This window comes from Lacerta agilis, chromosome 16 (assembly GCF_009819535.1).
Source record: "Lacerta agilis isolate rLacAgi1 chromosome 16, rLacAgi1.pri, whole genome shotgun sequence".
Taxonomy (NCBI): domain Eukaryota; kingdom Metazoa; phylum Chordata; class Lepidosauria; order Squamata; family Lacertidae; genus Lacerta; species Lacerta agilis.
The window spans coordinates 24,388,425-24,531,512 of NC_046327.1; the positions used below are offsets into that span (position 1 = coordinate 24,388,425).

Consider the following 143,088-nt stretch of genomic DNA (forward strand, 5'->3'; position numbering starts at 1 on the left):
GAGTTCCATTTTCAATGAAAATAAAGTCTTTTATCTTTTTCTGCATCTTTTACTGTTATCTATGTTATATTTCCATAGCATTCAAAGTTACTTTCACATTACAAGTGCCATTGTATTCCAGCCAATGATTTCACCTGTTTACAGTGGTCTTTTAAATATGTTAAATAGTTAGTCCAATCTTTTAAAAATACTTGATCTTCCTGGTTTCTGATCTTTCCCGTCAGTCTTGCCATCTCCGCATCCTCCATTAACTTAGTCTTCCATTCTTCTCTGGTTAGCACTTGTCCCTTTCCCTCTCTGGGCTAAAAGCATTCTCGCACCCGTTGTGGCATACATGAAAAGTCCTGCTTCCCCACATATCTAACAGAGTGCTGCACTTGCCCATGTTTCCAACTGCAGTGGGTTCAAAGTGAGGACAATGAATGCCTCCATCTGGATGACTGCTGCGATTGGGATGGTGAGCAATAACTTCTCCCTTGCCCTTGAGCTTGCAGGAAAATTAGGAGGGCTGTTGCAGAATTAAAGAAATCTTTCTAAAATATCTCAGTCAATCTGATTTGATGGAAAACAAAATCACTGAAAAACACATCTCCACCCCCATCTTTCAGCCCAGACACTGAGGTCTTGCTCCGAGGGCCTTCTGGTGGTTCCCTCTCTACAAGATATGAGGTTACAGGGAACCAGGCAGAGAGCCTTCTCAGTAGTGGCACCCTCCTTGTGGAATGCCCTCCCATAAGATGTCAAGGAAATAAACAGCTATCCGACTTTTAGAAGATATCTGAAGATAGTCCTGCTTAGGGAAGTTTTTTATGTTTGATGTTTTATTGTGTTTTTAATATTCTGTGGCTGGGGAAACTAGCCAGATGGGTGGGGTATTAAATATTTTAATGCGACGCGCAGATGGGTTACTCCTGCCACCTGCAGTTTCTCTGGCAGTCCAAACCTTTAAAAAGTTTGAAAGTGCTTCCTGATTTAGCAGGACCCCCACTTTGTAGTGAAATATGTTTGAATTATCCATTTGATTAAATTGATTGACCACAGAAGCCTATGCATATTTACTTAGAATTTAATTTTTACTGGGTCCAGTGGAGCTTACAAACAGGTTGTGGTGTACATAGAAAGCCCCCTAGACACATTGGAACTGATTTCTGGCAAAACATGCAAGGGATTGCACAGTTAGTATTGTGACCCTATTGATTAGTTTAGGCTGTAATTGATGCCCGGTCACCTGGAAGTAAGCCCATTTAATAAGTGCAGGATTGCACCGCTGGTCACACTATTTTCTATTCTATCAACACGCTTGATAAAAATGTATTTCATCTGCTCTGGCAAAGACAAGTGCAAACCATTAACAAAACAGAATATAAAGTACAATAAAATGGACTTACCAAGTGTCACTGCCTGCAGTATTTACAAGCCTGTTAGCCCAATCTTCTGGTCGAGCAATCAGTAGTACAGCTGTTGAACTATAATGATCCCCACACATTGTGAAGAGCAGCCAAAGGGGTTGTCTTCTCTCATATTCGTCATTGTATTAAGTGTAATGATCACAGGGATACAGTTTTGCTAGCATAGCTTTTTATTTAAGTAACTGCAGAGTTAATAAAATTTTGCTTTCCAAAATGTTATTCCATTTATAATGCTTAATTTTAAAAAAACAAAAAAAAAACATTTACAATCCCAACCACATTTAAGAAGTCTACAAGGCTGCTGTTTAAAAATAATTTCAATCTTAAAAACAACCAAGCACAAAAAGCTACCAGCACAGAGTAGCCCTACTCATGTCAACTCATTGCCATAATCGTGGTAAATAAACGAGATACAAAAGTCTTGTTTCTAAACGGAAGTTCATTTTGCAGCACAATCCTAGGAATGTTTGCTTGGAAGTTTAGTCTGACTGTATTTACTGGGGCTTATGCCTTCAGAAGTGTGTGTAGCATTGCAGTTCTAGATCCCTTGCATGAATTGTAGTCAGGGATCCAGTCTTTTCAACAGAAGGCTCTCTGAACGGTGATTGACAGTGATTGGCAATACAGATGGTTTCAACATATGGCAAAAAGGTATTTCTAAATACAGTATATTTGGCAAGGGAAAAAACTGAGAATAAAATATAAAATATTGATAGATGAAAAAGAAAGAGGTTTTTCCCTGCCGGATATGAGACTATACTATGAAGATGCCTGTCTTTGTTGGTTGAAGCCTCTAACCTAACTAAAACAAGCAGCTGCGTTAACATAGGAACAAGTGTTGTTCCCAAAAGACAGTCAGTGCAAAACATGGGGAGTAAAATTACAGTTTCTATTTAACCACAGAAAAATGAAGCTTATGAAGATCTCATGCTGAGCTTTCAATTCTAGTATGAACTTAGATGGAAATATCAGGTTTGTCAAGACACCTTGAATCTGATAACCATAGGCTTCTAATAGCTTCAGATTCACATTCCTATTTTTAAAATACTTAAAAATCCATGGACGGGGTCATGCCCTAACCTCCCAACCTAGGTATCAAGGCCAGCTTAAGTCTGTGCATCTAAGAGTACGCTGCTTGGGTATCCAAGAGCCTGCATAGAGTCTTTAAGTAGGCTCCTATCAGAAGGAAAAAATAACAGAGGCCAACCAGAGAAAATTGAGAAGCAAAGCAGCTAGTAAGCATGATCTTTATTAAACTGTTGCAACAGGGTGCTTACAACCAGACGCTGGAAGCAGGAGCGGAACCCCGAACAATGCTGTGCAAACCCTTATATAGACTTTTGAAATTGCCCACCCTGTATCTCGAGACCGCCCTCCAAAACATCATACATACATCACTGAAGGGGGCAGTCTAGAACAGAAATCCTGTTTGGCAGGATAGTGATAATGGTCACTGATTGCTTTAACCGGGCAGCCTGGCCATTCCTTTTGAGATGCTAAATACTTAGTTCCTGAATCCAGGTCACAGGCTCACCCTATTCATACATAAATACACCCGTTAGCCATCTCACCCCTTGCCTTTCCCTGCAAGACTAATTGCAGCCGTTAAGAGTAGTCAACAGGTTTTCCACACCTATCAGCTGATCACCCATTCCCACCACCCTCCTGAGTAATACCCCTCCCCACTCCCTCACTATATTTAAGGATCTGGTGACTTCTGTTCCAGTGTATCTGAAGAAGTGTGCATACACACGAAAGCTCATGCCATGAACAAACTCAGTTGGTCTCTAAGGTGCTACTGGAAATAATTTTCTATTTTGTTTCGACCCTGAAGACAGGATTTGTGAGCAAAGAGACAAGGGGGAGGCTTCCCCATTTCCTTCCTCGCTGCAGATAATATTTGAGGTTACTGGAAGAGTCAAAATAACTTCAGGATTATTCTCCTGTACTACTACTTCAGACATGTGGTTTATATACTTACGTATGTTTGCCTTGTACATTTATGAACGTTTATTTTATACATATATATAAGACCTTAGAATTCCTATAACAATACTTTTGTTTCATCAAAGCAGAAAGCATATTCATTGCTTTGCTAAGTGTTCAGTGTTTCGTTCTCCGTTTGGTGTGAAGGAGACATCCGACAGTGGAATCCACACAAGCACACAATGTCTGGGGAGGCGGGGAAAAGGAAAAGTGGCTGAGGCCAGGATGCGACATGTGCTGTAGCACTTTTCCCAAAGTGTGTCTCCACAGAGGGAAACATCTCTAGTTTATAGTGCTTCACGGTCAAACACATGGCTGCCTTACAGATTTATTTGAGGGATGTGTTTGTGGGAAAGGCTGCTTTCTTTATGATGCCCTGCCATCTGGTGTTCATGATATGAAACTGGACATCACCCTCCCTAGAGGGAGCTGCAACCCGTGTAATACAGATATCCAATTACATGCAGCAGCCAGGGCTAAATGGATTGTTTTTGAATATGTACAATCTGAGATATTTGAACAGGTAGTGACGGAAGATACATGGGAAAACAAATGTCAAAAGATTTTGAATAAATGGACAAGCTATAGGAATTGGATAGCACGGGGGGGGGGGGGAAGCCAACCCAAGCATCCAAATTAGAATGAATAACCTGTGCACATGGTTAAAGATCTGAAGAGAGAACAATTTTTTTGGGGGGAGGGGTTAAAGGGGAGGGAGAAGCAGGGAGAGGGAAAAACACTTAGGATAAATGAGTAGGGACAGAAGTATATACTGTTGTGTATAGCCAATAGTATGGTGATTTTGATGCATGTTATTGTTAGACCTCCTACTGAATTACTTTTTGTAACCTATTTGATGTCCCTGGGTGAAAGTGTGACTACAAAGAATGTAAATTAAAAAAAACAAAAAACAAAAAAACCCTAACTCCTTGATACATTTTTGTCTTCCGGATGCGTTTTGTGGGATATGTCAGTCAAATCCAACATTCTAAGAGAGGACTAACTGCCTCTATGTGACAGTCAGTTTGGTCCGTTGGTCGGTTCTCATTCTATTGTTTTCATTCAGATTCATGTGTATTTTTCTTTTAGGAGGGACAAAAGGGATTAACAACTGAGAAGGCAGGAAGGTAGAAGACATAATTATTAAAAAGGACTCAAACAAGTCAGCAATCTGCTTGCTGCTGTGTAAATTTAAATAAGGAAACGTTTAACCCTGCTATATTATATATAAATGTTCCTACACATTTCCCATACACACATACAGGGGTTCTGTCAGATAAAAGAAGGCAACTTGTCATTACAGGTACTTTGCTTTTGGCTGATACAAGCTAGTTGAACAGGACTACTTGTACTTTGGCTTCAAAGCATGCGCATGATTTCTATCAGATAATTGCTTGTTGGACTGAAAGATTATTTACTTTCCGCATCTTGCTAGGAGGTGGCATGTTCCCACCTCCTGCAGGTCTTTTATTAGCTGATTTGGGAGTTCCACATTCATCCCTCTTCACCGACTGCAAAAAAGAAAAAAAATGTTGCTTTAACTCTTGTTAAGCAACAATGCAATTCCTCAGTAAGTTCTCTGTTGCCTCTTTCTACAATGGAGCAGCAGCTAACAGAAAGAGCCCTACAGCCCTAACTGAGCAAAAGCTCCACCCTGACACTTCCAAGAGATGTTCAGTATTTCAAAGGTAGCCCCAAAGTGACCCGGAAACTGCAACTAATCCAGAATGCAGCAGCTAGACTGGTGAATGGGAGCGGCCACCGAGGCCACATAACACAGGTCTTGAAATACCTACAGTGGCTCTCAGCACGTTTCCGAGCACAATTCAAAGTGTTGGTGCTGGCCTAGGCCCAGTATACCTGAAGGAGCATCTCCACCCCCATCGTTCAACCCGGACACTGAGGTCCAGCGTCGAGGGCCTTCTGGCGGTTCCCTCACTGCGAGAAGGGAGGTTACAGGGAACCAGGCAGAGGGCCTTCTCAGGAGTGGCGCTTGCCCTGTGGAACACCCTCCCATCAGATGTCAAGGAAATAAACAACTATCTAACTTTAGAAGACATCTGAAAGCAGACCTGTTTAGGGAAGTTTTTAATGACTGATGTTTTAATGTATTTTTAATCTCTTGTTGGAAGCTGCCCAGAGTGTGGCTGTGGAAACCCAGCCAGATGGGCGGGGTATAAGTAATAATAATAATAATAATAATAGTAATAATAATAATTTTCTCAAAGTACCCAGGGGCAGTAAAAAGCAATGCTGCAAGCATGAAGGATGCTGGTCCACATATATTTGCAGCCCACAGTTGACAAATGAGTGATCCATAACCAAGAGTGTTTTTGGTCCACCCTTGAGAATTTGTAGAAAGGTGTGGCACTTATATTTAGTGCTCCACCACTTAACTTGTAAAATAGGACCTGTAGCTGCATTTCACAGGTTTCTAAGGAGCCAATGCACACCCAGTGATGTTTCAGTGACATAGTCAACTTTTGCATTCCACATATTCTGAACAGTTAAGCATCTCTTGCTGGCACTGCTATGCTCTCCCCTGACAACCTTATTGTTTAGTACAAGCTCTGTCCTTGGGTGGCGAGGATCAACAGTGCCCCAGAGGCCCTGTCTGCTTTCCGTACATGGCAGCATCAGCGTCCCCGCTGCCAGACTTCCCTCTTCCCAGCAGGCACAGAGAAAAAGAAACTCTCCTGCGGGGCTGAGAACAAACGCCATCATAGGCTAACATTCAAGCACTCTGTTGATTATTTTGTGGGGGAAATGTAATGGTTCTGTGCTGCAAGGAAAACGAAAGCTTGCAAATCTAGACCCAACCTGTTTGCCAGATCGTTATACAGACAGGACGCACGATTATGACACAGTGTGTGATGTATATAGAACATCTGCTGTCATTTGGATGGGGGACTAGGCTGCTGGATCATGTGTTCCCTCCCCCTCAGTTGTAAACATTGGTGATGGACCACATTTTATGCTAGCCATAATTAGCTTTGAATCTGTAACTAGCTTCAAACGCTGGCTAGATCCTAGCTTAAGTGACTAACTTTGCAACAGCAACCAGACGAAAGTGAGAGCACACCAAAGAGAACATGGCAGGCAGAGTCAATAAGGCACAGTCATTATTTAGTAAAGAACTGACAACACATCCCAAACATGGCAATCATATTTTTATCAAATAAATAACGTGCTGAATTAAGTGACTCACATGCAAAACTTACAATTTTGGGTTGATCTTTCTTAATTTTGTGATGCTGCAATTGAAGGGCCATGGAGTCCAGAAACCTCTGATTATTAACAAGGAAGTGTGAGTTGTTTTCCTTCTCCCAGTCTTCAGTATCTTTCTTCAGTTCTTCCCCCAACTAGTTTTGGCAAATAAGTTTTTTAAAAAATAAAAAATAATACTATTTAATAAAAATCTCAATGCAGTTCACCAAAGAATATAAATATAACTTTTCCTAAAAACTAGATTAAAAGGGAAATAAAAATAAAGCACAACTTTATATCATAATAAAAACTAAGCAGTATACAAAACAAAAACAAAACAAAACTGAAAGAGTCAGGAAAAGATTGAGTGAAGCTTGAATAAACCTTGAGCAAGCCTGTTTTCACATGGCATTTGGAGGTCATTACTGTTTCCGTCTCACAAATTACCCAAGGGAGGGCATTCCAGAGTGAATGTTATCACAGAGAAGGCCAACTTGTCACAATTCACAGGTCATGGAATGACCAGCAGCATCTCCTCTGAAGATCTAAACAATATGCTCAGTCTATACCAGGAAGGTGGTTTGGACTCAAAATTTCAAACTTGAACTGGCAACCAGTTTAGTCAATTTCAGGAAGACTTTAAACTTCACACTGCCACTATTCAAGGCACTCTTCCAACTCAGTTTGCAGCTGAACAACTCACTTTCCTCTACAAAATTAGAGACGTTAGCTAGACCAGCCAAGAAACCAGCAAGCATGCTAACAACCTGCAGTCATTTGGACCTCAAATTTGAGGTGTTGTCGATGTGCTTTCCAGAGGCAACTTTATATGCACAGAAAATACTTCCAAAGTTTATGAGATGAAAGCATTATCTACGTGTTAGAACTGCTTTGCCAAGGAGTGTTAGTCAACAAGGGATTAAGTCTATTGTTTTACTTAGGTGTGTTTATGTGGATCAGGCACCAAATATCACCCTAAATGGATGGAAACTACACAAAAATGGCCCTGGGACTTACCTTTAACAATTGTTTTTGAAGCTTTGATCTTTCCCTTTCCTCTTTGAGTAAGGTACCCCCTCTGTTTAGAAGTCTGCTTGGATCTGTTGATTTTTTCTGAATACAGAATGAAAACAGGTTACACATTAAGTAACTGATTCTTTACCTATACTGTACTGTAGTACATGAGTGGACAAGTCTAAAAGCCCAGGACACAAAAATTTTACAGCCCTCTAGCGGCTAATTCACCAGAAGTAATGTACAGTCATACCTCGATTTGCGTACGCTTCGGGTTGTGTACTCCGCAAACTTGGAGGTAAAGATTGCTGCGCCGTGCACGCACAGAAGCGTCCTGCGCATGCGCAGAAGTGTGATATTGCGCTTTTGCGCATGCGCAAAATGGATGTTTGGGTTGCGTACTTTTTGGGGTACGAACGGCTCCCCAGAACGGATCAGGTACGTAACCCGAGGTACCACTGTATATAGCATTCACTCTGGAAGTGTATACTGTACTCGATTCTGACCAAACTAAGCCTCCTAGAGCAAAAACCTGAAGCAGACATTCTTTTAGTTAGTATCAAGAATCTTGCCATTCCGAGTAAGATTGTGGCTCTTATTCTAGTACAAGCCCAGGCAGTTAAAATATTATCCTTTCCAAGTACCAAGTATGAGGCTATTTGTGGCTCGGTGGCATATGTCAGTTCCTTTGAAGTCAAGCAAATAACACTGCACAGCTGCTTTATGCATTTATCAGCAAATGATGGATGGGCTGGTATCATCCTAGTATCCTTGTGTCTATACAGTATAGAAGCTGTACATTTCTGACAGGTGTGTCGAATGGTCACTTCTGAACAAGTGCACTGTTCCGTTGGCTAGCTTTCACTCATTTGCTCCATTTGGTCTATTTGCCTACAATTTGGCAGTCCTAATCCACCCTGGAGGGGCCCCATGCCTGCTCATTTCATCCACTTCTGTGGAAGGGAAGCAAGTTATATCTAGTTTTAGATTCCCATTATAGTAATCAATGGCCACCCAATCTCTGCTTTAAAACCTCCAAGGACAGAGTGAACAGATAGAGGTGGGGTGGGTGGCAGTTTTGTTTTTAACAGATCTATCTTGGTCCTGAATAACGAGACAAATTGGAAAGACCAAAAAGCAGCTCCAAAACAGATTGGGCTCCCACCCAAAGCTTCAGATACAAGTTGAATCTTGTGTCTGGTGCTCACCTAGATTTTACGCATATCTAAAAACAGCTTCATGTTTCCCTCTCTGCAGTGAGATAACATAAGCATTCAGTACTTCTGACCTCCAGTTCACCCAAACGCTCCCGGATGGCATTCCATTTGTGAACATTATCATATAGGTGTTTGTTTTCCTCATAAACCTCTTTTATTCTCAAAAGTTCTTCATCGTGTTGACTCAACAACTCTTCAGAGAAATTATCTAAAGCAAGAAAGCAAGAGTTAAGGTTTCATTAGGCACATGGCATGACTCTGCAACTAGAAGATGAGGATCAAATAGAGACTAAGTACTTTCACTGTGACCCAGCCCTAGAAGATTGAACGGAATTTTGCCTCATCAACCAGACATTCTGGTTTTTAAATTAAATTATGACAAAAAAATAGTTTTACCTGTCTTTAGTCATAAGTAGACACTACAGCATACAAAATACAGGCTTGTATTTGAAAGATATAAGACGTAAGGAATTACCATTTAAAAAGGGCTGAAACACAGCTCTTTGTTCCTCAGAATAAAAGCATTTCCCCCAGAAATCATGAAGTTCTTGCCTGACTCTGGAAGTAATTTGTTTTAAACTTTCCATCTTCAGCACTTCCAGGTTCTCCAACTCTTCTTCCCACTAATGAAAACAAAACAAGTGTCTCATGGTTACTGCATTTGGCAATGGAGATCTTGCTTTCACTATTTCCAGACAATTACGCAGACTTCTCCATGACTACAAATTTGTTACAGCAAAGGCTGTAGCAGTGACGTACATAGACTGAGGATCTTCCTGAAACTGGAGTAATCTGATCTGACTGTCAGTTTGACACCAAGAGGCATTCACGTAGAATACAATCAACTCTTTAGAACTTTTTTTTAAAACGGCCATTTCCCCCACACTTAAATTTAATGCTTCCATGTCAGCTGAGCTTAGAAGGAGGCTACATGCTCAAAATACATTAGAGCAAGATGTTAGCTCCAGACAGTAAAATGAGATGGCTCCTGCATTATCCGATTTAGGGTACTACTACTTACCGGTAGCTTTAAAGCCCTAAATTAGCTTTGGGTTCAAATGCCTTAAAGTGTGCCTCTTCCTGCCTATGTCTTCTGGAAAGGCCCTTCTCTGGGCAACTTTTCTTTTAATCCAGCAGGTATTTTAAGTGAAGCTTGATTCTATAGTTTTAAGCAACTACATACATCTCATATTAATGTATCTGAAGAAGAAATATTTTAATACATGCAGCTGCTATTTCAGAAGCTTCAAAATTAAAATACCACTCACTGCAGGTGAGAGACACAAAACTGTTGAGGGTCTAGCATCAAAGCAGATCTAGTGAAACAATTTAGGCGGTAAAGTCAGTAAGTATCAACACCTGGGGAAAAAACACTGGGTAGTAATCAAGTTTTACTCAGACTAGACTCACTGAAATTAATGAGCATGACTTAAGTTAATTTCAATAGGAGTGCCTTTTACCAGCTATAGCTGGTATGTCAACTACAGCTGTTCTTTTACAGGGCAAGTCTGGTCATGGCGATTCATGTGGTGATGACTTCCAGACTTGATTACTGCAATGTGCCCTATGTGGGGCTACTCTTGGACCTGGAGGCTCCAGCTGCTGCAAAACATTATGTCTAGACCAGGGGTAGTCAACCTTTTTATACCTATTGCCCACTAATGCATCTTTCTTGATGGTAAAATTTCCTTACCCCCCACCAGTGCTCGATGGAAGAAGACTTCAGCTTGTGCCATAGAACCCACCACCCACGTAGAATCCTGAAACACCCACTAGTGGGTGGTAGGGACCAGGTTGACAACCCCTGGTCTAGCCTGTTGATGGGGAGTGACTATCACCAGGATGTTAACTTTAGTGCTCCAAGGTTTGCACGGACTCCCTGAACACTACACGACTAAGTTCAAGGTTCTTGTAATTAATTTACAAGGCGCTTAACAATGTGGGTCCAGGATACCACAGGTACTGCCTAATCCCGTATGTCCTTGCCTGATCATCAAGGACTTGGGCAGAGTCAATGTTAGTGGTAACCCCATGGCTCAGATTCATGGCTTGTATCCACTAGGAGCTGTGAATTCAGTATTGTGGACCCAACTTTGTGGAACTCCCTTCCAGTTGAGGTCAGGCAGGCCCCCTCACTGATGATCTTCCAGAGCCCACAGAAGACTTTTAAAAAATCCAGCACACACTTATACTGAAGTCTGATTCTATAGTTTTAAGCGACTCTTACCTTTCTGTATTCTAAATTGCATAGAGACCATTGTAGTCAACCTATTATTAACGAACAGTGAAATCAGAATTCTGTTTCTATTACCATTTTTATTGCTTCAGAAATAGGACACCTGCTTGCCAACGTTGTGAGTTGCTCCTGCTTCTCTTGTGGCTGTTGAAGTCTATCCCACAAAACTTGCACCTCTTTCACCAGAACATCCCTGCTGGCAATTAGAGAGTCTTTCTTGACCTGCAACTACAAAGGCACATCTACATCAGTTCATACAAAACAGCTATGTGGAAAAGGCAGCAACAAGGTAAGTGAACTGTACCATATAGTCTCAAGAGCAAGTCAAGCCAGATGTACCACTGCATTATCATCTGCTTCTCAGGAAAAGTGCATGCCAACACTCCTTCTTGATCATGGTACCAAAATTAAGCAATGAAGTATTGTGATTACCAGTTCTATAAGGTGGGGAGGCGGTCTGGGGTGGAGGGGGTGTGTGGAGAGAATGTTGGTGTTTCGAATTTAACATGCAGCTTGGAAGCTTAACTGAACACTGAATTACTGTTGGAGAAGAACACACTTTAGCCTGGATATAATTACACCAAGATTCTTGAGTTTGGAAAAAGATGGAAGCTAAGTTTATTGAGAGGAGATGCAGGCGGCACTATGGTCTAAACCACAGAGCCTAGGGCTTGCCGATCAGGTCAGCGGTTCGAATCCCCGTGACAGGGTGAGCTCCCGTTGCTTGGTCCCAGCTCCTGCCAAACTAGCAGTTATAAGCACGTCAAAGTACAAGTAGATAAATAGGTACCACTCCGGCGGGAAGGTAAATGCCGTTTCCGTACACTGGTCTGGTTCGCCAGAAGCGGCTTAGTCATGCTGGCCAAATGACCCGAAAGCTGTATGCTGGCTCCCTCGGCCAGTAAAGCGAGATAAGTGCCACAACCCCAAAGTCGTCTGCGACTGGACCTAATGGTCAGGGGTCCCTTTACCTTTTTAAGTTTATTGAAGAAAATACACATATAGTCGTACCTTGGAAATTGAACAGCCTAGTTCTTGAACGTTTTGGCCCCTAAACGATCGAAACCTGGAAGTGACTGTTCCAGTTTTCGAATGTTATTTTGGAAGCCAAACGTCCAATGGGGCTTCCAATTGGCTGCAGGAGCTTCCTACAGCCAATTAGAAGCCGCACTTTGGTTTTCAAACGTTTTGGAAGTTGAATGGACTTCCAGAATGGATTCCACTCGACTTCCAAGGTACAATGGTACCTCGGGCTACAAACACTTCGGGTTACAAACTCTGCCAACCCGGAAGTAGTACCTTGGGTTGATAACTTTGCCCCAGGATGAGAACGGAAATCACACACTGGCAGGGCGGTGGCAGCAGGAGGCCCCATTTGTGAAAGAGCTCCTCAGGTTAAGAATGGTTTCAGATTAAGAACGGACCTCCGGAATGAATTAGGTTCGTAATCCGAGGTACCACTGTACAGCTGTATAGGGAAGATGCATGGATGTTTCCTTTCCCAAAGTGATGTAGAAAAAGGAGGAAATGAGGTCAGGAACTCTAAAAACATGTCTAACACATGATGGAAGGTCAGTACAGGTTAAAGGACAGTCTAGGCAACTTGGAGGTTCTTCCCTCTATCTACTCTTTCCCATGGAGACAAATCAGCCTCCAGTTCAAACCGAGTTGCATCCCAACAGTTCCAACAGGGAACCTGTGCTGCACCGTCTTATTTCAAATGGCTGAAGGCAGGGAGCGGGCAGTTAGAATAGAGATGGAACCCTCATTCACTGTTACACTGCATGGCTCACACATTTCACCTTGCAGCATTAGAAGCTACAGAAGACCCATGCATTGGCCTAACTATAAGAAACCACTTATACCTCCATATTGGAGGCCTTTATTGCACTTTGCAAGACATCGTTATAAATAGCTCACCTATTGCATTTGCCCAACACCATTTAAGGACCATATTGGTTATGGTATTCATGTGGGCTAAACAACCTGAACAGCAGCCTCATTCATGTGAATACATATTTTTTACATTCAAAAGACCAACCTGATGAACAAGCAATTCGAGATCCTCAAGGTTCTTCTTTGTAAGGCAAATGCATTCTTCTTCATCGCTCAACATATCATTTTCCAGTGTCCCATCTGGTGTGTGTCCAATTTCTTTATTATAATGCCTGACCTTTTCCCTTAGCTTAAAAAACTCTTTCAATCTTTGCTCCTAAACAAATAAAATGATTGAAATAGTCAGATCAAACAGCTTTCGAATTTACTGCTGTCATAAGGTCTCAGATATAAAGAACTTCTAAAAATCACGTTTAACCCAACAAAACAGATTGACAATATTCCCGACACTGTCCTACTTTAAGTGCCACACAGGAATATCAAACTAGTTTCACCTGCTCCACAAAAAAATGAAGAGATTCATTTACTGATTAAGGCTATCTGCTAATTCTGGATAACCAGAATGAATCTCTGATGTGAATTAAATGCAATTTTTCTAGAACAAGCATTCAAAAGCAATTTGCCAGGAGATAAGAAGCTGCATGTTTAGTAGGCATGAGGAAGCTCCCTATAATTCATACCAGACTGGCTTAGAATTAAGTTGAATCACTCCCCCTCTCCCAATGGAAAATATTTATTTCAGAGTGAATTTAAGTTTTAGGGTTGTCATATGGAATTTCCTGGACATATCTGTAATACTGTAGCAATGTCCGGGCATAAATTGGAGAAATGTCTGGGAAAATCCGCACGCATGGGGGCAGTGTCATTTTGCAGATCTTCCTCAGAAATAGCTTCAATTTCTTTGTGATTTTGCAAAAACAAAACAAAACTCTACAACTCTTCTGTCTGGATTTTCACTTTGTGAAATGGGGCAACCCTATCTTCACTTCTAACTCTTTACACAGCTAGAGGCTCCTACAGCAGGTCTCCTGGCAGTAAAAGTAACCATTTGGGGGCTGACTGGGGGGGGGGGAGTGTAAGTTGCTGAGAATTCTTCTTAAATTTTAATTCAAACCAGAGAAACATTCAGAAGCCATACAATGCCTCCATTTGGGGCTCATACCTGGGCCCAAGCACAGGAAGCCTCATCAGAACCCCTGATTTTTACTATATGTATATTGGTTATATAAATTCAATAAATAATAATAAATAAATACAATGTTTCTGTTTAAATAATGCAAAGGGGGAAGGGTCAGTACTACACCTTCACTTTCAAGAGCTGCTGAACATGTTTGTCTAATTCTTCCAGCTGCAAACAACTTGGAACACTGCCAGTCGGTATGTAGTATGGAGTAGCGTAAAGCTCTGAACACAGTGTCTGCTCCTCTAGCTGCAGCTGTTTCAACTTTGTCAGCCTCTCTTGTTTTTCTTTAAGAGCACCTTCTAAAGCCAGGCGAACCTTTTTTTCTAACTGGATGATGGATAAGCCATCACCAACCTGTAAAGAGTTACAAAGGGTTAGGTGCAGAAATGTACAGGCGTCCCCCTCTCTTACGCGGGGGTTACATTCTGGCAACTGCATGCATAACTGAAACCACGTAAAGTGGGGAGCCCCCTCTAAGCCCTTTAAAATGCCATCTCTGCCGCCCTCTCTTCAATCCATACAAAATATACTGTATCCAAAAACATCCACAAAAATAAATGAAGCTTTGGAGCTGGCAGGAGGCCGGAGGATGTGCAGGAAATTGCTGCTGCAGCGCTACCCCGCACATCAGCTGTGCTTGGAGGTGGGGAGGCTGAGCAGCGTTAATGAAGCCCTGCTGCACCTCCAGTCTCTTTGGGGCTTCCTCTGCTCTCACTGACAGCCTCTTCGGTCTCCAGAGAGGGTCTCCTCATGAGCCACGAGGACTCTCCAACTCTCCCCTGCCATTTCCAGGTTTGAATCGAATCATTTAATTATTTCCTGGCACCGTGCATAATTGGAAGGATGCCTGTATTGACACTACAGTGAGTGGCAGTACTGAGCAAAGATCACATTTTGACAGGTCTTTACCGAAACAGAATTTGTATTTGAACAGTAACCTTCCAGTCAACTGCCAGACCAAATATTGAAAGCCTTAATTCATTACAACAGTAAAAAGCAGCTATAAAGAATCACTTTAATTACAATTATGCCCGTCAGAGGGCTCTAGAGATGCCAAGTGTTCAATAGAAAGCTTACACGTGCAAAGCAAGAGCTCCACATTTTGAAATGCAATGGTAGTGACAGGAAACAGTGCTGAGAACAAAAACTCATCCTGGTGGCAGATATCAGTCCATTGTCATTAACAGTGGAATTGTATACAAGTTTACTCAGATGTAAGCACCATTGAACTTAATGAGGGTTGCTCCCTGGTACATCAAGTATAGGATTGCAGTCTAAGTGACATTTGTGCTTTGTTATTCAGAATAAGCAGCAGTGAGGCAACTTGCCTGGTAGGGTTCCAGCTTGAGTTCATATCTCACAATATTCAGCTGAGACTTCTGTATTTCAATGTCATTTTCAATTTTTTCTTTCAAATTACTTTCTTCCTCAATCATTTCATCCAACAGAGTCTATCCAAAAACCCATACAACAGAAGTTGAGTACAGTTCCTTATCAGGTTTATTAACTGTCAAATTAAAACATTGCACCCATAGCTAAATTAAGAATTTGTGCCACATTAATGTTCTGCATTTTAAAATACACACCAATTAAGTTTGTAACAGAAGAAGCGTTTCTGCTATATAAACTACCATCTCCCAAACTCAGTAACTGGAGTGTGGTCTGGTAGGCTTCCTGGGACTTACTGTTTTTTTGCAGCTACTTGTCAGTAGGAAATAACCCCCTCCCAGCCATCAGGAAAACTGGGGTAGAAGTTTCTATAAAATGAGTAGTAATCAGATTCTTTCTTCACATTCCTTTTCATCTACTGATCATGTGTTTCAGATAATTATCAGCAGACAGCTTGGCTTATAGCTTTTGTAAACACTATAAGGTTGATCGAAAAATGGGGATAATTGATATTTAACCAGGTGCTTTGAGACGAAGAGGTCCCTAAAACCCATTAATATATAAATTGGTAAATGAAATAAGTCAACTGTTTAAGAGCATTTGGAGTACAAATCATACACACACTCTGCTCCATACCTCAATGTGCGCCTTAGCTGTCCGCATGCGCTCCAGCTGCAGTTCTCTGCTGATACCCATTTCGTTCCATAAGTCTATAAGCTTTCCAAAAGCCTGGGTCACACTATTCACTAGGGAGGAGGCCAAAACTTCACTGTACAGTAATAAAATAGAAAATGGCACATGAGAAAGTCCAAGCCTCGCTTTCATACTATCACAATTTTTTTTCATTTCCTACATCGGGATCTGTTCGACCATATTACATGACTTGTGCTTCACAAACATTCCCTTTGTAAGTTTCTGATCAGTCCGGAAAGCGCCTGGTTAGTTTCAAACGCTTTTCCTGCATAGTTTAGGATCAGTGTTTTCCCTTCTACTAGATGTGCTACCTTCCCAGGTTGACGAGCTCCACCTGCCCCTCACTTCCCTTTGCAGCAGGTGCAGAAACTGCCTTCTTGGCCATTGGCCCCACTCTCGGTCTTTTCCACTCAATCCACTGGATCCTGTCTTTGAATGCAGGGCACCCCCTAACTCAGTGAGGGTTTGAGAATCAACAGCTGCCTTCATCTGGTTTAGCCAGCCAGTCAAAGCTGTTCCTAGGGTGTGGCCCCTGTCGCATGCTGACACCTTCTAGGAGCCACAGGTGAGAGCTGAGTGCAAGGTGGGGACCAAAGGCGGACAAACGACCCCTGAAGGCGCACATGTCCCCACCCTTCCCTAACACTTCATCATTACCTTCACTGAATTTGTCTAATCCTGATTTGAAGTTGCCAAAGTCAGTGGCCACCACCGCCCTCCTGTGGCGGGGAGTTCTACAGGGCAAAGCTTTCTTTTTTAATTTTTTATTATTTTAAAAAGTTCTTTATTACAAAACAATTTACATCAAACAAAGACAAAAACCTAAACATACACAACAAACATACACAAACCACTAACTAACAACATATCATTTGACATTAGACACACTTTAACTTCCGACTCACCTCATTGTGCTTTTTATACCGTATTATTCTATATGCACTTCTTTATTATTATTCTTTTCCATTACTTATCAAAAGAAATTTTTGTTATTAAAGTTTCCTTACGCTTCATGATGCAATCTAAATCTGTCAGGAGCATTGCATTATCACAATACTTTTAAAATATATTCTTTGAATATTGTCCAATCTTTACTAACTTTCTGATTTGATTTTCCTCCTATTCTCCCAGTCATTTTCGCACGTTCTAAATACAGTATTCTATCATCTTCACTTGCCAGTCAGTTTTTGTGGGGATTAAGTCCCTTTACCCGTTTTTAGCTATTAAAATCCTAGCCTGTGGTTGCATACATAAAAAGTGTTCTTAGGGTTTTTGGTATTTCAATGAACTTAATGCCTAACAGAAAGGCTTCAGGTTTTTTTTTTTTTGAAAGGAGAATTAAAAATCTTTTTTGCTTTCTTTCTTTCCGCCCTGAATCTCCCAGCGTTCAGCTTCGGGTCCCCTTGAGGCCCTCGGCTTCTGACCGAGCGCAGGCACCCCCGGCTTTCCTTCTCCTTCCCTCAGAGTTTTCCCTCTCACCTTTCCCTCGCTGGCTTCGCCATCACCGGTGGCCCTATGGATATAGGGAGGCGAAATTAAAATAACGAAGAATTCCGAATAAGGAACCCGGCCTCGGCCGCCGCCAAAATTCAAAACAAACGGCAAAGGAACCGCCCAGCAACAGGCTCTCACCACTGCGCCCCTTAATTGGACGGCGGACTGAGCAATCAACAAGCCACCTCCGGTTCCCATTGGCCACGGCGAATGCCGTTTCTTTCCCGCCCCATAAATGCCCCTCCGTGCCGCCTCTATTGGAGCTCACGGAAGCTTGGCAAAGCGCTGATTGGCCGTCCTAAAAGCTAATCAGCGAGGGAGGGAAAGGGGATGTCAGTGCCGAGATGGAAAGCGGAGACGTAAAGGGGCGCAGAAGCTTGATTGGTAGAAGGCGACGTCACTCATGTAAATACCCCTGAGTTCAACGGGGGTTTAGTCAGGGAAAGGCTGAGCAGAGCTGAAAGCGGCTGACGTACGTGTAGAAGGTTCGATCCCGGGATCCCCCTCCCGTAGGGCTGAGAGAGGATCCCTGTGTGACACCCTAGGGAGCCATTGTGGACAACACTGAGCTCGATGGACCAAAAAGGGTCTGACTCGGGATAAGGAAGCCTCCTATGTTCCTATGCCGTGTTTAAGATCGCAGGGTGTTTACCCATAAGTAAAATCCCCTAAGCAAAATGGGCTACCTTCCTACCCAGATGCTTAGAAAGTCGAGGTAATTTTAATCTGTTGTAGTACTTTGCTTTTTTAAAAAGTTAGGTTTTCTGCCCCCCACCCCATTTTAAGTGTTTTGTTGTTTTTTTAAACCGCTTTGAGGTTGTTAGGTTGTTGTTTTACAATCAAGTGGTGTCATGAAATAAATATATAAATGTACACAAGCTCAGTTGGTTAGTGTGTGGTGCTGATAACACCAAGGTTGCAGGTTTGATCTCCGCAGGGGACAGCTGCATATTCCTGCATTGCAGGGGGTTGGACTAGATGACCCTGGGGGTTCCTTCTAACTCTACAATTTGTACATTTGCAAAGCTAAGCAGGGTCCGGTATTGTTTCAGGTTGGAGGTGGGACCGCTCGTGTTGAGACTCCCGCATGGCGGGAGCGAGGGTTGGACTAGATGACGCTCGGGGTTCCCTTCCAAAACCTACGATTCTGTTAGTTTGAATGGAACTCGTTTCGAATTACAGCCTGGGGGACTTCCTCTTCCAAACCGACTGGCACACCGTAATTTTCTGGGCAAACCAGTCCCACCCTGAGAGTAATGCGGTTGTTTGCCAGGTACGTGTTTTATTATGCATTTTGTGTTCTCACTTTGTGGTGTCTCTTTTCCTGTTGTGGACCATAGCCTGCAGCTTTACCCGCGAGTAAGCCCCATGATCAGACTAGCCTTTGCAACTTCCCGCGCCTCTTTTTCGCGTAAGAGAAAACCAGGAAGTAAAACAAACAGGAGCGACCATGTGTCGTAGGAAAAAAGGGGTGGATGGGGGACTTCGTTGCATTTTGGGAAGAAAATTGCAGCAGGCTGCGTCTCTAGGCATCGTCCATCCCGTCGCTGAGACCCAGGATCACAGATCCAAAGTCGGGAACTTTGAATTTAGGCAGCATAAAAGAGCCAGCTGTGAGAGAGGAGATGCAGCGCCTCCCCATCCCCTGCGTGAGTTATAGAGTACGCCGCTGAGTGCTTTGGAAACACACGATGGAAGGGCGGAAAAGTCTTTGTCTCCTTTGGGTGCTAATTTCTCCGGGTCGGATGAGATCCTGCAGGGCATGGAGCCTCGCTGCGCTACTGGGTCTAACAGTGCAAGTAGCCGGCTTTGGGGCTTTCCTGATAAATGTGGACATCTCACATACCGAAAGGGAATTGAAGCACTTTTGGAAAAGCACAGGATATTGGTAAGACAGGAACTATATTTACCAAGGATCGAAAGAAGTCCCCGTTATGCAGAGCGCAAGCAGTATGCAGCACGTGGTTTTGTTTTGCTTTTGCAAATTTATTTGCTGCAGCTGTACCCTATTTTCCTCCTTTAGCAGCTCAAGGCAACGGAACACGGTTCCTCCCCCCTTCGTTTTATCCTCCCAACAACCTTGTTAGGTTAGGTTGAGAGATGGTGACTGTCCCAGGGAGGTTCCTGACCAAGCGGGATTTGAACCCCGATTCCTACCTACTGTCCTAGCCCAACAGTCTAAATCACTGCATCACTCGTTTTCAAGCTCATCATTTCTCCGAGTGATACGGCGTTTCCGGGGATCGGCTTCTTAGAAGTCAGGGCATTAGAGAGCAGCAGCAGCAGCAGTCTCTGCTCACCAAAAAGCAAACATTGTGCATCTGTAGGCCTATACACTTGCATACACCCCTCGCAAACTAGGTGATAATAGTATACCTGTATTGCAGAGCTTTCCAAACTGTGTGTTGCGACACCTTAGTGTCTCAGCTGCAGTGTGTAGGTGTGTCCTGTGAACGCGCTCTGCGCTCCTCCTGGGGCTGGAAAGGGCTTAGTTTAAACTCCAGTTTACTAGTAAAACTGAATTACTGTGTCGCAAAATGATGCATGTCTAAAAAGTGTGTCAACAACATGAAAAGTTTGGAAAGCTCTGGTGTATTGGCTATACTAGCAAGCAATTTCTTTGCAATATTCCCTGCCCCTGCGAATGTTGTGTCTAGCTTAGCTAGTACTCACAAGCCATCAAAAGCCATTTGTACATCTTTTCTTTTTTAAATTAGTTTTTATTAAGGATTTTGTTGTGTTACAAAACAGACAAATAAGCAGGCCTGGGAAGAAACCTTACCCCATGAATTCAGTAGGCAAACCCAAGCTGTTCACTGAGCCAATTCAAAAAATCGTATCTCGGATCTTGAAGCAATTATACACAAGCTTTCTGACCGCATACACAGCTCCTTATTGCTCGTTGTAATTAAACCAAGAGTCTTTAATTAATCATAGTTTCCTGTTAGAACAAGCCAGAATATTAAACCAATATTTGGTTGTACAAAATGGGAAGCTATCATTAATGGAAAGACGTCCTGGTTCATTTGCTGGCTGCATGAAGGGAGGGGGGGGGAAAGGTTCCAAACACAGCCCCCTCATTGCAACCCTCACCTGCAACATAGAGATAATACTGACCTGCCTAGCAAGGGTGTTGGAAGGATTTCTGAAATAATATATGTGAAGGTATTTGAACAATCAAAAGCACTATTCTAATTAATATTACTTTCCTCATCTTTTCAGTCCTCCTCTGCCACACAGCAAAGCAGATTTGTTTGATCTCAGTAAAGACCAAATAATTAACCTGGCTTATATTTCTTCTGTGCCACACAATGGCATTGAGCAAATTCGAATCCACTGGCTCCTGGAACTTATTCAAGTCAGGTAAGTTAAATTCTGTCTTTCTTTCTTTTCTTTTTGCCAAAGTTGTTGAGCTTTTTGGGCAAAATCGCCAGGGGAAAACATGCCATTTCTGAGCTGTTTTTATGGAAAGACAGCACTCTCAACATGGGCTACCATACGTCTGGATTTTCCCAGAATCCCCCCCCCCCATTTCTGTTCAGACACTGCTGCCGACTGCAGTATTCCAGATATGTATGGCAACCCTACTATAATCTTAGTGAAACAGGACTGACCTGGTAAATTGCGTGAAGAGGAGATGGTGGAACTATTCTGTCTTTGAAGGGAGCACTTAGGTGGAAGGGTATTTTAAAAAGTATTTAACTTTAACCCTTCAAATAAATACACAGAAGGTACCGGTCTGCCTGGCTGGACACAAATGGGATGGCATTTCAATTTTTAAAGGGTTCTAAATGGTGTGCCTTGGGAGCTTATCAATATAAAAATAAGTAGTTTCCACGAGGCTTCATTGGTTCTCTGCATGAACTTCAAGGCTTTTCACGTGCCTTAGAATTGTATGCAGCATGTAAGGGCTCTGTGGCAGAGACCCATAAGCATTTTTGATAGTAAGGTTTATTCCGATAGAAACTTGACCAAGTGCTGTCTGTTAGAGACCTCTTCTAACAGTATTGAAAAAATACAGAATCATTTTGTTTTTTAATGATATCAAAGATACTTCGTTTTCAATGATATTCATGCATTTTATGGCATGACAAAGAACGATAACCGCTTTCTTGAGCATGACTCCCATTCATATGGGGTGCAAACAGGAATCCAGCTATGCAACTTTTTGCTCAGTTCCATCCTACATTCTGGAATAATGTGATCTCTTTGTAGCATTCAAGAACATAACACAACAACAATCCTCTTAAATGTTTTATATTTTCTGCCAAAGTGTACTATTTTGTTATTGTTGATAAGTCCATCTGAAGGTCAGTTGCTGCCAAGAATACAATACATTTTATTTAATAAAAAAAAATACTAAAAGCACATAGCAGCAGCTCGCTTAGAAAATAACTCCACATCATGAACTTGCATATATATGGGAGGTAATTGTTTACTATGCAATGAGCGAAACAAAACCTTTTCATTGTTAATTTTTGCCAAGTTCTAAGTAATATTATGATTTTAAAAAGTTCTCCAGTTTGATGTGTATTTAAAAAGCTCTGTCAATACTTTGATTCCAGATTAATTTAGTAATGTTGGTAACACTGTGATAAATCATGATGTATGGTAAGGAATAGTTTCCAGGGCTTAAACTGGTTACAGTATATAGACAAAGGGCTGCTTATTTTGAAGGGTTAAATAGAGGGGATTTAGAACACAAAATATAAGAAATAGCCGAGTTAGTACATTGCAAACTGAAATGTGTTGACCTTAAATGTTTTAAGAGGCTGTACTACAGATTACCTGGTGGTGGTTTTGCTGCACACTTGAGTGTTCCTGCAAGTTAAAATAACAACAGCATTCTTCACATGCTCTACTCTGAGGTATGCTAGTTGACTAAGCTAGAACCATTGAATTGTATTCAGCATCGTGCTAAGTAAATAGTTCCATCAGTGCAAGGATTTCTCATTGTACAATAGAACTTTCCCTCTTCTCCTCCCCTCATATGCCCCCTAAATCTGTTCTAGGGGTTTCCCCCAACCCTCCAAAGTAGAAAGAGGAGAGGGGAAGAAGTCCGTGACAGGCACTGCTAAATCCCCAAGAAGGCTTTTCAGTGGTTTGTTTAAGGCCAGCAGAACGGAGAGAAGAGCACAAATTTACAGATTGTTCTGAGTCCACAAGTGTGGCTGGCCTGGGTAGCCCCCACCTGCTTCTCTCAACTTCCAAGAGCAGGATATATTGTATTTTTCTGTGTATGACACCCCCATGTATAAGGCGACCCCTATTTTTTTAACCCAAAATTAAGAAATTACTGGTAAGTGGTTTAGCTTTTCTGGGGGGTGGGGGAGGTCACTTCCACCAATTGCTCACCCGCCTGCCCACCACTGCCAATCGCTTGCCACAGCCACTGCCGATCGCACACCTCGCCACAGCCGCCAGTTGCCTGCCTGCTCGCTGCCACCTCGCCAACCGCTAATCACCTGCCCGCATCTCCACAGCTGCCAATTGCTGCAGCCACAACCAATTGCCAGCAGGCCTTGCCGCAGTCACCAATCACCCGCCCAATTGCTGCTGCCAACCTCCTGCTTGCTGCTGCCATTAATCACACGTCGCCCCTCTGCATTCACTATCCGTGTATAAGACAACATCCAATTTTTGCCTTTTTTTATAGCAAAAGGCATCGTCTTATACACAGAATAATACGGTAAGATGTGACTTGTCCTTTAATTCTGGCTGAATTTCACCCAAAGTAAGAGAGAGGCTTAAATGCGCTCGCCACTCTCAGGCTGGAGAGTGCATTGGTGGGCTCCTGCATATTGTTCCATAGAGTTTAGGTGCAAGAGATAGTTAACCATCTCCAAGAGATAGTTAAGGACTACCTGGTATACTGGCTACCTGTCCCTTGTTCCCAAATACAGTCGTTCCTTGGATCCTGGACATTTTGGCTGCTGAACGCCGCAAACCCAGAAGAGATTGTTCCAGTTTGCAAACGTTCTTTTGGAACCCGAATGTCTGATGGGGGTTCCACGGCTTCTGATTGGCTGCAGGAACTTCCTGCAGCCAATCAGAAGCCGCAATTTGGTTTTCAAACGTTTGAGAAGTTGACTGGACTTCGGGAACAGATTCCATTTGACTTCCAAGGTACGACTATACAGTTGGGAAGCCAGCTGCTTCTGCCTTGTTTCAAGACCTCATGTGAAAAGGCCAGCACATTATCCAGGCCAGAGTTCTTCAAATAGATGGCAGAACTGCTCCTACCTCCTTCTGCTTTCTTAAAACTGTTTGGTGATGGCTTCTGGTATCACCAGGAAGGAGAAACATGAAGATTCCCTTCTTGGGTATGTGAGCCCAAGTACCAACCGGTTTGCTTACCGCAGTAGCATGCTGCAGATTGTGCATTCAGCTCGGGCAGAGCCATTGGGATTTCTGTCACGCTCCTTCTGCTTTACCTAGGAGGTTTCCTCTTCCTGCATCTGGAAGCAAAGCTATGAGGGGGAAATAAAGATGTGCACGAGAGTGGCTCGGACTATCCAGTCAGATGGATGGGGTATAAATAATAAAATTATTATTACTATTAGTTGGGTGTGTGCATGCACACATTCAACAGACTTGAATAATTTGAAATGGCGGCGAAGGAGTTGGTTTTTTGGTTCTGGTTTAAAGGGCAGGAGGAATTGAAAGCACCATTTCTGTGGTGGAGCGTGAGACTGTTCTTGGAGGAAGAAGAGGAGGAGGAGTTTGGATTTGATATCCCGCTTTTCACTACCCGAAGGAGTCTCAAAGTGGCTAACATTCTCCTTTTCCCTTCCTCCCCCACAACAAACACTCTGAGGTGAGTGGGGCTGAGAGACTTCAAAGAAGTGTGACTAGCCCAAGGTCACCCAGCAGCTGCATGTGGAGCAGCGGAGACACGAACCTGGTTCCCCAGATTACGAGTCTGCCGCTCTTAACCACTACACCACACTGGCTCTCTGCTTCCCTGATAATCTGTATTGATTGAGGGATGCCACGTGTGTTTGTGCTTTGCAGATGTACATGTTCTAATAGAGTTGGGCGGGAAGGCCCATCTAGAGAGGGACAAGCTGGAGAATGGTTGAAATCCTCTTGCAAGGCACCAAGGGGTTTGTGGGATTGAATAATAATTCTTTGGTGGCTGCTGTTGGGAAATGAATCATAGAGTTGGAAGGGAACCTGAGGGTCATCTAGTCCAACCCCCTGCAATGGTTCCCCTTCCAATCTGAAACCATATCTGGCCCTGCTTAGCTTTGCAGATTTGCTAGCAGTTGTATTGCTGCACCACCAGGAGGACAGGGGGCAAAGCGCTGCTTCTTAATCTGAAATATGTGGGAATAGGCTGCACTAGCTCGGGATTGAGGAGAAGGCACTTTGCACATGCCTGGAGGCACTTTTTAATTATTACTCAACATATTTCAGACCTCAGTCCTGTTATTCAAAACAAATTCCAGAGCAGGCCTCACAACAGTGAAAACCTGATCAGATCCTGTGCTGCTTTCCCCCTAAAATCAAATTATCTCATTTTTTCCTTTAAATAAATGTTTTACATATTTAAATTTTATACTACCCCCCCCCCCCCGTCTGATTATTCCTGTTTGCTTTTTGGGGGGAGGGGGGAGAGAATTGTCTCTGCAATTGTCTAAAACGGGTCGGCAAACTAAGGTCCGCGGGCTGGATCTGGCCCAATTGCCCTCTGGATCCAGCCCATGAACGGTTCTACAATTGCCGCTTGGATCGGCACGATTACCATTTCCCCCCCAATTTTTTCCGGCGCCATTTTTGTGATTTCCCCCCTTCCCTCCCTCACCACAGTGGCATCTCCTCCCTCCCTCTTCCTGGCTTCTCCCCACCCTGCGGAGGAAGGGGGCTGGGCTTTGGTAGGAAGCCTTGCCACCTGCCTGCCAGCCTCTCCCCATGGCTGCACTGTGGGCTGGAGCTTGGCGCGCCTGCTGGCGCCTGGGAAAGCTGGCCCAAAAAGGAGAGGTGCTGCCAGCTTCCAACCGCAGGCAGAGCAGCGGAGCAGGTAGGCAGAGGGAGGGGAGGGGAGGGGAGGAGCTGGGGCAGAGAGGGGGAGAGAGAGAATCCCCCTCTGCTGTGTGCGCGTGCTACTGCACGTGCAATCCGGCCCGCCACTAGGTCTGGGGGGACGGTGAACTGGCCCCCTCCAAAGAAGGTTTGCTGACCCTTGGTCTAAAACACTACAGAAACGGAGTCATTTTCTTCATATCATGGTTTCTTAGAAGCTCCAAATAATCTGAGGCACGACAGATCTGATTTATATCTATTAAGCTAGAGTACCTTCCACCTCCCCATATCATTCTCTGGTGGAGAAAAAAAACCCTCCCCTTCATCCATAGGCATACATAGAAGAGTGAGTTGGGAGGGCGAGACCATTATCTTTATCACTGCTGATCCATGCCAGTTCAGTACTGCTGCACTGGTAGAATCAAGTGTGTAGTTTGTTCAGGTTCCATTATCTTGCATGTGCATGCCACAGTGGGGGATGAGCCCTATTGGGTTTGTGTCTCCCTCTCTGATTCCAGAGTATCTTGGCCCATCTCCTAAAATGCCACATGTTTAAAATCTCCATCTTGGCAGAAGACTTGCCAGCGTTCTGCATCTCACTGAGCAAAGAGAGCTCAGTGAAGCTATGATCTATGGCAGAGGTTTTCAACCTTTTTGAGTCCAAGCCTCCCTTCGCCAGCTACATACCTTCTGTGGTACCCCTGTGGGGCTCAGGAGCCAATTAATGTCACCCATTGCCTGCAGAGCCGGTAGCCTCTCACCCTTTTTCGAACACCCTTGTGGAGTGTTCCCTCAGCCTCCTTGCCTCTCCCTTCTCCTTGGGAGTCCTCTGGGCAGCCACTGCTGCTGCCCCTGGTCTCTGAGCTGCCCCCACCCCTTGCCCCAAAGAGAGTTGCCTACCAGAGGCACCCTTCGCCTGGGGAGCTTGTAGCTAGAGTGCTGCAACAAACAGCTATGCAAGCCTTGGGGAGGCAGAGAGGCGAGAGGGCATCAGAAGAGGGAGGGAAGGAAAGAGGGGCAGAGGCCAGTGTCGCCCGCAGCACCCCTGACCATCATTCAAGGCACACTGGTTGACAACCACTGATCTATGGGGTTATCTGTTTGATAAAACCTGCCCCCTCCCAGCAAGAAGTTTCATCAAGGATAGCTCTCAGAACAAAACAGCCTTGCAATGAAATAAATAATCTTGAGGGACCACCATGTCTTGGGTTGGATATAACAATAAACAATGGCATGTCACTATGATTCTGAATCATGGTTGCCAAACTAGGATCTGAAACCACACCTTGATCCTGTTTGTTTGCACTTGGAATGAACCAGTTTCCTGAGCTGGTACAGAACAGAAAATTGGTTTTGAGGGTGGAGGAGGAGAAGCACTTCCACAGCACATTCCAGGCACAGTAAACAATGGAGTAATGTTATGTCTGAACTGGCGCTATGTGTGTTTACTGACCTAGCTTTTAAGATTAAAATACATTGTGTTGCATTTGTAGTACTGGGTATCCATAGAAGTTGAACACTTTCAAAGTGGTCCCATATTTCGCACTGTGCTTCAAGGAGGGCTCCAGGTCTCAATGTGTTGAAGACCACAACCTATTGGCAGTGAATGCAGAAATCCTCAGCTGCCAATGGAGGGCCGCAGACTATACAACTGAATCGTCTATTAAAACCTCCCTCTCTCTTACAAACTGGACTGCACTGTGCACGCTGTGAAACAGCAATTCGTGCTTGTCTTTGCTTGCGCTTCCCAAGTAGCCCCCTCTTTCCAGAGAAGCTATCACAGAGGGATTGCAGCAAGCTAGAAGGATGCTGATCTGCAGTTCCTGATGGTCTTTCAGTGTGTCTTTTAATGCGCTAACACCAGCTGTGTCCAAAAATGGAATGGAAGAGCAGTCTATGATGACAGCCTGTAAGTCGCTGTGCTTATTAAACAAGCATGAAGTTGTATCTCCCTGTCCAGATCCCCTTTCAAGACTCTGCTGCCCTTTCCTCTTGGCTTTATTCCTTTTGGCCATTTCCACAGCAGGATCCAGCCCCGTCCTGTTGTGGAGGCACTTTAGGAAGAAATCCTTATTTGCATAATAAAGTGGGGCTTCAAACCGGAATATCTTGACCCTTGGCACAGGAAGGAGGTTTTTGTATTCCTCGTCGTCTTCATAGAAGACAGTGCTCCCAAGCTGCCCCAGCAAGGCGGCGTGAGGGCGCTGGGTGCGGCCGATGATGCACAGGATGGAGAAAACGGCCCCAACCAGGAGCCCCAATTCGGTGCTGATCAAGGCAGAGGAGAGCATGGTGACGCACCACACCAGGGCATCCGTTCGGTCCAGGCGGTAACGCTGGGGGACGTCTCTGAATTTCCGAAGGGCTCCTCTCAGGCTGACGATGATGATGCACGCCAGAACGCACTTCTGCAAGTTGAAGAAGAGGGGCGCGAAGAAGAGCAGCACCAGCAACACAACCACGGCGCTCACGACACTGGACACCTGGGTCTGGCACCCAGTCGATGTTTTGACCAGGGTTTTCGCCAATGCCGCGCTGGTGGCAAAGCAATGGAAGAAAGCCGGGATGATGTTGCAGAAGCCGATGGCAAACATTTCCTGGTTGGCCCTGACGGTGTAGGCGTACTTCTTGGCAAACATTTCCGAGAGCGAAACGGTGAAGGCGAAGCCTACGATGGCGAGAGGGAAGGCGTCGAGGGCGACTCTCTGCATGAGGTGTAAACTGGGCACCTGGGGAGGGATAAATCCGGTGGGGATTTCGCCCGACACGCTGGAGGCATAGACTTCGTTCAGGCGCCCGTAATGGGAAACCAAGGTTGCTGCCACAATCACCACCAGCTCCGTGGGAAGAGGGACCTTGAGCCTGTGCTTATACCTGTCCCCCAGTTCCTTGGCAGTCACCAGCACAGCGATGCAGATGGCGCTCGTGATCACATCGCAGAGGTTGGCCTGGGCGATGTTGCGGAAGATGTTGACCCAGGTGGTTATCAAGATCCCGTATCCCTGGGCACGGGGGATTTTTACCCCGATGAGATACTTCACTTGAGCTGTTAAAATGGTTAAGGAAGCGCCGGTTGCGAACCCGTCTAGCACAGGCTCGGAAAGATACATCGAGACGAAGCCTAAGTGGAAAATCCCCATCAGTACCTGCGGGGGAAAATGAGAGAAAGCATGAGACAGCTGTGGAGTGGAGTCCCTAAGGGTTGAATGGCATATTGTATACCTCCTTCTGACAACTCCTGCAGCCAAGCTAGTGCTCAACTTATTGCTCTTATTTTCTTTGGACCCTGTCAGTGAGGCTGAGAGGGGGGTCTTGTTGTCTGGGCAGCCCAGGGCCTCCATACACACTACCCAGGCTTGCATTCCTGGGAGGCCACTTCAGTGCTGCTAACACAACGGTTTGACTTCACCCTCGGAGGCACACCCTATTGTGTCTTGAGACAGATGCCAACAATGACAAAGAAATACATGGGGCCATCTGCAGAGAATTTACCACTGGGCTACGACTCTTCCCCAAATGCGTTTTCCGGTTTTATGCTGTCTCCTTGAATTTTTTGTGCTTCTGGATTTTTACTGGCTTTGGATACTCGGCTAGTTTTAACTGTAACTCGTGATGGTTGTTTTGATTTTGTCAGCCTCTTTGGGCAGGGTGATGTCGGGGCATAGTTTGGGGGTGCCAGGGGGGCCGTGGCTCTGGGTGAACAATTTTTGTGGGGGTGCAAACCAGGCACCCACAGCACAGCACAGCACAGCACAGCCTGGAGCTCCTCTCCATCTGCCAAGGGGTGCATTGTCCGGTCTGGTTTGCCCCTGTGTGGGTGGGCAGATGCCTCAGCATGGCCCCACTTTGCTCTGGTGGAGGTTGGATCATGGCGAAGGCTGGACTGGTGTCCCCTTCACCCACCCACCCCGGGCGCCAATAACTGCTGCTACACCACTGGGGTGATGGAGGATTAAATAAACACACACACACACACACACACACACACACACACACACACATATACTGGAAGTGCAACCCAAAGGGCAGGTGAAGAGGTTACCTGATAGATGCCAGCCATTAAGGTCACTGCTGTCGCTACCCCAATGGCATAGCAGTCTTTCCCACATTCGGTGCTCATCACGTCAAGGGTAACATTGTGAAGCGTCACATTCAAGTGGCCTTCCTGAGAGTCGTCGTCGAGGTCGAATCCTGCCAGCAGCAGTTCTCTGTCCACCACCTGCCCCACCATTAGGCTTAATAAGCTGAAGATGCCAACAGACACGTGTCGCGAGGTGCCCATGAGGAAGTAGATGATGTTGGCAAAGAAGGAGGTGTAAAGGCTATAAATGGGCTTCAGACCTGCCAGCAGGGAGTAGGCGATCGCTTGAGGTACTAAAATGATCCCGATGACCAGGCCAGACATGACGTCCCCCCAAACATATTCCTTGCAGTTGTATTTGGGAAGCCATTGCAGCACAGGGAAGAAGTCCGTGGCTGCCTTTTTCATCTGTTTTGTGCTGCAGGAGCAGTTTTTTCTCAGTTGGCTTTTCAGCATGTCTGTCTTCCTCATCTTGACCGGAGTCTTTCTTTCCATGTAAAGTTGGAAAGGAGATCCATTTTCCAGTCTGGCTGTCTCCATTTCCTTCTCCATTTTAGGTCTGTGTTAATCAGTTCCTAGGATGTAAACAGATTAACATTTGAATGGTCTGGTCGTGAAGCACATTTTCCGTTTATCATACTGGAATCAAGCTAATGTATAGTTTAGCATGGAGTTGGGGTTTTTGGAAAAAGAAAATATTATTTCTATTATTGTGTATATACTATTCCATCACAAAGATTCTGGGCTATTTAAATTAATCATAGAGTCATAGAATCAGTGCTTTTTCTGGGGGTACGCGGGTATGCATACCCCTAAACATTTTGTGAATCTGAGTGGCCTCATTCAGGGGCAGTATTTCAATATGAGTAGGAAAATGAGAGTACCCCTAAACATTTTTTTTAAGGAAAAAAGCATTGCATAGAGTTAGAAGGGACAATGAGAATCATCTAGTCCAACCCCCTGCAGTGCAGGAATCTTTTGCCCAATTCAGGACTCGAACCCACAACCCTGAGATTAAGAGTCTCATGCTCTACCGACTATTTGCTTGCCTGGCCCTGCCTATGCTGCTCGTTGTGGCTTTTTGTGTTGCACGCCTGCCCCGTCTTTTGCCTGCTTGGCAAACGAGTCTTCCTCTGCTTTGGTGAGTCTCGAAACCTAATCCGAAGAGCGAAGGGAGCTGTTTAGGTGCTGTATCATACGGCTACACCTTTCTTCCTTTTTGTGTGCTGTGCTCAAATCATTACTAGTGAACAGGGTGTGGCATGGAGTGAGGGGCTCAAACACCTGGCATTAGGGGCGGCTGGAGACTTCACCTGTGGTGCTGGGGCTGCCTCTGCCATGTGGTCTCATGGCATGAGGATACGGTGGTGTTGTGTGTCTTGGGGTCAGGGAAGTGTCCTTGTGAGTTCATTGCTTATTTCCTATGGTATGTGGGCTGCACTGCAGCCACAGCAAGCAATATGCAATTTTTTTGCTTGTGTTCTCTCCCCCCCCCCTCTCCTCCTGGGCTGCTGTGGCGCTGTGGTCTAAACCACTGAGCTGCTTGGGCTTGCCGATCGGAAGGTCGGCAGCTCGAATCCCCGCAACAGGCTGCGCTCCCTTTGCTCTGTCCCAGCTCCTGCCAACCTAGCAGTTCGAAAGCACGCCAGTGCAAGTAGATAAATAGGTTCAGCTGTGGCAGGAAGATAAACGGCGTTTCCGTGCGCTCTGGTTTCTGTCACCGTGTCCCGTTGCGCCGGAAGTGGTCATGCTGGCCACATGACCCGGAAAGCTGTCTGTGTCTCCCTTGGCCCAAAAGCGAGATGAGTGCCACAACCTCATAGTCGCCTTTGACTGGACTTAACCGTCCAAGGGTCCTTTACCTTTTACCAGCAAAGTGGTGGCATCTCTTTCCTCACTATAATTTCTCTATAGGATTGCTCAGTTAAACAAGAAGCCCAGTTAAAACAGCAAATATATTTATTGCTACAGCATATACAGAATGTTCAGAAACAGATAGAAGATTATGGTTAGTGCTTAAAGCAGCACTGTACATCCTTTTCTATATTACATGTCCAGTTGAAATAGAAAGTCTTCCAGCAGGGGCTGCTATAGGAAAGTGAAATCAACTTCAAGGCATTATAGATTCACCTCTCAGCACCTTTAAACAAGGAATCATGCTCATTTTTAAAAAGATAAATCAAGGCATCTGTGTCTTGCTTTTCGTTACTAGAGATCTAAATCTATTTCTATCAGCTGGTCTTTTTTATAGGAAGTCTCCTTCTCAATGAAGCCCCACCATTCAGGAACCAATTTTAGTTCTTCAGATTCAGTTGCCAGCCCAGAAACTGCTTGTGAACCCAGTCTTACAATTTCATTGCTCTGTGGGCTTGGCATGGGATATAGGGAGGCACCTGGAATTAGGAAAGCAGAAGAGATTTATTTTTTTCCCAACTGCAAAGAGATCCCATCTCATCTCATCTCATCACTTTTGCACAGTCAAGCCTGAAATGTTATATCTGGGACTGAGAACATTAGGTTGTCTCCAACGTTAGTCCTGCTCAGAGTAGACCCATTGAAATGAATGGCCATGACTTAGTCCTTTGATTCCAGTGGGTCTACTCTGAGTAGGATTAGCACGGATTGCTACTGCATGATTGCCAAACTGGTGAAAGATCTAACACGGTTACCTGTCTATTGCTACTCCGACTGGGAATTACTGGGAATTAAAAAAGAGAGCTCAGCAACTTTGGATCTCCCACGCTAAAAAAGCTCAACAACTTTGGTCAATGGGTAGATCACTTTTTTATAGCGAGAGTAGACTGTTGGATGGTGCCTTGTACGCCTCCTTCCAGCAACTCCTGCAACCAAGGTGGTGCCAAACACAGAAATTTGACTAGACCAGGGGTCAGCAACCTTTTTCAGCCGTGGGCCGGTCCACCGTCCCTCAGACCATGTGGTGGGCCGGACTACATTTTTTTTGGGGGGGGGGGGAATGAACAAATTCCTATGACCCACAAATAACCCAGATATGCAGTTTAAATAAAAGGACACATTCTACTCTTGTAAAAACACGCTGATTCCCAGATCGTCCGCGGGCCGGATTTAGAAGGCAATTGGGCCGCTTCCAGCCCCTGGGCCTTAGGTTGCCTACCCCTGGACTAGACCCACAAAGGTGCCCTCCATTGTCTCTCGAGGAAAAGGGAGAAAGAGATGGATGCCAGCAATAGTACAATGTGGGTGTCAATATATATATATATATATATATATATATATATATATATATATATATATATATATATATATATATATATATATATATAATGTTTGTGTCTTAATGGATATATTTATTTATTCCTCTGTAGCTGTGGTGGTTAGATGTAAGAAAGGTCTCTTCTTAAGGATCGTAAGGACTGTTCACATAATATTTTGAGAGGTGTCATTAGGTGTCTTTTCTGAATGAACATTGTGCTGTCAGAGAGCAATATCTCAGTAATTATGTAAATAAGTTTACTAGGAGGTAAGTCACATATAACTTTGTAGGTCATAGAACAGGGTAGTTAACAAGGAATATTACACACACACACTTTTAGCTATTAGCAGCTGTCCCATAATGCATCAAAGCTTAAGGGGAATATTATTTCAGTCAATCAGAGGTTTCAATTTGAGACTCTGAGCAAGACTATAGTTGTTAAAGGTTAAAGAACACTGCTTTTATAGCGTTTTGTTTAAATTTCCGCTTCAAGCAACCCGTCTTTTACTTTGTTTAGCCATAAATGATGTTTATTGCTTTCTGTGAGGTGGTACAGCACTGCTTAATGATTTTCTTGGAAGCAGAAATGTACCCAAGTAAACCAGTTAAAGAATCAGGGCAATTTAAAAAAAACTCTGAGAAGTTCCCTTGACCTGACTTGCTCCGTCTTTGTCCTATTTTTGTGTGCTGAATGTTAACTACTAAGTCAAATGTCAGGAAACTGGTAACATGTAACAGCATTCCAGCTGGCAGAAAATTATTTAAAAAGGAAGCCGCTTAGAAGGCTGCAACTTTCAGGTAAGGCTCAGAATACTAACAGTGTTAGGATAACATATCAGTCTTAAAGAAAAAAGCAACATCTTTATAATATGATATATATAGACCCAAGCTGGTGCCAGACATATTGCTCTGCTTTCCTTTGAACCCCATCAGTGAGGCCGGGGGGGGGGGGAGGCTTGTCGTCTGGGCCGCCCAGGACCTCCAGACACACTGCCCAGGCTTGTGCCCCTGGAGAGGTCAATTCAGTGCTGCTAACACAGTGGTTTGACTTCACCCCCGGAGGCGCACTCCATTGTCTCTCGACACAGACGGGTTCCAACACCATAACCCCGTATATGCCGGCCCAACAGCTTCGATCGGCAGAACTGGTGCTGTTACAGGTGCCATTTAATATTCATTATGCACTTGTAAGAGATCAATCTCTTTGGAACTCCCTGCCTCATGAAGTCAGGGAGGTGGTTTTCCTGCATTCTTTTCAGTGCATGCTAGGCTTGTTTAGGCAAGGCTATCCAGACATGTAAAATATTGACATGTGTTTAAATCTGGTTTTTAGCTTATCGTTGATTTTTTTTCAGGGGGGGAAGAAGTTTTAAATAGTTTTTATTTTTTACTGATTTTCAGGGTGGATAAGAATCAATGATTTTTAAAAAAAAAATCAAAAAAATCGGATATTTTTGATTTAAATCGGATTTTTTAAAATAAAATGCTTTTTGGGGAACATATATTTTCATCTGATTTTTTTTTTACTCTTTTTGTAAACCGCTTTGAGGTTTTATTATAATCCAGTGGTATATAAAGCTTGTGAAATAAATAATAACATAAAATAATGTAAAATGGAACAAAACACACTTTTATAGTGTCTTGTTTGACCATTTTCTCATCACAAACATTCAGTTGCCACCTTGGGCTCACCTAGGCACAAAATGAACCCATTGAAAGGAAATAAGGCATAAAGGTTTAGAGTGTGAGCGGTGAGCTAGGAAGTAGCTGGGACAGGGTCTCAACTCATCAACGAGTGCACTAGTGCTTCAGGAAACCTGTTCTCCCCACCTCAATTTCCACATCTGCTATTTAGGGATAATATTAATTTAGAACATTTTTTGATCCGACTTTTCAGAAGCTCAAGGCCGCATACAAGCATTAAAAGCAGAATGAAAACATACACACATCATGCTAATAATTATAAAGCCATTTCAAATGTCCCTATGCCTCCAAGCAGACAGACAAATAAATAAATAAATAAATAAATAAAGCCAGCAGATCTCCACTCAATAAATCAGCTTAACACAATCACCTAAAGGCTTGCGGGCAGATACTTCTTGCAGAAGGTAATCCCATGGTCATGAGGCCACGACTGAACAGGCCACCCTCCCTGCTGCAGATGACTGCACCTTCCAGGCTGAGGGAACAGAGAGATAATAAACAGATAATAAACAGCTATTTCCGGGTTAGCAGAGTTTGTAACTCGAAGCGTTCGTAACCAGAGGTACCACTGTACTGCCTTTGCTTTGCCATTCCCTGCCTACTAGGACTCTGCTGGCACCTTCCTTTTTACTTACTTATCTCAGCAAGCCTAGCCAGACATACAATTTACTTTACGTATACTTGTTTTTAAGTTTTACCAATTTTATCTGTTTATTATTTGACACTGATGCAAACTACTGAGAGATTTTTTTTAATAAAAAAAATCAAGCCACTTGAAAATTCCTCTGAAGAAGTTAAATACTTGGAACACCCAGAAAAAAGTGCTGCATGAATGCCTACTGTTATAACCAAAGCTGGTTTTCACGCACCACAAAGAGAGAATGCCGAAAGCATTTTGCAGAGAGGAAATGGCATGAGCAAGCACCTTGTTGAATTGAAATTAGTGGCACTAAAAACATTTCTCTCAAGCGGGCGCAAGACTGGCTCTGATGGCTAATGACCTGACCAGAAGAATATTCTCTTATTTCAAAGCTACCCTCTTCATCCTCTCCAAAAAAGAGCTAAGCCACACATCCTGCAAAAACAAAACAAACCCACCAGCGTTTGACACTCGAAGCACGCGGAAACCTATGGTACCTTCTTAAATGAATAAATATATATATATATTACAACAGATCTATTGTTTTTGTTACTGTATTTAGATTTGTGCCGTTGCCCTTTTCACCTGTGATATCACACAGACATTTAAGCTCTTGCAATGTGAAAGAAGAATATGCTTTTCTTACCTATCTTGGTCAGCAATGCATGTGAAGCAAGTAACAAATGAGAATCACACCTGCCTTCCACAATCTCTGCACCCAAGGGCACCCAGGCAGGTGGATGCTAAGGACGGAGTTGAATATGCTTTAGTACTTGTGGGCAGTACCATAAGCTCTGTGCTAGGTAAATATTGAGTGGCGTAAACAAAGGACCACAAAGTACAATCCGAAACCTCCCCTGTGTTTCCACTCGCCCTGTTCCCAACTACTATAAACCATTTGACCTCAACTGTTTACTTGTTCACTTTTCAGTGGCAAACATTAGACAAGCTATAATCCTTTAAAGTGTAGCCTGTGTAATAATTGATCCGAGAAACCTTGTCTCTGACAGTAGCAATGACTTAAAGGAGGACCCAGGACAACTTGTTTTTTTTGGCAGTGGGACTTTTTGCAAAATCCAACTATACGTCTTTTTTATGGGTGGCTTAATGTGTAACTGGAACTATCGGAAACTCTGATGTTTTTAATTTACAAAGATCAGATTATTGTATATTGGCAATGCGGACTACAGGACAAAACTGGGTGTGCTTAAATGCAGAGACAAGGCTTCATTTCCTATGAGCCACAGAACATTAATAGCTAAATGAGCATACTTTTATACAATAAGGAACTGACGCGGCATTCTTTGGGTCCAGGACTAATGTAACTTGCTGTTACATGAATGGAAAGGCTCCTTCTGTTTGTGGAAGAGACTCTGATCCAGCAGAGGCTCCTGCTGGAGGAATTGAGAGAGAAGCAAATGTCACCAGTTCTCTCTGCCTCCCCCCCCCCGGTGCAGCATTAAAGGGGGCTATAGGTGGAAGGAATAATAAGTTAAAATTGCCTTCCTCCCCCGTCCAAAAAAGTGTTACATGAGTGAAAGCGCTGAGCAAATCCTGGATCCAAGCCACTGCTTGACAAAAATAATTTTTAAAAAAACAAGTCAAGATGTGTTCCGGTTTGCAAACGTTCTTTGGTTTTTTAGTTCTTTTTTGGAAGACAGAAGAATTACCAACGATCGAGGAATGGCAGATGAAAATGATGGACTATATGGAGCTCGCAGAGATGACCGGGAAACTTCGTGACCAGAGGGAAGATGCGGTGGAAGAAGATTGGAAGAAATTTAAATTGTATTAAAAAATATATTGTATGATTGATAATTAGATATAACTAGGAAGGAAGGCTAGACTGCAGATTTAGAATAAGGTTAAGTGTATAAGATAGATGAATTAGACTTAAGGAAAAAAGGGATGAGTTTAAATAATTAGAGAATTTTTATAGTAAATAAGTTTATGTAAGATGTTTAGAAATTACTAAAGATGATAGACAAGGAACACGGGAAGAGGAGATAGGAGGAAGTCTTTTGAGAATGTGAGAGACAATTATATTAAGAAATGTATTTTGTATTGCGTTTTTTTGTAGTATTTTAGTGTTATTATGTTTGATTTTGTTGTATTTGTTTTTTGTGTTATAAAATTTAATAAACATATTATTTAAAAAAGCAAGCGTTCTTTGGAATCCGAACGTCTGGCGCCGCTAATCAGAAGCCACGCCTTGGTTTCTGAACGTTTTGGAAGTCGAACGGACTTCCGGAACGGATTCCGTTCGACTTCCGAGGTCTGACTGTATAGCTATCTTGCTGTAGGATAGGCACTGCCAATTTCCTGCTTTAAAATACAAATTAGTGGATTCTCGAGTTATGGCTTCCGACTCAATTTTCAAGTATTCTCTAATGGAAATAATAAAGGAAAAGGGGAGAGGGAGCTTTCTTCGAGGTTTCTACTGATCTGCATTAATAAAACCCGCTTGCCTCTTCACCAGTGCAAGTGGCTGCAGCAAAGTAGAAAGAACCTCTTGTCTGTAGGCCCCACCTCACCCTCCCTGGTGCACTTAGCTTGTGCTGAATTGCAGCCCTAGAAGAAAAGTGCAACAGCTGAGTTTAAAACAGGGCTGCCAACTATTTAATTTAGAGGTGATGGTCTTCAGTTTTAAGAGAGCTTAAGAACCACTAATATAAATCACATGGAACAATTTTTATGATGTCTGCTGTATATTTACTAGTGTTTGGAATTATATGCCTGCGCAATTACGTTTCTGTGAACACGCAGGCTTGTATCTGCTGTTTTTCTGTCTCGAGTTTCTCCTGCCACTGGGGAGCCAAATTGCTCCTCAACCTTATAATTATGATTATAATAACATAATGAGATGAACGGCAAAACATGCACTCGCCAGGTTGTATCAGACAAGATTCCTACTGACCCATGAGATAATTGTCTAGCCATGCCCTTTTAGCTGTTGTCTGCACATATTATTCATCACGAGATGTTGATCACTGGCCATCCCAAGTGGGTCCAATGAGAGTTGGAGTCCAACAACATCGAGAGGGTAGCACGTTAGCTGCCTCCAATCTAGATTTTGTGTTTGTGGCCAACTGGCCAAACGTACCGTACTTTCCCATGTATAACTCCCCCCCCCGGTGTATAAGATGCCCCCTATTTTGGGGGACTCCAATTTCAGAAAATGGCCCAAAGTTGTTGAGTTTTTTGGGGGGAGGATTGGAGTTGTTGAGCTTATTTTGGGGGAGAATGTAGTAAATCACGAATCGGACGGTTACAATCGGTCACGCCGCTCAATGACAATTGCTCGTGTCTGCAGCTAGTGTCTGCCCGATCGCCAACAGCGGAAGTAAATAGCAAGCACAATTGCCGCAGCGGCAGCCAATCCTCAGCAGCCCTTGACGCAACAACCAATCACACACAAATTTATCCGCAGCCAATGCAAATAAACCCTTGCCGTAGCCACCAATCACACACCAAATCACCAGTGACAATCAGCAGCTCGCGGCTGCAACCAATCACCTGTCACCCCTACCCACTACCTGTGTATAAGACGCCCCCAGTTTTTTAACCTTATTTTAGAATAAAAAAACCTAGTCTTATACATGGAAAAGTATGCTATATTTGCAAGCCTCTTGCTTATGATGCTATTCCTTCACTGAACGCATTCATGAGCCATCTTATCCGGATGTCCCATTAAGTGCACGAGTAACCACAGAGGATGTCCTTGGGTGGACGTTCTGCTATATATTTCCACCAGTTTAGTACCATAGCAAGGCTGGAAAACTCCGCTGTCAGCCAGGGCAGACATTACCAAACTACATGGACCAATTGCCTTCCTTGGTATTCAGCAGCTTCATATTTATATACTTAACTGGTACAGCAACAGACTGTTAATCTCAGGGTTGTTGGTCCAAACCCTATGTTGGGCAAAACGATTCCTGCATTGCAGGGGCTTGGACTAGACAGGATGACTTTTGTGGTCCTTTCAAACTTCACAATTCTATGATTCTATTAGTACAAGCCACTGCCATAGGGGTGGGGAATCTATAGGGCCTCCCTACATGCTGTTGGACTCCAGCTCCCATCAGCCCCAGCCAGCATATTCCCATGCTCAGGGATGATGTGAGTTGGAGTCCAGCAACATCTGGAGGGACACAGGTTCCCCAGGAAGCAATAGTGAAGTGAGAAGAGTTTGGATTCGGATTTGATATCCTGCTTTATCACTACCCGAAGGAATCTCAAAGTGGCTAACATTCTCCTTTCCCTTCCTCCCTCACAACAAACACTCTGTGAGGTGAGTGGGGCTGAGAAACTTCAAAGAAGTGTGACTAGCCCAAGGTCACCCAGCAGCTGCATGTGGAGGAGTGGAGACGCGAACCCGGTTCACCAAATTACAAGTCTACCGCTCTTAACCACTACACCACACTGGCTCTCAATGAGCAGTCATTGAGAGTGCTGCACCAATGCAACAAAGTCTTCTGCTGTGAAAAGCATGCTAATAAAAACAAGAGAACTTACCTGGAGTATGTCCCGGCCTTTAAGAATAATGGATGCTAGTTTTTGCCCTGTGCACTGATGTACAACCCTGTACATGTCCACCTGGAATCATAGAATTGTAGCGTTGCAAGCGTCAACTAGTCCAACACCATGCAATGCAGGAATCTCAATGGAAAAACCCAGTAAGCCTAGCTGCCATAAATGGAATTTATTCCCAGGGTAAGTGTATATAAGATTGCCACATCGTTGTAGCAATTAATTGTGGCATATATCATTTGTTAAATTCTTTGTCATTTTTATTCTTATAGATTTGTTGACGCCCAAATAAGCAATTTTAGCAGTGCTATTTAGATAAAAGCCAGACAGGTATAATTGAACTTTAAACCCACTTGCTGGCTCACTTTTACTCCATGTGACGCTTCCCTCAGCAGATGATGGTCATGGGTTCTGCTCGCTAGCTGTACAATTTGTGCGTTCAGCTAGAGCCAATCTGTGGCTAGCTGTGCTGGGTTAGCCCGCAAATAACAGGAGGTGAGAGCAGCACCAAAGAGGTTTAAGCAAAAGGGGCTACTGTGACAGAAAAGTTTGTTTTGCTGGGCTGGATGGGTCCCCAAATGTTTTCCTTTTCTTTTTCCCTGCCAGCAAATGGTTAACGAATGGCAGCCTCTGATCGGCCAGGGTTCCAGGAGAGGGGTTTGAAAAGGAGAGGATTTGGAGAGACAGTTTTTGTAGGTTGGGTTGGTCAGCAAACTTTTTCAGCAGGGTCCACTGTCCCTCAGACTTTGTGGCGGGGGGGGGAGAACAAATTCCTATGCCCCACAAATAACCCAGCGATGCATTTTAAATAAAAGCACACATTCTACTCATGTAAAAACACCAGGCAGGCCCCACAAATAACCCAGAGGTGCATTTTAAATAAAAGCACACATTCTACTCATGTAAAAACACCAGGCAGGCCCCACAAATAACCCAGAGATGCATTTTAAATAAAAGCACACATTCTACTCATGTAAAAACACTCTATTCCCGGTAGGGAGATAGGGAGTGAGAGGAGAGAGACTTGGTTCTGAGTAGAAACATCCACTCTGAGGAATATATCACAAGCTAGAGAAAGGAGTCTCTGAGCTTAGTGTGAAAGACAGTGTGTAGTGTCTTGTAAGAGTAATAGGCCAGGAATTAACTGGGAGGCTGAGGCTGAGCCAGGAGTAGAAGCTGTGAGTCTACTTAGGTCTCATACCAGTCAGGAGGTGGGAGAGGCTTCTACAAAAAGAGAAGACTCCCAAACCAGTTAACGGGTGTGGTGATCCCTTGGGTCTGTCACTTGGAGTACCTCAGGAGCAGGGCCGGCGCATCCATTAAGGCAAATTAGGCAATTGCCTAGGGCGCCAAAATGGAGGGGGTGCTGGCCAGGCTTGGGGGGGGCGGGACGGGACGGGCTAGCAGCAGCTTCTCCGCTGTAGCAGAGAGGTGCTGCTTGCCCCCTACACCACCACCCCCGGCTCCCGCTAAAGCAGGCTTTGGCAGGGGGCAGGGAGGGCAAGCAAGCAGCAGCTTCTCCACTACAGCGGAGAAACTGCTGCTTGCCACTCCACCACCCCCACCTCCCACTAAAGCAGGCTTTGGCAGGGGGCGGGGGGCGCCAGAAGGTGGTCTCGCCTAGGGCGCAAGAAAGCCTAGCACCAGTCCTGCTCAGGAGTAGGGTTGTCTAAGGGGTGTGTAACTGACGGAAAATACCACCTTGTTTATGAACCAAAGTATTAAGCGGCAACAGCTGTGCAACAACTGAGAAAGAACTGAAGTGAAATAGCATTATAATCTGAAGCATCCTATGTTTTACCCACTTGTGTCATAAACTTCCTTTGTTTAATAAAATCTCTATTGTTTATTTGATCAAATCCTGCCTGACACCCCACATTATTAAGTTTTCCCTCACACAAGTCCCCCACAAGGTAATCTGGGGCAGTTTGTGGCAATCTGTGGAATTGGTGTTCTGTGAGGTGGGTGCATTATATTTAAGTGAGGGCGGGCCCAACGCGCCACGGGAGAAAGTGCCGTTGCGGCTGCATATTCAAACCCTCCAAGTGTCCCTATTTTCCAGGGACAGTCCCAGATTTACAGAAGCTGTCCCGGTTCTTGATTTGTTCTCAGAATGCCCTGCTTTTCCTGAGGACGTCCCTGTTTTCATTGGAGAAATGCTGGAGGGTGTGGAGTTATGCACCCCCGAGCCAAGGAGATGATTCACTATGCAGCCTTTAGAAGACAGCTGAAGGCAGCCCTGTATGGGAAGTTTTTAATGTTTAATGTTTTGTTATGTTTTTATATATGTTGGAAGCCAGAGTGGCTGGGGCAACCCAGTCAGATGGGCAGGGTATAAAATCTGGAACGATCTATCTTAAATTCTATAAATGCTGCCAACGTGGAGATTCCCAAATTTCTGCTAGGAAGAGTGAACTAGTGAGTCACCGGGTGCCATTTCTGTGTCATTGTTAGCTATACTTGCCTCGCCGATTGATACGTGGTACGGTGGCAATGCATACATTGATGGGTGCCATTTTCTCCTTGCTGCTTCAGAGTCCCCAATAGACTTGGCAAGCATTTATTGGCCTTGCTGCTGCGCTTTAAAAACAAGAGACAGTTTAAAAGGCGAGGAAATTGAATCTGGTTTGGATAAATCATGAGGAAGGAGTTTAAGAAACCAAGTCTTAAACGCTCTGCAGAAAAACAAATTAAAATCTCACATCTAGGCAAACCAAATAATCCAACCTTGTCTAAATTTAGTAAACCGTAAATTGTTGTGGTTTTTTGTTTGTTTGTTTGTTTGTTTTGCATGATTTATTCTCCTCTCTTTTGCCAAATTTTATCTTAGTTTTGCAAATTATATGATGGATGAGCAAACAGATTCAGCTGCAAGGAAGCCTTTTTAAAAATCAGATACTTTAGAGACATTAAACCCAAATTCTGTTTCTTAAATAAGTCATGAAAGCTAGAATAAGTTTGCCCTGAAATTGCGTCTTTTTTTGAACAGCTTGTCCCAAACTGGCAGCATTCACAGGATGGGCAAGACAGGCCAGATTTGTAAGGAATCTTCCTTTCACTATCAATTTGAATATTCTGTTCAATAATATCCAGAACTTCTATTACTTTGCCCCTTGAACCCATCCAAGGAAACAATCGATGTTACCTTAGGCCTTCTAAATTAATTGACTTCGGAATCTTGGTTCTAGTCCCAGTTCCTCTTAATATTGTATCCAAATCACATTTGACCCAGTAATTGTTAATATTTAATTAGTGAATCCATATTTATAATCCAACGGTTTCCTTTGCTTTTTAACCAAGAAATGGGTTGGCAGACAAGTGAACTTACTGGTCAGATATTGTCAATTGATCATCTATGATCTGGCTGTGGTTTAATATTGTCAAATATTCGGTGAAGCCAAGAATTCAGTTTACCATTTTTTATTTAATTGTGACACAGTTGTGTTTTGTTTTTGTTTTGTATTTTGTATTGTTTTAGCAGGAACAGGGATAAGGGCTTCTGGCTTGTTAGCCCTGCAGCAGTCGGGGCCAAAACTAATAGCACAGCTCCTTCTGATCATCTCCTGTAAATAATTGGAGGTATCTCCAAACAGGCAGAAAAATAAAGAAAGGAAGGGGAAGGAAAGGATGATGATGATGATGATAATAATAATAATAATAATAATAATAATAATAATAATAATAATAAGTGCGAAAGGTCAATGTTTCGAAATACAGTTCTGAGATGTTTGCTTTTGTGATGTTTAACGTGTGGCCTTACATTGTACCTTGTAGTTTAATATGTGGCTTGTAAACTGCTTTGGGAAGACTTTCTTGAAAAGCAGTATACAAATTATACTACCTACATGCCTACATACAGTTCTGCATAGAAACATCACAGATGTATTTTTGTCATTTCAAATCTTTTGGCTCCAGTGTGTGTGTGTGTGTGTGTGTGTGTGCACCTCCCATGAATGGATTTTTGGTTTTTACTTCAAGTTTGTTCAAAGCAGTGGCACTCTTAAATCTTACCACAAACCTGCTTGTTGGTGTCATGGAGGGTGATACATTTTCTTCAGCGTTTTTAAATTGGTTTGACATTATTTGTCATTGAATACTATATACTTTCTTTGAGGAGTATCAGGAAAGTGGGTGAAAATAGGACAGGCTCTTAAAATTCAGTATCCACATTTCCCCCACCCTACTCAAATGCTTTCTTTTTCAATCCAAGAAGATACTGGGTTGTTGTTTTTTTGGTGGAAGCTGGTAAAGCTATCTAGCACCTGTTACATTAAGGTGAAACGACGCAAACATTCAGCCCAGATATTATTCAGAGCAGCAGTTCCTTTGCCAGCAAGCAAGCAGCATGGAAAACAGAAATGCTATCCAGAGTTCACTTATAGACCTGTTCTGAAGGCATATAGATGCTACCCTAAGACCAGTATCTACTAGAAAATTAATATGTCAGTGTATGAAACTAAAGGAAGAAGAATCCATTTCATGTCATCCTGTAAAAGTCTAGAGTAAAATAAATGAATGCAATTAGAAGGATATCCAGGCTGAAATTGCCTTATAAGCTTGCTATCAAAACTGGGTGATGTGTCACAGTTCAGCATTATCCTGATGCTCAGCTGAGATACAAATTCCCCGCAACCCACTGCCCAAATACAGAGGGATGATTTATCTGATTTAGGGCTGTGCTTTTTAAAGCCGGTTGGCTTTTGCTTCTGTTGCCTGTTTTTCTCCGTAAAAATCACGACAGTCTATGACTTGAAATACATATAATGCTCTCCCAGAAGCTCACTCACCTCCATCGAGCAGGGAGCTAATGATTCTTTTGTTTGCATCTCTCTCCTTTTGAAACCTGCCTCTTGCACAGCCTCATTCCTGCGGCACACACATTGCTGAGGGAAGCTCCGAGGATCAGCTAACAGAGCAAGGCTGGCTCTGTTAGTGGGAAACTGCAGGCCTCGTATTTTAGCAGCTTGAAGGCTCTCATTGTTGTGCTCGCAGTTCCGTTCCTTGGATGCATCCTCCTCATTCATAGGCATTTCACAACGGCGATCTTACAATATCGCCAGGCTTTCGGTGGGGAGAAACGGGGAATATTAGCAAATCCTGCATGGAAAATTAAAACCACAACCTTCCCCCTGGCAGTTTGAGATTAAATGCATATGTGAGATCTTCCCTTTTTTGTAGCTTGACCTTTGCTCCATGATTTACTTTTAAAACTATGGGTGGAACAAGCTTTTTTGTGTCTGTGCTACTTGCTTTTAGATTAAACATCAGACTGGTTTCCATTGCCTGAAATGGGGGTGGTTTATACAAGCTGTCAGGTCAGTTAGATTTCAACACAGTTTAAGGAAAATCCTGCTGGCAATATTGTGCCCTTTGCTCATCCCGACGTTCTCCTGTTCCATCTTGCTCCCAAGGCCAGGTAATTCTAACACTGAGGCTTGGTTCTGCTTATCCAAACATCTTCTGATTTCAAAAATACTGGCTCCCAGGCCAGATCCATGGAAAGAGCCTGGGCTGAATCTGATGAATAAGTTTCAAAGATGGGAGTGGAGCATGGTAGGATCTGGAGTGTTCTGACTTTTCAGGCCCTTGGACTGGTTACCTGAGATTACACCATTTTTTTAGAGGCCACTTAGATCAATGTTTCTCAAACTTGGGTCCCCCGCTGGTCCTACTAGCTAGGGATGATGGGAGTTGTAGTCCAACAACAGCTGTTTGAGAAACACTGACTTGGATGCTAGTTGGCTGGCAAGCCTAAGGCACTGGCATTGCTTAATATAGTACAATTGAGGGGAAATGTGTCTGGATGTTATACAGCAGTCCTGGAGTTCATGGCTCCCAGCTTTTTAAAACCTGCCAGTTCTCACCTAAAGAGCCGGGGAAGTTGAACATTTGAGTTAGCTAGCACTTGTCATGCTCGGGTTGGATGTTGGACCCCACAAAGAAGGCAGCATGGTTGGTGGACCATGGATAGCTCTGACAGAAGTTGAGAGTTGACTCAGCCTTTTAAAGATTCTGGTTCTAGACTACCTTGCTCAGGCACCACTCCCTGGTGGCTAACTTTAGGTCCTTAAAGGGCCAACCCTCTGATCAGAGGATGAGCACTCCTTTCCATAGCCTCCTTGCATGCTTCCTGAACCGCAGGACCATTGAGGTCCATTTGGAGGCATTTGGATCTTCAGGAGTAGGTGCCTGTGGTGCCTGAGCTGTGGCCCTACAGATATGGGAAGTTCTTCTGGGGGCTCATGTTCACAAGGCTGTGGTCCCCTGGATCAGCAGAAGCAAATTCGGCGCCCTGCCCCATGTCTGGCTCCATAGCTGGAGACTCTGCAACCTCTAAGTCCAAGTCCTAACTGCAGATGGACTCTGGGGTTATGACACCACCACGGCTTGGTTTGGCTTTATGAAGCAAAATCCTTCTTTGTGAGGTGCTCTCCGAGGTCCTGGAGAGCCTACCCTTGTTGTTTCCTACACGAACTGGACTTTCCTCAGCTTCCTGTAAGCTTTTCATCTGGCTGCGAACAGGAGATATGCTGTAACCGGGCCAGCTTGTGAGCTTGTTGCACATACAGTTAAGCTACACTGATATAATATTGTTGCTGTGATGCATAAAATATAATGTGCCTGCAGTTCCATCTCACATGCGGGATCAGATGCGCATAGCTGTCAACTTTTCCCTGCATGACATCCCTTTGTCCAAATACTGGTGCCAGTTCATTCTTCTATAGATATGCATGATACGATAAAAATCCTCTCACGATAGATTTCTTGCATTGCCAAACCCAGTAAGATATTTTTATGTCCTCCACCTCCTTTTGTGAAGGCAGCACATGCTGTATTTGGCTGACACAAAACTAAAGTTAATTATTTTTTTGCTTGCTCGCTGTGTAAGTAAATATTTTAACAGTACACAGGGGAGCATCTGGCAGAGATACAGCTAACTAACCTCAGGGTACAGAACTGTTTCCCCCCCTCAAAGGTGCACTCTTCCTTGAATGAACAACTTGAAAGTTTTGCTTAATTACCACATGTGGCTCCATGCACAAAATCATCTATGGTCATTTTCAGAAAATTGAGGCCATGTGGTTTGCTCATACAAAACTATTGCATTCAAGACAATATTCACCTCATTTGTATACCACCTTTCTGCCAAGGCAACCAAGGCAGGTAAAAATTTAAAGTAATAAGATAAATGATAGCATGTAAAATTGGGGTGCAGGAAATCAGTTGGACTGGAGCAGGACCTGATGCTGTCTGTACCTGCCTTCCTTCCTTCCACTCTTCCTCCTCAATGATATTGGTGACAGCAAAGTCATGCCTATGATCTTGGAAGTCTGATGGGTCATTTGCACATGCAGGTTGTCATTTTATGAATAAGCATGATTGCTCTGGCCCAAAGTCTTCACATTTAATGGGAAATTGACTTGGTTTGCAATGGATCTAATTAAATGTTTTCTGCAGGGAGGCTAACAAGACACTTCATTATAATTTCACCAACCTGGATAACTTCATGGATCTTCTTTGGGAAAACAAACTATGTCCAGGTAAATCTAATCACTTAGTGGTTGTTGTGTTTTTTTCAAAAACCACTGCCAATTCTGAGCTCCGTTAAACAATGTATAGCTGAAGTTGTTTGGAGTTCTGTACAGTGCTTTGCTTTCTTTGAGAAACGGCAGAAATTTAACATGCCAATGTTAAGTTAAACTTCCACCAACTTTAATGAGCATGGGGCAAGGGCAAATTGTGAGTTTCTGCAATCTCTGCAATAATATAAGCACTGAAGTGTAGGCTCCCAACTCAGCTGAATGGTATCCTTTTACTTCGGAACTCAAGGGAAATGCATGGCTTGCCAGCAGTACATGTGAAAAGGATCTAGGGGTTTTTTTTAACTGAGAAGTTTAACATGAGTCAACAGTGTAATGCAGCAGCAAAAACAGCTAATGCTATCCATGACTGCATGAACAGAAGTATAGTGTTCCGATCAAGGGAAGGAATAGCTCTGCTTTATTCAGCTCACACCTGGAGTCCTGTGTCCAGTTCTGGGTGCGACAATAGAAGAAGGATATTGACAAGATGGAGCATGTGCAGAGGAAGGCAACCAAGATGATCAAGGATCAGGAATCTAAGCCTTAGGAGGAACGATTGAGGGAGTTGGGAGATTGAGAGGAGAGATGGTAGCAATCTTCAAATATCTAAGGAGCTGGAAACAAGCTTGTTTTCTCCTGCTCTGGAGGGTAGGACCCAAAGCTTCGAGTTGCAAGAAAGGAGATTCCAAGTCAACATCAGGAAGAACTTTCTGGCAGTAAGAGCCATTCAACAGTGGAATGGACTCTAGAAGGTGATGAACTCACCTTCCTTGGAAGTTTTAAAGCAGAGTTTGGATGGCCATCTGCCATGGATGCTTTAGTTGAGATTCCTGCATTGCAAGGGGTTGGACTTGATGACCCTTGGGGTTCCTTCCAGCTGTAGAATTCTGTGCTGTCAGGTGCTGGACTGAGGAGGAATGGTGGGGACTGCCCCGGGCCCCTTCCTGCACCTTCCCAAGAACAGGAGGACAGTATAGATTTAGAACAGTGGTTTGCAGAAGGCCATAGTTAAGAGGCTGCAGAGGGGGAAAGCTGGGAATTATTGGCAGAGGAACAGCAGAAAGAAGAAGCACTGGGGGAAAGACAGCTGACAAACTCAATGTCTTTGGAAAGCATTCCTGATACCCCCTCTCCCAGGACCAGGCGGGCATTGAGAGTAGTAGAACAGAGAGCTCAGAGGCAGAAAGCTCAGATCGGCCAGCGCAGGGTTGATGTAGAATAGGAGAGACGGAGCGGGTTGACTTCACTCGGAGCAACGCCATTATTTAATAGAGACTGCATTCCTTCGTCTCTCTCTGTGAATACTGAATAAATTACGTGGTAAGAACGCTTCTCGTTTATAGTATCTGCTTCTTGGCTGCCACCGGGGAAGGGATCTGATTCCCTGAAGCCTGACATATGCTTATATCCTGCCCCTTCTCCCAAAGGAGCCCTAATCCACTCAGAGTATTTGTATGATCAAATGGAAAGGTGGCATGGACTTAGACCCAGAGAGCTGTTTTAGATGTGCCCAATAGATTTGTGTATGTTTTTTTAAAAATTGATTGTCTGAACCCGCACCCTGTGCCTTTATCACCACTTGTTTAGCTCTTTCCTTTCTCTCTCTTCTCTGCAAACTGCCAAAGTGTTGCAGAGAATAGCTGGGCCCTGCTGCCAGGCTCCCCCATCACCTACATAGTTCTTTGGCTCTTGGCCCACGGCGCCAAGCTTTGCTTGCTTTACACCTCTCAATTCAAAAGCACTGAACAGGTTTGTGTGGGTTCCCCCCCTCCCAAACTCAGGATTCGAATTGATGGGAAGTCCCTCGGGATACTTCACTGACTTTGAAGATAAAAGGCAGGTGATACAATGGAAGGAACTGGTTACACAGTTGGCTGAAAGATATATAGGTGAGTTAACAAAATGTTAATTTGTCAGCTCAGCATTTCCACAAACACATCTTAAAGGGCAATGTTCAGTGAAAATGCTTTTTTAAATTATCCTTGAACCTTTCTTTAAATGACCCTAAGTTAGTGTGCTTCGTGGCTTATAATTTACTAAACTGTGTACAATTGCAGTTGGGTGGCCAAGAGAACATCAACAGGGAATTCCACAAGCAACTACAGTCGTACCTTGGAAGTCGAACGGAATCTGTTCCAGAAGTCTGTTCGACTTCCAAAACGTTTGGAAACCAAAGTGCGGCTTCTGATTGGCTGCAGGAAGCTCCTGCAGCCAATGGGAACCCGCGTAACCCACGTCGGACATTCGGCTTCCAAAAGAACATTCGAAAACTGGAACACTCACTTCCGGATTTTGATCGTCCGAGAGCCATTTTGTTTGGGTGCCAAGGTGTTTGAGATCTAAGGTAAGACTGTATAGAACATCAAACTTCAAGGCAAGATAAACAATTAGACAAGGAATGCTCTAGAGCTGGGTTTTCCAAACTTGGGTTTCCGGATGTTTTTGGAATACAAGTTCCATCATTCCTGACCATTGATCCTTCTAGCTAGGGATGGTGGGAGTTGTAGTCCAAAAACAGCTGGAGACCCAAGTTTGGAAAACCCTGCTCTAGAGCATGGGTGGGGAACCTTTTTATTTCTGTGGAAAGACATTGACCCATGGGGAAATCAATTGGGGGATGGAACCAGAAAAAAAGTGGGGGAGTTTTTTCTTCTTGCCATCCCCTTCGCAACTTATCCTGTAAATCAACATCCAGCCCATACATTGTGCCCTGTCACAGAATACTAATCTGTGGAAGTGGATTGTGGGTGGGTGGGTGGGTGGGTGTGAACATGCCCCCTAAAGGCAGAAATTCCTCTTAAAGGAATAAGAGGTGGTTTGGGACAATAGCCTTTCAAGTGAGATTTCTGTGTGCGGCTAAATGAAAGTGTACTGCTTAATATGACAAAGCTGTAATTAATGCAAGTTTGATTTCCAGAGCGTTATGGATTGAAGCATGTTTCTAAATGGAATTTTGAGACTTGGAACGAGCCAGATCACCATGACTTTGACAACGTATCCATGACAGTTAATGGTAAGCTGCTTTTGAATCCTCCTGGTTTTTGACTGTGAGCAGAGTGGGGAAAGTTCAGAGATCAGGGCTAATGAAAACAAGATAAAGAAGTGTTCCATTTTAAACCCTGTAAAATGCTCAGCACAAATTGCCATCTCACAGAGATATTTTTTTTCGTCATTCGAGCTCTTAAAAGCTAAATCAACACATGCAAGTTACCAAACTGGGCACCGGGGTTACAGGAGGAATGTTGCCTAGGAGAAACTTAAGTAAATTATAGAAATAAAAGTGTTTTATAGCAACACTGTGGTAATATTCTTTGCTTAGCTGTTTTTCAAAACCATAAATCTTTTGACCTACCGTGTTGCTGAGAATGGAACTATGGGTACCTCAGGTTGTTGTTGGCATCTGTCCCGAGAGACAATGGAGTGCGCCTTTGGGGGTGAAGTCGAACTGCTGCATTAGCATCAATGTGTCTTCCCTGGCACGCAAGCCTGGGCAGTGTAAGTGGAGGTCCTGGGCTGCCCAGTTGACAAGACCCACCACTTGGCCCCCATGATGTGGTCCAAAGGAAAGCAGAGCAATACGTTTGGCACCAGCTTGGCTGCAGGAGTTTCTGGAAGGAGGCGTACAAGGCACCACCCAACCATCTTAGGAACTCCACTCTGAATCTTCATCTTTTATGTACCACAATACCATTCTTTGTGTTTGCGCTAGCAGACATCACGTATACATGTATCCAGGCTCACTACAGTTATGACGCGGGTGGCGCTGTTGTCTAAACCACTGAGCCTCTTGGGCTTGCTGATCAGAAGATCGGCGGTTCGAATTCTCGCAACGGGGTGAGCTCCCGTTGCTCTGTCCCTGCTCCTTCTAGCAGTTTGAAAGCATACCAGTGGAAGTAGATAAATAGGTACCACTGCGGCGGGAAGGTAAATGGCGTTTCTGTGTTGTCTGGTTTCCGTCACGGTGTCCCGTTGCACCAGAAGTGGTTTAGTCATGCTGGCCACATGACCCGGAAAGCTGTCTGTAGACAAACACTGGCTCCCTCGGTCTGAAAGCGAGATGAGCGCCATAACCCCATATTTGCCTTTGACTGGACTTAACCATCCAGGAATCCTTTACCTTTTACCTTAAAGCTAGAAACACACTTTAAGAATTCTGTGTGTCAGGATTACACTGCAGCTACTGGAATCTTCAATGGGTGTCTATAGCCCATAGCATGACCTGCTCACAGCCACACAGATAATGAGACCTCCTGCTTATATAAACAGTCCATAATTTGTTGATTTTTGCAGAGCAAATGCGGTACGTTATGGCCTTCTTTGCCCTGTTTCACCCCAGCACGTTCTGAAGAAACAAGACACTTTCCTCTCCTCGGAGCTAGATATTACTGCCGAAACACTAGGCCTATTGTTGACTGTTCGATTTTGCTCCTAGGATTTCTCAACTACTATGATGCTTGCTCTGAAGGTTTAAGACAAGCCAGTACTCAGCTGAAATTTGGAGGTCCTGGAGACTCCTTCCACCCATTCCCAAAGTCCCCCATGTGCTGGAGCCTCCTCTGTCACAGTCCATAATTTGTTGATTTTTGCAGAGCAAATGCGGTACGTTATGGCCTTCTTTGCCCTGTTTCACCCCAGCACGTTCTGAAGAAACAAGACACTTTCCTCTCCTCGGAGCTAGATATTACTGCCGAAACACTAGGCCTATTGTTGACTGTTCGATTTTGCTCCTAGGATTTCTCAACTACTATGATGCTTGCTCTGAAGGTTTAAGACAAGCCAGTACTCAGCTGAAATTTGGAGGTCCTGGAGACTCCTTCCACCCATTCCCAAAGTCCCCCATGTGCTGGAGCCTCCTCTGTCACTGCCACAATGGAACTAATTTCTTCACTGGAGAGACCGGCGTCCGGCTAGACTACATCACCATGCATAAGAAGGTCAGTGCCCTGCTCAATTTGCTGTTGAATTCAGGGCACATGAAATGTGCTTGTCTCAAGTTAAGTGTTCACATTTAATTGCCTCTTGTGCACTAAAACAACAACAACAACAACAACTTGCTACGTGGTGCAAAGACCCTGAATTGAATTCAAACGTTGACAACTGCTTATTGCAACAATTTGTTTTTTAATTCCACACAGCATCTATACACCACTTTAGAAAATCCCAGGTGCTTCAATTACATGATCTTGCTGTTACCCTTGGTGGCGCTGTGGTCTAAACCCCTGAGCCTGTTAGGCTTGCCAATCAGAAGGTTGGCGGTTCAAATCCCCGCAACGGGGTGAGCTCCTGTTGTTCTGTCCCAGCTCCTGCCAACCATGGAATTCGAAAGCACACCAGTGCAAGTAGATAAATAGGTACCACTGTGGAGGGAAGGTAAACAGTGTTTCCGTGCACTCTGGTTTCTCTCACAGTGTCCCATTGTGCCAGAAGTGGTTTAGTCATGCTGGCCACATGACCCAGAAAGCTGTCTGTGGACAAATGCTGGCTTTCTCGGCCTGAAAGCGAGATGAGCTCCACACCCCATAGTCACCTTTGACTGGACTTAACTGCCCAGGGGTCCTTTGCCTTTACTTTTTTATAACTGCCTTTCGAAATAGGCTATCTATCAAATAAATAACAACAGCTCTTCCCACAGGGAGCTGGGCGGTCGCTGTACATCTTAGAACAAGAAACTGAAGCAGTGGGACAGATCCAGAAGCTCTTTCCTAGGTTCACCTCTGTGCCTGTATACAACGACGAGGCAGATCCGCTGGTGGGGTGGTCAGTTCCGCAGCTGTGGAGAGCGGATGTCACCTATGCGGCCATGGTGGCTAAGGTAGAGTTGAGCTGCATTGTTTTCTGCACCTCTACCATCTCTTCTGTTGCCCTGGTACCCATCCTCATTTGTTTTATCTCTATAGGCCTCTGTTTAAACATAGGTGTGATTTCTTTAGTGTATCAGCTCTCCTGTCAAGGCCTACAATGAATTCCTTCTTCTGCAGAAGCCTTTGAATTTCTCGGCCCAATGGTGTAGCTTATAAACAAGTAACTTTTTTTGGCGGGTGGAGAAAAAATCCCTGTGAAGCCTACGAATTTCTTGGTTCAGTGAGGTATCTTATACAGTGGAACCTTGGTTGTCGAACGTAATCCTGTTCCAGAAGACCATTTGACTTCCAAAACGTCCGACAACCGAGGCGCAATTGCCGGTTGGCAAAAGCCATTGAAAAGATGGAGAAATGCGCCTCAGAAGCCGTTCGACTTCCAAGGCGCGTTAAAAAAATGGAAGCATTCATTTCCGGGTGGTCGGCGTTCGGGTTCTGAATTGTTCGGCTTCGGAAGCGTTCAACAACTGAGGTTCCACTGTAAACAATAACTTTGTGGGGGTTTTTGGTGCAGGGAGGAAATATTCTTGCGAAGGTCTCAGAAAATACCATACAAAGAGGCTGAGAATTCTTATATGACAACTCCCTTGTCTGCACGAAGGGCTCTACTGGAGTTGAACAGGCACTCAATGGGCCTGATGAATGTTATGTCAGTACCTCAGAAATATCAATATGTATAGTATATGACTGGTGCACCACCTAATGGAGAGAATGGACACTTGCAGCTAGTGATTTTGCAATCACATTGATATTTAGAAACAGAATAGAAAATTCTTTCCAGTAGCACCTTAGAGACCAACTGAGTTTGTTCTTGGTATGAGCTTTAGTGTGCAAGCTCATACCAAGAACAAACTCAGTTGGTCTCTAAGGTGCTACTGGAAAGAATTTTCTATTTTGTTTCGACTATGGCAGACCAGCACGGCTACCCACCTGTAATTGATATTTAGGCCTCTGAGAGTTGCTTCTCTTCATCCTGTGATCTAATGACAAAATATTCCACCGATAAACACCTCATTATAAGGCTTTAACTGTGGTATGTGACCTCTGGCTCAGTCATAGGTGCCACATCACCACTGAATCATGGGAGAACGTTGCTTTCTGCGAACCGCCCTCAGACCTGCTTATAGGACAGTATATAAATTCAATTCATCACCATCCAAAAGAGAGGCCAATTTGTTGAATCTTGGAGATTTGTTATTTCCAGACTTTCTGGCAAGCACTGGAGGGGAGCAAGGATCTCCTTGATGGGATCATTTGACTTAAGGATTCTGTTAGGTTCAGGGCCAGCCCGAGGCATTTTGGCACCTGAGGCAAACTGCAAAATGGTGCTCCCCTCCCCACTAGGGAAGAAGGGGGTAAGTGAAGGTCTATATTGGGAAGACATGGGGAAGAAAGATTTACATCAGGATCTGCTGCCCTTGTAGATCCTGCCACTTGAGGGGGGTTGCCTGGCCTGGCATTGTGAGTTAGGATATTCCTCTGCCACAATATCCAGCACATGGATTGCTGGTTTCTCTCCTCACAAATGGCTCAATCCAGCCTTGGATGAGTTTTGTTCACCCATTCCCCTGAAAGTCATCAAGGGTTGAGTGGGCAAGTGGGGAGAAATCAAGTCATTGCGTACATGTGTGAACCAGCCCTTACTTCATCTCTTTTAAGCCTCTTCACCCCTAAATTTCACCATCAAGCCATGCTTGCCTGACTCCCCTTTTTGTCCAAGCCATGCACAGGCCTTTTTGTCCTGAACCCTTGAGCCGCTGGGAATATTCAGGCCTAGACAAAATATCTCCATAGCACACTCCTGTTTCCAGCTTTGTGGGGCTTATGGGCCAATGGAATTTACTTATTTTTCTTACTTATTTTTGAATATTTTTGTTTATTTTGAGAAGATAAGCAGTCAGCGCAAGTGCCGACAACAAATATTGAGCAACAGCAATGTTAATTAACTGGGAGCTGCTTTGGCTCCTGGCTGAGGCATCTCCAGAAGCATCACTCCAAAAAGAGGCATTCGTTTCTGGATGAGTGAGACCAATGGATAGTTTCTGAGTCGGCAAAGAGACGTTTTATTTATTTGAACAAGCATATACTGCTTTTCAAGTTTGTGAAGATGTACCAAAATGCTTTAACACGATAAAACCACAATACAAGATACAGCTGCAGCTGAGGTGGCTTATATCTCCTCCAACTGCCACCAGGGGGCCACTGAAGGACCATATTGGCCCCGAGAGGAAGGGAAAGAGAGCAAAAAGACAGAAGAGCCTGGGGAGATGTTCAGTATCTCTAGCTCCTGGTTTTCCAGCTGAGATGGCTCCTCCATTGCACACCTGCCACCAGAGGGCCATCTTGGCCTAATGGGAGGAAATATCTAGCTCTTTAAAAAAGGAAATATTGTTTCATCTCTCTTTTGCCCTTTAACATAAACTGCTTTGTGCATGAGGCTGATACATTAAATAAATAAATAAATGGAAGTCGAAAGCCACCAGAACTGCCCTGTTTGCACACCCTGTTGCTGCTGCCCTGTGCCCAGGTTACGTTTGCTAACTCACCGAGGTGCAAGAAGCAGGCGAGGAGACAGTCTGACTGCCTTCTGCAGAGGGAACATTTGATGCTCAGAATGTGCCCCATGCCATTTGCCTGTACAGTCATACCTTTGAAGTCAATCAGAATCCGTTCCGGAAGTCCGCTCGACTTCCAAAATGTTCAAAAACCAAATTGCGGCTTCTGATTGACTGAAGGAAGCTCCTACAGCCAATCAGAAGCCGTGGAAGCCCCGTCGGATGTTCGGGTTCCAAAAGAATGTTCGCAAACCAGAACAATCTCTCCCGGGTTTGCAGTGTTTAGGAGCCAAAACGTCCAAGTTTCAGGGTGTTCAGGATCCAAGGTATGTCTGTATAAGCAAAGGACCGTGCAGAAAAGTCAAATGCTGCACTTGGCAGCCACCTGCCCTCCATGGCTGATTCAAGGGCCTGAACCCCATCTGCCAGGGATCCCACAAGAGAATCGGTGGAGGAGACTCTTAGGGTCATGGGTTTGAATCCCATGTTGAGGTAAAGATTCCTGCATCGCAGGGGGTTGGACTAGATGACCCTTGGGGTCCCTTCCAACTCTTATGACTCTGTCTGTCTACACAGTGTACACCTTGGATTATTGTAATGTTCAGCCCCCACCTGTCCCAGCAGCCAGTTTCCTAGCATTATTTATTTGTTAATGTGCAGGGCACTTGACAGACTATAAGAGGATAGTTCCCTGTCCTGCCTGGCTGAGCTTATAGCCCATAATTCATATCTTTTGTCGTCTCAGCAAAAGAGGAGGGCAGTGGAGAGGGGGCTAAATCGGTGAAGAGTATACGTTAATTTGATTTACGTGTAGTAAACGAAGAGTGCTAGAAATGATTAAAAAAACAACAATTTTACAACAATTTTTGTTGTACAGCCCCCCCGATCCTCACTACTACTTGAACTCCTCAGTTTCCAATTTTTGAAAGCATCTTTCTGGAACTCCTTTCTGTTTCCTTAAACCTAACCTGCTGCTTTCTGTATTTTGTTACTGAGCGGTAATCCTTTTATATCTGATTAGTTACACCGCTGCGATTCTCCTCTTAAGTTCCTAATTTTAGCAAGGCTTGGGAATTAGGTCAGCCAAAGCTACTGGAAAGGCTTCTTAGTGGATCCTGACGGCAAATTATTATGCTGCGTTTCTTGTTTTCAAGGTGCGCACAGTACAGCTTCGCACATGGATTTAATTTCTTCCATAGCAGACATAAACACCGGCGTCTTTTCCTCAGTACTGGGGTAGAATAGCGGGGAGAAATGAGGCAGTTTAAAGAAAAAAAGTGTTTGAAGAGTCATGCACCTAAAGGCAGTGTCCATTCCAGCATCTTGTAGGAACACAGAGAAGCCATAGAATGTGATCCTGGGTCCAGAAGATAGCTGAGAATTTCAGCTTTTATTTTTAAAAACAAGAAGAGCTCCCCAGTCCTTATGGTTACAGAGATGTACTTGAATATACATAGTGGACAATGCCTGCCGAAATCCCAGAAATCAAATGGGTTCTTCACCCCCATTGTTCAGCCCGGACACTGAGGTCCAGCTCCGAGGGCCTTCTGGCGGTTCCCTCACTGTGGGAAGTGAGGTTACAGGGAACCAGGCAGAGGGCCTTCTCGGTGGTGGTTCCTCCCCTGTGGAACGCCCTCCCATCAGATGTCAAGGAAATAAACAGCTATCTGACTTTTAGAAGACATCTGAAGGCAGCCCTGTTTAGGGAAGTTTTTAATGTTTGATGTTTTATCGTGTTTTTAATAGTGGCTGGGGAAACCCATCCAGATGGGCGAGGTATAAATGATAAATTATTATTATTATTATTATTATTATTATTATTATTATTTCCACTGCTTAAAACTTTTCCAGTGGTGGGCAGTACCAGAGGCAAAAGGGAGTGGGTCCAGAGGCAAAAAGCGGATGTAGAGGAGGTGTGGCGTGGGGCAGATCCTAAGTGCCAAGTAAAGAGGACTGTGTTCAATCTCCAGACCTGACGTTCCTCATCCCTGAATTAAAAGGGTAGATTGTCTGTGCTCTGCACTGTCACCCAACCCACTCCACTGCCAGCTAAAGCATAATGAATTTATGCCGGGTAGCACAACCAAAGAAACAGTTACTCAAAATGAGAGAAATGCAAGGCTGTTGAATGCACACAGGTCACAAGGGACGGGCTACCTTGGTACAAAATGCAGATTAAGTGCAGGGCACACACCCCTGTTTGTGCTATATTGGAAAGGAGAAATAAAAATTTGAATTTTTGGCCTGCCTGGAGATTGTTGGATCTCGACAACTCCCCAGGAAGGTATGGTACAAGTCCCACCTACTGTGTAGGTGGGGCTAACACAATCACAGGTTTATTTAGCTTTAAAGATGCTGAACAGAACGGAACATTGTGCTGTGTTGAACATGGCATCTGCACAAGCATTTCAGCTTGCCAGACAGAACAACCCTCCCCCCCCCCACTTCTCCTCCCATGTGCTGTTCTGGGGTCCTCCTGAACCACCACGCCTCAAGCCAATTTGGGCAGGGGGAGGGGGTGGGGGACAAAGAGGACAAAGCCTCGCTGCACAAGCGGAAGTCCTTGCGTAGAGTTTGCGTTGACGGACCGGGCTTGTTTGGTGAGCCCCCTCCCGCTGCCCCGTTCCTTCGCAGGTTATCGCCCAGCACCAAAACCTGCTGCTTGCTCGAGCCAACAACACCGTCAACTACACTTTGCTGAGCAACGACAACGCGTTTCTGAGCTACCACCCCTATCACTTCATGCAGAGGACGCTGACGGCGCGCTTTCAGATGAACAACACCAAACCGCCGCATGTCCAGATGGTGAGGAAGCCGGTGCTCACAGTGATGGGCTTGCTGGCTCTGCTAGGTACAGCAAACCACTCGTTCTGTTTCCTGTTTGCAAGAGGAAAAGCAGGAGAGGCCTTTGTGGTGGCGGCGGCGATATGCTCTCCCATCACTGGGGTCACCGCAGCTTACCTGGATTTAGTTGGGGCAGAGTGGCGGCGAGGCCAGGATTACATAAGATCAGGGTGAATTTGATTTAAATGACTAGTCAGTAAGACTTGATTTAAATCATTTTTTTTTTTTACAGAAAGGTTCGACCTTTCTGACATCCTCTTAATATTTACAAAAGGTTTCATTTTTGGAATAATAAATTTTCAGAGTAGTTTTTAAAGTTATATCAAAAATTACTGATTTGGTTATACTGTCAGAAATACATAGACAGATAATTATGAAATTATTTATATTTGGACAACTTTTCTGCTGTACTTTATCGGAAGGAGAAAAATAATCATTTCCTTAACAACAATTTAAACAATTTATTTAACTAAAACAATAACATTATAGCATATGTATCCGTGTTTGTTAACCGATGCAGTTAAACATTTTTTTAAAAATTAAAAAAAACCCATAGACTGAGTTTTAGCACACATGAAAAACTTTAAACAAATCCTTATTTCCTGATGAATAGCCTTTGGACTATAATGTAACTTAAACAGAAAACTATCTTTGGAAAGATTTTTCTTCCAAAAGCGTTTTATTTTAAAAATCCGATTTAAATAAAAACTTATTTAAATTTTTAAAAAATCGCTGATTTTTATCCACCTTGCATAAGATACATATTAGTGCAACTGCACAGCCCTGAAGGTGGCCCCACCCTGCCCCCACACCGGTGTTGAGAAGGCCTCTCTCCCACCACAGGAGCCACTGCTGCTTCAAAAGTTATTTTTCTTCAGTTACAAAAAGTGGATATATGTGCGTATTACTCAATGTTAACCAAACTGGGGCACAAACCTGTTACCCTACTTCCCAATGACATTTGGTGATTTTTTTTCATAGGGAAGCAGATAGGGCCAGAGGTGCAGCCTTGCAAGGGCAATTGGGGGGGGGGGCGTGTGAGCATCGTGCCTCCTTCCCTAAGCTGGGCAGAAGCTTCCCAGGCTTTGGGAAGGAGGCACCAGGCTTCTTCTTCTTCTTTTAAAAAAAATATTTTATAAATTAAATTTTACAATTTAAAATTCTCATAATCTACATAAGTAATAGAGAAACAAATTCCAAAAAGAGAAACCCCTTCTTCACCCACCCCCACCCACGGACTTCCCTCAACTTCCCCTTTCTGGTTCTTTATACATTTAATGCTTCTGCTTACACTGTTTACCTTAATTTCACCACCACCTGTCTAAATGCATTCCCATTATTATAATTTTCTATCTTCCCGCTAAAAAAAAATTCTTGTAATTAATTACCGGTATTTTCAAAAAGGTTATTCCTTGTGTTTTACCTTCGTTTTCGTGGTTGTAAGTGCTTACTCAAACCCTGCTTGCGAGTCTTATTTCTTTACAATATTTCTGTAGTTACAACAAATATAGTTCCCAGTCTTTTTAGAAGTCTCTATTGCCTTTATCTCCTGATCTTCCTGTAAGCTTCCCCATTTCTGCGTAATCCATCATGATGGAGGAGGCGCCAGGCTTCAATACTTTAATACTCTTAATTTTCCGGGAACATTTAGGGAACTAGTCTAGTCCCCCTAGTCCACTGACCACACGCCACTACCTCCTTCCCAACGGACTATCACCTCTCATTTAGACCTGCTATTTGCACGGCTCCCCAGAGGCATCCAGTTAGCCCCTGTGAGAAAAGGATGCTGTACAAGATGGGACTTGGGCCTGATCCAGCAGGACAGCAGCAAAATGGCGGCTTGGGGAGAGGCGAGACAGTGGGTGGGTGGGTGAGTACGAAAGTGGGTCTCCTTTTGAGGAACACAGGTTGGGGTGCAATAAAACAAGGCAAAGTTCAAAGTAAGATACAAGTTTCTCTTGCTCTTGCGTAGGAGAGGAGCAAGTCTCTGCCAACATCTCCAGCCAGGAATCGGAAGACTGTGACACTCTTGGAGTACTAGCTAGTGTGCACAGACCTCGAGAGCAGCCACCCGACAGCTGGCAGGCCTCCGTATTGATCTATGCCAGCCAAGACAATGAGACATCTTCCAACGTCAGTGCCGTGACTCTAAACATAACCAATTACCCCAAACACAAAGGTATAGTCATCATCGTGGTTGTTTTCCTAATGGGTCATTATGCGAATGCAAGTGATTCTATGATTCTATATTCACTGAAGCTATTGAGTGGCTCACCTTATTTTAAAAGGACAGCTGGCCTGGAATAGCCATATACAGGTGAAACTCGAAAAACTAGATTATTGTGGAAAAGTCCCATTTCTGTAAGCAATTGTTTTCATCAGCTACTGGAGTTTAATATATGAGATAGACTCATGACATGCAAAGCGAGATATGTCAAGCCTTTGCTTGTTATAATTGTGATGGTTATGGCGTACAGCTGATGAAAACCCCAAAGTTGAAATTGTGAATTTGGGGTTCTCATCAGCTGTACGCCATAATCATCACAATTATAACAAATAAAGGCTTGACATATCACGCTTTGCTTGTCATGAGTCTATCTCATATATTAGTTTCACCTTTTAAGTTGAATCACTGAAAGAAATGAACCTTTCCACGATATTCTAATTTTTCGAGTTTCACCTGTATTGCAGCCTAAACCATTGTGCCATGGTGGCATGACACAATCATATATTTCGATAGTAACTTTCTTTGGTTCCTATTGCAAAAATCAGGCTTTTTTTTCTTGGTTTGCAGCTTCTAAAAAGCTTGCGATTGGATCCAGCTTCTTCTGGTCCTTACTTGGACTTCTTGCAAGGCTATGGGGAATAAGAACACCATATCTGAAAGCCTCTGTCTCTAGCCTGATGTTCAGCTAACAATCAGAGTTTTCATGTTACGCTCTCTTTGTCTTCCCAAAGGACTTGTGTACATCACTTACTACTTGGATAACTACCTGACCAACCCATATTTGCAGTGGAAGAAACTGGGAGCTCCAGATTTTCCTTCCCCGAAGCAACTGGAGCAGATAAGAGCTGCTGAGGTACAGTGTGTTTCTTTGTTGTACATGCAATCCTCACTGAGTTCAAAAAGGCTTGGTCCTGAGTTAAGTGTGCGCAGAATTGCAGCCATTCCTCCATATCCCTCAGCGTGTTTACTTGGAAGTAAGTATTGCTGTTTCCAGTGAGGTTTTCTCTCAGGTAGTGGATAGGATCCCTCCCGTAGGAGGTATAGCTCATCATAAGCGGAAGGGTTTTTTTTGGGGGGGGGGGTTCGAGAGGTAAATCAGGTTTTCTCTCCTTCCTGCAGAGGTCATATCTACTCAGGTTCTCTCCAGACTTCTTTTTTTATTGCACGTTTATGATTATTTGTGTTCATGGTGCTATTGAGGTTTAGCTCTGATTTCAATACTGTTTGTGCCTGGAAAAGATTAGGGGCAGCCACACTGCTTCATCTCCAACCAGTGCATATCCCATAACACGCTGCTGTAATCCCAATAATTTTCATACCACAAATGCTTTGGGGTTGTTTTGTCCCACCTTTTGTGGCACTCTGGACAGCAATCATGTGGTAACATTGGGGAAGCCTTGCGTAGGAAATAATGAAGCAGAATAAATCTCCCACCAATGCACTGTCTTTGTGTCAATAGCAGGCTGCAGGATACATTCACAATAGTGCAGGAGTCGGGGGTCAAAGCACCATTTCTCCTTTCCATAGGCTGAACCTTCCTCGCAAACTTCAACAACAAAACAAAAAATTCTTTCCAGTAGCATCTTAGAGACCAACTAAGTTTGTTCTTGGTATGAGCTTTTGTGTGCATGCACACTTCTTCAGATACACTGAAACACCCTTCTGAGTAATACCCCTCCCCACTCCCTCACTATATTTAAGGATCTGGTGACTTCTGTTTCAGTGTATCAGAAGAAGTGTGCATGCACACGAAAGCTCATACCAAGAACAAACTTAGTTGGTCTCTAAGGTGCTACTGGAAAGATTTTTTTGTTTTGTTTTGACTATGGCAGACCAACACGGCTACCCACCTGTAACTGAAACTTCAACTACGTTCTCCTGGGTGGTATTTTTTCGGTTCCCTTACCTCAAACAGTTCCATCGCTCCATCCTTGCTGATCACAAAGGCTGCCCTGCCAGATCAGACCAAGTCCCACCAGATTCAGCATTCTGTTTCCCACTGCCGCCAACTAGATGCCTCTCTGAGCTCACAAGCAGCATACGCCAATGGCAGCTTTTCTTCTGTTGTTGGTCCCCCCGGCATTGGGCATTCGAAGGTACACTGCCCCTGTAAAAGGAAGTTCCATTTAGCTATTCGATTTAGTTGTTTCTGTCCTAACTCTGCTGCCATTCAGCTACATTGAGTGACCTTCAATTCTAGCAACACGGGACAGCGACAAAAACATTCCTCTCCTTCCACAACATCCATTATTTTGTAAATTTCTATCATGCCCTGACTTCAGTCCTTAGCATACCAGAGTACAAATGGCATTCAACACAGAGGATCTTATTTCTGAGTAATCACGTTCAGGATTGCACTTAGTAATCTTTGTTCTCTAAGCTAAAGAGCCCCAAACATTTTATTTATTATTATTGTTAAGTATCTACCCCACCTTTTCTCCAAGGGCCTCAAGGTGCCCAACATGGTTCTTGCCCTCCCCATTTTATCATCACAACAACCCTGTGAGGTAGGCTAGGCTGAGAGACAGACCAGCCCCATGGCTAATTGAGGATTTGAACCCTGAGGTCCTAGTCCAGCACTCTAACCACTGCACCACACTGCCTCTTGCTTTTCCTTTCCCTCTTGGGAAAAGCGCTCAAATCCCATTGATCAGAGGCTCATCCACACATTTCACCGAACACCAGTGCAAGCTTTCATTTTTCATGTACAAGTGTTTGCGTGTGAGAACATACACTTGGTGATTTGTATAGCTCAACTACTGTACGTTTGTTGAACGTTACATATGGATAACTGTCATGTTAGTTGCTCTTTTGGATACTATGCCTTGAGACCGCTAGTTATTTTCAAAAATATATTGGGCCCTCTACCCCCAGCTGCTAATCCATCCCCCCCTTCTAATTCACAAGGTTTATGCCAGAGCCAGCCCCAAACGTTTTATTGCCTGAAGCAGAGGATCAGATGAGGCCCTTCCATTGCCACCTGATCATGGTTGGTCAAGTTTATTTTGCCACCTGAGGCAAATAAAATTCCACAAGTGCCCCTCCCTCCTTTCTAAAAATACTGTGATGATAAATTAAATAACCAACCATTTGTTGTCGTTTCATGTCACCCAAAATCAGCTGTCTTGAGGCAGCCACCTCACTCTGGCTAATGGTAGGGCCGCCCTTCCTCTTGTTTACCTCACACTGAATTTCTGCACGATGCAGAATGGTTTAAGAGGGTGAGAACCTTGACAGCAGTTCTTGTCTGTTATATAGTAGGAATGGACCACTCCACCACCAGGAATCCTTCCCTTCTTCTCTGGTAAAATATAACAGTATATATTTCGACTCAATATAGCGTGATCACAGGGCTACTCTACACTACTGATTTTAACCGCCATAATATCCATTCCCTCTCCTCAGGGAACCCTGGGAGCTGTAGTTTTTGTGGAGTGGGAGAAGCAGAAGCTTGGGAGAGTCAGCACTGTTCACCAAACTACAATTCCCAGGGAGCTTGGGGAGAATGCCTCAGTTATTAAACTGGTATAGCACTGATATATGTTTGTAGTGTGGTTAGGGCCTCAGAAGCGTCCCCAAAATGAAGGAGATGCCTCTTCCCCACCTTCAACCCGCTACTTACCTACCACTCGTGCCTCTGGTATACCGTTCCTTGTGAGTACCTCAGAAGTGAGGAGCTGGCAAAATTTATTCCGTCCCTTTTATGCTGTCCAGATGTTGGCTTCCTGCTGGATCAACTTTTCTGTAGAGCTGACTCCACAGTACACTGTGGGTGCTACATAAATATTTGTTGTAAGGATATCCGAATGTGCAAGGCCAGTGGAAGGCACACCACTTTTGCTTTTCTTTTGATCTTTAAGCCGATTCTCCTTCGTAAGCACATACCTGCGCACTGGGGGATCCCTGCCCCACTGATCCCCCTCAAGGAAATCTGAACCCTGCCCTGTGGATATTTTTTAAAAATGATGTGGTTGGGGTTTTTTGGGTTGTGTTTTGACTAAAGGAAGAACTGCAAGTTACCTCACCGCACACATGTTCTGTAATGTAGGGTCAGGGTGAATTGCAGTGAGGCAGAAACAGGTGGTTTTTTCCCCCCTTCTGCGCCTGCCAATTTCCCACTGTAAATCACAGCAGAAATCCACAGTGGGGATTGTCCGCCACGCCTCTCCAGCTTACTTTTGGTCTTGGATAATTTGAAATGGTCAGTAAGCTACACCATACATTTAAAGCATGCTTATGCCAGCTTAACAGTCATGGCTCATCACCCCTCCACCCAAATAATCCTGGGAAACATAGTTTCCCCTCACAGAGCTACAGCTTGCAGACCTTTGGCATTCTACAGTTCGCAGAATTCTTTTTGGAGGTGAGAAGGCATGATGCTATAAATGTACTTTATATGTATGGTGCAATTGGCGTTTCCAGGTGGAAATCTGAAAGCATGGGAGAAGTACAAAGGGAAAACGTGTTTTGAAAGGTGGCTGAATAAACAGTCTTAACATCCTGCTTCACACATGGGCCAGACGGGTACCTCCAATAATCCCAAGAGCAAGCCATGAAGGCAATAGCCCTCCCTGCTGTTATTCCCCAGCACTGGCATTCAGGTAAAATATGCTAACCCCAGATCTCTCCTTCAAAACAACCCACTTCAGGTTTTGCATTCTAACACGATGAGCTGTGGGTGTGCTCCATTCTATGCACATTCCCCACATGAAAGGGAAAAAGTTCCAAAGCACTGGCTCCAAGTCACCTTTCAGAAGCAATTTTTGTTCAAAAGCACTGTTGCACTTTTTCTGATCTTTCAGAATGCTCCGAATGGCTAACTTGGGCACTGCTGAGTGATCTCCCATTCAGGCTGAGACTCACTTACCTGTGCAAGTGGATCATGTGCCCTCTGGCCCCTGGACTATGTTTAGCATATCACCATGGTTAATACTGTTAAGACTACTGTAGGGAAGTTTCTCCTCAGGGACCATTAAGCATTTTTATTCTATTTCATAGGACCCTGTGGTTAAAGGGCCATTTTCACTCCCAGCAAAAGGCAGCTTGGTGCTGAAACAAGAGCTCCCATTTCCATCCATCTTCCTCGTCCACATCTGTGCAAAGCCTCTCGCTGCTCCCCATCAGGTAGGCACAACATCCTGTAAACTGTTTCCTTAGATGTGTGGAACCTCTAATCCGATTTGAAACAAACAATTTTCTTTGGTTTGTTTGTTTTTCTTTTTTTCTTTTTTAAAGATATTTTATTATTTTCACATTAAACAACAGAAACACACACAAATACATAATAAAGAAAACATAATAAACACATAAACAAAAATAACAAAAAATAAAAGAAAACTTATACATACCTACATACACCGGAACAATAAACTATCATTATTTAATTCTAGTTTCTATCTTCTTTAGAGGGGGACTTCCCCCGTTCCCTCAACTGCGTTCAATATCAATATACTTTAGTAACTTTGTATCTATTTTTTTAACATCCACCACTCTTCTTAATAGTCTTCAAGATATTAAATAATCAACTATAATTCATTACTTAAACTACATATCCTAAAACATTCCTAAACATTTAAATCGTTCATGACAATACTTCTTATATACTATTTTTATCTAACATCAACTAGCTAAAGCCAATTCAACAAGCTAATTCTGCTCAGATATCCAATTTTTCACGATTTTTTACATAGTCCTTAAATTTCTTCCAATCCTGTTGCACCTTCTCCTCTCTCTGGTCTCGGAGTCTCGCGGTCAGTTCAGCGAGTTCCATAAAGTCCATTAATTTCATCTGCCATTCTTCCACTGTCGGAATCTCTTCGCCTTTCCAGTTTCTTGCAAGTAAAATTCTAGCAGCTGTTGTGGCATACATAAAAAACACTCTATCCTGACTGGGTATCTCATGATTGGTCATGCTCAAAAGGCAGGCCTCTGGTTTCTTACTAAAAGTAATTTTCATTGGTTTGTTTGTTTTTCTGAGTCCAGCCTAGGGTGTTGGAGTTTGGGACCCATTTTGTTTCAGATGAATACTATTGGCTCGGTGCTTTTGTTATCATAAGCCCCTCTTTATTAGCAAATCATATAAGATCATTCTTATTAATAATAATAGTTTTATTATTTACGCCCCGCCCATCAGACTGGGTTAACCCAGCCACTCTGAGCAGCTTCCAACATATATAAAAACACAATAAAACATATAAGCGAGTGTCTGGTGATTTTGTGTAGATCAGTGTACTTTTTAATTTATTTTTGGCTATGTGTAAGTGTTCAGCCCTACAGATGGCTGCCCTCTGCCCACATCCCACTAAAAATACGGTCTGTTTAGAGAAGCTGTTGGCATCCCAGACTGCAAGGAGAAGCACCCTCTTGCCAGCCACTCTGAACTCATGTCCCGTAAGGCCTTGTCTTCCCTTAGACCATTTGCTTGCATCTCAGTTTTTCTGCTTCTGGCTGCAGGTGGCAGAGGCGGTTTTAGGGTAGCACGACTGGTATGGTGCAGGGGGCTTTAGGACAGAATGAGAGAGGCGGGGGTCACCAAATTTTAGCATCACACAGGGCACAGCTGCAATTTGGGAGGCCATAGTCCGCCACTCATGTGATGAAACACTCTCTCTTGAGAAATCATGCCCACTTTTCTTTTTCTTTTTGTTTCCGGTTTATCAGCCATCCTTAGTGGCCTCATCATTTGGTCAAATTGATCCGTTTTTAAAAGCTCTCTCACATCTTGCTTTAGTGGAAAAAAATACATAAAATAATGTAAAAAATAAACAAAAATAAACACACTCTTTTGATACATGCCATGCTAACCCTGAGCTAATGTCTGTCTTGTCAGGTGAATGGTGTTCGCCTCATCCATCTCACAAATGGACAAGTTTTGGTAGTGTGGGATGACAGCTGTGTGAATTCAAAGTAGGTAACTCACACCTAAAGGAATGCAGAACTGTCTCGGTTTTAAATCCATCTTTTTCAAATTCTTTGTGTAAAGCAGTAATTAAATAGCAACTGTACATTTCACATACGGGGGGCCTGTGAGGAATCAGACTGGAAAATCCAGAGGGCAATGGCTAAATATTGCTGAGCTCTGGGGCCATATGAATTGCTTCTTGCTCACCTCACTTGGAGTTTTATGGCCTAGTGCAAGGCAGGTAGGGAACCTGTGACCCTCTAGAGATGTTGTTGGACTCCAGCTCCAATCAGCCTTGTCCAGTGTGACCAGTCACTGAGGATGATGGGAGTTGTAGTCCAGCAGCGTATGGCAGGCCCAGACTCCCCACCTCTGTTCTAGCACTGTAGTGAGCCTGACCAGTACAGTATAGAGAAGGTGTTGTTTTTATTTATCCCCCCTGGCCCCATGGCATATAAAGGAGAGGATTGGGGTTGAGTGATGTGTGCCTCCAAGTCTGCTTTTATATGCAGCTCCTAGATCCTTTAAGCTTTTAGGGGTTTTAGCTCTTTCGCATCTGAAAGGAGCAGAATCTGTGGTAGTGGAGCTAGGCAATAGGCCTTGAGGGGGCTTGATCTACCACCATCACTCTGCTCAAAAAGGTCCTCCAGCAAAACCAATCAGTGACCAGGGTCTAGAGTTGAAGACATCCTTTTGTGCAGATACTGTACACCAGTTGATCATTGTGGCCAGGATGCAACTAAACAGTTACGCTAGCAGAAGCTAGTGCAATGAATCCTCCTTATTCCCCTTTACGCCCCCCTGATCAGCTCTTGGGGCTTGGAGGAACCCCCAGAACAACAGACGAGGAGGGAGAACATTCCATCTGACAAGTAGTGATGGAACTATCATAATAGAACAGCACTGGGTACCTCTCACTATTTTAGAAAGGTGTGTTAGAGACCTGATATGGGATGAAATGGAGATAACTCAGTAAGCATACCCATTGGGCTCAACTTTGCTTTAGATTAAATAGGTTTGGAATAGTTGTCTTTAATTTCTGCTTATGTTCCTCTGAAAAATCACTTTTCCTTGCAGGGGAACAGCAATAAGCTTGCAAGTCTCTGTGATTTGTTTGTTTGTTTGTTTTTCTTCATAGGTGCCTGAAAAAATTTGAAGTGTTTTTCTCACAGGATGGAAAAAAATACCACCAAATCAGTGTCAAAGACAGTATATTTACAGCATTGGTCTACAGCCCAGGTAATGTCCAGTGTCTTTCTTTTTAAAAATTTTTTAGAACAAAAGCAAATTAAGATGATTTTAATCCTTCCACACAACATTTTTTAAAATTGGCAGCTTCGTTTTTTGAAGCAACCTTAAGGAACTGTAATGTTTCCTTGCTTGATAATGGAGTCTATATGCCACTGTTTATAGATTCAGGTTCCCAAACGCCACTGGTGTGAAACCCAGCCAGATGGGCAGGGTATTAGTATTATTAATTAATTAATTAATTAATTAATTAATTAATTAATTAATTAATTTTTAAAATCATCATCAAATGGTTGCTTTGGGTTGTAGAAGTTCTTTTGCTCAATAAGTACAAAACTTTATGGGAAGATTAAAGGTACAGTGAGAAGTTCCACACAGGTTTACAAGGGGGTGTTTTGTTTAGGAAGGTTAAAAGTACACAGATGGATCAAAGATTCAGTCTAGGGACCCAGCAATTTTAAAGGCAGGCAGATTTTTAAAAAAATCTTTCTCATTCTTGTCAAAACAAAAAAGGTCTTCGGTTATTGCCACAAAGAACAAATAGTTGGCACCTGGCTTATCTGAACATTTGGCTGCAGAGATAAGCATCTACTTAAAAAACACACACCAAAATACAGGCATTTTGTCAATGTAGATTTTTTTTCAGTCTTTCTCAGTATAACCAAGATGTTCAACTAACTATTTGCGTTGGACTTTCTCTACAGAAACAACAGTCGCAGGGTTTTACAAAGTGCGAGCTGTGGATTACTGGGGCAGAGCGGGGCCGTTTTCTCTCCCGGTGTACTACAATGAAGCATCTTAAGAAAGGCCAAGAGCACCTCAAAGGCAAGCCAGAACTTACAGAATTGGGCTTGCACTTTGTCAGGGTACAAGTCCTTAAAGCAGTGGTTCTTCAACTCAACTTCCAGGGCATCAGAGGAGAAATGAGAAGAGCGACCGGAAGCCACTCCAGAGTGCCAAAAGTTTCTTTTTCAAGAGATAATTTTGAAAAACAAAGTAGCACCCTAAGGCACCCTAAGGCAGAACTGCCTCCCCCCACAACCCAAGGGACGCCAGCTGCAGATGTAAGCATTTGTTCAAGCACCTGCAGTAACTAGTTTTGAGAGTCAAATGGATTAGAAAAAAAGAAAAGTGAATGGGCTGGAACAGGGGTCAGCAAACTACTGGATCCGGCCCACGAACGGTTCTGCAATCAGGGCAATCACCATTTCCCCCCAATTTTTTTCAGGCACCATTTTTTTTGCAACCCCCCCCCCCCCCGACTACATCTCCCAACATGCTCCAAGGTTGCTCAGACTTCAGTGACACTGGCCAATCCGAAGCCATACCAACCTCAGGCCTCCCCTCCATTGGTCAGTTTGACGCGAGCCAGCGGCCAATGGCGACCCTTCCCGAGACTCGCTGCTCCAATCAATTGGATGCCTAACATAGCATAACCAAATTTTGCATGACGGCTCCTATGATGAGCTAGCAGGTTTTTCTCTATGCTTGGATACAATTTGGACACCATTTTGAATCCGGATGATGGAATTAAACTTTCAAAACTGCACTGAATTGTTTTAGTTTCTTAGCATTCTTGAGCAATGCTGGGCACCTTCCATTAGCTTTAAGTAAATAATACATTGCATGTCTTTGACAAGGGAGAGTGAGCACGGCAGTTGCTGGTATAGGTGCTCCCCCCACATCTATGGGGCAGCATACCTGTGCCATTTTGTGGTCTTTTAGATGCGGCAGCCATATTGTAACTGGTATCCACAGCACTTTTTCGAAATTCAAAGTACCCATTGCCCAGCCCCCCAAAAGTTGATGACTTGGTTTTGAGCTTAAAAAACTAAATAAAAGGAGGGCTTTAAATCTCATTGTGTTTGGTAGACTGAAACAGACTGGTCCAGCTCTGGGAGCCACCTCTAAAACGTAAGAGCCAGGGCCAATAATTTACAGAGATACGATGCCTCCCAGGACTGCCTGCTCTCACTTTCAGGATCAGTTGAAAAAAATGAAGGACACCCACCCACCCCACCTCCAGTATTTACACAGTCTCTCATACTACTACTTAGTGCTCAGGATCCTTACAAATACTAGGCCTAGTACGTGACTAAGGCAGGAGAGCTGCAGTATCTGCATACAGAATGGATTTTATTATTGGAGGGGAGGGGAGGATGAGGACCACAACCAAGTCATTACTTGTGTAAATGCGTGCACATGAATGGATGTGGCTGTCTTATGTTCGGAAAGGCTTACATCTGAGTAAGTCTGCACAGGATGGCACTATACTTTATTCACCTGCCTCCCTGCCCTCTCTTGATCAATGGTCTCTGTCTGACAGACTGACTCCTTTAGGCCTCAAACATTACTTTAGCTCTCCTTTCATTTGTTACTTTGCTCCTCCTGCTCCCCTAACATGAGAACAGCTTTGGCACTTACTACTTATGTGATAAGTGGATCCCATTGACCTGGACCACTTTACACACAAAACTGGCACCTGAAACTTGAAACCCAGTGCTACATGGTGCCATGACATAGGACTGCCAGTTCTGATGGCAGCCCACATTCTTTGAAACACTTTTGTTTCTTTGTGTTGGGTTAAGACGAAGACGAAAGCCACTACATTCCCAAATTGCCCACAAATTCTCCAACCCCACACATTTGCCCATGTGAACACAGCATGAGGAAGCAGTTTAAAAGATTACTTAAAAACATTTATTGACAAACGTTAACACAGTTCTTTTGAGTTCAGACAAGCGAGGTGTGTAGCATCCAAGTGCCGTAAAATAAAAACAACAAGCCAACACTTAGACGTGTTTGAGGAAAAGCTTCTAATCCAAACACTACATGAACGACTTCAAGATGCAGAGATCAGGCCTCTGCTCCAACTCTGAAGGAGTCTTGATTTAACAGGCCCCTATGGAGACAAGCAAGAATGGCACACATTAGATGTTGCATTGTCATAACCACGATGCAAACCAGAACATTTTGTATCGTTATATATTTCAAAGTATGGTTGAGCTCCAGTTGTTTTATTTATTAAATGCCCCAGAAACCTCTCACACACATACACACACACACAAATGCAAGGCTAGAAGAAATGCTTTAAAGACACACAAAACATCCAGGCAAAGCTGCTTTGAGAGAGAACAATTGCAAGTGAAGGGAGGGAGTGCTCAACTTTTGCCTAATAACTCTTTTCCTGCTCCAAGCAGAAAGTGGAAGCAAGTGGGTGAAAACTTGCCTAGAGGTCCCCTTAATCTTGAAGCTGGTCCGGCTTCTCAACTTGTACATGTGTAAAAAGATTGTTTTTTAAGTGTAGAGCTTGTCTCAGAGATTTTGCTTTGAAGCCTCTCCTCATCACTACGTAGCAAAGACCGAATTGAATTCCTGGTTTCAAAACTGCCACCTGCCTCCTATGGATCAAACTCAAAGCGAACAAGTTCCAGGACCCAGCTATGCAGACCGTGTACTGGAGAAAAACTGCCCCAGCTGAGGAGCAAGGAAAGAGCTTTATAAGGCCTGGTGCAGAAGGGCTGACCTTTGGGGTCACTTGAATGATAATAGGCAGGCTAATGTTGCAGCCTAGATGCTGCCCCCAAAAGTCCTGAGGTAGCCGTGTGTCCTACTTGACAGAGGGGCAGTCCTAGTCCAAGTTAAATGTTTGAAAACCCCCGAGAAGGGAGCAGAGGAGGAGGGGACTGGAAGTGGCCCATCAACTGAGCATCTGGACAGCACACTCTGCAGCTACATGGGTCCTTGCCTATGAGATGCATTTCTATTTAAATGATAGTCATTATTTCAATATATAAAGAAGTAGACGCCAATTCAATGCAGATTTGTGCCTTTCATTTCTGTTTGTGATTCATTTCCTCTTGGTTGGTGATGCAAAATACCGAGCACTCCTTGCCACAGGAACTTACTGCTGGCACATGCTGGTAAGGTGCCAGAACCTGGTCCCAAGGCAGTCTTCAGAAAGGAATTCCCTCTCTCTTATATGCCTTACAGCAGACATGGCTAACCTGTGGTCTGCCACTTTTACTGGGCCCCAACACCTATCAGCCCCTGCCTACATGGTCAGTGGTCAAGGACGATGGGAGTTGCAGTCCAATGGTGTCCGGAGCACCACAGTTTAGCCCAGTCCTACCTTACTCAGATGTCAAGGAGATAAAGAACAATGCAAGTTTTAGAAGACATCTGAAGGCAGCCCAGAGTGGCTGGAGAATTGTTGTTGTTGTTCCTATCCTGCCACAGACAACACCCATGTGAGCCTTTTGTAGATCAGCCAAGAGGGTCATATGTGGCTCCTGTAGGTTGTCTGGTCCCATGACTAGATATTCTTGTAGGTTGGCTGTCCACACGACTGTTTCACAGATGGTACAGCACAACCCAAGCAACCTTGAACCTTCCCTCGTTCAAGAAAGGAGCAAAAATGTGTGTGTGTGTGTGTGGGTTTTACATACCTGACTGTAGCACAGGCTGGAACTGGCCAGACATGCAGATTTCTTCCTGCTTCTGGCGCACAATGCGCTGAATGGCTGGGGGCAGACCACGAGGGTTGCGGGAGAAAATAAGGGAGTAGCCGTCATCGCAGGAGCCATCCTCTTTCAGACTGCGGCAGGCATAGGTGATGGCATAGTTGTCGTAGTCTGTGTCAATCACCCAGTAGTTGTCACCTGAAACCATACCAATGGTATGTTGTCACCTGAAACCATACCAAAGTGTTCTGCAGACAGACATAATTCCCTCCCACCCCAACCCTGAGCGATGGAAGAATGAAAGCGGGCATCTGTGTGCAATGCTGATGTTGACTATCCAAGCTTGACTGCATGTTGTTGTTACTGCATAAGTAGCAGCCATGCCAGTTCAGAACTGTTAAGGCTCCCTCCTGGCAGATGGAGAAAGCTAGAAAGGTTTGAGGTTAAACTCTGTAGGAAAGGAAAAGCAGTGGACCAGAGTTCTCCTTTGGTTTATCTCTGGCTACAATCGCTCTACGAGTCTTCTCTAACACTTGGGAAGTGTGTCTGTTCATTGGGAATTTACAAAGCAAAAGCATCTTTGAGGACTATAGTCAGGGCTTTTTTTCCAGCTGGAACTCACCAGAACACAGTTCCGGCACCTCTCAAGTGGGCCCTGTTGCCATTGTAAGAGAACGAGAGAGGTGTTCATGGTGAGTTCCGGCACCTCTTTTTCTATAAAAATAGCACCGAATATAGTCAAAGGGTGGGATATAAATCTGAGGAGTGGGATTCAATTAATGAGTCCTGTCAGCGAATTGGATCTGGTAAAGGGTGTTGAGATAACCCCTGGAACTAACAGCATGGCGATAGGAGAAGAGGGGGGTGGTATTCTGTCTGGCAAGCCAAAATGCTTGCGTTGATGGAACAGTCAACTTGGCGCAATGTTGAATTCCTCCCAGTATAAATAAAAAAAAGGGGGATACAATGCAGTATAAGAAAGAGAGAGCTGAGGCAACAGCTCCTCTTTGCTCTGGTGAATATGAAAGGTATATTGTGGGCTCCTCCCAGGTGACCTGAAATGCAGGGCTTTTCTAGCTGGGGTACCCAAGATCTGGAACAGCCTCCCAAGGGAGGCGAACATAGGCCCATTGCTGAGTTCTATTCTTAATGTGTGTTTTAATTGTTTTCTTGACTTCCCCCCACCTCCCATAACTGTTCATTTTGTTCTTATTACAAGCCACTCTGAATGTTTTATATTAAGGTGAGACATATTTCAATAAAGAAATAAATCTAAGCAGTGAAGGAAAGGCTTCCACACTGCTAAGATAATGTCAAAAGGGGCCACAGACATACACCCGCCTCATTTGGGATACAGAATGAGGCACAACTCTTTTACGTCCCCCCTTTTTCCACATTCTCACCCACGAGCAACAAGCAATATCTTGCTCACCTCCACTTGACAAATAGCTTGCTAGGCCTTGATAATTCATGAACATTTTTGCTGGAGTGGTGGGGTCAGGCACTGAGTATTGGGCGGCCATGTCGGCGCAGATCACCCAGAACCTGAAACAGGAAGACGACAGGAAGAGGAATTCTCGTTAATCAGTGCCAGCTCTAACTTTAGGCAGAGTGAGGCAGCTGCATCAGGTAGCAGATCCTAGAGGTGTTGTGGGAGCCAAATCAGGTCTCTCAGCTGCTCCCCTTTGTTGGAGGCCAGAGCTGTGTGTGCCTGTAAAGCTACTTTGCTGCCCTCAGGAGTGGTGGTGTGAAAAGACACACTGAATTGGAAGTGGAGACGCTATATGTATTTTTCTTTCTTGTTCGTTTGTCTTTTTGCACAAGAAAATCTTGAATAAAAACTAATTTTTAAAAAGGAGAGTAGTGCAGTGTCCTGCTCAGCTCTCATCTGATTCTGCATTGCTATCCTAACCCTACAGGCCTCTTCCTGCCCGCCATTTCTGTAGGCTTGTCTCCATGCACATTCCAATCCTACTTGCTTGGTCTACTCTTACAACAGAGATGGGGAAATCTATGGACATCCAGATGTTGTTCAACTTCAACTTTCAGTAGCCTTAACCCGTGACCATGTTGACTAGGGCTGATGGGAGTTGGGAGTCTTAACATCTAGAAGACCACAGATTCCTCCACCCCTGCCTTGCGTAACCATCTTTTGCCTCTCTCTAATCATCTGAATCCAATTTACCCCATCACCAAAATGCTGGCCTAGTGTATGTCTTCCTATCTCCCCTCACTGTGTGATTTTTCAGAAGCCCATCTTTTCGTTGGCCGTGTACGGACTTAAATCCTTCCCTTGAGATGTTCACATCCTGAAATGTGGCCATTCAAGAATCATGTCACAATGACATTTGGTCCATCATGCGACAGAATCAAAGTGAGATTATGAAGCATTGACCTTATAGGTTTTTCTGATTAGCAAGTCAGATTTGGGTATGTGATAACATCACCAGTCTAACCAGAGGAAGGACAGTGTTTCTTGCACTATCTATGAATGGATGAACATTTTTGCCCCATTTTGCAGGTCCCCATACTCAACAACTACTGGAATTGGAGATTACATTTTGCAGGGTGGTGGGGGGGATTCTTTTGCAAATTCACCTTCCCCCCATTTCGGCTCAGCCCTACAACCTAGTAGTTGCCACAACACTTCCCATCTTGATCACAGGAACGGAATATGATATCATAGGAACAGGTGACCAGGGATACAAGGAAGCCTACTTGAGGTCATCCCGGGACTTACCCGAAAAGCTTCACTCTGCCTTTGGAAGATGCAATCATAGTGCCGTCTTCCTCAATGGTATATTCAGCTGAGATGTTATCTTGTAGAAACAGGCCTTCTGGGTCTTTCTTGGCCAGCGCATACCATTTACCTGCATACTAAAATGCAAAGGACACTGAAAGTTACCAGGAAGGACAGAGACCACATGGCACCAGGCTAGAGTATTAATCAAAGCTGAGTTACCAGGCATTGCCTGAAAGTTCAAAGCAAGCAGACTTCTATAATCCAAATCCAAATTTCAAACAATAAAAACTAATTCTGGAGCCCTTCCAAGTAATTGTTGTGGCAATACCTGAAGACCAAGGGTCAGTTTATCAGCAGGATCTACACCGCTTGAGGCTGCAGGTGGGAGACATCACTGGCCTGCCTGTGCATATGTTACCACCAATGACATTGAAAGAGCTCCAATACCTTTGCATGCCAGTGGCATGTGTACTAACCCTAACATGACAAGGTGAGGGAAGCAGAGACTGAAGCCCAAAAATTGAGAAACACTTGAGGACAACTAGCAAATTGGAAAGGACATTTCAGAAACTTAATTGTCATTCCCATCACATTTATACTGTTGTGCGTTTGGTGTGTGCGCGTTAAACTAAGCACCAGACTCTTCTATCCCTCGATCCAGCACATGTTAAAAGCTAATCAAACCTTCAAATTCCAGGAAATAGACAGACTCAACTCTCAGATAGTGAAGAGGAATAAAGCAAGTGTTTAGTGTTGAAATTTGGCTGCTTGTGAGCTAGAAGCTGGAAGCAAAAGCAGCCAGCTGGAAAGCCAGAGAGGCAAAGCACGGTGTTTGATGTTTGTTTGAATCCAAGGTTGTGACTTTGAGATAAACAATACCCTTATGGGGTGTTGATATAGTGAACCCCTCCACCGTAGGCTCAAGTTGTATATATGTGTGAATAAACCAAATATCATAAAGACACCACAGTCTCCACAGTGCCTCATTTCCAAAAAGAAACATGAACTGTGGGAATCTTTCACCGTTTGGAGATTGGGGTGGCTTACAACAACACCCTTGCAAATGAACTGCGTTACACGAGCTGACTGTCACCCTTTATGTCAGAAAGTATTCATAGTTACCCTCTTGGGGTCAAAGTCTTCCTTCACAGAGAAAGATTCCACTGCACACGAAGGCTGCGCCGAGGAATAATCAATAATGGAGATGATCGTCACCAGGAATGTGTACTGAGCGTATTTCATTCTGTGGAGCAACGCAGTTTGTTCAGCACTGGTTAGAAACTTGCTCACGTACCTGAGGAGGAGGAGGAGCATGGAATGTCTCCACATCCAGATAAATGTATGGTTTTCATTCTCTGATGTTATACTGGCGGCAGAGGCAGAATTAAGGGAGTGGAACTGGTTTGGCTGCACTGGGCGCAGAGCCCGGGAGGAGGGGGAGCCTTCTCAGCGGATGCCACAAGTATGATTTAGAATGGAGTGTGAGAGGCAGGGAGGTGCTGAATTTTGGTGTCACACAGGGCGCCACTGAAATTTGAAATCCCAAGGTCTGCCGCTATTGGCAGTGGGCTCAAGGGTGGAATTGGAGACAACCAAATCCTAGGAAATGCATTTAACTAAGGGTTCTTGGCTCACTGTGAGTTCTATCTGCAGTAAGGTCTTATGCCAATAGCGAATTCATTTCCCAAAGTGCCAAAGCAGCACTACCCTTTCCCAACAGAGAGGTATAAGCAAGCTCAGGGGAACCTCAGGGATCTCAGAAGTCCAAAAATACTTAGGGGTAAAAAAATTCTAAGGGGATAACAACACAAATCACTGCCATCTACAATGAGAGAAGCTAAATTATAGAGACTGACTCATCTGGATTTATCCAGTAGAGATGGCTGCTTGAATGTATCAAGCACCAGATAATTTTCTCACAAGTAATGCCTGTTTACTTTATCTTCTTACACATCATTTATATTTTGCAAATATTCTGTTGCAAATGTCTCTCGTTCTCCCTTTGCCTTGTTGATTTAAGTATACTTTCCAGTTACTTTCCTTGAAACTTGACATTTCTGAAACCCCTGAAGCCCAATTTCATGCATGTTTACTTCAAAGAAAGCCCCATTGGTTTAAATGGACCAGAAGTTTACTGCCCTGATGTAAGTCCTCTCTTCTGGTCAATATCCAGAACCAAAGTCCAGCGACTACTGTGTTCAAGTTGTTACTGAGATTTAGTTCTCGCTAAGGTGGTCAACCTGTATCTAGCCTGTGCTGTTTCAGTCCGCAGGTGGGAACTTATATAATGGAATGCTCCTCCATAGTAAATCCAGCCAGATGGGGGAATCCAGCCAGATGGGCACGGTATAAATAATGAAATAATAATAATAATAATAATTATTATTATTATTATTATTATTATTATTATTATTATTATTATTATTGTCCCTGGTTCGTCTTAATGAAGGCATTGCTGAAACTAAGTTCTTGGCATGCCCTTCCCCCTCTAGCCTCTCACTCTGGATCCCTCCCAAGCAAATGAAGGCAGTACTGAGGGGGTCGGCTCCTCCTCTGGGCTTGTCTGCTCAGCAATGTGCAGAACCCTCCTTGAGTGGGGAGTCAGAGGGGGAGGAGAGTCAACAGGACTGGGACTGTCTGCACAAACACTGTGACTCTCGGCTTCTAATCTTTCCTGGAGGGCCCTTCTTCTCCTGAACACCCTTGGTCACTCAAATCTCCTGCTTCTATCAGCTCCCAGCTCTTCCCTTCAGCTTACTGCTCTTCAATGTCCCACCACCAGGATCCAGGCTCTAAGGTGTCCTCCTGTCTTGGGAGGCAGGCTCCTAGCAGTCTTCTTCATCCAGCCAGTCATAGCCCTTCTTGGAGGGCTCTAGGGCTGGCGGCTCCCATCACTCCTCCTCATCCAGCTGGTCCCTGACAGGGCTTGGCTGTGCATTTTCCATCTGTTCCGTACAGGAAGTTTCCCTAATCCTACAAGGTGATCTGCCTGCAGTAGTCTGCTATGTGTGTCCATCTCCTTGCCTTGAGCGTTAACAGGCAAGGCAGCCGCCACATGGTTGATTAAGCTGTGAGTATTAAGCAGGAGAGGGAGGTCAAGCTAACCTAAAGTTGAGAGCAATCAGATTTCCAGAATCCAGGCCATAAGCAATGAAGCATTAGGTTGGGTGTAACATACAATTCTATCCCCTAGAATCCTTCCAAAGGACTGATGTGGCATTGCTGAGGGTTAGTAAAGGTAGAGAGGTAAAGGACCCTGGATGGTTAAGTCCAGTCAAAGGCGACTATGGGGTTATGGCGCTCATCTTGTTTCAGGCTGAGGGAGACGGCGTTTGTCCACAGACAGCTTTCCAGGTCATGTGGCCAGTATGACTAAACTGCTTCTGGAGCAACGGACACCGTGACAAGTGCCAGAGCGCACGGAAATGCCATTTACCTTCCCGCCGCAGCAGTACCTATTTATCTACTCGCACTGGCATGCTTTTGAACTGCTAGCTTGGCAGGAGCTGGGACAGAGCAATGGGAGCTCACCCCGCCACGGGGATTCAAACCACTGACCTTCTGATCAGGAAGCCCAAGAGGTTCAGTGGTTTAGACCACAGCACTACCCGCGTCCCTTGAGGGTTAGTGTACCTAGTCAGCAGACTCAAATGCTGAAGCTTTCCTGGACTGTAACATGTCAGGATAAGGTTGAAGTAACCGGAATCCCATTACTGGCCCAATTATGTACAGTAATTGCCGTTCTTCAGGTGTTACTGTTAGCAATCTGGAATCAGCCACTTTGCAGTGACCCCCTCATATCCCTCCAGACAACTCATGTATCAGGCCGAACTTGCAGTTAAACCAAAGGGTGGACATCTTTTAGCCAACACCTCGCCATGAAATTCAGGTATCTGATCTGCACTGTAGCCCAAACCTTATGGAAGCCAATCAAAAGCAACTTACACCATCTGTGTAGTGGATCACACCACTTTACACGGAAGCTGGGCTTCCCCATCAGAGATTGTATTAAAAACCGGCCAACGACAGTGAAAAAGTAATTATGTAAATAATGAATGCATCTCAGTAGACGAAACAAGAAGACACCTCAATGAATCAGGAATAAAATGACATGAAATTGCATCTTCTACAGCTATTGAAAGACCTACCTGATGGATTGTTGAGTCTTCTTGAACTTATTCCAAGCAATTTGTTCTTGTTGCTCTGAAGAGGCGTGACTGTGGATAGCACTGTGCTGGCTGCCTTTAAATAAGGTGTTTGGAAAGGCACTAATTGGCTCTTTGTCTCCTGGACCTGAGTAAGATGCTTAAAGATGGATAATCCATTATGTAAACAACTTCGCTAGTAATCCCCACACCCGGACCATCAGCTGTTATCAAACACACATTGCTTTTACCTAATCCAAGAAAGCATCCCAACTGATGAGCCTAAATAGCCAAAGCAGCACCGCTTCCATGTCCAGCCCTCTGTCTCCTCTGAAGCACATGGCCTGCTAAATTAGAAACTCATGCATCCCAAGATGGTCAGTAAAATTGCACTGGAGCTTTCCTCCAGCAACCTCAAATGGAGATATCTAAATAAAGACAACTGTATATATATAGGGGTGCCACCTTTGTTTTGGCAAAATACGGGACTGGGCAGTTGGGCGCAAACAAAAATACAGTTTTGTGCTTCAGGAGCAATCCATTACAATCTATTGCAGCCTTACAGGTTGGACCCTCTGGAATTTGTCTCACACAGAGACATGAATTTGTAAATCTGTCTGTGCTTGGCTACCCAGAGCTTAAATACATGACCTTTCACACACCATTTCAAACACATGAATCTGGAGAGCATCCCTAACTTGGCAGAGAGAGAGAGGGGACCTGAATTACAGGACAAAACAGTCTCAATACAGGATGTAGCATTTTGCACTGGAATACGGGACAATCCTGTATTATACAGCACAAGTGGCAACCCTACCTGAAGTCTCCAGATGGATTTCTGTCCAGGCTCAGAACTCACATGCTTAACTTCAGCAAAGAAACACTGAATCGTGCCCCTTTAGATCATTCTTTCTAACTTGTTGCCTGAATCCAAGAAGATTTTAAAACTTGCACATATTTTGCATGCACACAACTCAGTGGGGACTCCATCCCCGAGTGACAGAATTTAAATTCTAAGATCCTCAGAGCAGGGGGCTATCTTTATTTATTTAATTAGTCAATTAATTAGTTTGTATACCATTCTTCATCCGGAGATCTCAGGGTGGTTCACAACATAAAAATACAAGGTAAAAACACAAAATCTTCATTGCAAAGCACCAAAAAACTTGGGAGGTTACCATGTTCTTTTTTAATACAGTAGTTTACTATTTCCAGTATATTTATTTCGAAAGCCTATTGATGGAAGCACAGATTAAGACCAAAATAGTCTAACTAAGCATTGGAGTACTAGTTCATGAGAATTCTGCATAAGATATTTGGCCAAGTTCAACAATCCTCATTTCTTTGGCTGAGCTCATTTGCTTGCGTGCTTTGTATGCAAATAATATATACACACACATCAGTGGTCTGTGTCATGAAGGGTCTCTCTCTCACACACACCCCCTTGGCAGTTGTGTTGGGAAGGGTATCAAGCAGCAGGTGGCCTGTTGGAATGGGCAGTGATCCTTACCCTCAGTGCTGTGTCAACCCCTGATTACTTTGCTCTAATGGATAAGGTTGTGGCCTGGTTTTTTTTTTTAATACCCACGCACAAATATATATGCACACAACAAACTTGCATTTGTTTTATACTAGTTTATCTGCTGCGGTTTACCCAAACAACTCTGGAAACTGTAGGTGCAGTTTTTTCTTATAACAATTGTATTAAAGTTCCCTAGCCCCCTTTCAGAATTAGAGCTCCCCGTGCAAATATGCCCCACAGAGTAGACCACTCTGTCTTATTCCCCCTCGGGGACGGAACAATGCCTTTCCAGAAGTTTCCCCCTTCCAACCGGAATGCAGAGAAATGGCCTTCAAGAACCACTCTTTACCGGTTTCAAAGGAAGCTCAACACCTGTCTCTGAGGGCTAATCCACAAGCCACTAGATTGTCATTAAAAGGTCGCGGCTTGTACCAGACTTTGGAGATCAGCAGTCCGCTGCCTCACCCATCCCAGACACAGTATCAAGATAAGCTCTCTTAGTTCAAGCACAGCGTATTACATAAGGCCTCGCCACACTCACGAATGCTCGCTCTTCTTGACCCTTCAGTCACCTCTGAATGGTGGTGATCCTCTTGGCATTTCCTTTAGTGACAATATTTGGCCTTCAGGTTACTTTCATGAAACCAGACCATGACCTCTTCAATCCTAGACTCCAAATTTGGCAACGTGTTTACAGCAAGGGTCCACATTAGGAGTTGAACAAGGGCTGAAAGGTCAGGGGTTGGGATGGAAGGATCTGTCCGTTTCTGTCCTCTCGGTTTCTCAGTTTCCCCACGCTTAAATTCAGTTACCCAGGGCCCCTACTGCTCTTCTCGCTTGCTCTCTCTGCCTGTTCATCTGCCTTCTCTGAGGGTACAAACAGTGACAAGATGGATGAGTTGCAGCAGAATCTTGAACATGCCTTGCACGCTCCCTCTGGCTGTTGTGTGCATTAGGCCCAGAGGAGAGAGGAGGCAAAAGAATAGGAAAGAGTGGCAGAAACAAGAAAGAGATATGGGGTTGGGGTGCTGCTGAGGGTACCTTGCCCAAGCCCCCTCCCTTCAAAACTAGAACCAGCACCCTTAACAAAGTTTCATTTGCTGACATAATTTATGGAGCCAGTTCTTTATTTTAATGGGTGAATATAGATATGGAAACACAGGGCAATAATTTCAGACGACCTGTTTATTGAGCATTCATCCTGATTTGTTTGCTGGGACATGAGATAATGGACTTGCTTTTGTGTTACACTTTCCAGACACGAGTCTCTGATTTAAAGCTCCATGTCGGAGTGGGTTTTGTTTTGTTATTTTCCAGGCTCTTTCCCTGGGAAGCCCCACGTTTTACTGTGAAAAATCTGATTGCCATTTGCGTTTTTTCCAGGGAAAGTGGTGACACAAACAAAAACACGCTTGGCGCCTGGATACAGAGTTTTAAAGCCTAGAGCTGTGCCTAGAAATGAGGCACAAAAGGAAGTCTGGGTATGCCCAGTGTTGTGTGACACAGCAAATGCTGTTCATGCTTTCCAGTGCATTTCCTCATCACTTTCCTTACTGCAGAAAGTTTGATATTCTGAGGAAGTAAGCACAAGATCTCACAGGCAACGGCAATTTCACAAGCTGATTTTGCTGGTGGTATGTGATTGGATCCCACCCAAAGAGAGAGGCAGCCACAGCTTCACAAACACAGTGACTCTTTGGGTTGCACACATACAACCCAGAAAGCATCTCTTGAGCTAGTCAATTAAGCTCATGGCATGACCGCTCCTTCCGGGCCATGTGTCTGAGTGCTTTACAGAGCTCCATGAGTTGTCAGCCTGCTATGGGTAAGCTAAGCTTGCTTCTGTCTTTATTGAGGCTGGATTTAAAAAGCTAAGGAGTGAAACTGTCAAAGGCTAAAGAATTCCATCCTCAGCACGTGCCGCCAGAGAGAGGATGCCCTTGGCCAGATGTCTATTTGTGCTAATGAATGTCACTTCAGAGGGGAAAGACAGACACAGGTCACAGGGCTACCATAGGACAAATGTATTTTGAAGCAGAAGGTTTGATTTAATGAGCAGCCGTTGTCCAAAACTGACATGTAGCATCCCCTCCAACATTTCTTCAATGAAAATAGGGACATAGCTGTCCTATTCCATGCCCCCCAACATTTCTCCAATGAAAATAGGGGCGTCCTAAGGAAAAGTGGGTCATTCCAGGATCAAATCAGAAACCAGGCCAGCTTCTGTAAATCCAGGACTGCCCCTGGAAAACAGGGACACCTAGAGGGTCTGCATGTAGAATATCAAATATGCCTTTTCCATGATCATTTAGGGTGGTGGTTTTAGGGCCTGACACACTGGGCAACCTCCTGGGACCCCACATTTAAGGAGGCCCAAAAATCTCGTATGAAACCCTGCCTGCCCCCCATACAGCCTGTTCTTATGCCCTTTTTCCTGCACAGGCACAATTGCCCAGTTCTCTCAGCACATCAGGAGGAGAAAGCCGCCATTTTCTTTTAGTACATGGTGAAGGGAGAAGAAATTCACGATTTCACAGGGATTGTTTTGCAACAAAATCTTAGCAGAGAGGAGAAAATGTTGTCTTTCAGTCTTTTCTGCTGGCTGAAGAAAATCTCATTGAGAAAAGCTGAAGAAGATCTCATTGAGAAAACATTCCCAGAGATGTTTGTGTGTTCTTTTTTCTTTCTTTCTTTTTTCTTTTCTTTCTTTTCTTTTCTTTTTCTTTTTTATTTTGTCTACTTCTTCTTCCCTTTTTCTTCCCCTCCTCTCCCCCTTTTTTTGTTTCCTTCTCCCTCTCCCCTTCTTCTTCTTGTTTCTTTCTTTCTTTCTTTCTTTCTTTCTTTCTTTCTTTCTTTCTTTCTTTCTTTCTTTCTTTCCTTTTTTCCCTTTTCTTTTTTTCTCTCTCTCAGTATGGTATTGTTAAATAGATATAAAAGAATATAATGTGTAGTTTTATATTTTCATTTCTTTTCTTATTAGCAGCATTACTGTTATTATTGTGCGTACGAGAAATCAAGGAAAATGAGCCAATGAAAGAGAAATTATATATGGGAAAGTACATACATTTTATTAATTTATATAGCGGAATTTAATTTGTAAAATAAGTACAAATGAAAAGTATGTATAAAATGTATGAAATAATGGCAGATGTAAGAAGTCTAAAATACAATAAAACATTTATTAATTCATTAAAAAAAGAGAGAAAACATTCCCAGAGCTGTGCGTGAGAGAGTAACACAGACTTTACTAGATGAAACGTCAAAAGACGCCATTCTTGATCCAAAAGGCAAATCTTGCATAGAATTCTTTGAAGTTGTGCTGGATGAAACAATTGCTCGCCTAAAGGACAGATTTAAGCAAATGGTACAGTTCAAGGATAAGCATGGATTCATATTTGATGTTAAATATATGGCTAAAAAAGAGTTGCAAAAATCATCTTTGCACCTTAAACATCCACAGAGGCGGAGCTTTCTGCTCCAGCACCCGGAGCAGCGCACATGCTGTGCACCCGGGGGAAGGGCTAGCTGCCCACGGGGGCCAGGTGAGCATCCCAGCGGGGAGCCGCCCGCAGCAAGCATCCCAGGGGGGCGGGGCGGCAATGTCACCCCCCCGGATGACACCCAGGGTGGACTGAACCCACCGCACCCCCTTCCTCCTCCACTGAACATTCAGTAGAGTTGCTGACTGAAATCAAGTGGGGGTTTCTAGGTTATATCATCAACCTCATGAACAATGTGCAGCTTGGGCAGCCTTTCAGGCACAACACTTACAGCTACAGCGGGAATAAGTACTACGTGTAAATTGGGGTAGTTTAATAATCAGCATATCTACCCCAATTTACATGTAGTACTTCACAGTGTTCTCTCTGTACTTGTAAGTGAGAGGTTGTTTTCAAATATGAAATTGTTTCTTTTTGTTTATGACTTGCATTCATGTACTTAAAGTGTGGTGTTGATATAACGTATTAAGTAATAACAAAATAAAAATTTAAAAAATTCCTTCCGGTAGCACCTTAGAGACCAACTAAGTTTGTTCTTGGTATGAGCTTTCGTGTGCATGCAAAGAACAAACTTAGTTGGTCTCTAAGGTGCTACCGGAAGGAATTTTTTTAATTTTTAATTTTGTTTTGACTATGGCAGACCAACACAGCTACCTACCTGTAACTGGTATTAAGTAATGTTTGCCACTCCACTTGTAATAGAAGCTAACCACTGTGAATGTGTTACGATATATCTAGTGCTTTTTTCTGGGGGGTACGCAGGGGTACGCATACCCCTAAACATTTTGTGAATCTAAGTTTGGCCTCATTGAGGGGCAGCATTTCAATATGAGTAGGAAAATGAGAGTACCCCTAAACATTTTTTTAAAAGAAAAAAAAGCACTGGATATATTTATCCATACTTCCATGTACAGTGGTGCCCCGCTAGACGAAAATAATTCGTTCTATTAGTTTTTTCGTAGAGCGAATTTTTCGTCTAGCAAAGCGGCAATGGAGCGCAGAGGTTTTCGCGCTAAAAAAAATTGTTTTCGTCTTGCGAAGCAGCCCCATTGACTTTTTCGTCTTGCGGGTCAGCTTCCGCTAGACGAATGCCGTTCGTCTAGCGAGTTTTTCGTCTAGCGAGGCATTCGTCTAGCAGGGCACCACTGTATAGATTAAAGTTAAATCGTATGCCTGTCTTGCTTTCATACCTATAAGGGTTCCCAAATGACTCTCTTCCACAGAGCCCCCCAAATCCCAGGGCCACCACAGGGGTGGGGGAAAGCATCTTGTTTCTACCTCGTGTGTGTTTGTGTAAATACAAGCAGGGCTGTCTTTCCCCGGGGGTGCAAGGGGTGCAGGGCACCCGGGTGCCAAACTCTAGGGGGTGCCAGGCACCCACTGCTGAAGCCACCTAAGCTCTTAACAATCTACCTGTTATGAAATAATAAATAATTTTGATCAAGCTAGAAAAACAAAATACATATATACCTAGGTATTACCAAAATGTATACCTACTGTTTCACTAAAGGAATTTGACTCTGTGTGCTCATTTACCAAAGATGCGCCACACCAGCGGCGGCGCTTGTCATTCACAATGGCAGCGCTTGGCAGACTAAACAATGGCGCTTGTCATTCACAACGGTGCCGTGCATGCAAAATTGGGGGGCTAAACTAAATTTTAGGGTGCTAGGAGGATCTTTGCACCCCGGCGGCGCATATGCTAAAGACAGTGCTGAATACATGCCCATGTACACTACAGCATCATGACACATTTTGTCCATTTTCATACTGAAGTTGGTGAGATGCATTTAGAAATGTGCACCATCTTTACAATCTATTCAGCACTTCAGGGTACAACATATTAAATACTCGGCACAGGTTTAAACTATTGATTATTTGTTTCATAAAATTTATACACCGCTTGGTTGTTGTTGTTTGTTTTTAAAGCCCCCAAAGTGGTTTACAAAAAGATAAAAGCAAAAAAATCAGGGGAAATGTAGAGCGATAATGTATTGTAGAGCAATCATGTTTTTCTGCTACCTCTTTAAACAAAGGTCCGAACACTGCCTTTGCTGTAATTCAGAATGGACAAGGAAGGTTCTCTCTCTCTCTCTCTCTCTCTCACACACACACACACACACGCACTCCCAGTGTTGCCAAGATTATGGCCATTATCACAATACACAGGTCACAATTCCCTGATCAACATATACATAGTCTATTGCTGCCTGGAACACCTCCCCAATGTGCTACAAGGTCATTTTGACAGACACAGCAGCTTTTTGGACCAGTCATTGTACTATGGTGCCATCCAGTGGCCAGATCAAGAAATGAAATACTGTGAACAAGACACTATTCTTATTCTGGGTGCAATGTATGAGAATCATTCCTAAGCAAGAAGTTTCACCTATGAGCCTTTAAGCCTCTTTTTCTGTGCACATGTATGAACATGAATATGGAATGGGTTGCACGGGAGCATGGTTTTAAATTGACTGTGCATATGTAGATTTTGCAATTGCCTAACTTCACCTTTTGAACTTGGATGTACTTCCCACCCCAATGAACAGTTGCAACTGATCCAAGTGACCCAGGCAAGAGCCTGCATGTGCTGGAGAGTGGGGTGGGTGGGTGGAAGGTGATGTTTTTCTGAAGCCACAAGCATGGATTTGAAGAAGTCCTAAGGAACTGGGAATCCGACTTTTTAAAAAAATGCATCCATGTTCTTTGGTTGCTTCTCCAAAGTGGATCAAGCCTCTAGATCAAAAATGACTTGAAACATTTTGGTGCCATGGGCAGCAAATCCAAATTAGTGCCCCCACTAGAAACTGGCGAGAATATAGTAATAAACTAAAGAACTGTCAGTTTGCATTTTTATGCTCCCCCAAATACGTCAGCCTGAGGTGAGCCACTTCACCTCTGTCTAATGGCAAAACACAAGGTTGGATCTAATGCTTCTCCTACTCAGAGTAGACCAATTGAAATTAACAGACATAATTAACTAAGGTTCACTAATTTAAGTAAGCCTATTCTGAGGCTGGACCAGATGAATCCCAAACCGGAATTAAGATTGCCGGAAAAAATATCAACAACCTCAGATATGCTGATGATACTACCTTGATGGCAGAAAGTGAGGAGGAATTAAATAACCTCTTAATGAGGGTGAAAGAGGAGAGCACAAAATATGGTCTGAAGCTCAACATCAAAAAAACTAAGATCATGGCCACTGGTCCCATCACCTCCTGGCAAATAGAAGGGGAAGAAATGGAGGCAGTGAGAGATTTCACTTTCTTGGGTTCCATGATCACTGCAGATGGTGACAGCAGTCACGAAATTAGAAGACGCCTGCTTCTTGGGAGAAAAGCAATGACAAACCTAGACAGCATCTTAAAAAGCAAAGACATCACCTTGCCGACAAAGGTCCGTATAGTTAAAGCTATGGTTTTCCCAGTAGTAATGTATGGAAGTGAGAGCTGGACCATAAAGAAGGCTGATCGCCGAAGAATTAATGCTTTTGAATTATGGTGCTGGAGGAGACTCTTGAGAGTCCCATGGACTGCAAGAAGATCAAACCTATCCATTCTCAAAGAAATCAGCCCTGAGTGCTCACTAGAAGGACAGATCCTGAAGTTGAGGCTCCAGTACTTTGGCCACCTCATGAGAAGAGAAGACTCCCTGGAAAAGACCCTGATGTTGGGAAAGATGGAGGGCACAAGGAGAAGGGGACGACAGAGGATGAGATGGTTGGACAGTGTTCTCGAAGCTACTAACATGAGTTTGGCCAAACTGCGAGAGGCAGTGAAGGATAGGCGTGCCTGGCGTGCTCTGGTCCATGGGGTCACGAAGAGTCGGACACGACTGAACGACTGAATAACAACAACAATTCTGAGTAAAACCTAGTTGGAGACAACCCATTATGTCCAATAAATATTTCCTCTTATTGACAGTTTGTACCAGTCTGTTTATGGAATGTGTATATATATATACTGTATACCTTATATGATTTCAGGTTTGCTACATGTCCCTTCTGACAGCAGGAATAATAAGATATTCACCTGGTTAGCTAAGGATTAGGATGGAGCAGTGTGTGTTTAATTAGGTTTCGGAGAGCTTATTTGACTCTTAAGGACCACTATCAGGAGAGAAAAAATATCACATACACATACAACTTTGAAAATGAGGAAGAGAATAAAGGCAGCGTGTTTCAGAAAGCTGTTCCTTCTAAATATGAAAATATAATAACTGATCTTACATCTGCGAAGAGGGGGCTGGGAATTATTTGCGGCTTTGGGACGGGTCATCTAATCTGTTTGCTTGAGAAGATCTGCCCTTCCACATACTCAGCTTGTTGGTGGATAATTACCTCTCACAGATCATTGTCTCCATGTTTTACACTGAGACAATTGTTGTGAAAGGGTAGCACCCAGAATCAAAGGAACGATAACATGAGCATCAACGCAGGTGAAGTTGAAAGATTCCTGGACACCCATCCAGATTTTGCTAGGCAGTATTTTGAGAAGAAAATGGGGAATGGGACCCGGGTTGCCACGACAAATAGCCACCAATGCTTGGAAGAGTTCACTGGGCTGGGCCAGGAGGAGGAGAGCGAAGCGTTTTTTGAGCTGATCCAAGACATGCAGGAAAGCATCAACATGGAGAAGGTTGTCTTCAAGACCCTACGGAGAATCAGTGCCCTGATCCATGCCGACCGGTGCAGCCTCTTCATGTTCAGGCAGCGAAATGGCACCCCTGAGCTTGCAACCCGGCTGTTCAACATTCATAAGGAGAGCGCACTAGAAGAATGCTTGGTAGCCCCTGACTGCGAAATTGTCTTCCCTTTAGACATTGGTGTCGTGGGCCACGTTGCTCAGACCAAGAAGACCGTGAACATCCCAGACGTTGGTGAGGTAAGGCTACCCGGTTTGTTTGCCAGTTTGTTTCTGGGACCAGTTCAAGGTGCTCACATTAGTACTATTTAAAACCCCAAATGCCTTAGGCCCCAAATATCTGGAAGACCACCTCCTTGCCTACAGACCTTCTTGGGTGTTAAGTTCAGCAGAGGGAGCCCTCTTGGTACTTCTACCACCCTCAGAAGCTATGGGGTAGCAGTGCCCAGACGAGGGCATTCTCTGTGGCATCTCCTAAGCTATGGAATTCCTTCCCCACAGAGGTGTGACTGGCAGCTTCATGATATAGTTTCTGATATATGCTGAAAATGGACCACTGTACCCTGGCCATTGATACCTGATATATGTGTTTTCAGGATCCACCCTCTTCTTGTTAACTGTGATTTGTCTCAACTGTTTTAACATTTAATTTTAAGTTGTTGTGACCTGTCGTGAGTCCTGCTAGTGAAAGGCAGGTAATAAACTGAATCATCATCATCATCATCATCATCATCATGTCTCATTTGTTGTTCCGTTGGTGGTAGGACAATGGAAAAGACTTTATATTTGAAAAGAGTTATTAATCTGAAATCCTGACAGGCCATCATTACTTCACTGTTACTGTTAAGCAATTTTTTATTTTTTATTTTTAAAAAAACTCAGTCATTTGCTCATCGCTGATCTATAGGTAGAATAACCAAATAGTCTATCCCAAAAATAGCCAAAAGCCTATATAACCATGGTATCTTTGTGTTCCCCTTTTCTCCAATCAGTGGGATGTTCTTTTTTTAAAAAAAATAAAAATTATTTATTAACTTTTTCAAAACATCAACAAAATACAAACAACAAACAAATACGCTACAATACAACTATTACAGACAAACTACAATAAACAACAGAAACTTATTCATTTAAACTGCTGCTTTCCTTAACATTGTGGATTGACCTCCTCACGTCTGCCCTTCCTGCGTTCATTGTCTCACATCTTTACATTGTATAAACCTCATTTTACAAAAAATCATATCCATTTTGTTAACTATTACAGTATCTTAATTCATTATCTCCAAATTCCTTAACACTTAACATAATTCTAAATCTGCAGTCTAACTTATCTTCCAAGTTACATCTACATTTCAATCTTACTATAATTTTTTTTTAATACGATTTAAATTTCTTCCATTCTTCTTCCACCGCGTCGTCCCTCTGGTCATGGAGCTTCCCGGTCATCTCAGCAAGTTCCATATAGTCCATCATTTTCATCTGCCTCTGTCTTCCAGTTTTTAGCTATCAAAATTCTACCTGCTGTTGTGGCATGCATAAACACTGTTCTATCACATTTTGGGACAATCAGTGGGATGTTCTGGGCCAACATTGTTGTTGTTGTTGTTCAGTTGTTCAGTCGTGTCCGACTCTTCGTGACCCCATGGACCAGAGCACGCCAGAATTCAAAAGCATCAATTCTTCGGCGATCAGCCTTCTTGATGGTCCAGCTCTCACTTCCGTACATTACTACTGGGAAAACCATAGCTTTAACTATATGGAGCTTTGTCGGCAAGGTGATGTCTTTGCTTTTTAAGATTCTGTTGGAGAAGAGAGCAGTCTAGGATTACAGGGTCTGCAAGGCATTATTTATAAGTGTAGAGTTAGAAGAGGAGTTACAGGGGCACAGACACAAGTACACAGTAAGGCAGTACTAGCATGCTGCATTAGCATAACAAGGTACTCTCCTATATCCCTAAGATGAAAATAGGGACATTTTCACCCGAGGACTGTGGGAGGTATATCTGCCCCCTGTGTTTTTAATCTGTTCTTATTTTTATCTGTAAGCTACCTTGAGAACCTGTCGGCGGGGGGGGGGGGGGAAGGTGAGGTACAAATAAATATATAGCAATAATAACAATAATAAACACATAGAATGAAATAATGTCTAATAACCCCCTAACCCCCCTCACAGCCCTTCGCCTCCCTCCACTCTGGCACCTGGGGTTGACTGTCACCCTCAACTCCTCAAATCCCCCCCGCTGACCCCCTCCCTTTGAAGCAATTGCACCTCCAGCCCCCCTTTTACCCCACAAACAGCCATCATACCTCCTTCCCAGTGCCCCTGTCAGTGTTTCTCCAGCCAGCAGCCCCTGTCTACTGGCTGGGAGAAATTGAGGCGCCCCAGGATCAGGGCAGAAGCCATAATGGTTTTAGTCATTCCAGGGCCATCCCGGCAAAATCGGGACCGTTGGAGGGTATAGTATTGCAAACTCTGTCTCTTTCCAGAAACGTCTAAGCCAGCCTGCCTTCCAGCTTCAGGGACACGGGTGGCGCTGTGGTCTAAACCACTGAGACTCTTGGGCTTGCTGATCGGAAGGTTGGCGGTTTGAATCCCCGCAACGGAGTGCGCTCCCGTTGCTCTGTCCCAGCTCCTGCTGAACGAGGAATTTGAAAGCACGCCAGTGCAAGTAGATAAATAGGTATCGCTGCGGCGGGAAGGTAAACAGCGTTTCCATGCGCTCTTGTTTCCATCACGGTGTCCTCTTGTGCCAGTAGCAGTTTAGTCATGCTGGCCACATGACCCAGAAAAGCTATCTGTGGACAAATGCCAGCACCCAGCAAGATGAGCACTGCAACCCCGTAGTCACCTTTGACTGGACTTAACCATCCAGGGGTCCTTTAACTTTTTTATTTTTTACCTTTTTACTGTTCAACTCTTTCACCTGCAGTTTGCATTCAGACAAAATTTGTTTGAGCCCCCACCTCACCCAGCAGGTAGGTGTGACCTGAATCATTGATCCCGTCAATGATCAATCAGCTGTCTGCCTTGAGAAAAGAAGCTTCAAAATAGGACAGTATGGTTGCTGTTATGATTTCAGTATAATTTACTTATTGTATATGTTCTGTGATGAATGGAATGCTGAAAGGCTAGCCTGTCTGAGACATCTCTACAGCCAGATGGGTTAATTTAAAGTTATACCCTGCTTAATTTTGTAATTAATTTTGTATTTACCACACATCTGCCCTGGAGGGTCCCTCAACCTTCTGGAGTGGATTTAGGAGGTGGGGGCTGCAAGAGGGAGAGGGAATCACTTAAAATTTCTTACCTCCTGTTCTGCTGATGAGAGCCTTACTATCAGCTAAGCGACACTGTTGGATATAACTGAAGGTTTTTGAAATAAGTGAAAATCCAGTATTACTGGAGCTCATTTCTAAGACTTTGTAAGCTTTCAGAAAATAAGTTGATGCCTAAACTGTTGCGATGGGCAAGTTGTTTTGTTTGTTTGTTCAGTCGTTCAGTCGTGTCCGACTCTTCGTGACCCCATGGACCAGAGCACGCCAGGCACGCCTATCCTTCACTGCCTCCCGCAGTTTGGCCAAACTCATGTTAGTAGCTTCGAGAACACTGTCCAACCATCTCATCCTCTGTCGTCCCCTTCTCCTTGTGCCCTCCATCTTTCCCAACATCAGGGTCTTTTCCAGGGAGTCTTCTCTTCTCATGAGGTGGCCAAAGTACTGGAGCCTCAACTCCAGGATCTGTCCTTCTAGTGAGCACTCAGGGCCGATTTCCTTGAGAATGGATAGGTTTGATCTTCTTGCAGTCCATGGGACTCTTAAGAGTCTCCTCCAGCACCATCATTCAAAAGCATCAATTCTTCGGCGATCAGCTCAACCTTCTGGAGTGGATTTAGGAGGTGGGGGCTGCAAGAGGGAGAGGGAATCACTTAAAATTTCTTACCTCTTGTTCTGCTGATGAGAGCCTTACTATCAGCTAAGTGACACTGTTGGATATAACTGAAGGTTTTTGAAATAAGTGAAAATCCGGTATTACTGGAGCTCATTTCTAAGACTTTGTAAGCTTTCAGAAAACAAGTTGATGCCTAAAGTGTTGCGATGGGCAAGTTAGAATTGTTCAAATTGCTGTGTGTTTTTCTGCTACTTTTAAGGTATTTGTGCATCATGTCATTTCTCTCTTACTCATTTTGAAAAACCTGAAATATAACGGTTCATAAAAATAAAAAATTGTAATTTTTAATTAAAATCAACAGTGTGACCATTTTAGTACTTTTGTTGATGGACTCACCGACTACACTACAAGGAACATCCTTGCAACCCCAATCATGAATGGCAAAGATGTGGTTGCTGTGATCATGGCAGTGAATAAAGTCGGAGGTCCATTCTTCAGCAGCGCAGATGAAAGTGTAAGTATGAATACAACTTGTTAGGGAGAATCTCCTTGCCCATTAACATTGCCTATAAGCATTATAGCATCGCCACACCTTGTTGAACTGATTGTAGCTTTCTTAATGTTCCCAGATTTTCCTGAAGTACCTCAATTTTGCCTCTTTGAACCTGAAAATTTATCATCTGAGCTACCTTCACAACTGTGAAACTAGAAGAGGTCAGGTAAGGAAAAAATTATTTCTGAACGCAAGGTGTCTTTCCCCACTCAGCCTAAACCTTCTTTAGATAAATAGCAACTACTGTTTCTGCCCCCAATTTACCTGGTTTTCTTCACCTACTCCTGCTTGTCTGAGGATGAGGGCCAATATTTTTTTTAAGTCAAAAGCTGACACATTTATTTCCTGCACACATACACAGCTTGAAATTTCAAACGGTACTCCTGGAATCTGCTATGCTGTTGAATCAAATAACATGTCGATTTGCTGTTCTGCAGGTTTTGCTGTGGTCAGCCAATAAGGTATTTGAGGAACTGACTGACATTGAAAGGCAATTCCACAAATCATTTTACACAGTGAGAGCATATTTGAATTGTGACAGGTACTCTGTAGGCCTTCTGGATATGAGCAAAGAAAAGGTAAGCTAAGTTTCTAAGATTTTTTAGTAAGAATGTCACACCTGGAAATATTTAAATCATGAGAGGCATTCACTTTTTGTTTTGCTTTTTTGTTTTTTGTCTTCATATGGCCAAAACTGACCTTCTGTAATAATATTTATCTCCCTTTCCAGGAATTCTTTGATTTGTGGCCAGTTCTAATGGGTGAAATTCCCCCTTACTCAGGACCTCGGACTCCAGATGGCAGAGTAGGTCTTTAAACTAACAATAAATATCTCGTTTCACCACTAGGTCACTTGCTATGAATTCCCATTTCTGTTCTATTTATAGGAGATCATCTTTTATAAAGTCATTGATTATATCTTACATGGAAAGGAAGAAATAAAAGTCATCCCGTAAGTAAAAAAGAAATGACCTCATGGGCAGTGCAAAACTATTAAAAGTACAGGAGCCTTGTTCGCTTTCTCATCTGACGACTTTATTTGCAGAATATATTTGTAAGACAACATTAGGAGCTCTTATTGAATCATGTCCCAGGAAAAGCGGGACAGACCATTTTTCCCCCACACAAGAGCACAACAGCAATTTTGGGTGCTGCAATTTCGCTGTGAAAAGAACACCGGGGGGGGGGGGGCTGCGATCTCATGTGTGTCATATGACTCACCTGTGAACGTGGCCCAGAAAACATGCAACCCAGTTTTTGACTTAGACATGTTGAGGGTATGAAATGTTAGAAGTGAAAGCATCAGGAGGCTGGGATTGCAGTAAAGTTCTTTAAGCATTTCAGCATAAGTAATTTAAGTGTGTTCTGTTTGTTGCCAATCCTAAATTGATCAACGTTTTTGTGCCTTTTCCTTTCCATTTAGAAATCCTAAGCCAGATCACTGGGCATTGGTTAGCGGCCTTCCAACATATGTTGCAGAAACTGGATTTGTAAGTATTTACATTAGCATATTTCCATAATTGATCAAGACAATGTTGGCCAAGAGCTAAAGAACAATGGGATGACTTCCATGTGACCAAGAGAGCTTTGAACTGGTTCTTCTCAAACAGCCCCTGCCCTGTGCCGCATAGCAAGTAGCCATCTTGAAATGAAGGAGAGTTTCAAAAGTAGTTTGTGCTATGACCTGGAGGTTGTGGTCTTGGTAGGAGGGCTTTGGATGGCTTAAATAATTCTACTTTAGATTTAATTAACAGCATGTAAAAAATACAGATGGAAACTAAACATTTCTGCATTTTTTAAAGATTTGCAACATTATGGATGCAGCTTCGGACGAAATGTTTACGTTTCAGGTACTGTAAGTGTGTGATTGCAGCTGTTCATGAGGGTCCCCCATTGGTGTATCTTGGGAAGAAGGAATGAATGAATGGTAAATCCATTTAAGTTTGTAATGCAGAGCTATGCCCCTAGCTTAAATATGGTACTGTCCATACGACATCCTCCTTTACATTGGGTGAGTAATAATATTGCTATTATATTGAGACAATGTGCAATTTATAGTGACATATACTTTGTATGTTGCTTTAAGGAAAGTCCTGTTGATGAATCAGGGTGGATCATCAAAAATGTTCTCTCCATGCCAATAGTCAACAAAAAGGAAGAGATTGTTGGTGTTGCTACCTTTTACAACAGAAAAGATGGGAAGCCCTTTGATGAACAGGATGAAACACTAATGGAGGTGGGTCTCTTTATTGGAGCTGGAATTGAAAACAGATGTTCTTTTGCCCCATCTTTTTGTGCCTGTCAAACAGCCGTGTCATGCTTATGATAATATTTTATTCTCTTGTTAATTATGCTGTTTTAAATGTGCATTTTATATTTGACTTCACTTAGCAATTTTTTGTGTTTTTTTAAAAAAAGTTAAAGGTTTTTTTTGTTAACTTTGTGTTAAATATGTATTCTGCAGTTGACCTCCTTTGTAATGTTTTATTTTGAAATCTTTAAGATAATATTTTAGTTTTCCATTAATTATGTTGCTTTGACAGATTGGTTTATTGATGTTTTATTGGTGTTTTAATATGCTGTAAACAGCTTTGAGGTTTTCCCTCAAAAATATAAACTGGTGTAGAAATGAAAATAATAATAATAATAATAATAATAATAATAATAATAATAATAAGACAGTTGATTGCAAAATACTAACACAATTCTGCAATAAACCAATAGAGTCTTAATCTTGTACTAGCCTTAGGTTCCTACTCCATGCAGTATGCAAATAAATGGCTACCTGATGTATGGGGCTAGCCTCCATTTCTTAAATGGCTGGTCTCACACCTTTTCTTTTTATGCCACTTCCACCAGTACCAAGCTCTGCTACAAACCCATTTTACCTGCAGGTTGTATGTCTCTCACACACCTTTAAGCCACACTTGAACTGGCTTCCTGTACCCTATCATGCTCATTTAAACCTCCCCCTTGACTTGAGATAGTTACTGATTCTCTCCAGCTATTGTATCATCTTTTGCTTTCTCCGGCTCCTCTTCTCTTTCATTGTCTACAATTAAACTTTGTTCCAAATCCATGGTTTTATGTGCATTTCCCTTAGCTTCTTCTGCATATCATCTTCAAAAAGTCGTCAAAATAGCCCTCCTCACCAACCAGGAGCCCTCCATATGTTTTTGGACTGAGTTGCCTAACAACATCCGGAGAGCGCTAGGTTGGCAAAAGCTGCTCTAAAGCCTTATCTCTTTCTTCTCAGATTGTATCGTTCAGAGGCGGATTTAGGGCTGCGCAACCGGTTCCCCCCACACAGGGTGCAGGAGCCAAGGGGTCTTCTTCCCGCCTACTTCCTGCCTCCTTCCCAAAGCCTAGTAAATGCTGAGCTTTGGGAAGAAGGCCTGAGGGCTCTGACAGGGTCCTCGGATCCTCCTCTCTCCTTACCAACACCTAGGTAGCGCTTGCCTAGCTTTGGGAAGGAAGCAAGAGGGCTCTAGGACCCTGCCACAACCTTGCACCTCCTTCCCAAAGCCCAGTGCCTCCCTCACCAGGCTGTGAGAAAGCAGCTTTGGGTTGGTGCGGGGGGGGGGGAGTATCAAATTTTGGCCTTGCACAGGGCACCATATTACCAAGGTCCACCTCTGTACCATTCCCTCCAGCAATGGGTTTGTAGTTGTTCTTTTTATTTATTTATTTATTTTTTAATAAGAATTTATTGGATTTTAACAATAAAAATACACAAAATACAAACACTACAAAAAACTACAAAACAATACAAAAAAAAAGAAAACTTACACACACTTATCTATCCTTATCCTCTTTATAATCATTATTTTGGGACTTCCTCGCATCCTCTCTTTTGCGTTCATTTCTAATCTTCTTTAGTAACTTTATAACATTGTAGAATCTTCCTTCTCACAACTAATCTTAATCTCACAAATCATAATCATCATATACCTAAAATCTTATTCCTAATAAAATAAACATTACACAACTCCAACTTCTTATATCCTCTTAACTTAACTTCTGATTACTTTAGCCTGAATCTCTTCTGATTCCGATTTCAGATATTAATTAATCACATCCTATCAAATAATTAAATGTTTCTTCCAGTTCTCATACACCGTTTCCCCCCTCTGGTTTTGGAGTTCCGTGGTCAGCCTTTTTTATATCCCCTTTAAAAATCTTCCTTTACCCCATACCTTTCCTAACCATCCTAGTAGTTGTTCTTTTAAATTTGCCGCTGGTTTTTTTTTACAGCATTTTTGTTTTTAAAATTATGATATTGCCAGTCTGTTTTTAACCTGTGGTGTTAGCCACCATGACTGTTTCCTCGACTGTAGAAAGGCAGAATAAAAATCCTAGTAATAGTTAATAAACATATACATTTCACCACCGTATTAGTACTGTTCTTTAAGAGACATCACTGAGATCTGGGAGAGGGAGAAGCGCCAACTCCTGTTCATCTGTAATAGTAACTTCTGTTTTATTTCCCAAGTCCTTGACACAGTTCCTTGGCTGGTCTGTGCTCAATACTGATACCTACGATAAGATGAACAAACTGGAGAATCGAAAGGATATCGCCCAGGACATGGTGCTCTATCATGTGCAATGCGACAAGAATGAAATGCAAGCAATACTGGTATGGTTCTTAAAGCCCTTGTTCCCCCCCCCCCCACTCCAAAGCCACTTGTTAATATTTTAAACATTCAAATCCAGGCTTCTCCTCATTTCCACTGTTGTCAATCAGTTGAAATTAGTGTTCTAGGACACACACATACACCCAGGACCAGTGCTAGGGTTTCTTGCGCCTTAGGCAGACCACCTTCTGGCACCCCCCGCCAAAGCCTGCTTTAGCGGGAGCTTGGGGGTGGTGGAGAGACTAGCCCGCCCCGCCCCCCTGCCCAAGCCTGGCCAGCGCCCCCTCCATTTTGGCGCCCTAGGCAATTGCCTAGTTCGCCTTAATGGACGTGCCGGCCCTGCACCCACCCCAATTTTTGTACTGGTTTTTCAGGAAACCAGTGTTGCTTTCATCATGCCACAAAAACTGGCAACACTGAAATAGAAACTCACACATCCTTGAGCCCTGATCTTGTAACCACAAGACAAATATCCAAGTAATACAAATACATGAAATAAAGGCCCAACAGATTTGGGTTTTTGTTTTTTCACTGGAAAGCAGCAGCAGAAGCCTGCAGTTTTGAACACAGTAGGGGGAAATGGAAATGGCCGCCCCTTTCATGTTGGCCGCTCTCCTAATTGAATCATCCCCACAAACTGTTTTGCCCCCCCCCCGCCACCAGGGTTCTAGATGCATATTTACCTTTCCCTAGAACCCTGGCATGGGGAAAGCATCTTGGGTGGCCAATTTTGAGTGAGAAAATGGTTGGTGGAGAAAGGGATAAACAACAAGCCCTCCTTCCCTGCCATTCCTCCATTCAAAGTGTACAGGCTAATGAGGCTGCTTTTCAAGGTATGTGTAATTTACCCCTTGAAAAGAATGTTTGCTTCAATGCTGCAGACTGAATGATTGAATATACTTCCAGGTAGGGTACGAGGAAGACATGTAGAGGGAGAGAGGGCACCATTGTAATAATGTGGATGTTTAAATAGCTTTTAAAGGGTTACTTAAGTTTGCATGAGGAAGACTTGTCAAGTCTCACTCTATAAAGTACAGTAAGCAACTTTATATATATATATTTTTAAAACCCAAATATGTCTGTGCACAGAGAAAGTTGGTCTTTGTGACCGTGTACACATTTCCATTTACTCCAGCTCCACTGCCCTCCCACTGCTGTGGGCACATTAAGTTTCAAACTGTGGACACATTATGTTAGCCACAATCCATATTTATCCTGTTTTTTCTTGAGAACAGCTCTTGTCTTATGTGTTTTCCCTTAAACCATCTGATTTGAAAATGTAAGCCACATTCACTTCACAGTTAAGCTGAGGTGTGTACATTTGAGACAGCTGCTGCACATGCTCAGTGGGCTACTTCCTGAGTAGGAGTTCAGGGAGGCTTACAGGCACGGGGAAAACTAATGTGTACATTAGCCTTTGCATGACACTTGTCAGTAGGTGCCAGAATGACATTCGCTCAGCAGCCTCACACACTCTGTCACCAGTAGCATCCTTGTAGCATTAGATCTGCCTTAGGCACCAAAACGTCTTGGCCAATCTCTGAGTGTTGTCAGCCTTAATTCAACTTGTATATGTCTCCACAGCCGACACGACAGAAACTTGGGAAAGAGGTTGCTGAGTGTGATGAGGAGGAGCTGGCTGCAGTTCTAGTGAGTGTCCACATGGCTTGTCCTGGGTTAATACCCTTCTTTTGAAATTTCACAGTTAAACTTTCTCCCCTGCCAAAGTCATACAACGGAGATCATAATATAATCAGGGGAAACATCTCCCCCAGCACAGCTGGGTATGCAGGGTATATCAGCAGAGTCCAATATCAAAGAATATGATCAATACTATTGGGATGGACAATAAATGGCAAAAGTGGTGTTGTCTCCCAGCCCAGTTCCTGGCAGCTGGTCAATTTTTATAATGCAGTTTTTAGTGTGGGATTCCTCCAACCAGCTCTGTCAGCGGAAGGACTTCTGCTTGCTCCCTCCCCTCAAAAAACCCTCAAAAATTGGTTTGGGGGATCTGGGAGAATCCCCAGAACACTGTGGGGGGAGAGGGGAGGGTGTGTTGTTCTGTCTTGCAAGCTTGAATGCTTGTGCAGATGGAACAATTGGAAGAACGCAACACTGAACTTCACCTGTAAAAAAGAATAGAAGGGAGGGAGAGCTGTTCCTTACTTTAATGTTACTTCCTGGTTAAGTGTTGGTTTAATTATCTATCTTTTTCACTCACACAGAGATTGGGCTGTGTAGAAAATCACACACTTTGGGCTCCTAAGAATACAGGGTAACTGTGTCTAGTCTATTGAAACTTCCAGTAGCTACTTCAATTGCTGGCATCTCTGAATAAACCAAAAGTGGTATTGACGCAAAATCTTAAAACAGGAAAGCAGGATGGGTGATGTGTCTTAGATCCGAAGACCAGTTTGACTCTCAGGCTATTAGTATTGTACATATTTATTGATGAAATTTGTGCAACAAACATTATTTGGGCAACCTGGCCATAACAAAGTTTTCTAGGCAGCCTACAAGAGATATCCATTGGCCGAAAGAGAAGATAATCTTTGGCAATTGATTTAGCTCCTTTGTATAAGCAGAATTTGCCCCCCCCCCCATCATAGCAGTAAGCAGCGCCAACACAAATATTATTATGTTGATCACATATAGGCGCATAAAAATAATTAGCCCAGCAGCCACAGTTTGGGAGATCTTCGAGAAATGCTTGGTACTTGGTCAGTGGGACTTGCACCACCTCAACCAATGCTGCAACTCTCCTCCTGCTCCAGAAAGAACAGCTTCCAGATCCTGCACAATTTGAGATCTACGATTTCCACTTTTCTGATTTGGAATGGACTGAACTCGACCTTGTGAAATGTGGCATTCAGATGTATTATGAACTTGGAGTGGTGAAAAAATTCCAGATTCCACAGGAGGTAAGTGGCAACTTTAATCTGTGGGCTAATTCTCTCACATGAGGATATTGTATACTGCATATATTTCCCTTTGACCTGTTGTTTGTCTGTGACATATTTTGGTCCCTTGACTATTAAATCCTGATTGATTGACTGGCATCTACCCACTTCTCCCAAACTCCAGAAAATCCATGAGACAGCAGTACCAGAGGAACCCACACTCTGGTAGAGACTTGCAGCCATTTGGGGGCTGCGGTTCTTTCCTCTGAAACCTGATGTGGCCCAAATATTTTGCAGTTAGAGCATTTGATATCTAGGGAAAACTTGTATACACTTTCCCCTCTCCTTAGTAACATTCATTTAATTTATTGCAATGAAAACTTTGCTTAGCAGGCAGATTCCAAAAATACTCCAGAAAGTGAGCCGGTGGTTGGTTGGTTGGTTAGTGAGCCCCTACCCACCCCTTATATTTTTTATTTATTGTGTTTTTTATTAAATATTCTCTTGATTCACAAATGTATGTGCAATGTCTCTCTCGTATTTTTTCCAAGTAACATTTTTACAAATCAGTTTCATTTGTTGAGACATTAGGAAGAAAAAGGGGGAAAGGGGTGGGCGGGAGGAAAGATGGGTTGGGTGACTATGTTTCTATTTTACTTAATGTATGTAGGGTTTGGTGTCAGCGCTGTTTGTGCAGGTTCTCTGTTGTTCGTTTGTGCTTCTTTGGCGGTGAGAGAGGTCGGGATTGGCATAGGGTGTGATTGTTCATTTGTGGTTTGCTGTGGTGGTCTTTGTTTTCATGTGTGTGTGAGTGGGGTGGGTGGGTGTTTTGGATCAGGTTAGCCATATTGATTTGTATGCTGTTGGTGGATTTTTACCCCTTATATTTTATAACAATGATCTCTTCTGGTCCTGGCTGCAGAGTTTTCAAAACCTGTGCCCACTATAGTTCTGTTTTCACAGGTCCTGGTGAGGTTCATATATTCCGTCAGCAAGGGTTACAGAAGGATTACCTATCACAACTGGCGCCATGGCTTCAATGTTGCACAAACCATGTTCACACTTCTCATGGTATCTTGGTCTTTACTGATGTTTTTCCTTCCCAAGATGCTGTTTCAGCTGAGATCAACTGCCCTTTCTTTACACGACTTTCATCCTCCCATCCCCTTGAGTTAGACTGCCTTTGTCCTAAAATGAACAAAGAATAAGTTGTACTGAAGGAAGAGTTATCAGCCTTTTCTGATGGTTTGCATAAGAGACTGTTGGTTTGTTTTTGCATAATTTTAACCCCACTCTTCAGCCCCACAAGCTCCCAATGTGCCTTAGAGCCCCTACCGTCAGATTTACACAGTGCTTTTCCCCCCCTTAAAAAATGTTTAGGGGTACTCTCATTTTCCTACTCATATTGAAATACTGCCCCTCAATGAGGCCATACTTAGATTCACAAAATGTTTTGGGGTATGCGTACCCCTGCGTCCCCCCAGAAAAAAGCACAGGGTTTACAAACTAAAGCACACACATACAAAACACAAAAGGAAAGTGGGTTGTGTCTTCTAATGACCAGCTTGGGTAGAAAAGTTCAAGGACAGTAGGTGCAAAAGTTGCTGGTCTCTCAGCTGTTATGAGTGGTCCTGTATCTGTGTTTCTCCCTAAACATCTGCAGCAGCTTCTAGCTAATATTCTCTGCCTTTGCTGTCCTATCCATGAAGCGCTTAAGAACCCACAAGGGACTGTGGAATCAGTTTATACAGCAAGTGGAATCGAATAGTAAAAATTTTCCTGGGCTATATACTACTTCACACTATAGGTGGAGGGATTAAGGATTGCATATTTGAATGCTTTTCACTTTAAATGCATCTTGCATTCCAAGTTCAAAATTTCAGTTCTTTATCTGCCTAGTAGAATAGGTTTTCGACTACTAGTAAGTAGCAATGCCAAGAGAATTTTCTTCTGGAAGCACTAATCAAAATCTGTGATCCTTACACTGTGTAGACAGGCAATCTGAAGCAGTACTACACAGATCTTGAAGCACTTGCCATGGTGACTGCGGCTTTGTGTCATGATATTGACCATCGAGGGACCAACAATCTTTATCAGATGAAGTAGGTTCTATTTATGCTGGTGTCATAAGAATTTTAAATATTTGTATTAATTCTTTACTGTCTGCAGCTTTAGATATGATTTTATTGTTCCTAATTAATATACCGTATTTTTTCGTCTATAACATGTCCCCAAGTATAAGACGCCCCCTATTTTTTGGGACTCAAATTTTAGAAGATGGGGGAGATTGCACAGAGTTGTTGAGCTTTTTGAGGGGAGCATTGCCAAGAGTTGTGGAGCTTTTTTTTGGGGGGGGGGGGTAAGGGGAATTGCTAAAAAATACTGACCCACCAGGATGAAGATTGCGATTGCGTGCCTCGCAGAACCCGGCAATCATCTGCCTGCTCACAAACAGAAGACGGCAATTGCAGAATCACCAAAGACAAACTCTGAATCGCAGAAACAACAAATCCCCCGTCCCACATCAGCACTATCTGTGTATAAGACGAGCTATGATTTTGGATATTATTTTATTGGGGGGAAACCTCGTCTTATACATGGAAAAGTACAGTACCTTTTTGTTGATATTTTAAAATTGTTTAAAATTGCTGTAAACCTCTCTGGAATTAACAATGAAGCATAGTATGAAAGTGTGTTGATAAGAATGCATCTATCATAGCTCAAGGGCACCGTTTCAGCTGGTCATATGGAAGGAGGAGAGGGGAGATGGTTTCATGTGCTTTTCTGTGAGTTCTTCTCAGCCAATTTGGGAGGGGAACCCCCCCCCCAATTGCTCAAGCAGAAGTCCTTGCATGGGCTTCCACTGACAGTATTCAGGTGAATCCAGCCCTCTGTAGATAACTTTCACTGTCAAGCTCTTATTGAAAATAGCTTAAACTCACAGTTTTTTTTTTTTAAGAAACGGAAATATCTGGTTGCTATATTTTTGTTTCTCCGGTCCAAAAATAACATTTCGCTTTGCTTTTTGTTTCTAACTATCCCCTTTCAATTTTGTCCTTCGGAAATATTTCCTAATAGATCACAACACTCGTTAGCCAAACTTCATGGTTCATCAATTCTAGAGAGACACCACTTGGAATTTGGCAAGTTTCTACTCTCAGAAGAGGTTTGTGACCCGTATTTTTCATACTGCATATTAGGAGAAATGTCGATTAGATTTTACATAGGTTTCTTTGTTTTTTAAACTACAGACTGATGTGGAAATCAGGAGAGCTGAACTTAACTGTGAGGAAATGAGAAACCAAAACTGACAGATTTCTCTCCATGTGAGACAAAGTATTAGGGGGAAAGTTGTAGATATCCAAAATGATGCATGACAGACGAATTTTAGTCTTCCACTCTGATCTATACATTTCCCCCCACTTTAGTCTCTGAACATTTACCAGAACCTTAACCGGAGGCAATTTGAGCATGTGAATCACTTGATGGATATTGCCATTATAGCTACGGACTTAGCATTGTACTTCAAGTAAGTTATTAATAGATTTGCTACGGAAATTCAAGATGGTGGATGTTTTCCTTCAAAGCATTCATTTATATTCTTATGGAGAAAGAAGCAGAACAAGCTGAGAATGGGATATAGGATTGGCATCCTCCCTGGCATCGTATCTCAAGGGCCCACACAGTCTATTTAGGAAATACATTATAGTTCTTTTTCTTTCGGGGACAATTGTCCCCTGGCTGTTGCCGGCAAAACAACACACACAACACAAAAAGGGAATGGGAGGGGTGGAAGGGTGATTGCTGAGGCAAAGCAGCAGAACCACACAGTTCTTCGTATGGAAAGTGCTTTATTTGCTTTGGTTCAAGTTAAAAAGCCAAGGATAGGAAGACAACTCTTAAAAACTTCCTACGTGCATGCAGTCAGCTTGCAGAAAATATCCTGTTGACTTTCCATTTTAGAGACAATCTGGTCTGGTCTACAACAACGAAACATATAAAAACAAACAGCAGTAAAACACTGGCATTTACTGCCTTTGAGTAGTGTCCAGATAAGGTCTCTGTCCAAAGCTAGGACAGTCCCAGGGACAAAACCTTATCTAATACTGTGAAGGGAGTTTCCCCCACCTCATGGGTTCTTTCTCATTCTTCTGATCTTTGTGAGTGTATCTTGGAAGAAGGGTGAGAGAAAAGGAGAAAATGTGGTATATGAGCTAACTATGGCTATACCCAGTGCTTCCCCACCCTCCATAAAAATGAGGTGCCAATATTTGTATACTGATAAAAGTGCCACCAGCACAAAATGGCTCCCTTAGGCAGCAAAAAAACTAATGACAATCCATGCTGATGAGTATCATCACAAAACATGCACTGCCTTTACATAAGGAAAGTGAGATAAGGCCTTGGGAAATTCTAGAGGACACCACTTCCATGCCCTGTTTACTTACTCAAGGATGTTACTCATTTTCCAGAAGTAACTTGAGTGATTTAAAAAAACCCACAACTTTGAAGAGCTTTTGCTCTTAGTATTGGGCTATCAAAAGGTGATATGAATTCATATCAAGGCATAGAAAGGGCTTAACCTTCTTTTGTTTCCTATCTGCAACCTTGTTATTTTTTTTTTTAAAGAAAGAGGACAATGTTTCAGAAGATTGTTGATGAATCCAAAACCTACAACAGTGAGAGAGAGTGGGTTGAATATATGTCCTTGGAGACAACAAAAAAAGAGATTGTCATGTAAGTGATTTTTTTTAATCAAAACGAAACAAAAAGGGTTTGCCTGAACAAATGAGTGACAATGAGAAACCATGATATCTGTTTCATATCTTAAATATTTATATTGAGGCAAGCTGTTCAGTAACATCCTGAGAGGGCAGATGATGCTCTTGAGACCACATACTTGGTGCATGCTACAGCAGTAGATCATAGGGGGGGCAGGATCCCAGGAAAACGCATTATTATACTTTGGACTACAACCCCACAACGGATGCCCTGACAAAGGAGCATCAGTATTCAATCCTTGTGGTAAGGACCTCTGATTTTTCAGGAACTAAAGCACAACTTAAGCACAATTTTGTTCATTGGGTTTGTTGGCATTATTATTTACATCTGCTTAAAGAGAACAACTCATCATGCGAAAGGCTGTACTGGATGAATCCCAAGCCAGAATTAAGATTGCCGGAAGAAATATCAACAACCTCAGATATGCAGATGACACAACTTTGATGGCAGAAAGTGAGGAGGAATTAAAGAACCTTTTAATGAGGATGAAAGAGGAGAGCACAAAATATGGTCTGAAGCTCAACATCAAAAAAACTAAGATCATGGCCACTGGTCCCACCCCCTCCTGGCAAATAGAAGGGGAAGAAATGGAGGCAGTGAGAGATTTTACTTTCTTGGGCTCCATGATCACTGCAGACAGTGACAGCAGTCACAAAATTAGAAGATGCCTGCTTCTTGGTAGAAAAGCAATGACAAACCTAGACAGCATCTTAAAAAGCAGAGAATCACCTTGCCGACAAAGGTCCATATAGTTAAAGCTATGGTTTTCCCAGTAGTGAGAGCTGGACCATAAAGAAGGCTGATCACCGAAGAATTGATGCTTTTGAATTAGGGTCCTGGAGGAGACTCTTGAGAGTCCCATGGACTGCAAGAAGATCAAACCTATCCATTCTGAAAGAAATCAGCCCTGAGTGCTCACTGGAAGGACAGATCCTGAAGCTGAGGCTCCAATACTTTGGCCACCTCATGAGAAGAGAAGACTTCCTGGAAAAGACCCTGATGTTGGGAAAGATTGAGGGCACAAGGAGAAGGGGATGACAGAGGACGAGATGGTTGGACAGTGTTCTCGAAGCGACTAGCATGAGTTTGGCCAAACTGCGGGAGACAGCGGAAGACAGGAGTGCCTGGCGTGCTCTGGTCCATGGCGTCACAAAGAGTCGGACACGACTAAATGACTAAAGAACAATAACAAAGAGAACAAGGCGTTTGCTGTTTCATCTTCAGCCATGATCCATCTGTGCTGATTCAGGTGTTCCAGGCCTTGAATCTGAAAAAAACAACAGATGAGGATACACCACAAGGTGTCTAAATCTACTCTTCAAAGCTTTTAACGGTTCCCTCCCACTAGGGCCCATGCTCAGAGCAGAGTGTGCTTCTCAGTAATTGAAACCAATTGGATTAGATGAGTCATTTTAGCAGCAGCTAAGGAACCAGGAGCCTTTAGGATTGGGGATTAAAAATGGAAGCTTTAAAGATATGGGCAATGTGGCTAGCTGCTATAGCAACTACACTTTGTGTGTGTGTGTGTGTGTGTGCGCGCACACACACACACACACACACACACACACACACAAATAGCACACATATAGGGTGGGCTTTGAGGCATGAAAGGAAATAACTGTGCCAGTGTTCCGCAGTGCATCTTATACATTAGATGCACAGGCATAAAAGCTTACCCTCTGTCCTTGCTACTAAGTCTTTTATAGGAACTATAAACCCAGGATTAAGGAGATTTGACTACAAGGTCAAAAGAGGCAATCATGTTATCTAGACATATGACAGCCTTGCCGCAGCCAACTGTACCATCCCAACTAAATTTAATAAATATGATTTCAGGATAAAAAGATGCATATCTTGGCAGAATTCTGGGGTACAGGGCTGAATCAAGGATTTTTGCCGCCTGAGGCAAAGGACAAGATGGCTTCCCCTCTCCATTTCATGCACAGAAACCAACTGGACTGGCAGCTGAGTATTAGCATTTCAACACTGGTCATGGGATAGTTTCCTTCACAACAGCTGAGGCAGCAGTCTTGTTTGGGAAATGGTAGGTTGGGCCATTATCATAGGTCCTCCGACGGAGAGGAAAGGCTGGGGAGCTTCAGAGAACTGTCCAGGGTGCTGCTGCCACTGCCCGCTAACACCAGCTCTCTCAGGTAGGGCTGATTCTGTTGGTGTAAAACAACACCAGGACAAAGTAGATTCTGCAGCCAGGAGAAACAGCCTTCTACACTCAAGTCCCCACTCTTTCTCCCTGCCAAACCCCACATTTCTCAGACTGATGCCACTCTGCCAGACCTCCTTGATGCCTCCTTAGTGTTGTAAGTGCGACTGCTTTTAAGATTGCTTGTAAGTTTAACATGGGCAAAATACAGCAGCAAATTGCTGCCAGGGACAGGGGGGAACGGAACTTCTATTACCTGTCTTAACTGCACTGATTCTCTGTTTCTCTTTTGTCCCTCCCCCCTCCGCTTTTTCTATAGGGCTATGATGATGACTGCCTGTGACTTATCTGCTATCACGAAACCCTGGGAAGTACAGAGTAAGGTCAGGTGCCTGATGCAGAGTGCCCATTCTTTAATGCATAGACTAAGAGCACATTGCAGAATTCTAGGTTTCCCCATTTTTTGGTTTATTACATAACAGTTCCATCATTGTAGAAGGTACTTTGCAGAGTTAAAATAAGCAAAAGGCAGGAGACAACTCCAGTAAGCTCATAAACTCTTAACAGTGTGGAATTGAGGACAAATGTGTTATTTCCCTTCTCTTTCACTCATCAACGTGCTTCCACCCATTTGCGAACAGCATCCCAAAAGGTGGGTATTGTTCCTTTTAGTGTTACTATCAATACAGTTCAAAGGGGAGGCAGCCTATAAGATTTAACGAGCCTATATATTTCATTTGACAGTGTGAAAAAGTGTTCAGAGTCTAGTAGCAGAACCCAGAAGATGTAAGGAATTCTTTCCATGCATCAGTAGAGATTGGATTTTTAAAAATATGATTAACTTCAATGAAAGCTGGAAACAAAAAGGTTTGGGGAAAGAAGTGACCACTGAAACATTTTCCCCACCCTAATAATTCTAAAAGTGAGCACTGATAGCAGTAAGGGAATTTATTATCCAGTATGCAAGCTCCTGAACTGCAAATGCCCCAAAGCTTAGGCATTTGTTTTTCCTGGATACAGGTGGCACTACTTGTAGCAGCTGAATTCTGGGAACAAGGAGATATGGAAATAAATGTACTTCAGCAACAACCTATTGTAAGTTCTCTCCCCACACTTTTTATTATTTTTGAAGTTGATGTAAAAACAAAGAAAAGAAATCAGAGTGACTATATATGGAATAATCCAATAAAGGGGAAGTGGATAAATAATGTTATCAAGGATAAAAAAACCCCATATAATTACAAACTAATTATGTAAAACCAAAACCAAATCAGTAACATGGAAACATGATTTACTCATAAGATCCATGAGATATTGCTTAAAATGGAAAAATCCCACAATTTTACAAGCCATTGGCATAGCTGTGCCATTTCCTTCTCCCCTCCCCCCTCAAAAAAACACCCCAAAAAACTTGACATAAAGTAGTGCAGGGGTCAGCAAACTTTTTCAGCAGGTGGCCGGTCCACTGTCCCTCAGACCATGTGGGGGGCCGGACTATATTTTGAAAAAAAATAAATGAACGAATTCCTATGCCCCACAAATAACCCAGCAATGCATTTTAAATAAAAGCACACATTCTACTCATGTAAAAACACACTGATTCCTGAACTATCCACGGGCCGGATTTAGAAGTTGATTGGGCTGCATCCGGCCCCCGGGCCTTAGTTTGGGGACCCCTGAAGTAGTGCATCCTTCCTGCAACAACCAAATGAAGCAATAATTTCTTTTTGCCTTTTGGAGAATCTTTCAAGTATATTTATAGAAAATGTTTGGAATCTACACATATTCTGTAACCCCAAATCATTTGGGGTGTGCGTGTGTGTGGATATTTCTTAAAACCTGTTCCAACCTTCACTTCCAAAAAAATTGCACACCGAAGTAGTGCACACCGAAGTAGTGCAGAGTGCATTGTCTCCATTCATTTTCAGCAAGGAACAGGCAATGGTACAGCTGGGGGCAGCCTTGTCGAAACATGGACATCACAGCAGAATCTTGATTTGAGTCCTTCCACATGAGATAGCCGTTCCTCCCCACCCCCGCACTTAACCATAGGAAGATGAGAAAAAAAGAGGGGTGGAGGATCCCCACCCCTGTTTTATTGGGAGCCAAATCACAAAAATTTACCGTAGTCCCCACGCCATGATAATCCTCCCAGTGCAATACCAGAGTAGGAAACAGTAGCCACCAAATTATATATGAAATAGTAAACGCTCCATGTTATCCCTTTTTAAATGAGTAGCCCATGTACAGTATCCTGCTTTACAGAGGACATATCTCTATTTGAAACACCATTTACCTTCCCGCCACAGTGGTACCTATTTATCTACTTCCACTGGCATGCTTTCGAACTGCTAGGTCGGCAGGAGCTGGGACCGAGCAACGGGAGCTCACCCCGCCGCGGGGATTCGAACAGCTGACCTTCTGATCGGCAAGTCCTAGGCTCTGTGGTTTAGACCACAGCGCCACCCACGTCCTGGTTTAAAGATAAGGAACCATAAAAAGGACAGCAGCAGGCCTGAAATTGCCTATCAGCATTTTGTAGCCCCTAGGAAGCAGGTGAACAGGCATTCAGGTCACCCGTTGTCTTCTGTACTGCGGTGAGATTTATTTCTATTTAAATTACAATAATTATTTCTAAATTTCCACCTAATGCATATAAAGCACCATATGCAAATTGCTGCCCCCCCCTTTTGGTGATGCAAATCCTCTTTTTTGGCAGTGAATAAATGGCCACCCTGAGTGCTGATCTTGCCCCCTTTCCAACAGATTTGCTGATTACAGCCCATTTATTTTGACCCACAAAAATTAAAGGAAGCCACTAAGAATAGTGTGTACTTTTTTCTCTAGAACACAGTCCTGGCTTCAGTTTCTTGGCCAGGACATTATTACAAGAGTACAAGAGATCAAAACAAATGATTATAAAAAATTTTTAAGTTATTGCTGTTCCCCCCCCCCCCTAGCCTATGATGGACAGAAGGAAAGCTGCTGAGCTTCCAAAACTTCAAGTTGGTTTCATTGACTTTGTGTGCACCTTTGTTTATAAGGTAAGAAGTTAGTACTCAATATCTACTAGGCCCTTAAACTCTAGCTACTGGTAGTTAAGGCAAATAATTTTTAATTAGAGCTAACATTTTCAAATATTTTAAAATCATGACACAATTTAGGAAACTAGGATTGCTTCTGCACTAGATGTTTCCTCAACAATTACCATACTTTGTTTGCTCACATATTATTGTTGGATTCTAGTACATTCTGTGTTGTCCTCCCCATTTTCTTAAGGCCTGATTTGTGGCAAATTTTTGCAATGCAACCCAGTTATAGGTAATTTTTTTAAAAAAAGGTAAAGGACCACTGAATGGTTAAATCCAGTCAAAGGCGACTATGGGATTGTAGCACTCATCTTGCTTTCAGGCCAAGGGAACAGGCGTTTATCCACAGACAGCTTTTTCCATGTGACCAGCAGGACTAAACTGCTTTTGGCGCAATGGGACACAGTGACAGGAACCAGAGCGCATGGAAACGCCATTTACCTTCCCGTCACAACCGTACCTATTTATCTACTTGCACAGGCATGCTTTCGAACTGCTAGGTTGGCAGGAGCTGGGACCGAGCAACGGTAGCTCACCCCGTCGCGGGGATTCGAACAGCTGACCTTCTGATTGGCAAGCCCAAGAGGCTCAGTGTTTTAGACCACAGCGCCATCCGTGTCCCAGTTATAGAACTACCATGTGTACTATGGATAGGCAAGTTGCTATTGATGCTCTTAAGGGCTACTTAAAGGCTACCCTGAGATTAAGAATCTCATGTTCTACCAACTGAGCTATGAACATATTTAGTAACTGAGCAATGGCTACATAACTTCTTACCTCTCAGCTTGCTCTGGATGAGCTCAGTAAGGAACACACCTATGCTGCTAATTTTCTTTAAAACAAATCTACCACTTGGTTTAACAAGAAAGTTGGCTTGATGTTGTGAATTGTATTTGAAATGTTAAAATATTATCTTTCCCACAGACATTTCTTAGCTACAGACTTTCCACTCAAATTGAGAACCATTTTAGAAAATGGATCCATTACAGATCTTTTTATTATGGGTAATTCATTTTTAATCTGCAAGAAGAAACAACAGTGCAACAATAAACATTTAAACATCACCTACATTTTTAGTGATTGGTTTAAAGAGACAAGACAGCCAGAAAACTGAAAATGCTTTGGGTTTCTGCTGCTACTGCCTTTTATTGTTTGCATCAGGAATTTACACGGTTCCATTCAGAAATTCAGCCAATGTATGACAGACTACTGAACAACAGAAAAGAGTGGAAAGCCCTGGCAGATGAGTATGACGAGAAAATGAAAGCTTTAGAGGAAAAACAAAAGAAAGAAGAAGAGAAAATGGCTGCCAGTAGAGGTTAGAAAACAAATTACATTTAAAATGTATCTGAAAAGGTTACTTTCCTCCATTCCTTTCTAGCTCCTGCTTTATATAAGCCCCATCCAGGGCCGGCGCGTCCATTAAGGTGAACTAGGCAGTTGCCTAGGGCGCCAAAATGAAGGGGGCGCTGGCCAGGCTTGGGCGGGGGGGCGAGCTAGCAGCAGCTTCTCCGCTGTAGCGGAGAGGTGCTGCTTGCCCCTACACCACCCCCGGCTCCCGCTAAAGCAGGCTTTGGCGGGGGGTGGGGTGGGGGGCACCAGAAGGTGGTCTCGCCTAGGGCGCAAAAAACCCTAGCACTGGCCCTGGTCCCATCTAAAATTCTTGTGTGCTTATTTCTGGATGCTGAATAAAACTAAGTAACTAGATACATACCATCCAACTTTTTCAGGTAAAAATCCAAGAGGCGGTGCTCCCAGGCGAGTCACATGACCCCGTGCTGCAATCTCACACGGGGAAAAACGGGGTGTCCCTTTTTCTGGGACACTTGGTGGATATGTAGATATCAAGGCATCTTACCTGAGGCAGCTTCATTACCATATCAACAGAGCAAGAGCATAATTTTGGTCTTAAACATGAACTACTAGTTCACACCCAACCCTCTTCAGTCCTGAATTCATTTCCATATGCCCCAGTTTCGTACACCTAATATACTTCACTGGGCAACAAAATATTTTGTTCAACATCAAAACCCACCTGCCAAAGATATATCCCCCACTCAGCAAGAGCTTCCCCCTTTCCTGCCCCTGCTCCTACAAACTCAAAGCAATCTCTTATGCAGAAATTAAGTAGGTTGTGCTTCATAGCCATACAGCTTTTTAAAATGACTCCCCCCAAAAGCAGCACACCCTAATAATGGCTGTTTTTTTATTCCCGTAGGAACGATATCAACCTGCAATGGGGAAAGGGTTCCCCCATCTCCAACTTGTTGCATAATTTAAGTCAACAGAGGTGTTTCAGGGATCATGCAACACCTGGCCTGGATTTGCCACTACCAGCTGTAAACCAAGAGTCACAGACATCCTGGCTGCCAGATGACTGCACCCGTATAATATATGTTATATAATATGTGTGTTACACTTTGGTTTTATGTGTACAGTCGTACCTCTGCTTACGTACCCCCCTGGATACGGAATCTTCAGGTTACGGCCATGGCAAACCCAGGAGTATATACTTCCGGGTTTCGCTGCGCGTGCATGTGCAAAAGTGCTCTGCGCAATTGCGCAGAAGTGCTCTGCGCAATTGCGCAGAAGTGCTCATTTGCGGTGCATGCAGAAGCGCACCCCTATTTATGTAATTTTCGGGATGCGAACGGACCCCTGGAACGAATTAAGTTCGTATCCGGAGGGTCCACTGTACAGTGAAAACATATATAGCTAAAAAGAAATGCCATGAAATATTCTGAGAGTCATCCCCTAGAACATGGTGTGTGTGTGTGTGTGTGTGAGAGAGAGAGAGAGAGAGAGAGAGAGAGAGAGAGAGAGAGAGAATATCTATCTATCTGATGGGAATTGGTAAGAAGATATATTCGCTATATTTAATCCTCTAGAGACCCACATGTGTAAGTTAACAAAAAAGCCGGATGATTTTAAAACATGGCGCTAATGCAGAGAGCCCCGGCAGAGGAGTATTAAGTCCCATAGTTAGGCAGTTTAATGAACAGGAATAGGCTATTGAACCTTATTTATTCTGTGTGAAGCCGCTGACTCCCTTTTACCACTTTCCCCAATGGAACAGACCAAAGACCGCAAAGTAAGTTTAAAATGTTTTGCATGTTTAGACCTTTTAACCTCCCCCATAAATAAATTCAGACAAGACTCAAATTTTGGTTTGGTTTTTTGGCAGAATTTAGGCCACAACTTTATTTACTACATCAAGTAATGACGTTCGGCTTCCAAAAATAGTTCGCAAACCGGAACAGACAAAACAAAACAAAAAATAAAAAATTCCTTCCTTTAGCACCTTGGAGACCAACTGAGTTTGTTCTTGGTATGAGCTTTCGTGTGCATGACCTCCTTAATGTAAACAACCAAGTCAGAAAGTTTAATGTACATGTGGCAACGCAAAATGCCCCATCTAGACTTTCTCTGTGAGGGAAGGAATCGCCTGGGGATGAAATGTTTCTGCCTTCGTGGAGAGAGGTTTGCGACCTAACAGGCTAAAGCCGACTCTGTTATGTGAGGGTTATATTCCAGGAATAGCGCATAAAACCAAAATAACATATAGTCAAAACACTCTCACCCTGCAACTTTGAACACTCCCCCAAGGTGAGTGCAATGGCAGGTGGGATTAAAATTTTTTTTTTTTTTGCAAGATCCACCACCTCCTTTTGGGCTAAACACCTAAAGCTGAATTTGCGTAAGTGAAATGTGCATAATTTGCAAGTTGGTCATACAGCGATTACTTGGGGGTGGAATGAAAATTGACTACAGAGAGAGTGAGCAACTTGATTAATATGGGTGCAGGCGTTGGGCAGAGTGTGTTGTGGTTAGCGGGCTGGCAGAAATCTCTTCCAAAGGACTTAATAAGTATACAAAAAACAAAAACACCTCCAATGGATATGTTTGTAGGGGACCAGAGGCAGAGACTGGGTTCTTCTGGCTTTGCGAGTTTTAAGGTTTTGGGATGTTTGCGAGCCCAAACTGCCCTCCCTCCCTGGGGACCTGTATGTTTTAAACTTGACTTCTGACACCATTTACAGGTGGGTAGCTGTGTTGGTCTGCCATAGTCAAAACAAAATAAAAAATTCTTTCCAGTAGCACCTTAGAGACCAACTAAGTTTGTTCTTGGTATGAGCTTTTGTGTGCATGCACACTTCTTCAGAAGTGACACCATGACATGCAAGGTCCAGCCAGGAAGAGACAGAAGAAACTCCAGGAAACTCCTAACAGCACTCAGATTCAATCTTCCAGTGCCACCTATGTTTTAAACTATATATCATGGGGGAAGGGGGACCTACGCTGCGGGATGCTTTCCTCTGATTTCAGACAAATGGAAATGCAAAGTCCCGAGAGATTCTTTTACAGCATTTCCATTTTTCGTTTGCTTATTTGATTTTGGATACCTGGCGTGCTTTGTGCTCATTCTAAACAAATGGCTGAATTTACATGCACTGTATTATCAGCTTACTCACTGTAGGAAGGTCAGGCATACCTAGGCAGCAAAGTGAGAGCAGATTAGGGATAAAGCCTGGTGAGATGGGATGGAGGCAGTCTGAGGAAGAGTCTGGCTGTACCTATTGCTATGAAATATGGAAAAATCACTGAAACCAAGCATTTACTACTTTATTGATAAAATCATTTCTATACTGTCATTCATTCCAAGGATTACCAGAGCAGTTTACAGCAGATAAAATACTAAAAATAGGATAACATTAAAACCAAATAAGTAAATATCATCACCATCTAGAAACACTAGAAATTATGGGCCAGTTAAATTAACAATGCTTTAAAGAAGGAAATAGATTTATAGAAGTTGTAAAAGAATAAACTTTACAATATTGTAAAGGAAGAGTTTGAAATCTCAGGGCAAGGAGTAAATTACATGTTGTTATTTGTCATAATGGTCAAATGATTAGGAAAAGTTCAAATGAACTAAATGATTAGGACAAGTATTTCCAGTATTTACATATATTTACACCTGAGTTTAGTTGAAGGGAATACAGAATATTACACACTAAGGTGGCAATGTGAAAATACCCTTACTCTAACAGTGGGTGCTCCTTTTACTGTACATGAGGGTAGGAGTCTAGGTTTGGGGATGAAGGGGAGATTCTGGACCACAGAGCTCTGTATCCTAAGGATTCACACCACAACATCTGCATCTGTTAGTGCCAACTGTGAATAAAAATATCCGATTAAAGGCATGAATCTGGATTGGACAGTCCAGCAAAGGGGTATGTGCAGTCTTCTCCATTCCAAGGCAAACCACATTTGAACCTAAAATAAAGTAGTTTGTTGATGGTGTTAAAAATTTGGGGACCCTCCTAAACCCCAGAGATTAATAAAGAGTAGGATTTTGACTTTTTGGGATGAAGGAGAGATTCAAGCCAGTACACCTGAGGCAAATATTACACACACACACACACACACACACACACACACACACACACACACACACTATGCATATACAGAGAGAAGGAAAGGGAGAATAACTGGTGGGAGAATCTCTCTGTGTGTGTTTTGGACACAAGAGATGCATGTCAACAGCCCTCTTTCCTTTATCTGATGTTCAGAAAGTGCATTAAGATTTCTTTCAGTTTTGCATTGGACAATATCAAGATCATGGAGTGTGCTAAAGGGAGTGCAGAAAGCACTAAATCAACAACTAATTGCATATTTCTGCCATAATCGAACCAACTAATCATAGGAATGATTAAAGCAGCAAAGTACATCATGTCAACGAGCAGAGAGAACAACAAAGACTTCATGACATTGAGATAGACCTGAGTGCTGAGGTCCCTAATGACAGAACCACTCTTTCTTAGATTCCTTCTGTGCCTCCAAAGAGAAATGAGCAAAACCATGGATGCCGTTATGCTGAGGATGAAACTTGTGCATATAGAACAGTACTCTAGAGTTTTAAAAACAAATAATGGGTTGTGGCAAACCTTGCTGAGACTGGCATTCTGTGTAAGAGTTCTTGAGAGATTGCAGAACTTCTGGTTTTCAAAATAAAGAATGGTTGGATGAACAGAGAAGAGGATGAGAGCTATTATCACCATTCCGAGCAGTCTGGGTGCAAGTACATCGATCCTTAGCTTCAGCCAGAGGAACATGTGGTGGGGGAAGTTGGTGACCTTCACACAGTAGAAGATATTGAGCCATGTGGCACACCAGAGGCTAACATTGCTGAAAAACATCCAGCAAAATGAGCCAGTATGCAGTGTAAAAGTACGCGTATAGTTCTCTGGAAGGCTGTAGTACAGAATATTATTGATCATGACGGTCAGCTGCAGCATAATTCTGGAGGTGCTCAAACTGGTCAAAAGGAAGTCGCAAGGGGCCATCTTTCTGGTTTGGAGCCACCGGTGCCCACTCACAACTATGATAAAACCATTTCCTAAAATGGCAACAGTGAACTCAATTGCTAAAACGATCTGGAAAAAGATACCAAATGGAGTAGTTATGTCCATTGTAGTTACTTTCTGCCAAAAATGCCTGAGTAGAAGAAGTATCAGTGTGTAATTCTCCTGGTTTCCTTTGGATGTCCAGTAGTGGAAACTCTGGAGACTTGGGCTTTTAAAATGATGAGATCATGTTGTGGAAAGAAATGCAAATCTCAGGAGGATTCTGTTACTAATGACAGAACCAGGTACCATGTTATTCACATAAACTTGGAATTTGGACATATACTGAGATGTCAATGATCAACCAATCTCTGTCAGTTTGGGTGGGGGTTTTCTTGTAGGCGTATCAATTTTTCAATGCTTGGACTCTAGGTAATTCTGCTTCATCATAAGTGCTGTCCCAACTTGTAATGATGTAAAGCATCCTGTAACCTCACGGATAGGATATGCTTCTGAACAACAGTCAAAGAGCAATGGAGTCAATGAAGTACTTGTGAGATGCTGTTGGGGTGCGTCATGGGGAGGAATCTTAGGAGAGTCATGGATTGAAGCCTTGGGAGTCATGGAACCAAAGGGAAAACAAGAACTGAGAGCAAGTAAGAAGTAAGGACCAAACAAAGCCATTTAGGGCTAAGGGATATCTAGGAAGCAGGAGTGAAGATTAAGCCAGATGTCAGGGCTGAAGGGCAACAAAAGGATACAGGAACGTCAAGTGCACAGGTCAGTCCCAGGCCTGGAGATATAAAGCTGCTTAGGCACCTCTTGTAAGTAAATGATTAGGAGAAATATTTCCAGTATATACACATATTTACACATGAGTTTAGTTGAAGGCAATACAGAATATTACACTTACTCTAACAGTGGGTTCCCCCTTTCACCCTATCTGAGGGTAGAAGTACAGGTTTGGAGAAGATGGGGATATTCTGGGCCACACTGCTCTGCATCCCAAGGCTTCACTCACCACAACATCTCCATCTGTTAGTGCCAACTGAATAAAAATACCCTATTAAAGGCATGAATCTGGATTGGGCAGTCCAGCAGAGGGGTATGTGCAGTTTTCTACATTCCAAGGCAAACACTTGAATGTAAAATAAAGTAGTTTGTTGATGGTGTTAGAGATTTCCAAGGGCGACTCTCCTAAACCCTAGAAATTGATAAATGGTAGGATTTTGACCATTTGAGATGTGAAGGGAGAAATACAAGTCATTACACCTAAGGCAAGTATTACACACACACACACACACACACACACACACACACACTATGCAGATACAGAAAGAGTGAGAGGGAGAATGGCTGGTGGGAGAATCTATTTGGGGGGTTACAGAAGGGATGCATGTCAAAGGCCCCCTTTTCTTTATCTGAGGTTCAGAATGCGCACTAAGATTTCTTTCAGTTTTGCATTGGACAATATCAAGATTACTGAGTCTGCTGAAAGGAGTGCAGACAGCACTAAATCAAAAACTCTTTGCATATTTGTGCCATACGTGTAGAAATTAGCCATAGGAATGACTAAAGCAGCAAAATACGTAATGTCAACGATCAGAGAGAACAATAGAGGCTTCATGACATTGAGATAGACCTGAGTGCTGAGGTCCCTAATGACAGAACCACTCTTTCTTAGATTCCTTCTGTGCCTCCAAAGAGAGATGAGCAAAACCATGGATGCCACTACACTGAGGGTGGAACTCATGCATAAAGAATATAACTGTAGAGTTCTGGAAATCAACAATGGGTCGTGGCATACCTTGCTGAGAGTGACATTCCGTGTCAGAGTTTCTGAGAGATTGCAGAGCTTCTTGTTTCCCAAACGAACCATGACTGGATGAACAGAGAAGAGCATGAGAACTATTGTCACCATTCCAAGCAGTCTGGGTGCAAGTACATCAATCCTTAACTTCAACAAGAGGAACAGGTGGTGGGGGAAGTTGGTGACCTTCACACAGTAGAAGATATTGAGCCATGTGGCACACCAGAGGCTAACATGGCTGAAAAACTCCCAGCAAAATGAGCCAATATCCATTGTAAAACTATGCATATATTTCTCTAGAAGGCTGTAGTACAGAATATTATTGATCATGACGGTCAGCTGCAGCATAATTCTGGAGGTGCTCAAACTGGTCAAGAGGAAGTCGCAAGGGGCCATCTTCCAGTTTTGGATCCATTGGTGTCCTTTCACAGCTATGATAAATCCATTTCCTAAAAAGGCAACAGCAGACTCAGTTGCTAAAACGATCTGGAAAAAGATACCATATGGAGTAGTTATGCCCATTGCTGTTACTTTCTGCCAAATATGCCTGAGTGGAAGAAGTATCAGAGTGTAATTCTCCTGGTCTCTTTCGGATGTCCAGCAGTGGAAACTCTGGAGACTTGGGCTTTTAAAACGATGACATCATGTTGTGGAAAGAATTGCAAATGTCAGAAGGATTCTGTTACTAATGACAGAACCAGGTATCATGTTATTCACATATACTTGGATTTTGAGATATACTGAGATTTCAATGATCAACCAATCTCTGTCAGTTTGGGATGGATTTTTTCTTTGTTTTTTTCAGGGGTATATTTTTGCAATTCTTGGAGTATAGGTAATTCTGTTTCACCATAAGCAACTTCCCAATCTGTTATAATGTGAAATGTGAAACGGCCTCCAACAACATGGATAGCATATGCTACTGAACTACAGTAGAAGAGCAACTAAGTCCACAAAGTACTGGTGAGATGCTTTGGGGCTGAGTCATGGGGAGGAATCTTAGGTGAGCCACGGATTGAAGCCATGGGAGTCATGGAACCAAAGGGAAAACCAGGACTGAGAGCAAGTAAGAAGTCAGGACCAAACAAAGCCATTTAGGGCCAAGGGATATCTAGGAAGCAGGAGTGAAGAGTAAGCCAGATGTCAGGGCTGAAGGGCAACAAAAGGATACAGGAACGTCAAGTTCACAGTTCAGTCCCAGGCCTGGGAATATTAAGCTGCTTAGGCACCTCTTGTAAGTAAATGATTAGGAGAAATATTTCCAGTATATACACATATTTACACATGAGTTTAGTTGAAGGGAATACAGAATATTACACTTACTCTAACAGTGGGACCCCCCTTTCGCCCATTCTGAGGGTAGCAGTACAGGTTTGTAGAAGATGGGGATATTCTGGGCCACACAGCTCTGCATCCCAAGGCTTCACTCACCACAACATCTCCATCTGTTAGTGCCAACTGAATAAAAATATCCCATTAAAGGCATGGATCTGGATTGGACAGTCCAGCAGAGGTGTATGTGCAGGTTTCTACATTCCAAGGCAAACAACATTTGAATGTCAAATAAAGTAGTTTGTTGATGGGGTTAGAGATTTCCGAGAGCTACTCTCCTAAACCCCAGAAATTGATAAATGGTAGGATTTTGACCATTTGAGATGTGATGGGAGAAATACAAGCCATTACACCTAAGGCAAGTATTACACACAAACACACACACTATGCAGATACAGAAAGAGCGAGAGGGAGAATCTTTTTGGGGGTTACAGAAGAGATGCATGTCAACGGCCCCCTTTTCTTTATCTGAGGTTCAGAATGCGCACTAAGATTTCTTTCAGTTTTGCATTGGACAATATCAAGATTACTGAGTGTGCTGAAAGGAGTGCAGACAGCACTAAATCAAAATCTCTTTGCATATTTGTGCCATATGTGTTGAAATTAGCCATAGGAATGATTAAAGCAGCAAAATACGCAATGTCAACGATCAGAGAGAACAATAGAGACTTCATGATGTTGAGAAAGACCTGAGTGCTGAGGTCCTTAATGACAGAGCCACTCTTTCTAAGATTCCTTCTGTGCCTCCAAAGAGAGATGAGCAAAACCATGGATGCTGTTACACTGAGGATGGAACTCAGGCATAAAGAACATAACTGTAGACTTCTAAAAGGAAATAATGGGTAGTGGCAAACCTCACTGAGACTGGCATTCTGTGTCAGAGTTCCCGAGAGATTGCAGGCATTCTGTGTCAGAGTTCCCGAAAGATTGCAGAGCTTCTGGTTTTCAAAATAAAGAATGGTTGGATGAACAGAGAAGAGCATGAGAGTTATTATCACCATTCCGAGCAGTCTGGGTGCAAGTACATCAATCCTTAGCTTTAGCCTGAGGAACAGGTGGTGGGGGAAGTTGGTGACCTTCACACAGCAGAAGATATTGAGCCATGAGGCACACCAGAGGCTAACATTGCTGAGAAACATCCAGCAAAATGAGCCAATAAGCAGTGTAAAAGTATGCGTATATTTCTCTGGAAGGCTGTAGTACAGAATATTGTTTATCATGACGGTCAGCTGCAGCATAATTCTGGAGGTGCTCAAACTGGTCAAGAGGACGTCGCAAGGGGCCATCTTTCTGGTTTGGAGCCATCGGTGCCCATTCACAGCTATGATAAATCCATTTCCTAAAAAGGCAATAGCAGATTCAGTTGCTAAAACGATCTGGAAAAAGATACCAAATGGAGTAGTTATGTGCATTGTTGTTACTCTCCACAAGAAAAGCCTGAATGGGAGAAGTATCAGTGTGTAAGTCTCCTGGTCTCTTTCGGATGTCCAGCAGTGGAAACTCTGGAGACTTGGGCTTTTAACATGATGAGATCATGTTGTGGAAAGAAATGCAAATCTCAGAAGGATTTTGTTACTAATGACAGAACCAGGTATCATGTTATTCACATATACTTGGGTTTTGACATATACTGAGATTTCAATGATCAACCAATCTCTGTCAGTTTGGGTGGGTTGTTTCTTTTTTGCAGGGGTATCATTTTTTCAATGCTTGTTGTACTCTAGGTAATTCTGTTTCACCAAAAGTGACCTCCCAACTTTTGATAAAGTAAAATGTGAAACCTCATGGATAGGATGTACTACTGAACTACAGTAGAAGAGCAGCTAAGTGAACAAAGTACTTGTGAGATGCTGTTGGGGTGCGTCATGGGGACAAATCTTAGGTGAGCCATGGATTGAAGCCTTGGGAGTCAAGGGAATGAAAGGGAAAACCAGGACTGAGAGCAAGTAAGAAGTCAGGACCAAACAAAGCCATTTAGGGCCAAGGGATATCTAGGAAGCAGAAGTGAAGAGTACACCAGATGACAGGGCTGAAGGGCAACAAAAGGATACAAGAACATCCACAGCATAGGGTCAGCCCAAGGCCTAGGGATATTAAACTGCCTAGGCAGATGTTGGAAGTAATTCAGAGCATTCGAGCCGCCGCCGCACGATTTCTGTTCTCATCCTGGGGCAAAGTTCTTAACCCGAGGTACTACTTCCGGGTTAGCGGAGTCTGTAACCCGAAGGGTCTGTAACCCAAGGTGTTTGTAACCTGAGGTACCACTGTACTATTTTTGTTTGTCAACCAGATTCCCAGGTACTTGGTTTTGTTTACTATTGCCAATCCTGATATCTTTGTAATTCTTCTTTTTCCTGCATAGTCATATTTTTTGCTAACATATTGGTCTTGTTTTTGTTTAAACTGAATCCTTCTACTTTACCGAATTCAAAAATTCTTACTATTATTTGTGGCACACTTTCTTCTGGGTTTCCAGTTGTTAATATCAGATCATCTGCGAAGGCCTTTATTTTATGTGATTTTCTCTCTCCACTGTTATGCCTTTTATCTTTGTGTCTTTCCTTATTGCAATCGCTAGGAGTTCAAGTACCATGATAAATAGTAAGGGTGAATGTTTAGTTTAGTTTAGTTTTCCCTTCAAGAAACTCTCTCTCTCTCTCTCTGTGTGTGTGTGTGTGTATAAATAATATGTTTATCTGGAAATTCAATAAAAATCATTTTAAAAAGTAAGGGTGAAAGAGGGCAGCCTTGACTGGTCCCCTTATCTGCATAAGAGCAAATGAATAAACATACATATATCTAACTTTGAATGTAGAGATAATAGCTCACTACGTCATGTAAGTCATCATGACAATCCCAAACATTGTTCAGAGACAAAACAAAACAAAATAAAAAATTCCTTCCAGTAGCACCTTAGAGACCAAGTAAGTTTGTTCTTGGTATGAGCTTTCGTGTGCATGCACACTTCTTCAGATACACTGAGATGGAAGTCACCAAACCCTTATATACAGTAAGGGAGTGGGGAGGGGTATTACTCAGAAGGGTGGTGGGAATGGGTGATCAGCTGATAGGTGTGGAAAAGCTGTTGACGACTCTTAACGGCTGCAATTGGTCTTACAGGGAAAGGCCAAGGGGTGAGATGGCTAAAGATAGCTTTGTCATGTATAATGAGATAAGAATCCAATGTCTTTGTTCAGACCAGGTTTCTCCATGGTTTTAAGTTTGGTGATAAGTTGCAATTCAGCCACTTCTCTTTCCAGTCGTTCAGAGAGACTCCTTCCTGGTATTTGATGACCAATCATGGATCATAGAAATCATCAACCAATTTCTGATCTATAAGTAGGTTTTACCCTGTTCCTTGATGTTCCTCCCCAACAAATGAATATATATCCAAGGAAAGTGCTGACTCCAGGCATTGACTTAAACTGCTCTAAGGAAGATCTATACTAAATGAATGAATACATAATTAAAAATGGAACAATGAATAAATATTTTATTTTCCCCTTACTCAATATCACTGTTAGTAATGACTGACAAGTGGAAGGATCTGTGTAAATAATTATCAAAGGTTGGATTTCTAGGCAGGGATAAACCTCAGGGCAGGTTTAGGAGGAGCAAACAAGTATTAAAGGAGGGGGAGTTTCTTGCATAGGCCTACAAGAAAAGCACGTCCACAGCCCTCTTCTCTTTATGAAACTATATGTCTTATGTTTAGTATGCGCAATAAGATTTCTTTCAGTTTGGGATTGGACAATATTAAGATTATGGTATGGGCTGAAGGGATTGCAGACAGCACTATCACCAAACTGAAACTGTCATATGCTCCATACCTGAAAAAACCGCTTACAGGAATGATTAAAGTAGCAAAGTACGTAATGTCAACAAGCAGAGAGAACAACAAAGACTTCATGACATTGAGATAGACCTGAGTGCTGAGGTCCTTAATGACAGAGCCACTCTTTCTTAGATTCCTTCTGTGCCTCCAAAGAGAGATGAGCAAAACCATGGATGCCACTGCACTGAGGGTGGAACTCGTGCATAAAGAACATAACTGTAGAGTTCTAAAAATGAAGAATGGGTTGTGGCAAACCTTGCTGAGACTGGCATTCTGTATCAGAGTTTCCGAGAGATTGCAGAGCTTCCTGTTTTCAAAATAAAGAATGGTTGGATGAACAGAGAAGAGCATGAGAGCTATTATCACCATTCCGAGCAGTCTGGGTGCAAGTACATCGATCCTTAGCTTCAGCCAGAGGAACAGGTAGTGGGGGAAGTTGGTGACCTTCACACAGTAGAAGATATTAAGCCATGCAGCACACCAGAGGCTGACGTTGCTGAGAAATAACCAGAGGAATGTGCCAATATCTGGTCCATATGCACGCATATCACTTTCTGCAGAGTTGTAGTACAGAATTTTATGTGTCAGGATGGTCAGCTGCAGCATAATTCTGGAGGTGCTCAAACTGGTCAAGAGGAAGTCGCAAGGGGCCATCTTCCAGTTCTGGAGCCATCGGTGCCCATTCACAATTAGGATAAATCCATTTCCTAAAAAGGCAACGGCGAACTCAATTGCTAAAACGGTCTGTAAAAAGATAGAAAGTGGAGTTGTTATGCCCATTGTTGTTACTCTCCACAAGAAAAGCCTGAATGGGAGAAGTATCAGAGTGTAATTCTCCTGGTCTCTTTCGGATGTCCAGCAGTGGAAACTCTGGAGACTTGGGCTTTTAAAATGATGAGATCATGGTGCGGAAAGAAATGCAAATCTCAGAAGGATTCTGTTACTAATGACAGAACCAGGTATCATGTTATTCACATATACTTGGATTTGCACATATGCTGAGACTTCAATGGTCAACCAATCTCTGTCAGTTTGGGTGGGTTGTTTCTTTTTTGCAGGGCTATCAATTTTTCAATAATTGGACTGTAGGTAATTCTGTTTCACCATAAGTGACCTCCCAACTTGTGATAATGTGAAATGTGAAACCTCATGGATAGGATATGGTACTGAACTACAGTAGAAGAGCAGCTAAGTGAACAAAGTACTTGTGAGATGCTTTGGGGATGCGTCATGGGGACAAATCTTAGGTGAGCCATGGATTGAAGCCTTGGGAGTCAAGGGAACGAAAGGGAAAACCAGGACTGAGAGCAAGTAAGAAGTCAGGACCAAACAAAGCCATTTAGGGCCAAGGGATATCTAGGAAGCAGGAGTGAAGACTAAGCCACGTGTCAGGGCTGAAGGGCAACAAAAGGATACAGGAACGTCAAGTGCACATGTCTGTCCCAGGGCTAGGGATATTAAGCTGCTTAGGCACCTCTTGGAAGTATCTCAGAACCTGGAGCATTCACACACTAACCCAAACCATCTTTGTTCAAACCTCCATAGGTGTCTGTATATGTACTGTCTCACAATTTGAAAGACAGTTCTTTGGGTTGGCTTCATTCATTAGGGAAAACAGAGTCAATGACATGAGATGAAGCAACTGCTTTGGGCAGCACCTGAGAGAAATGGCACTGAGGAGGAAGAGGAAGAGGGAGCTGCTGCCCCACTGCTGTTTATGTGGTGGAATTGCCATAGCCACTGTCTGAAGTGGTGGTGGCAGCATGTCAAGGCAGGAGTCAGGGGGAAGGCAGCAATAAAACATCCGGTGCCAGTGAAGTTAACTCTTTATTCAAAGAAACAGAACAGCTCAGGCCTAGTGAGCCCAGCAACTCTTCCCCAATGCCCAAGTTAGGCAGTTGCGGGGAGTGAAGGTCCCTGCCTTCCCACAGCTCTCCAATCTCCTCCTTCCCAGGGTCTTTCCCAAGGAACCGGAGAATCCGCTGCCTTGTTCATCTCTGCTCCACCCTCTTCATACCTCCATGGGTTCTGGGAGACCAGAGGGGAGGGGAGCTGGTCACAGCAGGAGAGGGAGACTCCCTGGCTTCTTTAGAAGCCTGATTTCCTTCCGCCTATTGACCCTCTCCTCTCCAGCCTCCTCTTCTGCCTCTGGTTCAGGATTACTCTTTCCCAAAGTCCCTTCCTGCTCACTAAACCCTGTTACCTCTTCAGCTTCCAACACCTCCTCCTTCCACTTTGCTCTCCTTCTGACCACACATTGTCATCCCACCACCAATCCCCCTGGTTCTAAGTTGTCTTCCCTTAGAGGTTCCCTTGGAGGTTCCCCTGCTAGTGCCTCACACCACTTCTTTGCATCCAGGCTGTCACTGACAAAGCAGGGCATCCTATTAAAGGCATGAATCTGGATTGGGCATTCTAGTAGAGGGTATGTGCAGTTTTTTTCCATTCCAAGGCAAACCACACTTGAACGTAAAATAGAGACGATTGTTAATAAAAAGTATGTGGCTGGCATCTGTCTGTCTCGAGAGAGAGAGAATGGACTGTGCCTTTTGGGGGGGGGTTGAAGTCAAAACGCTACGTTAGCAGCACTGAAGTGACCCCCTCGGGCACATAAGCTGGAATATGGGTTACAGATCCAGGGAGGGCTCAACCATCCCTGCACTCCCCATGAACTTGGAATATCTCATAGAACCAGAGTTGGAAGGGGCCACGAGGGTCGTTTAGTCCAACCCCTGCAATTCATGAATCTTTTTGCCCAAAGTAGGGCTTGAACCCACAACCCTGAGATTAAGAGTCTCGTGCTCCACCAACTGAGCTATCAATAATTTTGTCATAAAAGAAATAAAACAGCTACGTAAGAGCAAATGATTTTTTGTTTGTTTGTTTTTTAATTGAGTTTATTTACAACACATATATACACACTTGTCCAACTAAACATGAAAATAATATTACAGAATCAAAAGAAAAACAATCAACAACAAAGCACAAAACCAAAAATTGAAATAAAACATGATAAAGTAAGAAAACTTATACAAAACAAATAAACAATTATATATATTTGACTTCCTTCATCCTCAACAATGTTCTTTTTTCATTTTTGGTAAACTGTCTCCTTTTTAGTTCATTATTACCCCTTTTTCTTTCTGTTTTTAACTTAAGTACCATAAATTAGTCAGCAGAAGTTAATCAAAAGAAGTCCAAGTATTAATTTGAGGGCACTGCTTTTTAAGATATTCTCTATATTTTTCCCATTCTTTTTGGAATTTTTGCTTGGTTTGACCCCTAATTGCCTCTGTCATTCTAGCCAATTCAATATAATCAAATAATTTGTCTTGCCATTCTTTTTTTTGTGTCGGGATTATCCCCCCCCCCCATTTTTGGCAATACCTCACTAAATCAGGTAAGTCATCGTGACAATCCCAAACATTGTTCAGATAGACTCCCTCCTGGTATTTGATGACCAATCATGGATCATAGAAATCGTCAACCAATTTCTGATCTATAAGTAGGTTTTACCCTGTTCCCTGATGTTCCTCCACAACAAATGAATATATATTCAAGGAAAGTGCTGACTCAAGGCATTGACTTCAACTGCTCTAAGGAAATGTTCTGAAGATCTATACTAAATGAATGAATATATAATTAAAAATGGAAGAATGAATAAATATTTTATTTTCCCCTTACTCAATATTGCTGTTAGTAATCATTGACAAGTGGAAAGATCTGTGTAAATAATTATCAAAGGTTGGATTTCTAGGCAGGGATAAACCTCAGGGCAGGTTTAGGAGGAGCAGACAAGTATTAACGGGGGGGGGGAGTTTTTTTTCTTGGATACAAGGGATGCATGTCCACAGCATTCTTCTCTTTATGAAGCTACATGTCTGGTGTTTAGTATGCGCAATAAGATTTCTTTCAGTTTGGGATTGGACAATATTAAGATTATGGTATGGGCTGAAGGGATTGCAGACAGCACGATCACCAAACTGAAACTGTCATATGCTCCATACCTGAAAGAACCGCTTAAAGGAATGATTAAAGTAGCAAAGTACGTCATGTCAACAAACAGAGAGAACAGCAAAGACTTCATGACATTGAGATACACCTGAGTGCTGAGGTCTTTGATAACAGGGCCACTCTTTTTCATGTTCTTTCTGTGCCTCCAAAGAGAGATGAGCAAAACCATGGATGTCGCTACGCTGAGGATGAAACTCATGCATAAAGAACATAACTGTAGAGTTCTAAAAACAAAGTATGGGTCCTTGCAAACCTTGCTGAGATTGGCATTCTGTGTCAGAGTTTCCGAGAGATTGCAGAACTTCTGGTTTTCAAAATAAAGAATGGTTGGATGAGCAGAGATGAGTATGAGAGCTATTATCACCATTCCAAGCAGTCTGGGTGCAAGTACATCGATCCTTAGCTTCAGCCAGAGGAACAAGTGGTGGGGGAAGTTGGTGACCTTCACACAGTAGAAGATATTGAGCCATGTGGCACACCAGAGGCTGATGTTGCTGAGATATATCCAGAGAAATGTGCCAATAACCTGTCCATATGCACGCATATCACTTTCTGCAGAGTTGAAGTACTGAATTTTATTTGTCAGGATGGTCAGCTGCAGCATAATTCTGGAGGTGCTCAAACTGGTCAAGAGGAAGTCGCAAGGGGCCATCTTCCTGTTTTGGAGCAATCGGTGCCCATTCACAGCTATGATAAATCCATTTCCTAAAAAGGCGACGGCGGACTCAATTGCTAAGATGGTCTGGAAAAGGATAGCAAATGGAGTAGTTATGCCCATTGTTATTACTCTCCACAAGAAAAGCCTGAATGGGAGAAGTATCAGAGTGTAATTCTCCTGGTCTCTTTCGGATGTCCAGTAGTGGAAACTCTGGAGACTTGGGCTTTTAAAATGATGAGATCATGGTGCGGAAAGAAATGCAAATTTCAGTAGGATTCAGTTACTAATGAGAGAACCAGGTGTTATATTGTTCACATACTGAGACTTCAATGATCAACCAGTTTGGGGTGGGGTTTTTCTTGTGGGTATAAATTTTACAGTTCTTGGACTCTTGGTAATTCTGTTTCAACGCAAGTAACCTCCCAAATTGTGATATTTTGAACTAGCACTTTTGAGATGCTGTTGGGGCTGCGTCACGGCCAGGCATGTGAGGTCAGCCATAGCAGAAGCAGAAGTAATAGTAGCAGTAATAATACTAATACTAACAGCTCTTGGAAGTAACACAGAACCTGGAGCATTCACACACTAACCTAAAGCTTCTCTGTTCAAACCTCCACAGATTTCTGTATATTACTAAATTAATGAATTTATAACTAAAAGAAGAAGGGATTAAAAATATTTTATTCCCACCCCACCCCTACTTATCGCCAATATCCCTGTCAGTAATGATTTAAAGGTAGAAGTGTCTGAGTAAATAGTTACAGAATGGTGGATTCCTAGGCAGGGGCGTACCTTAGGGCAGGTTTAGGGGGAGAGATGGTTGATATGTTCAATTAGAAAAAAAACCATTGCTGACATTTTCTTAATAACAATAATTAGAGAACCCCTTTGGGACTTTTCATGTGAAAAGGAAAAGGAATTTATTTGAGACATTTGGGTCAGAAGATTGGGAAAATATTGCCTAACAGAAAGTAGCTCAGTTGGATGTAATTCTAGAGTGAATTTTTTTTGGGGGGGGTGGGGAACAACTCTTTTTTGTAACTGACAGATGGAAAATCAGAAGTCCTTTCATTTTTATTTTCTTCTTCTTTCTTCTCTGATTATTTTGTAGCCTTTGCTACATGTAGGTAGTGGGTGGAGAGGCAGGGGAGGGAAGACCTCCCTGGGTGAGAGAAGGGGAGAAGAAAGGAAATCTCCCAGGTCAGAGCTGGGATAGTCTGACATGATCTGTGTAAGACAAGGGTTATGACCTACTTTTGAGAGGACTCTACATTTTCTTTTCTTTATTTTTCTCTGTTTTTTTCTTTTTACATAGATTCCTTTTTATGTTATTATATGATGATATACAGCAGATACTACATCTGAGGCAAGAGGGGGGGAGAGAGAGGGGGGAGGGGGGGAGAATCTTGTCTTCTTGGATTTAAGGGATGCATGGCCACAGCCCTCTTCTCTTTATGTAGCCCTTTGTCTGATGTGTAGAATGTGCATTAATTTTTCTTTCAGTTTTGGATTGGACAATATTAAGATCATGGTGTGTGCTGAAGGGACGGCAGACAGCACAATCTCAAAAACTAATTGGCCATCTGTGCCATACCCGAAAAATCGAACCACAGGAATGATTAAAGAAGCAAAGTACGTCATGTCAACGAGCAGAGAGAATAACAAAGACTTCATGACATTGAGATAGACCTGAGTGCTGAGGTCCTTAACGGCAGAGCCACTCTTTCTTAGATTCCTTCTGTGCCTCCAAAGAGAGATGAGCAAAACCATGGATGCCGTTACACTTAGGATGAAACTTATGCATAAAGAATATAACTGTAGAGTTCTGAAAATGAACAATGGGTCGTGACAAACCTTGCTGAGACTGACATTCCGTGTCAGAGTTTCTGAGAGATTGCAGAGCTTCTTGTTTCCCAAATGAACAATGACTGGATGAACAGAGAACAGCATGAGAGCTATTGTCACCATTCCAAGCAGTCTGGGTGCAAGTACATCAATCTTTAACTTCAACCAGAGGAACAGGTGGTGGGGGAAATTGGTGACCTTCACACAGTAGAAAATATTGAGCCATGTGGCACACCAGAGGCTAACATGGTTGAAAAACATCCAGCAAAATGAGCCAATATCCATTGTAAAACTATGCATATATTTCTCTAGAAGGCTGTAGTACAGAATATTATTGATCATGGCGGTCAGCTGCAGCATAATTCTGGAGGTGCTCAAACTGGTCAAGAGGAAGTCGCAAGGGGCCATCTTCCAGTTTTGGATCCATTGGTGTCCTTTCACAGCTATGATAAATCCATTTCCTAAAAAGGCAACAGCAGACTCAGTTGCTAAAACGATCTGGAAAAAGATACCAAATGGAGTAGTTATGCCCATTGCTGTTACTTTCTGCCAAATATGCCTGAGTGGAAGAAGTATCAGAGTGTAATTCTCCTGGTCTCTTTCGGATGTCCAGCAGTGGAAACCCTGGAGACTTGGGCTTTTAAAATGATGAGATCATGTTGTGGAAAGAAATGCAAATCTAAGACGTATTCTGTTACTAATGACAGAACCAGGTATCATGTTATTCACATATAGTTGGATTTTGACATACACTGAGATTACAATGATCAACCAATCTCTGTCAGTTTGGGATGGATGTTTTTTCTTTGTTTTTTCCAGGGGTATAATTTTGCAATGCTCTGACTATAGGTAATTCTGTTTCACCATAAGCAACCTCCCAACCTGTTATAATGTGAAATGTGAAACGGCCTCCAACAACATGGATAGGATATGCTACTGAACTACAGTAGAAGAGCAACTAAGTCCACAAAGTACTGGTGAGATGCTTTAGGGCTGAGTCATGGGGAGGAATCTTAGGTGAGCCACAGATTGAAGCCTTGGGAGTCATGGAACCAAAGGGAAAACCAGGACTGAGAGCAAGTAAGAAGTCAGGACAAAACAAAGCCATTTAGGGCCAAGGGATATCACAATTCTCAAGACAGCTCTTGGGGTTGGCCTCATCCATTAGGGGAAACAGAGCCAATGGCATGAGATGAAGCAGCTGCTTTGGGCGGCACCTGAGAGAAATGGCACTGAGGAGGAAGAGGAAGAGGGAGCTGCCGCCCCACTGCTGTTTACGTGTGGTGGGATTGCCATAGCCACTGTCTGAAGTGGTGGTGGCAGCATGTCAAGGCAGGAGTCAGGGGAAAACCGTCAATAAAACATCCGGTGCCAGTGAAGTTAACTCTTTATTCAAAGAAACAGAACAGTTCAGGCCTAGTGAACCCAGCAATTCTTCCCCGATGCCCAAGTGAGGCAGTTGCAGGGAATGAAGGCCCCTGCCTTCCCACAGCTCTCCAATCTCCCCCCCCCCCGGGGAACAAGGACAATCCTCTGCCTTGTTCATCTATGCTATGCTCCACCCTCTTCATAACTCTATGGGTTCTTTAGTCTCCCTGGCTTCTTTAGCAGCCTGACTTACTGCTGCCTCTTGACCCCCTCCTCTCCAGCCTCCTCTTCTGCCTCTGGTTCAGGATTACTCCTTCCCACAGCCTCTCCCTGCTCACTGAACCCTGTTACCTCTTCAGCTTCCAACACTTCCTCCTTCCAGTTTGCTCCCTCTTCTCCTTCTGACCACACATTGTCGTCCCACCACCAATCCCCTGGCTCTAAGTTGTCTTCCCTTAGAGGTTCCCTTGGAAGTTCCCCTGCTAGTGCCCTGAGATTAAGAGTCTCGTGCTCTACCAACTGAATTATCAAATTTTTTAATAAAAAGAAATAAAACAGTAGCTGCATAAGAGCAAATGATTAAACATACATGTATCTAGGCTTGAATTAGAAGGTAGAAATAATAGGTCACTAAGTCAAGTGTACAATTTCCATCTTTCTACATACAAAAACAATTCTTCTTCCTCTTCTCCTTCTTCTTCTTCTGAAATGGTATGCAAGTCATCATGCCAATCCCAAATGTTGTTCAGAGAGACTCCTTCCTGGTATCTGATGACCAATCATGGATCATAGAAATCGTCAACCAATTTCTGATCTATAAGTAGGTTTTCCCCTGTTCCTTGATGTTCCTCACCAACAAATAAATAAACTGCTCTAAAAAAATGTTCTGAATATCTATACAAAATGAATGAATGTGTTAATAAATGGAAGAATGAATAAATATTTTATTCCCCCCCCCTACTCATTAGTAATGATTGACAAGAGGAAGGATCTGTGTAAATAATGATCAAAGCTTGGATTTCTAGGCAGGAACAAACCTCAGGGCAGGTTTATCAGGAGCAGCTAGTATATCTCAGACAAGTATTAAAGAGATGGGGAGAGTTTTGGTGTTGGTTTTTTTTGATACAAGAAATGCATGTCCAGAGCCCGCTTCTCTTTATGAAGCCACATGTCTGATGTTTAGTATGCGAAATAAGATTTCTTTCAGTTTGGGATTGGACAATATTAAGATTATGGTATGGGCTGAAGGGATTGCAGACAGCACCATCGCAAAACTTAAACTGCCATAAGTCCCATACCTGAAAAAATCGCCGACAGGAATGATTAAAGCAGCAAAGTACGTCATGTCAATGAGCAGAGAGAATAACAAAGACTTCATGACACTGAGATAGACCTGAGTGCTGAGGTCCTTAATGACAGAGCCACTCTTTCTTAGATTCCTTCTGTGCCTCCAAAGAGAGATGAGCAAAACCATGGATGCCACTACACTGAGGGTGGAACTCGTGCATAAAGAACATAACTGTAGAGTTCTGAAGATGAACAACGGGTCGTGGCAAACCTTACTGAGACTGGCATTCCATGTCAGAGTTTCTGAGAGATTGCAGTGCTTCTTGTTTCCAAAACGAACAATGACTGGATGAACAGAGAAGAGCATGAGAGCTATTATCACCATTCCGAGCAGTCTGGGTGCAAGTACATCGATCCTTAGCTTCAGCCAGAGGAACAGGTGGTGGGGGAAGTTGGTGACCTTCACACAGTAGAAGATATTGAGCCATGTGGCACACCAGAAGTTGACGCTGCTGAGAAATATCCAGAGAAATGTGCCAATATCTCGTCCATATGCACGCATATCGCTCTCTGCAGAGTTGCAGTACAGAATTTTATTAGTCAGCATGGTCAGCTGCAGCATAATTCTGGAGGTGCTCAAACTTGTCAAGAGGACGTCGCAAGGGGCCATCTTCCTGTTTTGGAGCCATCGGTGCCCATTCACAATTAGGATAAATCCATTTCCTAAAAAGGCAACGGCGGACTCAATTGCTAAAATGGTCTGGGAAAAGATGCCAAATGGAGTTGTTATGCCCATTGTTTTTACTTTCTGCCAAAAATGCCTGAGTGGAAGAAGTATCAAAGTGTAATTCTCCCGGTTTCTTTCGGATGTCCAGCAGTGCAAACTCTGGAGACTTGGGCTTTTTAAAATGATGAAATCATGATGTGGAAAAAATGCAAATCTCAGTAGGATTCAGTTACTAATGAGAGAACCAGGTGTCATGTTGTTCATGTACTGAGACTTCCATGAGTAACCATTCTCTATCAGTTTGGGGAGGGTTTTTTGTTGTGGGTATAAATTTTACAGTGCTTGGACTCTATGTAATTCTGTTTCACCATAAGTTACCTCTCAATTTCTGATATTTTGGTCACATTCTACCCCGTTGCTTGGAAAAACTAAGAGAGTGGTCTTCTTGTCTCCTTATGGTGGAGAGCATCCTGAAATTATCTCAAGTTCACCACTATGAGAACACTCACATCTTATGGACAAACTGCTTACAGACGTAGACTTTTTTTGGATAAATATGACAATATCTGGAATGCCTTTATACAAAATGCAGCAGGTTATTAATATTTACATATGTATTAGGATACTAATATCAATGTATGAGTTAGGGTATTTTTCGTATATCGCATATATTCGTATATCATTTCTTTCAACACATTCTTGCCCCTTTTTATTTTTCTTTTCTTCTTTGAATCACTTTTTTTCTTTAAAATTGAAAGTTTTCCAATAAAATGTTAATATCAAAGGTCTCCCCACTAAGATTTTACCATGCTGTCCCCTTAATGTGAACCTCTTACTCATTTGATCTTATTTAACATCTCTTATCACACTCACATTCACAGTATTTTAAAAATTGGGATAAAATAGGAATTCCAATACCCTCCATTCTCCATTCCAATACCCTTCCCCCCCTTTGTTCTGCCAATTTCTTCAGTCTCCATTGGGCAAATTTTGCACTAAATATTGCTCAACATATGTGCCCCTCCTATCCACACCTTTTGTGTCCGCGGTGGCGAATGTTTTTGCTACAATGGTGTTCCTGGGCTGTCATGTTAAGTGTGAAACAGCCTTCAACCCCATGGATAGGAAATGCTACTGAACTACTGTAGAAGAGCAGATGGGTCAATGAAGTATTTGTGTGATGCTGTTGGGGTTGCCTCACGGGCAGGCTTGTCAGGTGAGCCATAGAAGAAGAAGAAGAAGAAGAAGAAGAAGAAGAAGAAGAAGAAGAAGAAGAAGAAGAAGAAGAAGAAGAAGAAGAAGAAGAAGAGTTTGGATTTGATATCCCGCTTTTCACTACCCGAAGGAGTCTCAAAGCGGCTAACATTCTCCTTTCCCTTCCTCCCCCACAACAAACACTATGTGAGGTGAGTGGGGCTGAGAGACTTCAGAGAAGTGTGACTAGCCCAAGGTCACCCAGCAGCTGCATGTGGAGGAGTGGAGACGTGAACCTGGTTCCCCAGATAACGAGTCTACCGCTCTTAACCACTACACCACACAAGCAGTAGCAGTAATCATCATCATCATTATTTTCTTATATCCTGCCCATCTCACTAGGTTGCCCCAGCCACTCTGAGTGGCTTCCCTTTACAAAGGAAAAGGAAAAGTAAAGCACATTGAGCATTAAAAGCTTTCCGAAACAGGGCTGCCTTCAGATATCGACAAGAAGTTACACTGTTCTTTAACTCTTCAACATTTGTCGGGAGGGTGTTCCACAAGGTAGGTGCGACTACCATGAAGGCCTTCTGCCTGGTTCATTGTAATTTCACTTCTTGCAGTGAGGGAACTGCCTTTGCTACATGTAGGTAGTGGATGGAAAGACAGGGAAGGGAAGATCGCCCAGGATGAGAGAAGAGGAGAAGAAAGGAAAGCTCCCAGGTCAGAGCAGGGAGGATCCACCACTTTCTTTTCTTTCTTTTCTTTCTTTTCCTCTGTTTTTCTGTTTACATTGATTCATTTTTAGGTTATTGTATTATGAAAATTTTATTTTCTCTCTTCAAAAAAGGAGCAGCTGACAGTACATCTGAAGCAAATATATATATGGAGAGAGAGCGAGATAGAGAGAGGAAGGGAGAGAATTTTGTCTTCTTGGATGCAAGGGATGCATGGCCACAGCCCTCTTCTCTTTAGGTAGCCCGTTGTCTGATATGTAGAATGTGCATTAATATTTCTTTCAATTTTGGATTGGACAATATTAATATCATGGTGTGTGCTGAAGGGACAGCAGAGAGCACAATCTCAAAAGCTAATCGGCCATTTGTGCCATACATGTACAGACTAACCATAGGAATGATTAAAGTAGCAAAGTACGTAATGTCAACAAGCAGAGAGAACAGCAAAGACTTCATGACATTGAGATACACCTGAGTGCTGAGGTCCTTAATGACAGAGCCACTCTTTCTTAGATTCCTTCTGTGCCTCCAAAGAGAGATGAGCAAAACCATGGATGCCGTTACACTGAGAATGAAACTCATGCATAAAGAACATAATTGTAGAGTTGTGAAAACAAAGAATGGGTAGTGGCAAATCATGATGAGACTGGCATTTCGTGTCAGAGTTCCTGAGAGATTGCAGAGCTTCTTGTTTTCAAAATAAAGCATGGTTGGATGAACAGAGAAGAGGATGAGAGCTATTATCACCATTCCGAGCAGTCTGGGTGCAAGTACATCGATCCTTAGCTTCAGCCAGAGGAACAGGTGGTGGGGGAAGTTGGTGACCTTCACACAGTAGAAGATATTGAGCCATGAGGCACACCAGAGGCTGACATGGCTGAAAAACATCCAGAGAAATGAGCCAATATCTGGTCCATATGCAGGCATATTGCTCTCTGCAGAGTTGCAGTAAAGAATTTTATTCGTCAGGATGGTCAACTGCAGCATAATTCTGGAGGTGCTCAAACTTGTCAAGAGGACGTCGCAAGGGGCCATCTTCCTGTTTTGGAGCCATCGGTGCCCATTCACAATTAGGATAAATCCATTTCCTAAAACGGCAATGGTGGACTCAATTGCTAAAATGGTCTGGGAAAAGATGCCAAATGGAGTTGTTATGCCCATTGTTTTTACTTTCTGCCAAAAATGCCTGAGTGGAAGAAGTATCAAAGTGTAATTCTCCCGGTTTCTTTCGGATGTCCAGCAGTGCAAACTCTGGAGACTTGGGCTTTTTAAAATGATGAAATCATGATGTGGAAAAAATGCAAATCTCAGTAGGATTCAGTTCCTAATGAGAGAACCAGGTGTCATGTTGTTCATGTACTGAGACTTCAATGATTAAGCATCCTCTATCAGTTTGGGGTGGGTATTTTGTTGTGGGTATAAATTTTACAGTGCTTGGACTCTAGGTAATTCTGCTTCACCACAGGTAACCTCTCAGTTTTTGATATTTTGGTCACATTCTACCCCGTTGTTTGGGAAAACTAACAGAGTGGTCTTCTTGTCTCCTTATGGTGGAGAGCATCCTGAAATAATCCCAGGTTCACCACTATGATAACACTCTCATCTTATGGACAAATTGCTTACAGACGTAGACTTTTTTTTTGGATAAATATGACAATATCCGGAATGCCTTTATACAAAATGCAGAAGGCTATTAATATTTACATATTTATTAGGATACTAATATCAAATTTGTATAAGAATGTATGAGTTTGGATATTTTTCGTACATTGCATATATTCGTATATCATTTCTTTCAACACATTCTTGCGCCTTTTTATTTTTCTTTTCTTCTTTGAATCACTTTTTTTCTTTAGAATTGAAAGTATTTCAATAAAATGTTAGTATAAAAGGTCCCCCCACTGAGATTTTACCGTGCTGTCCCTTTATTGTGAACCTCTTACTCATTTGATCTTATTTAACAACTCTTATCACACTCACAGTATTTTAAAAAATTGGGATAAAATAGGAATTCCAATACCCTCCATTCTCCATTCCAATACCCCCCCCTTTGTTCTGCCAATTTCTTCAGTCTCCATTGGGCAAATTGTGCACTTAATATTGCTCAACATATGTGCCCCTCCTATTCACACCTTTTGTCTCCACGATGGCAAATGTTTTTGCTACAAATGTGTTTCCTGGGCTGTCATGTTAAGTGTGAAACAGCCTTCAACCCCATGGATAGGAATTGCTACTGAAGTACTGTAGAAGAGCAGATGGGTCAATGAAGTATTTGTGAGATGCTGTTGGGGTTGCCTCATGGGCAGGCATGTCAGGTGAGCCATAGTAGTAGCAGTAGCAGTAATCATCATCATCATCATTATTTTCTTATATCCTGCCCATCTCACTAGGTTGCCCCAGCCACTCTGAGTGGCTTCCCTTAACAGAGGAAAAGAAAAAGTAAAACACATTGAGCATTAAAAGCTTTCCGAAACAGGGCTGCCTTCAGATATCGACAAGAAGTTACACAGTTCATTAACTCTTCAACATTTGTCGGGAGGGTGTTCCACAAGGTAGGTGCAACTACCATGAAGGCCTTCTGCCTGGTTCATTGTAATTTCACTTCTTGCAGTGAGGGAACTGCCTTTGCTACATGTAGATAGTGGATGGAGAGACAGGGAAGGGAAGATCTCCCTGGATGAGAGAAGAGGAGAATATAGGAAAGCTCCCAGGTCAGAGCCAGGAGGGTCCACCACTTTCTTTTCTTTCTTTTCCTCTGTTTTTCTTTTTACATCGATTCTATTTTAGGTTATTGTATTATGAAAATTTTTATTTATTTTTCTTCAAAAAAGGAGCAGCTGACAGTACATCTGAAGCAAATATATATATATATATATGGAGAGAGAGCGAGATAGAGAGAGGAAGGGAGAGAATTTTGTCTTCTTGGGTGCAAGGGATGCATGGCCACAGCCCTCTTCTCTTTAGGTAGCCCGTTGTCTGATATGTAGAATGTGCATTAATATTTCTTTCAATTTTGGATTGGACAATATTAATATCATGGTGTGTGCTGAAGGGACTGCAGAGAGCACAATCTCAAAAGCTAATCGGCCATTTGTGCCATACATGTACAGACTAACCATAGGAATGATTAATGAAGGAAAATAAGTAACATTGAAGAACAGAGAGAACAGCAAAGACTTCATGACATTGAGATACACCTGAGTGCTGAGGTCCTTAATGGCAGAGCCACCCTTTCTTAGATTCCTTCTGTGCCTCCAAAGAGAGATGAGCAAAACCATGGATGCCGTTACGCTGAGAATGAAACTCATGCATAAAGAACATAACTGTAGAGTTCTAAAAACAAAGAATGGGTAGCGGCAAATCATGATTTGACTGGCGTTTCGTGTCAGAGTTCCTGAGAGATTGCAGAGCTTCTTGTTTTCAAAATAAAGCATGGTTGGATGAACAGAGAAGAGGATAAGAGCTATTATCACCATTCCAAGCAGTCTGGGTGCAAGTACATCGATCCTTAGCTTCAGCCAGAGGAACAGGTGGTGGGGGAAGTTGGTGACCTTCACACAGTAGAAGCTATTGAGCCATGTGGCACACCAGAGGCTGACATGGCTGAAAAACATCCAGCAAAATGAGCAAATCTGATCATAAATACGCATATAGCTCAATGGAGAGTTGTAGTACAGAAAGTAACTCACCATGGCCGCCAACTGTAACAGAATTCTGGAGGTGCTCAAACTGGTCAAGAGGCAGTCGCAAGGGGCCATCTTCCAGTTTTGGAGCCATTGGTGTCCTTTCACAACTATGATTAATCCATTTCCTAAAACTGCAATGGCGGACTCAATTGCTAAAATGGTCTGGAAAAAGATAGAAAATGGAGTAGTTATGCCCATTGTTGTTACTCTCCACAAGAAAAGCCTGAATGGAAGAAATATCACAGTGTAATTCTCCTGGTTTCTTTCGGATGTCCAGCAGTGGAAACTCTGGAGACTTGGGCTTTTAAAATGACGAAATTATGGTGTGGAAAGAAATGCAAATCTCAGAAGGATTCTGTTACTAATGACAGTGCCCCCACCATGTAAATCAGCAGTAGGGCAGCATTTTTGTCTTCTGCCTGCCTGCCCACCCCCTCCTCCTTCCTTGCCCACACATTCCCTCACTTGTTTGCCTTCCTTCTTTCCCCACCCATCTGCTGCTTCATTTTTGCCTTTGGTGCCTCCTCCACTTGCATCCATATTTATTAATTGCCTTTATACTCCACCTGTTAATCCCAGGAGCTCAATGTGGTGTCCATATCTTCTACCCCTTATAATTTAATCCCCACAACATTCCTGTGAGGTAGGTTTAGGCAGAGAGAGAGAGAGAGAGAGAGAGAGAGAGAGAGAGAGAGAGAGAGACTATCCCAAGCTCACCCAATGAGCTCATGGCTAAGTGGGGATTTTAGCCCTGATCTCCCAGGCCCACGTCCATCACTCCAGCCACTACACAACATTGGCTCTTTGGTGTCACGTCATCCCTGATCATTGGCTATGCTGCTAGGGGGCTGTTGAGTGCTTGGTGTACAGAAGGGGGAATGGTCCTAGTCAGCTTGCATGGTGTGGGGCAATGCCGATGCTGACACATGTTGTGGTTCACCTCAGAGGCAAAAAATATCCTGGGCTGCCCCTGGGGATACACAGCTATGCCTGCAATTCCCCAAACTGATTCTGAATTATGATTTCAATCAAACTCTGGGAGCCTCAGGTACTAAACAGATTCCTTGTGTGAAGCCAGCTGCAGCGGTTCCCAAGTATGCTCAGTCCATTTCCTCTAGGAAAGTATATAATAATAATTCTTTATTGCGGTCGACGACCAGCACACACACACACACACACACACACACACACACACACACACAAAGACACATACAGAATCAATAATAAATGCAGTTTAAAATTGATCTGAGGTTTGATCTAAAAGTAATTGGCCGTCTTAAAACTAGAATATGTTAAACTTAATAATTATTGCTTTAAGAGAATTACAATTAAAATTAATTAGAAGAATCAGCAATTCAGATTATTATAATACTTAAACCGAAAGAAGGATCAGGAGCCACCAATTTGTGTCGACCGAAGCTTAATAGTGACAGCACAAAACTTTGCCACCGCAGCTGTGACCTTGGGGTTGGCATCTGAGAGGAGCCAATGAGTATAGTGATCATCGGAACATCCAGGAGACTCACATAGTAGTGGAGAGATAAGTTCATTCCATAAAGCCCTATAAAAGCGGCAACGGAGAAGTACGTGGTCTGTAGACTCTACTTCTCCGGAGTCGCATGGACAGAATCTGTCGCCCAAAGGATCCCCCCTATACTTCCCATCCAGTACGGCAGATGGCAGAATATGATTTCGGGCCAGTGTGAACGCCCTTCTGTGGGATGGGACCTTGAGCTGAGTAAAATACCTAGCTGGGAGTTATAAGTATCTCTGCTCCTCCAATTTAAAAAAGTGGGACTTTACTTAAGTCATTTTACCTCTCGATAGCCATTATCCCCTGCTTGACTAATGCTCTTGCTGTGTTATAACTATGTGAACAAAGGTAAGCTGGATGTAGACCTATACTCGTCATCTTGTTTTCTATGGCTTTGCTCCAAGAGGAGCAATGTTTATCTTTTAATATCAATGGGGCAAGGCCCTGAGGATTAAGATGAACTTTCAGCCAAAGGTTACACCCTCAACACAGACCATGCCTGTTTCGAGACGAAGAGCAGCACACATGGAGGCAC

At 43.2% G+C, this 143,088-nt stretch overlaps 7 protein-coding genes across 8 annotated transcripts; 2 read left to right on the plus strand and 5 right to left on the minus strand.

Annotated features, from left to right (window-relative positions):
- Nucleotides 1-4,750: 4,750 nt before the first annotated feature.
- On the minus strand, nucleotides 4,751-16,362 carry LOC117061135 (protein regulator of cytokinesis 1-like). The gene is made up of 10 exons (XM_033173819.1): nucleotides 16,174-16,362; nucleotides 15,477-15,599; nucleotides 14,269-14,502; nucleotides 13,111-13,281; nucleotides 11,145-11,297; nucleotides 9,309-9,456; nucleotides 8,905-9,041; nucleotides 7,620-7,715; nucleotides 6,617-6,757; nucleotides 4,751-4,906 (listed from the first exon to the last, which is right to left on the minus strand). The coding sequence occupies exons 1-10, from the start codon at nucleotides 16,360-16,362 to the stop codon at nucleotides 4,778-4,780; spliced, it is 1,521 nt and encodes a 506-aa protein (XP_033029710.1). The 3' UTR covers nucleotides 4,751-4,777.
- Nucleotides 16,363-19,366: 3,004 nt separating this feature from the next.
- On the plus strand, nucleotides 19,367-70,310 carry IDUA (alpha-L-iduronidase). The gene is made up of 14 exons (XM_033173030.1): nucleotides 19,367-19,612; nucleotides 20,947-21,087; nucleotides 47,395-47,477; nucleotides 49,301-49,408; nucleotides 50,437-50,532; nucleotides 52,251-52,453; nucleotides 53,152-53,331; nucleotides 58,567-58,783; nucleotides 60,749-60,955; nucleotides 61,735-61,856; nucleotides 66,002-66,127; nucleotides 67,833-67,909; nucleotides 69,043-69,143; nucleotides 69,857-70,310. Exons 1-14 carry the CDS (start codon nucleotides 19,416-19,418, stop codon nucleotides 69,952-69,954), a joined length of 1,956 nt encoding a protein of 651 aa, XP_033028921.1. The 5' UTR covers nucleotides 19,367-19,415; the 3' UTR covers nucleotides 69,955-70,310.
- Nucleotides 26,813-36,537, minus strand: SLC26A1 (solute carrier family 26 member 1). Of its 2 annotated transcripts, XM_033173028.1 has the most exons (4): nucleotides 36,053-36,536; nucleotides 35,137-35,241; nucleotides 29,792-30,405; nucleotides 26,813-28,895 (listed from the first exon to the last, which is right to left on the minus strand). In XM_033173028.1, exons 3-4 carry the CDS (start codon nucleotides 30,380-30,382, stop codon nucleotides 27,393-27,395), a joined length of 2,094 nt encoding a protein of 697 aa, XP_033028919.1. In that variant the 5' UTR covers nucleotides 30,383-30,405; nucleotides 35,137-35,241; nucleotides 36,053-36,536; the 3' UTR covers nucleotides 26,813-27,392. The 2 variants fall into 2 exon arrangements, with proteins under 2 accessions (XP_033028919.1, XP_033028920.1); XM_033173029.1 differs by lacking the exon at nucleotides 35,137-35,241 and having other exon boundaries at nucleotides 36,053-36,537.
- A 1,519-nt stretch (nucleotides 70,311-71,829) lies between the features above and the next one.
- LOC117061263 (purpurin) lies at nucleotides 71,830-80,658 on the minus strand. Its single transcript, XM_033173985.1, has 6 exons — nucleotides 80,507-80,658; nucleotides 77,481-77,601; nucleotides 76,356-76,492; nucleotides 75,048-75,160; nucleotides 73,601-73,813; nucleotides 71,830-72,054 (listed from the first exon to the last, which is right to left on the minus strand). Exons 2-6 carry the CDS (start codon nucleotides 77,598-77,600, stop codon nucleotides 72,044-72,046), a joined length of 594 nt encoding a protein of 197 aa, XP_033029876.1. The 5' UTR covers nucleotide 77,601; nucleotides 80,507-80,658; the 3' UTR covers nucleotides 71,830-72,043.
- A 9,291-nt stretch (nucleotides 80,659-89,949) lies between these two features.
- PDE6B (phosphodiesterase 6B) lies at nucleotides 89,950-113,502 on the plus strand. The gene is made up of 21 exons (XM_033173266.1): nucleotides 89,950-90,411; nucleotides 94,422-94,574; nucleotides 94,690-94,779; nucleotides 95,051-95,191; nucleotides 95,344-95,418; nucleotides 95,501-95,565; nucleotides 96,037-96,103; nucleotides 96,416-96,463; nucleotides 96,700-96,849; nucleotides 99,106-99,249; nucleotides 100,832-100,897; nucleotides 102,022-102,168; nucleotides 103,111-103,218; nucleotides 104,140-104,249; nucleotides 105,226-105,313; nucleotides 105,576-105,676; nucleotides 106,777-106,884; nucleotides 109,410-109,473; nucleotides 110,111-110,185; nucleotides 112,051-112,134; nucleotides 113,341-113,502. The coding sequence occupies exons 1-21, from the start codon at nucleotides 89,950-89,952 to the stop codon at nucleotides 113,500-113,502; spliced, it is 2,508 nt and encodes an 835-aa protein (XP_033029157.1).
- A 15,866-nt stretch (nucleotides 113,503-129,368) lies between these two features.
- LOC117061136 (taste receptor type 2 member 10-like) lies at nucleotides 129,369-130,295 on the minus strand. The gene has a single exon (XM_033173820.1). The coding sequence runs from the start codon at nucleotides 130,293-130,295 to the stop codon at nucleotides 129,369-129,371; it is 927 nt and encodes a 308-aa protein (XP_033029711.1).
- A 4,249-nt stretch (nucleotides 130,296-134,544) lies between these two features.
- On the minus strand, nucleotides 134,545-135,471 carry LOC117061137 (taste receptor type 2 member 7-like). The gene has a single exon (XM_033173821.1). It carries the CDS (start codon nucleotides 135,469-135,471, stop codon nucleotides 134,545-134,547), a length of 927 nt encoding a protein of 308 aa, XP_033029712.1.
- Between the last annotated feature and the right edge of the window lie 7,617 nt (nucleotides 135,472-143,088).

Coding starts and splice junctions, on each gene's coding strand:
- LOC117061137 (XM_033173821.1), bottom strand. CDS start 135,471: ATGGGCATAACAACTCCATTTGGCATCTTTTCCCAGACCATTTTAGCA.
- LOC117061135 (XM_033173819.1), bottom strand. CDS start 16,362: ATGAAAGCGAGGCTTGGACTTTCTCATGTGCCATTTTCTATTTTATTA. Junction 13,282..14,268: donor AGCAGCTCTTGAAAGTGAAG/GTGTAGTACTGA, acceptor TTATTTGTTTAG/GAGCAAAGATTGAAAGAGTT. Junction 4,907..6,616: donor AGAAAGATCAACCCAAAATT/GTAAGTTTTGCA, acceptor TCTTTTTTGCAG/TCGGTGAAGAGGGATGAATG.
- LOC117061263 (XM_033173985.1), bottom strand. CDS start 77,600: ATGAAATACGCTCAGTACACATTCCTGGTGACGATCATCTCCATTATT. Junction 76,493..77,480: donor AAGACTTTGACCCCAAGAGG/GTAACTATGAAT, acceptor TTTGCATTTTAG/TATGCAGGTAAATGGTATGC. Junction 75,161..76,355: donor GGCAGAGTGAAGCTTTTCGG/GTAAGTCCCGGG, acceptor TTCCTGTTTCAG/GTTCTGGGTGATCTGCGCCG.
- LOC117061136 (XM_033173820.1), bottom strand. CDS start 130,295: ATGGGCATAACTACTCCATTTGCTATCCTTTTCCAGACCATCTTAGCA.
- PDE6B (XM_033173266.1), top strand. CDS start 89,950: ATGAGCATCAACGCAGGTGAAGTTGAAAGATTCCTGGACACCCATCCA. Junction 95,566..96,036: donor GAAGAAATAAAAGTCATCCC/GTAAGTAAAAAA, acceptor CTTTCCATTTAG/AAATCCTAAGCCAGATCACT. Junction 104,250..105,225: donor AACAATCTTTATCAGATGAA/GTAGGTTCTATT, acceptor ATTTCCTAATAG/ATCACAACACTCGTTAGCCA.
- SLC26A1 (XM_033173029.1), bottom strand. CDS start 30,382: ATGGAGAAGGAAATGGAGACAGCCAGACTGGAAAATGGATCTCCTTTC. Junction 28,896..29,791: donor TAATGGCTGGCATCTATCAG/GTAACCTCTTCA, acceptor TTTCCCCCGCAG/GTACTGATGGGGATTTTCCA.
- IDUA (XM_033173030.1), top strand. CDS start 19,416: ATGGAAGGGCGGAAAAGTCTTTGTCTCCTTTGGGTGCTAATTTCTCCG. Junction 53,332..58,566: donor ATGCGGCCATGGTGGCTAAG/GTAGAGTTGAGC, acceptor GTTCCTTCGCAG/GTTATCGCCCAGCACCAAAA. Junction 66,128..67,832: donor CTCTCGCTGCTCCCCATCAG/GTAGGCACAACA, acceptor CTGTCTTGTCAG/GTGAATGGTGTTCGCCTCAT.